Source organism: Dasypus novemcinctus, chromosome 19 (assembly GCF_030445035.2).
Source record: "Dasypus novemcinctus isolate mDasNov1 chromosome 19, mDasNov1.1.hap2, whole genome shotgun sequence".
NCBI lineage: Eukaryota > Metazoa > Chordata > Mammalia > Cingulata > Dasypodidae > Dasypus > Dasypus novemcinctus.
Genome location: NC_080691.1, coordinates 41,059,661 through 41,191,222, shown reverse-complemented (window position 1 = coordinate 41,191,222; position 131,562 = coordinate 41,059,661). Strand labels below are relative to the sequence as shown.

The 131,562-nt window shown below is 42.3% G+C and overlaps 1 protein-coding gene, 1 non-coding gene and 1 pseudogene across 2 annotated transcripts; 1 reads left to right on the top strand and 2 right to left on the bottom strand.

Annotated features, from left to right (window-relative positions):
- Positions 1-13,326: 13,326 nt before the first annotated feature.
- Positions 13,327-71,759, bottom strand: SLC5A1 (solute carrier family 5 member 1). The gene is made up of 15 exons (XM_004485245.4): positions 71,520-71,759; positions 65,548-65,619; positions 46,471-46,575; positions 45,647-45,706; positions 44,454-44,558; positions 34,697-34,802; positions 33,437-33,517; positions 31,359-31,579; positions 30,981-31,116; positions 29,225-29,332; positions 26,034-26,184; positions 23,376-23,544; positions 20,613-20,828; positions 18,630-18,726; positions 13,327-15,428 (listed from the first exon to the last, which is right to left on the bottom strand). Exons 1-15 carry the CDS (start codon positions 71,652-71,654, stop codon positions 15,205-15,207), a joined length of 1,986 nt encoding a protein of 661 aa, XP_004485302.2. The 5' UTR covers positions 71,655-71,759; the 3' UTR covers positions 13,327-15,204.
- LOC111760174 (U7 small nuclear RNA) lies at positions 25,526-25,587 on the top strand. The gene has a single exon (XR_002793938.1). It is a non-coding gene; the product is annotated as a U7 small nuclear RNA (small nuclear RNA).
- Positions 71,760-126,107: 54,348 nt separating the features above from the next.
- Positions 126,108-131,562, bottom strand: part of LOC105744550 (cell division control protein 42 homolog) — a 7,772-nt pseudogene continuing 2,317 nt past the window's right edge.

Below are 131,562 nucleotides of genomic sequence, written 5' to 3'. Positions count from 1 at the left end.
GCCAGTACCTGCTCAAGTGGCCGTGTGGTGAGCCAGTGCCCGTGTAAGTGAGTCATGCAGCAAGATGATGACACATCAAAATTAGTAAGGGAAGAAATTGTAGTATTGATGTGGAGAGAGTGGCCATGGTAGCTGCTGATGGTAGGGAGAGGGAAGAAGAGATATGATGTGGGGGCATTTTCAAGATTTGGAGTTGTCCTGGGTGGTGCTGCAGGGACAGATGCTGGACATTGTGTGTCCTGCCATGGCCCACTGCGTGTACTGGGGGGGAGTGTAGACTACAATGTAGACCACTGTCCATGTGGTGCAGCAGTGCTCCAAAATGTATTCACCAGGTGCAGTGAAAGTGCCACGATGATGGAAGAGGTTGTTGATGTGGGAGGAGTGGGGGGTATATGAGAACCTCATATTTTTTTAATGTAACCTTCCCCCCCCCTCCATGTAACATTTAAAAGAAAATAAAGAAGGGGAAAAAGAGAGAGAGAGACAAGAGTCAAGGTGAAGCAGAGCAGAAACCAGGAACTGAGGTGGTACAATTGGCAGGGAACATTTCTCCACATCAGGAGTCTGCAGGACCGAAACCTGGTGAATCCTAGCAGAGAGAAAAAGAACAGAGAAGACAACACCAACAGCAAAATCAGCAGGTGGGGAGAAGGAGAAGGTGGGGGAAATAAATAAATACCTAAATACATAAATTTTTTAAATTATGGATTAGAGTGGATTTACTGGTATTCTACTATAGAAATATTGTGACTCTAGCAATGGCAGAAATTGTATCACCGATGTGGAGACAATGGTCATGGGAGTTGCTGAAGGCAGGGAGAGGGAAAAAAGAGGTGTGATATTGGGGCATTTTCAAGACTTGGAGTTGTACTCAGTGAAATTAGAGGGACAGATGCAGACCATTATATATTCTGCCATAGCTCACTGAATGGCCTGGGAAGGGTATAAACTACAATGTAAACTATAATCCATGCTGTGTAACAGTGCTCCAAAATGTACTGATCAAAAGCAATCAATGAATGTACCACACTAATGAAAGAGGTTGTTGATGTGGTAGGAGTGGGGGTGTGAGGGGTATTTGGGAACCTCTTATATTTTGTAACGTAACATTTTGTGTGATCTATGTACCTTTTTTTTTAAAGACAATAAAAAATAAATAAAAAGTCAAAAATTAAAATAATAATAAAAAGAGTAAGGAATAGAGGGGAGGATATGTGCAAAAACCTAGACTGAGAGAATGTGCAGCATATGTAAGGAAATGGAAGTCATTCGGTGTGGCTGGAGCACAGGCAGCCGGGAGAGGGTGGAAGAGGACTGAGTTGGAGTGGTAGGCAGGAGCTCGATCTCCAGGACTCTGTGAGCCAGGCCAGTGAAGGGTTGGAATCTCCAAACCAAGGAAATGGAAGTCCTTGGAGGGTCTGAAGTGGAAGAGGACCATCTCACTGTATGTATTTTTCTACCACTCTTTCTATTAGTTTTCCTCCCTGTTCTCTACCTTTGATTGGATTGATGTGGGGTTTTTTTATTGTTGTATTGTTCCATTTTAATCAACTGGCTTGAGAGTGACATTTGGTTTCTATTCTTCCAATAATCGGCCTAGATTTTTAGGACACATGCTTGAACTTTTGTATTTCTTATAAAACTTATTTTTCTTACCAAGCCAGAATCTATGGTCTCTTGCCAACCAAATGAGAACCTTACTTTTATTTTCCTCTATACTGCTGCTCCCCAATTCCTATGGTACTATCACTTGCAACTTTAGGTCCATAGGTCCATGTAGTTAAAAATTCTGCTTAACAAATCAATGCTTTTTTAAATTTACATTTCCCCAACTTCTTTCTTCAGTGTTGCTTCTTGAGTCCTACAGCTTTGCTTTTTTTTTTAAAGAGACTGCTGCTTTTTTTAAAAAAAAAAAAGATTTATTTATTTATTTCTCACACACAAACACACACACACAGTGGTCTGCTCTCTGTGTCCATTCGCTGTGTGTTCTTCTGTGACCACTTCTATCCTTATCAGTGGCACCAGGAATCTGTGTTTCTTTTTGTTGTGTCATCTTGTTGTGTCAGCTCTTGGTGTGTGCGGCGCCATTCTTGGGCAGGCTGCACTTTCTTTCACACTGGGCGGCTCTCATGGGGCACACTCCTTGAGTGTGGGGCTCCCCTATGTGGCAGGGCACTCCTTCTGCGCATCAGCACTGCACATGGGTCAGCTCCACATGGGTCAAGGAGGCCCGGGGTTTGAACTACAGACCTCCCATGTGGTAGGCAGATGCCCTATCCATTGAACCAAGTCCGCTTTTTATTCATATTTCTTCTTTGTGAAGTTTATCTTCTAGCCACTTAAAAGAAGTTCTGGGAGTGGTAAACTTTAAATTACTTTGTGTTTGAGAAGTTTTTTATTTCACTCATACTCTAGAATGAGAGTCTGGCTGATGACTAGATTCAAAGTTCAAATTTTTTTTTCTCTCATCACTTTCATTGTTCCATCTCATTGTATTTATGGTTGTTGTCTGACAACTGGTTTTCAGTTTGTTGTAGATTATTTGTCTTTTCTTCTTTATCCTTAATGTTCTGAAACATCATTATAATAGTCTAGTTGTTTGTGGTTTGATTTTAGTTTTAAATTTTGCACTTGGGACTTTTCAATATGTGGTCTTAATTTTTTCAATCATTGAAAATTCTCAGTTGTTGATTTTTTTCTCCTTGTTTAATCTTGACTTTACAAAGATAAATGTCTTTCAAATTCCTCAATTCAAGGCATATTGTAATTATCAGTCTGTATGAGGTCCCTCTCATATTAGATTTTGTTTATTACTTGCTTCACTTTCATCTCCTAACCCTGTTTCCAATCTCATTTCTCCTAAATATACCCATACTAAACTCATATGTCTCCTTAGAATCATAGATTGGTATGGGGATATTTTCCCCACATGACACTGTTTTTAAAGCTTCCTCTGTATTTATCTATACATCTAGTACATTGCTTTGGCTGTTGCTTGGACCCTCTATTGCCTCTAACTCCCTAACACAAACAATACTTTGGTCTATATAAGGACTGCAATGAACATCCTTGGGCCTGTCTCCTTATGAAACCGGTATAAGTCCACCCTGGGGTACATTCCCAGGATTTCTGGCTCATGAGATACCTGCTTACTTAAGTCAACTAAATACTGAGAGATTGTCCTAAAATGACTGCTGCCATTTGCATACCTACTAGTCACTACCAATGTGAGGACATCCTCCCACAGTATAACTGATAGTTAATTTTTTATTCTTTCTAATTTTTTGCCATTCTATTAAGGATAGAGTTATAGTTTGTTTTAAACTGCAATTATCTGATTACTAATGAGATTTAGCACATCATTAAATATACTCTTTACCCATACCTTTTTCATATCCCTTGTCCATTTATTTCTAATTATTTCCTCTTACCTTTTTCTTGTTGATCACAGGAATCCCTTAGACAGTTCACTATTAATTGCCTGCTATTCTTTGTCTCACCTTCCCTTCATGCTCTGCCCACACCTTCTGGGACCTCCAATTAGATGGATATTGGATCTTCTGAATCTATCATTCATGTCTTTTAAGTTTTATTTCATAGCTTCCATCACTTTGCCTCTTTGTAGTGCATTTTACTCTAATTCCTGGTTTCTATATTTCCACCAAGTTCAGTTGTCCATTATACTATTAAGCCTATCATACAAGTGCTTTATTTTAGCAATAAAAATTTTCCTTTTGAATATCTTTGAGTAGATAGTATAGTGACATGTTTAAGAACTACAACTCTGAAGTCAGAATAACAGATGTGTGACTTTGGGAAAATGACTTAAATTTCTTGAGCTTCATTTTCTTATTAGTAAAGAGAGATATTCTACCTCATAAGATTGTTGTGATGATTAAATGAGATAATATATGTCAAACTCATAGAACACTGTCTGGCACAAAATAAAATCTCAAGTTTGAATCGATGTTATCAATATGTTTATTACTCATCATCATCATATTACTTCCTATCGTCAATGTCCTTATTTTCTCACTGACTATCCAAACTCTAGCACTTCCTTTCTCTTTCTCATGAGGTCTCATGTAAGCTGTCTGGTCATTTTACTACAAGTAGATCCCTCACTCAAGTCCATTCTCCACTCAGCCAACAAAGTGGAACTTACACTAAACTTTGATTCAAAAATTGTCACTTCTAGGCTGCAAGTCCCCAGCTACCAGCTTCTAAGCAGATAAAGGACACATGCTTTAAGTTTGGGACGACGCATAGGCTTTCACAGTCTGACCCCAACCTGTACATCCAACTGCATCTTAGATTCATCCTCCCTCACTCTTTGCCTTATGCATTCCCCATTTTAACTATAGTTCTATCTGCTTGCTCAAACACACAAAGCCATTTTGTGATTTTTCTGGTGCCAGTTATTATTTCCTCTGCCCTATCCAGAGAAGTGCCACTTAACCCTCAAGACCCAAGTCAGAGGTCCCCTCAGTGAAGGTATTCTGGAAGTTCATAAGCAATATAGGTATCTCCAGCTTCATCTTCCTGCAGGAGGTGGACCTACCTCTATCCCAATGCTCATCACACAGGGACACAGAATCATCATTCATCTGATCCCCCAGATGAACCTACATCCTACCCTACAAACTCACAAGGAAAGGAATGGGATCTTGATCACCTTTATATGCCAGCACTAGCCCAGGTTAGGATCAGGTAAGGTGTTACTATTGAGTCACGTGCATGAAGCATACCTGACAGATGGGCACAGAACTCCCAACTGAGGATATTTTCCCCCACCTTAACATATACAAGGGTAAATAATCACCCTAGTACCAGCAACAGAGCAAGGTCTACAAGAAACCAAGAAAAAAGTGTGAAATGGATAAACAAAATGTCCTGTATACATGTGGTAAAATAATATTCAGCCATACAAAGGAATGAAGTTCTGAAACATCTACAACATCAATGAACCTTGATGCTAAGAGAAACAGGATAGACATAAAAGGACAGATAGTGTATGATTCCACCTATATGAAATACTTAGAATAAGAAAATTCATCAAGACAGAAAGTGGATTAGAGGTTACCAGGAGGGAATGAATGTTATTCCTTCATAAATATGAAGTTTCTGTTTGGCATAATGAAAAAGTTCTGGAAAGGGATGGTTCGATAGTAGCACAATATTGTAAATTTAATTAATACTACTGAATGGTACACTTAAATGGGATGTTTTGTTTTATACATATGTCCTACCACAAAAAAAAATGTTTTAAATAATAAAAGAGTGCAAAGTTAAAGAAATTAGGTTTGTGGGCCTTATCACATCATGGTCTCTGAGTCTGAAAAAAAAAAATCTTGCTTAAAATCCTGCCCCACTGGACTCGTTTTTCTCTTCCAGACTACTTCAGGTTCTTTTCCACTAGTTTCCATAAATCAGAGCCCACGTCATGCTTAATATATGACCTGTAATGTGTAGTCAGAAGAGATGGAAGCTAAGGGATCCAAGCCCAAAATGCTTCTGGAAGATCATACAATCTTTACCAAAAGGAATTATTCTTGAATGGCAGGAATTACAGGAATGGTGTCGAAACAATGGGAGAAATTTTGGCGGACCAAAGAATATTCCCAGTGGCCCTTAAATCTTGCCATATAATAATAACAATAACATAATCTTGTATTAATATGTGATGTTTACAAAGTGCCTTCACATATATCATTCATGTTGCTCTTAACAATAGGTGCAGCATATACAATAAGCACAGTCATTCTTGTCCTATGGATAAGGAAACCCAGGCTCACAGAGATTAAAGACACCCAAGGTCACATGACTATAAGAGGAGCAGCTGGACTCTTCGTAGCCTGATAATTGCACCCACTCAAGCCACTCAAGCCATAGGGCATGTCTGTCTATGCCTCTAGAGGTGGGCTCCCTTCTGGAGTCCCTGGAGCATGTTAAGGCAACTCCAGGGGTATGGCCCTCAACCAAGGAGGGGCTAAGCATTTTCAATAGCTCAAAGTTACCACCCAAGTCAGTCTAGGACTGGCCCGATTACACTTTCATACACTTAATTATTATCCAACTTTCTTCCATACAAACATCTCTATTCCCAGAAGCATATAAGTACACATGCACACAGTGGCAAAGGTGAAGATGCAGAAAAACATTCAATTCACTCAAATAATACCTATGGCTTAGCATTGTGCTTAATGATGATGGGATATCTGAAAAAGAAGACATGATGTCTACCCTTATGGGACTTTCAATATATTTATGATACAAGAATTCTATTGAAGAAATAATTTGAGAAAATTTAGAACGACATTGAAAAGTCTTATAGATTCTACCTAATATCTCTCAAATCACCTAATTCTTAGTTATCTGTTGATGCCATGTTATGCCCCTTCTGTTTTTATCCCATTCATCCTTTGCTGAAATTCTCTCCACTTCATCCCATCTCTGCTCCACTATATATCAATTCATATCTGTTATCCCCACTAGATTGTAACTTTTTCAAAAGACTGAAATCTATGGGTATTTGCTGCTGCTGCTGTTGTTGTTGTTGTTTTGGGTTGGGTTGGGTTTTTTTGTCTTTTTTAATTACAAAAGTTGTAGGTTTACAGAAAAAAAAAAGCAGGCAGAAAATAGAGTTACATATACCCACTCCCATTATTAACATTTTGCATTAGTGTGGTACCTTTGTTACAAATGATGAGAGAATATTATTATAATTTTAACTATGGTACATGGCTGACACTGGGGGTCACTGTTTTTATTATACAAGCCTATGGTTTTATTTTTATTTTTATATTTTTATATTAGCAACATATACCCAATCTAAAATTTCCCCTTTTAACTATATTCAAATATATAATTCAGCAGTGTTAATTACATTTACAATATTGTGTGCCCATCACCACCATCCATTACCAAAACTATTCCATCACCTCAGACAGAAACCTTGTACCAAATAAGAACTAACTCCCCATTCTTTATATCCACTTCAGACCCTGGAAAGTTGTACTCTAATTTCTAACTCTATGAATTCGCATGTTCTAATTATTTCATGTAAGTGAGTTCATACAATATGTGTCCATTCGTTTCTAGCTTATTTCACTCAACCTAATGTCTTCACGGTTCATCCAACTTGTCACATGTATCAGAACTTCATTCCTTTTAATGGTAAAATAATATTCCATTGTGTGTATATCCCACATTTTGTTTATCCACTTATCTATTAATGGATACTTAAGTTTGCTTCCATATTTTTCGCAATTATAAACAATGCTGCTATGAACTTCAGTCTGCAAATATCTGTTTGAATCCTTGCTTTCAATTCTTTTGGGCATATGCCCAGAAGTGGAATTGCCCAGTCATATGGTAATTCTATACTTAACTTTCCGAGGAACTTCCTTTTTCCCACAGCAGTTGCATCATTTAACATTCTAACTAACAATGAATGAGTGTTCTCTTTCTCCACATCCTCTCCCAACACTTCTTATTTTCCATTTTTTTTAATAGTAACCTTTCAAGTGGGTGAAATGGTATCTCATTGTGGTTTTAATTTGCATTTCCTTAATGGCTAATGATGTTGAGCATCTTTTCATGTGCTTATTGGATATTTGCATGAATTCTTTGGAGAGATGTTTATCTAAGTCTTTCATCCAGTTTTAATCAGGTTGTTTGTCTTTTTGTTGTTGAATTGTAGGATTTATTTACAAATTCTAGATGTTAAACTTTTTCAGATATGTGATTTCCAAATATTTTCTCCCATTCTGTAGGTTGTCTTTTTACTTTCATGATGAAGTCCTTTGATGTGCACAAGTTGTTCGTTTTGATGAAGTCCCATTTATCTATTTTTTTCCTTTTGTTATTTGTTCTTTTGGAATAGTCTAAGAAACCATGGTTTAACACAAGGACCTGAAGGTGCTTCCCTATGTTTTCTTCTGGAGCATTATATCCCTGGTTCTTTTTTTTTTTTTTTTAAGATTTATTTTCATTTATTTCTCTCCTCTTTCCCTTCCCTCCTCCCATTGTCTGCTCTCTGAGTCCATTTGCTGTGTGTTCTTCTGTATCTGCTTGCATTCTTGTCAGGTGGCACCAGAAATCTGTGCCTCTTTTTGTTATATCATCTTGCTGTGTCAGCTCTCCGTGTGTGCGGCACCACTCTTGGGCAGGCTGCGCTTTTTTCATGCAGGGCGGCTCTCCTTGCTGGGCACACTCCTTGCACATGGGGCAATCCTACATGGAGGGCAACCCTGTGTGGCATGGCACTCCTTGCACACATCAGCACTGCGCATGGGCCAGCTCACCACATGTGCCAGGAGGCCCTGGGTACCAACCCTGGACCTCCTATATGGTAGGCGGATGCTCTATCAGTTGAATCACATCCACTTCCCACTTCTGGTTCTTACATTTTAGTCTTTGATCCATTTTGAGTTAAGTTTTGTATATGGTATGAGATAGAGGTTGTCCTGCATTCTTTTGCAGATGGATGTCTAGTTTTCCAGGTTGCAATTTTTTTAAGAGACTGAGAGGACTCGTCAAAAATCAAAATCGGCTAGCCAGAAGATGACAGAGTAAAGCTCCAGGAATCAGTCCTTCTCCCAAAACAGCAATTGAACTAGCAGGAATCAACAATTTTGAAACTCCAGAGTCCAGTGGAATACTGTGCAGCATCCAAGGAAGAGCTGGAGAAAGAGGCTGAGAAACTGCAGTAAATACCACTGAATTCCACTCTCTATGCAGTAGCTATCATCCCCCCATCTCCAAGCCTCATGGCAGGCAGCACTGGAGACTGCATCCCAGGCTCCTGGTGTAGCTTACTGGTGGTATATTTTTAAAAACCTAGACCTCCATTCTCCAGGATGTGTGATCTGATCACTGATCACTGCTTTTAATTTTTTTTTTCAATTTTTAAAAAAATTTATTGAAATATATTACTCATACATAAACATGCATAAACAATAAATGTATAATAGCTGTGAACTTACAAAACAAACATATATAACATCAAACGAACATATATAACATCTCACCCTACCACCAATAACTTGCATTGTTTTTAAACCTTTTTAACTAATGATTAAAGAGCATTGTCAAAATATTACTACTAAACAAAATATTTTCCCCTAACCAATCTATTATTATCTTTATATAATTTATATATGAACATACATATTTTACTATATACTTAATTGTTTATGTATTTTCATATATAACTGATCACTGCTTTTAATCAGCTACTTCAGATCACTGGAGACCAGCTGGAAAACAGCAATTTTTCCAACCTCCCTCTCAGGAAAAGCAGGAGAGGAATCTTAAAGACAGTACCCTTCCTCAAAACTACAGAAAACTGTTAAAGGACCGTAGTAACTGAGCAAGTGCCATATCAAGAAACTGCAGTTACAAAAGCATTCCCACTTTGGGTCCTTGCTCCTATTCCAAAGGGAGGAGAGTAACCCACATACATATTGACATGCCAATGATCAGGTAGAATTTTGAAAAACTGAACTGGGAGATTCGTCTTGGGCTCACCTCCCCACAGTTTGTCTTGAGGGCAGAAAAGCAGCCTGCAGACTACTGAAGCAGTGTGGGAAACAGTTGGGTTGAAGCAACCTGGGGCAAGAGTCTACCTGCATTGAGTCATTGAGTGAAGCACATAGGAGGGGGTGAAGTTCTATTTCAGGAGAAGTAAGGAGACATCCAAACTCCTGTGAATGGTGGGCAGGGGAATTCCTGGGGCCACGAGTGAGCACCAGCTCAGGATGAGAAGCAGTTTCCACAGCTCCATGCAGGTTCAGATGAGAGAGAGGACCCAGCATACTTCACATTTGCCTCAGACTGATTTTCTTGATAGGAGGGCTAAACCCTGAAGGAGTCCACCACCAAAGCAGATTCAATTTGCAAAGACTATGAAGAGTGCTTTTTGTTTTGGTTAGCTCCCGGCACTCAAGAAAATCTCTGACATATCACTAGCTATATACAAACTCAGGCAACAGACAGCTCAGGGGCTAAATCCCAGAGTTAACACCTTAAAATATTAAAATGTACAATGTGCAAAAAAAAGATTACAAGACAAGAAAGAAATAGGAAATGACGACCATCCAAAGGAACTAAGATGAAAATCTAGAAACCATCCATGAAGAGACTCAGACTATGAATACACTGGACAAACACTTTTTTAAAAATTGTCCTCGGTATGCTAAAGAGATAAGGGAAAACATGAAGAAAGAATTAAAGGATACAAGGAAAATAATCAATGAACAATATAGGAATCTACATTTGATGGGCTGGATCACAGGGTTTTTCAGTAATGGATCAATGGGAAAGCATTTGTTGCTCCCAAGACTCACACTACCATTATACCTGGACTATAATATAGCCTATCTGAAAATATAAGCATATATATATATATGTGTGTGTGTAAGCAAAGCTCCATCACTCTGATTTGCATTTTTGCTAATCTGAAATATCTGGTGTTTCATTTGACCATTTGGTCTTCAAGAACAATGCCAGGGTCTAGGTTCTTTCAAAGACCATCTTCCTTCATGCTGAAGGTGAAGTGGAACCAGAAAGAATCATTTTTCACATGCTGGGAGTCTTGGAAGAGCCCTTGTCAAAAAATAGAAGTTGCTTTGACAGAGAACACAGATCCCTACAACTATTTGGTCAGGAGGAGATACTCACCTCCAATGGAACTGGGGGTAAGTATTCTGGTGGCAGACCTACCTGAGCAAATCAATTAACCTTGCTGAACTTTCATTTTCCATCTGAACACAAAGATAGGAATGCCTGACTCACAGATTTAAATGTTATATGCACTAGCACATAGTAGGTACTCAATATGTATTCTCCTCACTTGTCCCTACCTCATCCCTATTCCAAGATCCTCAGAACTGAAGAGAGCTATTGTACCACTGTTGAAAATCTGTCCTGGGAAATTCTATGGCAGGGAGGGAAGATTGCCAACCCCTAGCCCAACTACCAAGATTCTGACCTTGGGCAAGGCCCTGAATCTCTCCGAGCCTTGATTTCCTCTAAGGATAATGCAGTCTTCACTGAGCTTTTGTAAAGATTAGATGAGACAATTTGATGTAGTGTGCCTAATGGCATAGCCTATAGAAGACGTCCAATAAATACTAGTGCTTTCTCCCTTGCCTACAACAAATTGCAGTCCTTTAGAGTTCTGTTCTCTGACACTGACTTTGAGGGCTAGTAACATCTTAGTGAATGATGAGTACCAAGTGTCAAATAAAAGAGAAGCCAAGTTAGTAAATTGTCAGACCTTGAATATCTGCAGTGATTGGAATTAAGCAGATCAAAATATAAGAATGCTCTTCCGTGAACTAGAACAAATGTACATCACTATTACAAGGTGTTAATAATAGGATGGTATATGGGGGAAATACTACTAATGCAAATTATGAACTATAGTTAACAGTAATATTGTAACATTCTTTGATCGATTGTAACAAAGGTACCATACCAATGCTAAATGTCAATTACAAAGGGGTATAAAAGGCATGAGATTTTTCTTTTTCAGAACAAAGAGAATGTTCCCAAATTGATCGTGCACAACTCTGTGATTATACCAAGAGTCACTGATTGTACATTTTGAATGGATTGCATGGGGTGTCCCAGTTCCGTTCCCAGTGCCTCCTAAAAAAACAAAAGCAAAACAAACAAAAAAATCAACTCAGGAAAGCCAATGTGGCTCAGTAGTTGCACACTGGCTTCCCATACACAAGGTCCCAGGTTCACTCTCCAGCCCCTGGAACCTCAAAAAAACAAAACAAAACATTGTTTTGGAGGAGGAGGAGGAGAATTAAACAGATCGAATCTAAATGTCAATTGAGGGTTATTTTTCTGTACCTTGGCATATCAACATGCCTTTGGTTTCAGAACAGACTTTTGGTCCTGAGACATCAAATGAGGGCATGGGAGAGAGGTACCTCCAGTTCTACCTGCTTCAGTGATGAAATGAAGCCTCTTTGAAAGTTACCTCTAAGTCAGTGGTTTGCAAAGTGTGATCCCTAGACCTGCAGCATAAAAATCACCTGGGAACTTACAAATGCAAATTCTTGAGCCCCGTCCCAGACCTACTGGATCAAAAACTCTAGGAATGGGTCCCCATAATCTGTGTTTTGATGAACTCTCCAGGTGATTCTGATATAAGGTACAGTTTGAGAACCACTGCTTTAAACCCTTTGGCTGATTCTGAAATGCATATGTGTTTTCTGTCAGCATTTGCATGTAATGGCATTTCCTTTATCAGGTGGGCATTTGCTGTGTTTTCCAAGCACGTGATGAATTGTATCAAATCATCAGTTCTTTGAACCGAGCTGCTTTTAGGGCTAGGTTAGGGGTGCTATGTGGGGCTCTGGAACTGAACAACACTAACCTGAATCCTTTGGAACCAAACAACGTTGGTATCATTAACCTCACCCACAACTCCCCAAGCCCAGCCCAGCCCCACCAACCCGCCAAGCCAATGAGCTTTCTGGAACATACCTCATTCAAATAACTTTATCTGCTGACATGTAATTTGGAGGTTAGGTGGGGTTTTCTCGGGCTAGGGTATGGTGGGGGGGAGGGGGGACAATGTAAGAGGCCTCTCTCCCTCCACGAAGCACACATGTTTTTCTCCCAAATATGTTTTGGTGAATTGGGACAAGGGAACTAAAGTTGCAAGGCTTCTTCTGGGATATGGTAATATCAACACAGGGAAAAGTAGACACTGGTGGATTCCAAAGGTAGAACTTTTTCTAAGTGAACACCCATGTCTGATTCAGCTACACAGAAGTAAGCAGTGGTCCCAGGTAGATTAAAGCACCAGGACCAACTTGACTCTGGAGGGAAAGAGGTCTGTCTTTTCATTTTGATGGATTCCTTTTAAAATAGTTATCTATATTTTAAAAAGCTGTTTTCCCAATAGGGCATGATTTTTCAGTTCTGTAAATGCTGAGCATTATTAATACTCACCCTGCCCATGTATAACTCCGTCTTCAATTTGAGGAAAAGAATAGCTCTTTCCTGAACACCTGCAATTATTCTAGTGCAATTTATCACTCACCAATCCCTGCTAACCCTGTCTGTTCTAACAGGACATTATTGCATTGGAGGTAGTTACTCGCCTCATATTTACTATAAGTTTTGCTGTTGAAATCACCTCTAAACTTTGCTAGATTTTTAAACAATGTCAAGCTGCTAGATTCCATTGTCAACTATCCTAGCTTTGTGCTTTCTAATCCATATTTTGTATCAACTAAAGGTCACCAAAGACATACTATTTGTCTGGACTCTAGAGAACAGGAAGCAGAGTGATGGGTTTTTTAATGTTTTAATTTTATCAAAGTAATCCATTTAATTATGGGACTAAAATACACCTTAATATAACATCTGAATGACATCTTTCATGTAGTATTTTCATCTTCTCTTCAAAGTGACCTGGTCACACTCACAGGAGGTAGGTAGATGCTATAAGCATCAAGATTCCCAGTTTTCAAAGAGGAAAATACACAGTTGAGACAAAATAATTTATCATAATATACAAGATGAATCATTGGCAAAAACAGAAACAGTATCCAGGACAATCTAGAAACTTTATGCCACTCACTCCATTCATCAGCTTTCTATTCTCTCTCTTTGACCTCCCCAAGCACAAAACATATCACAGACTCCACACAAGACTGAGCACTCTGGGTAATGGTGGTCATATGAAATTCTCCTCACCTCCATGTAAAGGACCTTCCACAGGGAGTGAAAAAGCACAGGAAACAGCACTCTCTGGGTTTGCTTTCTTATGCAAGAACAAACCATCCCTTTGCTTGTCAAACTATTTTTACACCCAGGAACCATTCTCAGATCCATAGAACCTCAGATCCCAACGTTTTTCTAAGCTAGACTGAAATCAGTCAATATTTTTCCTAACCTTAATGGGATTGTATTATAATAATAATTGAAATTTCACAGGTGGATTAAAGGAATGTCCCCCCTCTCCCAGGGAGCAGATTCAACAAGAGGTATTGGGCACTACCACTTGGAACAGAGGCCACCTACCCTAACCTTGATCAATCAATGATGACCAGTCAAGACACCTAAAAAAAGAAAGGCAATGGTCACGTGAACTCACAAGGAGGAGGGTCTCAGGCTAATTATTTCCAGGTTGCGGTACAATGTACCTACTCTGAGATGGCAGACACTCCTAGGAGGCGCATTTGTCCCCACTATTACATGTCACAGAATCAACTTCCAAAGCACCAAGAGGAAGCACAGTCTTGAACAGATGCCTTCCAATTCATAATACTTGCCAGAGTACACAGTTTGCAAAGCCATGGGAAAATGTTAACCAGGAGCCAGGCTTATGTAAAAATAAAGCAGGTAAAAAATAATAATAATAATAAAGCAAGTATTTATAAATAAATGCCCTATCATTCATTCAGTCAGCCAACATTGCTGAGTGGCTAAGACATTCCAGGCACAGTGAACGCCAAAATGAGTGAAATCCCAAATATGGGGAACTCACAATGGAAATTTTTCAGAAAAGTAGAAAATTCCCTGGACTCATGATTCTTGGTTTCCCCACTGGTCTGGGGCTGGTGTCTGGGCTCCTCCCTTTGGGGTCTATACTGACATCCATAAGCCTCTACCTCAAAGAATAAAAATGGCCAGGACAAAGACCCCACTAAGCTCCCATCCTCAGCCTCAATATATTCACCAGTTTCTCAGATTAATTTTTTCTTATACCAGGAAAAATTTGGCAGAGTTATAAAGGGAAAGTTGGCTTAAAAAAAAAAAAGATAAGAGATGGGTCAGATGGAGAAATTGGCAGGAACCAAGGAGGTTAAAACTCTCAAAAATAATATTCAAGGATTACAAACAATACTGACACACTGAATCGATCTGAGACAAAAATGTATCAGTCATCACAGGGTTTCCGTTTCTTAGCCTGCCTTTTTCTAGCTATGACTGGGTGGACTTTCCTCTTGCAGCTCTACTAGGTACAGCTGCCTACACAGCACTGGCTTCAAATACATAAGTTAACAGCAAACTAATGATTTTCCTCCAACTAACCTGTAATTACACATTTTTCCAACGGGGTGAAATTCACAATGGGCTGGCTTCCCTTCAATGCCACAGAATGGGACTAAAGGGAGGCAGAGCCTGGCCTTGAGGAGCACAGTCTGAGGCTGAGGGCAGGACTCAGGCAAAATACGCGTGGCAGAAGACAGCCACGGCCAGCAGGATGATGCCGTTGATGTTGACCACTGTCCGCCACAAAGGCTTCTCAGAGGTGTCTGTCATCTTCAGCTTCATTGCCTCCTCCTCTTCCTTGGTCATCTTGGGGCCTTTCTGCTGGTCCAACCCACAGAACAGATCATAGCCTCTCCTGCAGCATCCTTTCTTCTCCTCAGAAACTTCTGGATCTAGGTAAAAGCATAAAAGAACAATTGGATAGAGGAGGGAAAGCTTCCAGGGAAGAAGTCATACCAGAAATTTCCCAATTTTCTTGTTTGTAGGAATGGATATGGTATCTGTTCAAAGGAACTTAATAAATCACCAGACAATCGATCCTAACCTTATAATCAGCTAGCCTGGATTGTATCTCTGTTAGGCCCAAAGCAAATGCATTTTGATTTAGAACAGTCAGAATCAAACAAGAAATAGTTTATGAGTGAGTTAAAAATGGGTTTGGGAACTGTGACATATGAAGGACATGGAAGGACCCACCTCTAAAACCATAAACTCATATTTGTTTGCTAAATCTCTGGAAAACATTGAGACCAGCAAGATTCAGGAATGCATTGGCTATACCTGGAAACTCCAAGGCTTCACAACAGACCCTGCGAGGAGGTAAGGATGGGTCTGAACCGCCCCTGATGCAGGGACAAAAGATCAACACTTGCAGACCTGAAGATATAATCTTGCTTATAAACACTGCTGAATCGACCCATCTCAAAGTGGATCCCCACCAAAGGAACTGATTCTCTCCTTTGAGCCCAGGTGTGACACTGGATGTAAATAGACTTGGGATTGAATCCCAGCTCTGTCACTCAGTGGTTGTAGATCAGGCCCGCTGTGTTTTCATCACCACAGCCAAGAATCCACTGTTCTGAGCTCTCTATTTTTTAGAGTCACAGAATTTTAGTACGGAAAAGAATCTTAGTGACCAAGAATATACGTGCATCAGAACTAGGACCAAAACTTAGCTTTGTGGCCTCGTTATTTCAAATATCTTATCCTCAGGTATCTGTAAAATTGAAAATAGAATACTTTCTTCATTGTAAAACTTGAAAGCATCCAGCACATAGAAGGTGATAAGTTTTCATGTACTTCCATTCTCTTTCCTCTCACACACATAAAAAAGAGAGACAACTCTCCTTGTACTCCTCCCCTTAACCCACTCCACCAAAACAGGAGAATGGGGAAGGAAGGACAAGGAGTTGACTCACCATCCCAAGTGAGAAATATATGCTTATCTGGTCATTAAAAAGTTATGTGATCTTAGGACTGTCTCATTTTCCTCATCTGTAAAATTGGAAGATCATTCTTGCATTGCCTGCCCTAAAAGGATGATGTGATACTTAAATGACACACTAGACTAGGGTAAGGTATTTGTAATTAAAATATGTTATATAATTATCAATCATCATGATGGTGGGGATGCTGGTCAAGTACAAGGCTTCCTCATGCTACTATTTTTCAGAGAATGGCTAGGGTGACATCCATGATCTGTGAAAAACCCTCAAGGACCTTGGTTTATTGTGCTTTAATAGGTCAGAGTTTTCAGTTTGATTTCACCATGAGTTCAAGAAACATCAGAATTCTAGTGGTATCATGAACCTCAGAAGTCACTGAGCCAATTCTGTAGACTCTATGGGAGCCCCTCTATAATATCCCTGATAGATGCATACTTCTCTCTCATTTCTTTTCAGACCATCTCAGTTAGAAAACGCTCCCTTAATATCATTCATGATGGTGATAATAGTAGCCAATTCTCACAGTCAGACATTTTCTCATTCCATGTTTCCAACAGTGCTATGAGATGTAGACTATTATTTAACATGCTTTTGGGTTGGGGACCTGAACCTTAGAAAAAATTGAATCATTTGCCCAGCATTGTAAGTAGAGGAGTCAGTATCCACTTCCATTTCTTCCTTACCCCAGATCCCATGCCATCCTTGCACTATCCTGCCTCCTTACTTTGAGTTAAGATTGAATGGGTTCTTTCCATCTATCAGTCTTAGTTCTGTCCTCTGGTGCCAACAAAACTAACCTCTTCTTCCGCGTAGAAACATCTCAGCACTCAAAATACCCTTCGTCCATGTCCCAGTCACAGCTCTAATAGTCTCACTCAATGTGGAAACATTTTTGGAGATGGGAGTAGTAGGGAGCATGTTACCCACTTCCTGCCTATTCCAGGAAAGTAGGAAAGCTCGGTAGAGGATAGGGGGAGTGCGGCCTTTTTTCAGCACCGTGGTCAGCTACTTGTAGCTCCAAGCTCCCCCCAGCACTTGCAGGCACAGGTTTTAGAACCAAAGGGTTCTTAGAGATAAAGTGCAGGCTGTATCAAAGCTGGAGCTATAGGCAAAGCCTCCCTGAGCCTCCATTCACACGTCTGTAAAATTAGGTAATAAGACCAAAGGATCCAGAGCTAGAATTCTAAGATGTTCTTGCTGGCCAGGTTCAGACCTTGTTGTGCTACATCTGTCCTCTCCTTTTGAGTGATGAGATCTCCAGTTCATCTCCAGATCAAGTATGTATTATCTAGAGCTCCCATACCTCTGCATGCCACAGATCTCCACAAGCATCCTTCATGGGTGCCTCCCTTATGTAGGGAGGTAAAGTTGCAACACTGAATTTGAGGGAAGAATTTCCCCGTGATCAGGCTACTTCTCTGAGCACTGATTCAACATTATATCATCAAGCTTCCAGAGAAATTTTTTGCTGAATCTGATATAAGTCAGTGAAACATAAGATCCCAAGAGCCTATATCCCATTCCCCTGATGTCCCTGGAATGGGCCATAGCTTTGACACCATCTGTTCTAGGTTCACAGGGTGTGTGAGAAGAGGTTTGACTCTTCCCTTGCAATACCCCAATTTTTTTAATGTTACATTAAAAAAATATGAGGTTCCCATATACCCCCTACCCCCCTCACCCCACTCCCCCATAACAACAACCTCATCCATCATCATGGGACATTCAATGAACTTGGTGAATACATCTCTGAGTACTGCTGCACCACATGGTCAATGGTCCACATTATAGTTTACACTCTCCCCCAGTCCACCCAGTGGGCCACGGGAGGACATACAATGTCCAGCCATACCCCAAATTGAGGCAGGGTGGCAAATTCCTCATGCACACATTCACTGAGCAGGATAAAATGTGAAGGGAGAGGTAGGAAAGGTGGGATGATTCTGCACCTCCCCTTGACCAGGCCTCAGAGTGAACTTCCCAAAACCCATTCACCCCTCTCATTCCCACTCCACTCCTCACTCCTCTGAAGAGGAGAGATCTGAGGTTTGATGAAGTCATTGAGTGAAAGTATTAGTAAAGTGGCCTTGCTATTACTGTAGGAGTAACATTTTAGGGTTTGGAAATAGACCCTGAATCATAAATCACCATTTTCAGTGGTGTTCTCTGGGATATCCTCCTCTCCTGCATCCAGGTCAATACGTTCCTCTTTGCTGTTTCGCAGACTCCAACACAGACGGTAGAGCTGTGGGGGGAAAAAACAAAACAGCACAGGTTAGCAGGAAGAGCCAAACCAATGTCTCTGCCAAGAAGGTGGGAGAATAAAGGAGTTTGTGTCAAGAAAGGAAAAGGAAAAGGAAAACAGATAACAGATCATCCCACGTACAAATGTATCTCTAAATATATTGGTAATCTGGATATAAATCTTACACATGCTTGTATCTCTTCTGAGACTAACATCTACCTTGAACATAGAAAGGTTTGTTGAATGAATGAATAAACCCTTGTTACATGTAATAAATGAATTTGTTCCTTTTAACACTGGTACTGGCAACCAAGACTAGACATCTGTCTGTCCTAAACAGCTGTATAAAATCAGATTTTGTGTTATGTGTTTGTCATATTCTGGGGAGAATAATCTGTAGAATCATGAGCCATATTAGAAGAGAGGCACAGGGTCTACTGACATAGTCTAGAGCTTGAATCACAAACTTAGAGAAGGTTGAAAGTCATTGCAATGTGCTCGTCCCAACCATGCCCTGTTGATGGCTACCTTGCTTTCTATACCTCAAGAGGAGGCATGGAGCTAAGTGTGTTGGGGGCTTCAAAACTTTAAAAGGCTGGGACATGGAGAAGCAGTTGACACAACACAAAAAAGTCTGTGACCGATCCAACCAATAAACATGATGGTGTTTCTGCTATAAAAACATTCTTTTTTCAATATTAAGGTTGGTCTTGACAATTTGGCAGTGAGGTTAAAGATCTCTTAGGGATTCTGTGGGCCTGTGCGGGTGTGCACATGCGCATGCACATGCATGCTGAATGGACAAATATGACCTTGAGTTAACTTTCTGGTTCTGTATCCTAGAAGCCTGAAAAAGGTGGAATGTCAGCTGCGTTGGGTTACCAGATTATACTGCATATACAATAAAAAATGATCCTAGTACATTGTATCAGGATTGCAAGGGCAGAGAATGATTCCTAAACCAAGAGGGCCATTTTAAGCTAAAGAAGAGTACTTAGTGATTTTCGAAGTATGAATCAATAGGACTTTGATATTGTTAGAAATGTCTTCAGTTCTGTGAGCAACTGTTTGGTGGTTTAATTTGGGAAAGTATCAAATATCAAATATCAAATATCAGGCTTCCCTGAGTATGGTGATACTTGTAACTAGATATGTCCCTTACCAGAACTCTGGAAGTTATGACTAAAGGGCTGTTACAAGAAATTTCAGGTCCTATCTGGGACAAGGACCTCTAAGCCAGAGTGGTCCCTGTGCCCACCCATTTGATCTCATTCCCTTGTACCTGATCAGGGGACAGAAAACTGAAGTGTGGCCTGCTGTGAGGACTACTGATAAAGACACATGCCTGATACTGCCCTACCTACACACTATGCTTCCTATCCTATATCCTTCTACAGGAAACCAGTGCCAAGTGTGGCTATTTTTTTTTCTTTATTCATTTTTTTAATATTACATTTTAAAAATATGAGTTCCCCACCCCCCTCACCCCATTTCTCTCTCCATAGCAGCATTGTCCTCCATCATCATGAGACATTCATTGCATTTGGTGAAAACATCTCTGAGCATCGTTGCACCTCATGGTCAATGGTCCACATCATAGTCCACACTCTCCCACGTTCCATCCAGTGGGCCATGGGAGGACACACAGTGTCCAGTAATTGTCCCTGCAGCACCACCCAGGACAGCTCCAAGTCCCAAAAACACCTCCACATCTCATCTCTTCCTCCCATTCCCCACACCCAGCAGCCACCATGGCCACTTTCTCCAGTGTGGCTATTTTAGTTGTGTGAGTGTGAAATGTCTAACTGAGCTAAGGCAAACCAAGATGGGTATGGAAGCATGAACATGAAACAAGGGCAGTACAGGTCTCCCAAATGGATACTCACATGAACATCTGGAATGGGCTTGGTAAAGAGGGAGATGACCACAATGGTGATGACAGAAACGACAAAAAGGATGATGGCAAAATACAAATAGTGTACACCACAGATAATTGTGGGGCAGTTGCTGGGTTGCATACAGCTCCCGGTTCCATAGCCAAACTCAGCAACCATGCGGGATACCCCAACCAGAAATCCTAAGATCAGTCCCCAAAAGGCTCCCTGTGAAAGAAAATCCTTGATTAACTAACACCAAGCACATAAAACAGACAGGAATTCTAACATCCCTTTTGGAGCACAGGGAAAGGGGACGAAGTTTGGGAAAGTGATAGCTCCAGGCCATTTTACCCTAAAATATCCAAATAACCAATTTAGAATACAAACCCAAAGCCTTAAGAATTCCAAAAGTAATTCCCTTTAACTTTAAATAGAATTCAAACCTCTCTACCCTCAGCTACTATCAGCACCAGCCCCCAGATTTAGAACATTCAAATATAAAGTAATTACTTGCAAAATAATTTGTATTCTTTGAAGACACAAAAAGGAAACCAAATCCTTTGGAAAGAAGGAGAAAGGAAGTTTCCCATCAAAATACAAATAATATTTCCTTCTCCCACTTTTCTTATAGGTCCAAAGTCCCAATTTATAATTTGAGAACATAAAACCATACTACATGTTTTGCACATTAAATGTATGGCTTGCATATTAGAAATATGGAAGCCTTTAAAAGACGCTTGGAGGACAATTTTTCAGTTGCTTATTTAACTCTTACTTAGTTCTATCTAGCCATCTATAATCTATCTATCATCTATCTATCTATATCTATATATACATATTTTTTGGAGGGGAGGGAGTCAGTCCATACCTAAAGGAACAGGTCTAGGTCTGGAATTCACATTTTAAGATGACCAGTGACAAAGTAGAGAGTGCTCTCAGAAGGGAGGCCAAAGGGAGACTTCATGATTCAAGTGTTGATCTTAGCATCTTTGCTAGCCATCACTAGCCCCACACTTTATATTTCAGGTGTGTTAACTGCTTGCTACTCTTTAAATATGCTATGAATGTTCATGTACTCCAGGGAGAGAACAGGTTCTTCTTGGTGACCCTGTTGTAGCTCAAATGGCACATCCCTCCTCCGAAAAGAGAACTGAGGGGTGAGTACACCCTCCTGGCTGTGACCACAGCACTGTGGACACTTCTCCACGCCAACACTGACCTCACTGCTATGGAATCCCTCATTCATTTCTCTGTCTCCCCACTTGAACTGGAGGTTTGTCCAGAGCAGAAACCATACTTCATTCATCTTTGTGTTCCTAGTGCTTAGCCCCATGTCTGGTATCTGAAAGTATCTGCTAGATGAATAAATGTATAAGGAAAAAGAAGAATTTGTTCCCCATTCATTTGCCATGCACTTATTCACTCAAAAAAATATTTCCTGACTGAATTTGTGTGACTAGTATTGATAAAACTTGCTAAGGTTTTCCTTCTCTTTCAGCATGTAATGTATTACTTTAGTCTTTATTCTGAAGGGGCACTTGAAAAATCTGATAGCCTTTCACATTTTCTTAGAGACTTAGAATTGCCCCTCACCAAGAACAGCCTCCTGAGATGACCTTGCCATCTCTAGCTATTACTCTCTGAAAACATTAGCCCATGGTTTCTTAACCATGACACTATTGACATATTGGACCAAATAATTCTTTGCTGTGGGGAGGGACTGGCCTGTGCATTGTGGGATATTTAATAGCATCCTGGCCTCTACCCACCAGATACTAGTAGCATCTTCCAAATCATGACTAAAGAAATGTTTCCAGACATTCTCGAATGTCCCCTGGGAACAAAATCACCGCCACCCCCCATTGAGACCCACTACTATAGATACAACCCAATTCTTGGTGTTGTTTTGTTTCATTTTTTAAGTCCTGGTCTATTGCTGAATCATATCTTCTTGTGACCCACTGCTCTACCCAGCTGGACTTCTGGCCACACTTTCCTAACTTATATTTAAGAAATCCGCTAGTAACCAGCTTCAGTCATTCCCCACTGAGACTCACCCCAAACTGTGTGCCTATTTCCCCCACCTGTCAAGATCACCCCTATCTGTTCCACTTCACCCTCTAAATTTAGGGAGGTACTATTCTCTCTGCCTTGATTGTCCTCTCTTCCATCTCCAACTTCAATCCTTCCAGTCCCACCTCCTCCTGGGGGTCTTCCCTGATGGTTTCAGTCTGGGTTAATATAAAATGAACCCCTCCCTATTTACATTTTGTGCCTTATTTTACCCCTCAATTGTTATCTACCTTACACTGTTCTCCATACAAAACACTTGAGCACCAGGTCTTTGTCCTTCACTAGGACCTGGAAAGTGCTGGCTACAGAACCACTGGAGGCAGCCTTTACTAGGGCTTCTTCTGGAGCTGCTCACCGAAGCAGCTACAGATTTCCAGAGGATGCCACACAGTCAGGTCAAAATTGCCAAGCTTGGCTAGGAAATGCACAACAATGTTATTTGTGTGTACCTGCAAGTAACACTGAGGGAAAAGGGAGTCACAAAGAAATGTGAACTCAGTCCCCAACTTCCAAGAAGCTCATACCAACTCTCTGAGAGCCCCAAGGTCCTTGAGGGTGTTCCCATATGAACCTTCACAGCACATCCATTTCTGCTCATGATCTCGGGAAAATGGAATCCCTCCCACAGGGAAGATGCAAACCCATGTGAGAACTTCTGTGACAGAATGGGTTTTCTGGACATGTCAGGATGATACCTACTGGCTCATTGACTCTCTTGCAGAAAATAGCAAGCAGGAAAACAGCTGCAATGGGTGGTCCCAAGTAACTGGTGATGGACTGGATGTAATCGAAGAGCTGCCCACTTTGTGCTGACTGCACAATGGGCACCCAAGCAATGCTGACGCCAATCAGGACCAGGATGAACAACCTAAAATCAAAGCCCCCACAACAGAAGTGTCAATAAATAGCTCTACATTTTAATATATATATTTGCATGTAACAAATATAAATATATTAAAATATGAACACAGCTAGGAAAATTAATTAACAAACTCATTCTTTGAGCTTTTTTCTTCTGTACTTTGCTTTTAGGAAGTCATCTTTGTCTATGAGTAAGTGAAACACACTTGAACTTCAGTTATAACCTAGACCTGGTCACTCCGGGTAAGAGAATCTCACTTTTTTTTCTTTTCTTTTTTTTTATTATTAAATTGTCTTTTTTTAAGTACATATATCACAAAAAATGTTACATTAAAAAATATAAGATGTTCCCACATACCCCACACCCCATTCCCCCACTCCTCCCATATCAACAACCTCTTTCATAATTGTGGCACATTCATTGCATTTGATGAATACATTTTGCAGCACTGCTGTACCACATGGACAATAGTTTACATTGTAGTTTACACTCTCCCCCAGTACATTCAATGGGTTATGGCAGGATATATAATGTCCAGCATCTGCTAACAGGGAGGTGAAGATGGTCAACCACCATACCTGGGGACTGAGAATCTTATTTTAAGAGGCAGCAGAATATAGGAATAAGAGTACGGACTTTGGAGCCAAACAGCCTTGCACTCCAATCCATACTCCCTCTGTGTGGCATAGGACATGTTACTTAAGCCCTCTGAGTTTCAATTTCCTCATCTGTAAACTAGGGATAATATTACCGACCTTGCAAGGTCCCAGTAGTAGCCAAACACCTAGCAAATAGTAGGCACTTATTACAAAATAAAAAACCATTATTATTTTCTTCTCCTCCTCCTCCTCCTTCTTCTTTATAATAAATAAACCTAAAAGTACAAGCCAAGAAGAGTTTTCAAAGGAATAGTCTAGATGGAAAGGAACACTATCAGGTTATTTCTAACTCTCCTCTTAAATTTCATTTCAGGTTCTGAAAAGATTGCAGGATTCCCTTATAGGTTCTTCTTACTGTTTTTGTTTTTCTCTTAATTTAATTGGGAAGAAGGCTGTGATTCTCTTACCTCACTTACCTGTATTTAAAGGGAAAGAGTCTTAAACTAACCATCATAGAGCAGTGTTTTGCTCCCCTATTTCTTCCTGTAGAATGCCCTGCCCACTATCCTCCACTTACCCAAATTTTACCCACGGTTTTGGGTTCAGCTCAGGTTCTCCCTTCCTCAGGAACCATGCCCAACTACTGCATATCACACTCCTCTCTCCCTTCTCTGATTGCTCTCACAGTCCCTACAGCAGAGTTTGGAAATGTTTCACATGACTGTAGCTTGTCTAGCGCAGGGACAAGCCCCAGTGCAGCAAGCACAGGTTGCACAAAAATGTGAGCCCCAATATAATCTCAGGATTGTGAGATCCAGGACTGAGCAGAGCTATACAGTCATTCCTTTCCAAGGATCTTGAGGCTTATACATAATGGAAAGTGTTAATAAACTCCTTTTGAAGGAAAAACCAGCCAAGATAATGGTGCTGCTTCCTGTGAAGCAGAGTAGTCATCTCTGGCCTGGTCATATCTTCCCTGGGTTCCAGGTATCTTGTTGCCTGATAGTGGCCTACCATTTTCCTTTCCTTTCTGCACCTTAATATAGCTTACAAGGCCTATGGGGTGGCAGCCCATACCCCTGATGCACTCACTGGCACCTTTCCCTTGACATCCCAGGAACTTGTTCCACCTGTTCGGTCAAGGTTGACCTGCCTTGGCCCCATGACAAGACATAGCAGAGTTTCTCTTAAACTCAATCCAAAGTGCCTGCTGTATTTCAGAGCATTATGATGATAAGCACACTTGACCCATGTACCAAATGGTTTGCTGCTTTCAGTGACCTCTCATGCTTATTAGCTCATTTGACATAGTGTTTTAGACTTTACAGGGAATGTTAACCAGCATGGTCTCACTTGACCTTCAAAATGGTCCTGCAAAATATTGCAGTGAGTGCTACAGCTTTTTTAGAATCTATCTAGTAGTTCTTCTGACTTTAGCCGGAAGATCCTTTTTTTAAAAAAAATGTTGCAATGAATGGTTGAGGCATTTGAGGAGTCTAGGCCTCAAAAAGATGGCCATTATGGATTGCTACAGACTGGGGGGTGGACAGTATGGGACAAAGTAAAAGGGACCCAGTTGACCACAGATTCCAGGCCTAGCTCTGCCACTGTCCCCACTACATTGGTTTAGGAAGTATAAACCTCATTTTGCTTGTTTATAACCTAAGTGTTAGGTTAGATGATCTCTGATGTCACTTTTAATTCCAGAGGGGCAACTTAAATTTTTAACTCCAATTTAAAGTTAAATGTCACAAAAGGACAAATATAACTAGCCACAAGGTTACTCTCATTCCACCCAAGCTTCTGCAGCTTCTCTGGCTTGAGGGATAGCACAGTTGGAGCCTCTCTGACCATTGACACTCTCAGGGCGCATGGCAGGCGGGAAGCTGCATTTACCTTCCTGCAATCATGAGCTCTCTCTCAGATGCTCTCTTCCGGACCTTGGTGTAGATGTCCATGGTGAAGAGGGTGCTGGCGCTGTTGAAGATGGACGTCAGGGAGCTCATGAGAGAGGCCAACATGACGGAGAGCATCAGACCTCGCAGTCCTAGAAGAAAAAGAGGTCATGAGTGTCACATGCAGCACCTCAGCTTCTTTGTGCTTAGGAAGTGTGAGGACCCAAGGTTTGATTGCCTTCTGAAACCATACCATGTCCTCTGACTTATATCCTCAGAGAGATTATTAAGGAATGAATTGTGGTTTTTAATTATTTTGTAAGCCCCAGAGCAGCCAAAAAAAAAAAAAATCTGGGGCAAAATAAATATGAGGTAAATATTTTGCAATTGAATGATGATGATAGTAATGGTGATGATGGTGTATGTGTGTGTGTGTGTTTCCATTTGGGGGGGGGGCTATAATATTTCTCACCCAAAAGTTTTACAAGATGGCAGAAAGAGATTTAAATTAGAATTCAAAAGATGAGGCTCTGTTTCTAACCCTGCCAGTAACGACTCATTAGAGGAGCCTAAGAAAAACATCCCCTGTGGGCTTCATTTCTTGATGTGTTAAATGGGGATAAGACCAGAGTTGTCCAAATCAGAATAAGAGATACATAACTAGCATAGTTGGCTATAATCTCTTTTCCTCTTCCCATTACAAGTAAGGCACAAGGGTCTACCTGGTGGCACTGGAAAGCCAGACCAAGCTGAGAGACCACAGAGGCCAATGTAATCCAAGTCAAGCTCCAAAGGGCCACAGTGACTCTGGCTAACTGCAACTTTAATTAATAAGCAATCCAGTTCAGTGGAGTAGTTAACTTTACTTCCTTTGGATTTTTGGCCTCCTGGGTCCTCTAATCTAACCATATTTGATTCCCTTGAGTTGGAACTTGGAGACTTTTCTTCAACATGAAACATGAACAGCAGCACAAAGTGCAGGTCCCAAAAGTCAAAAGTCTAGCTCTTCTGGACTCACAATTAAGTACTCAATCACCTGGTATAAGGCCCTGAGTCTAAACAGACTTGCAACTCCTGCACTCTGGTTTATTGGACTTACCCCACTCATCTAACATGGAGGTGAAGAAGGTCAACCACCACACCAGAGAGCCAAGAGTGCCTACAACTCAAAGCAGGAGAATTGCATCCAGCATCCATGTGGAATCTAAGCCCCCTCTTGATATAGATGTGGAGTGGACACAATCATTCTAAGGTCCACAGGATGGAGGAATAGAGTATGGATTAGAGTGGACCTACTGATATTCTATTCATGAACTATTGTGATTAGTAATTGAAGAAAACGTGGCATTAGTGTGGAGAAAGTGGCCATGGTGGCTGCTGGGGGTAGGGAATGGGAGGAAGAGATGAGATGTGGGGGCATTTTCAGGACTTGGAGTTGTCCTGGGTGGTGCTGCAGGGACAGTTTCTGGACATTGTATGTCCTCCCATGGCCCACTGAGTGAAATGTGGGAGAGTGTGGGCTATGATGTGGACCATTGACCATGAGGTACAGCGGTGCTCAGAGATGTATTCACCAAATGCAATGAATGTCTCATGATGATGGAGGAGATTGTTGTTATGGGGGGAGAAGCGGTGTGAAGGGGGTGGGTGGTATATGGGGACCTCATATTTTTTTAATGTAATACTAAAAAAATAAATAAAGGATAAAAAAGTAGGGAGAAATGACCAATGAAAAATAAAATAAAATAAAATTTTTAAAAAGTTAAAAAAAAAAGTAAAAAAAATATTTTTTGATATAACATTAAAAAAATTTTTTTTAATCACCTGGTATAACCCATTCCTTATGGTGAGAAACCTTGTATCACATCCATTTACTTCTACAAACTCCCTGATTGTAGGGCTAAAAATTACTCCTTGCTCTTTTCTCCATGTGTTTCCTTGGAACAATCTGACAGTCTAAAAGCCAATTCATTCTCCAGGTAAAAAATTTTCGACCTAGGACACTCAATTCAAGCTTTTACGTTAATCTGTTAGAGAGCTTTGTTAGACCTTCTAGATAAGCATAAAAAAGTCGTATTTTTCCTAACAAGTTTGCAGATCATGTTCTTTTCAAGCCTAAGTGGACAAGTCCCAGTACTCATAAAATCCAACCAAGCCATATGATTATTCCCATTGCAGGAAGACATGTTCAAAACCTGAGAACAAGCAGGGACTCAAGCAGACACTTGTACACTGATGTTCACAGCAGCATTATTAATAAGAACCAAAAAGTGGAAACAGCACAAGTATTCATTAACAGATGAATAGATAAACAAAATGTGGTATATACATTACAATGGAAATTTTTCAACCATGAAGAATGAAATTCTGATACATGCTACAACACAAGTGAACTTTGAAAAAATTATGCTAAGTGAAAGAAGTCAGATGCAAAAGTACAAATACTATATGATTTCACTTATATGAAATATCTAGAATAGGTGAATTCATAGAGACAGAAAGTAAATTAGAGGTTGCCAGGGGTTGGGAGTTGGGAGAAATAAGGAATTACTGCACAATGAACATTTTTGTTAATAGATAGTGCTGATAGTAGCACAACGTTGTGAATGTAAGTAATGCCACTGAAATGTACACTTAAAAATGGTTAAAATGGCTAATTTTGTGTTATATATGTTTTACCACAATTTTTTTTTAAAACCGAGGACACCTGGAATAAGGCTTTCTCTATTGATCCCCCAGACTCAGAAACGGCTTTGCCCCAGAAGACCCACAGAAATCTACATAGGGAAGCGGATGTGGCTCAAACAATTGGGCACCCACCTACCACATGGGAGGTCCAGGTTCAGTTCCCAGTGCCTCCTAAAGAAGATGAGCAAGATAGTGAGATGGTGCAATGGGCTGACATGGCAAGCTGACACAACAAGAAGATGCAATGAAGAGAAACTACAAGGAAACACAACGAGAGATACAACAAACAGAAGCAGAGATGGTTCAAATCATTGGGCACCTCCCTCCCACATGACAGGTCCCAGGATTGGTTCCCAGTGCCTCCTTTTAAAAAAAGAAGCCAAGCACAAAATGAACAGACACAGAGAGCAGATAGCAAGGGCAAACAATGGGGCAGGGAGAAATAAAGAATGAAATCTTTTTTTTAATACTATGTAGATCCCTGTCAACAGGATTGACTCTCACCGTTAGGCATGAGCTCCACCACTAGGGTTGGGTAGGCGATGTTGGTACAGCCCACCTCAGCACCACAATACTTCTTACATTCTGAGGGAAGGACACAGGCGATTTTTTCTGGGGAGAGACAAAAAGGCATGTCAGCAAGCAGGTATCTGGGAAACATGTCCGAGGTTCATCTTCTTAAAACAAGACTTCCAACATGACATTCCCGCCTGAGGCCCTGAAAAGGCTGGACAGAAAGTGCAGCTCCCAGTTGAGCCCTTCCATGCCCTGCCCCTAGCCCACTAGCCCTGATACATCCCCAAGATCCGACGAGGGAGAAAAGATAGCTCTTGGGCAGAGGAAAGAAAATAAGGCATTTCACAGTGTGGAGAGGGAGGAGGCACTGTCCTTAAAATTTAGCTAGCTACCCTGCAGCTCACCAGAGATACTTGTCATGTTTCTCCTGAAGATGACAGAGACCGTGGCTTCTAATTTAATTTTAAGCAGCTCTTGCAAACAGGGTTGGATGCCCAGACAACTGAGGGAATTCCCCTATGGCAGGGCGATTGAATAGCACTTGCAAGATGTGGGGAATCAGGGGTAGGGACAGAAAGAAAGTGGCCTGGGAGGGGAAGGGGACATTAGCTAGAAACTTGAAGTGAATTCTAGAACCTCAGAGAGAATTCAGATCAACCAACAATTATTAAGCACTTACTATAAGAATACTTTGTTTTTTGGGTTTTTTTAAGGATTTTTTAAATTTTTTTAATTAATTTATTGAAGTATATCACATATACATAAATATACATAAACAATAAGTATATAATAATAATTGTGAACTTACAAAACAAGCATATATAATATCATATAGGACTCTCATTACTCATCCTACCACCAATAACTTGCATTGTTGTTAAACCTTTATAACTAATGAATAAAGACCATTGTCAAAATATTACTACTAACCAAAGTATTTTCCCCCAACCAACCTTATTATTATTATCTTTATATCATTTATATATGAATATACATAAACAAGTATATAGTAAAAGTTGTGAACTATAGGTATACTTTGTTTAGTCCACTGATCTATTATGGTACTATCTCAAATATTTTTATAAATTTGTGTGCTATATCCATTACAATATGAATTACTTAGTTACATCTATTTTTCTCATGCCAGGCAAGCCAGAAATATGAGAGCACTATTAGAAGCACTCAGCCAGTGATTAAAAAAAAGTACCCTCACACTGTCCTGACTTCATTTTCGAGGGTGCTTACCAAATATTTACTCAGCTATGCTCTCTTTTTATTTCATATTCCAGGAAATAGTTTTGATCCATGACAGCTAACCCAAAAAAAAAAACAAATGGCGATGCTGGAGAGGGCTCCTTGGAGGACTAGGAAACAGGAGCAGCAATTAGAGACGGGTGGGAGGTCCTTTGACATTAAGGAAGCCATCATACACACCACTCTAACCTGGGGGAACTGAGCAGCAACTGAGCAAATATTAGCTAAAGAAAACCACAGCTGGAGGCAGGTCATGATTTCAGAAGATTTGAAAAAAAGAGGTGAAAGCATTTTCCTATATAAGAAACCAGGGAACACAATGCCACAGGCTCTGTGCCTTTGAATTACTATCAGGAGAATAATAATTCTTGGTAATCATGGCAAGAAAAGAGGAAAAGGGAGAGGGGTAACAGGAAGCTACAGGGCTTTGGAAGTGACTTAGAGCCAGGAAAATGGGAGTGTTGGCAGCGAACCTAGCAGGAGGCATCACCTGTGTACAGGATGCGGCTGATCATCCCCGTCATCACCATAAGGAACATGGGCAGCAGCTTCAGGTACCCACACATGATGCAGCCGGCCTTCACGTGAGACATGTTCTTGGCCGACAGGCAGCGCTGCACAATGACCTGCCAGGGAATATGCAGTGAGGGAGTGGTGCAGGCTGGAAAACCCCACGAGAGCCTTCTGCTCTCCCAGCCTCCCCGTCCTGAATCTTTGGCTTGGCACTTCCAAGTCAACAGGGCTCAGCTACCCCCAGACCATGTGAGCCCTGCCCTACTTTTGCCAACTCCACAAGTCACAGACAGATGGGGCTTCTTATGTTGCCTTAGGGAAGACCCCACCCAGCCCACACTCCCAGCTTGGGTACCTGATCTGTGCACCAGTACCACAAGGCAAGAATGGTCATCCCGAAGATAAGACCAGGCCATGGGAGATCTCCCTTGAGAGGATCTCGAAAGATGTGAAAGGCGTCAGGCCTCGGAGTATAGCATTCTTCCTTGATGGTGATGTTTCTATCAGAAACCAAGGTTGGAATGGCATTCATGTACTTCTCCATGAAGCTTTCATACCCTCCCACTTCGTAAAAAGCTGGAAAACATAGGTAAAAAAAATCAACAACTTGAAACTCAGAACTATTCTTTTCCTTCTGTGGATGCCTGAGAGACTGAGAGGATCCAACGAGCGGGCCGGAGATCCCACCATGTAATCTTGGGCAAGACACTTCCCCCTCTGGGCCTCAGCTTTCTCCACAGTAGAATGGGATTATTAACCCTGCCCCATCCCCTTGGGACTACTGTGAGGCTCCAAAACAATAACTTGTGAAAATAGTCCAACTCTTTACAGAAGGAAGGTATTTTAATTTTTTTTTAAAGATTTATTTATTTATTTATTTCTCTTCCCTTCCCCCCTCCCCCCCCCACCCAACCCAGTTGTCTGTTCTCTGTGTCTATTTGCTGCATGTTCTTCTTTGTCCGCTTCTGTTGTTGTCAGTGGCACAGGAATCTGTGTTTCTTTTTGTTACATCATCTTGTTGTGTCAGCTCTCCGTGTGTGCAGCACCATTCCTGGTCAGACTGTACTTTCTTTCGCACTGGGCGGCTCTCCTTATGGGGCACACTCCTTGCGCGTGGGGCTCCCCTACACAGGGGACACCCCAGCGTGGCAGAGCACTCCTTGTGTGCATCAGCACTGCACATGAGCCAGCTCCACATGGGTCAAGGAGGCCCGGGGTTTGAACCTTGGACCTCCCATGTGGTAGACAGACGCCCTAACCACTGGGCCAAGTCCGCTTCCTGGTATTTTAATTATTAAAAGGAAGACCTCAAGATGCAGAAAAATTAGAACACTCATGCACTGCCAATGGGAATGTGAAATGGTGCAACCACTGTGGAAAAGTCTGGCAGTTCCTCAAACATTTAAACATAGAATTATGATATGACCCAACAATTCCATTTCCAGTAGGGAAAAAAAAGTGAAAGGGACTCAAATATAACTGTAAATGGATGTTCACAGTAGCATTCACAAGAACCAAAAGGTGGAAACAACCAACCCCAAATAAGGACCAAGGATCACCCACAGCTAACCCCAAATGCCAGTCTTCAGGAAGAAAACATTGCCTTGACGACACACTGATTTGGATTTTCTCTTACCTCAAAACCATGAGCTAATAAATTGTTTGTGCCAACCCATTATACAGTATTTGCTTGAGCAGCTATGAAAACCAAAATGCATGAGGTTTACATTTAACATCCTAAATCTATAGCACTCTGATTTAAATTGATACCAACTTAACTTCAATAGCATACACAATCTCTTTTCCTACACCTCTCCATCCCCCTCTTTATGTTGCATATTATATCTTCCCATAACAAGGACCCCTAGATCTTAGGTATCCAGTCTTCTCTTTAGGATTTCATAGACAAGTAAAATTTCAAAATACCGTTAGAGGTGGGGCAACCTAGAAGGGCAAGTTTTTTAATTTTGTCAAGTAAGGATAGTAAGAAAGAAAATTATCACCCTACTGTTTTCAAGCAGGTCTCAACATAATCTGAGATTTAAAAATAACAATACTTCAATACAGTTAAGCTGATGAAAAACTCATTACACTATCCTTTTACTGTCCAGTTTGGCTGCAGACAGAAGACCATGTTATCACAGGTCAAGATTGGGAATCAGTGGCCCAGACTTTCTAGAAGAGGAAGCAGAGAATCCAGATGTTCTCTGGGCCAGCCCCAGCCTGAGACTTCCAGTGGTGAGGAAGGGCCTGTGCACTTCCATAATGAGGCACCAATCCACGCCATACCCCTCCACTTGAGGGAACAGAGCCCTTCCAAGCTCACTGCCTGGACTGGCAGCAGGTAGAGTAGCCAGACTTGCTTTTCTCTTCCTGGGGTGCAGGTCCTCTACCTCTATCCCCACCTCCTCAACCTGCTGAAGTTCCACTTACCGTAGCCAGTCAGAATGAAAGATCCCACCAGCATGATCACTGTCTGCAAGGTGTCGGTGTAAATCACAGCAGCCAGGCCCCCTAACAGGCAAGAAAACAATAAATACATCTGACCCCATGTTGGGGGCAACCTGTCTACCTGCTTCCTTTCCCCATCTTCTACCCTTTATTCCTCTGCACACCTTCTAAGCACACCCTTTCACTCACCCATCTGCCTCTCCCTGCCTTCCCTCCCTTGCCCTGATACAGCATGTACCAACATCTCCACTTTTCAGAGAAATGCTTGGAAGGCCTTGGAGAAAGGAGAATTCTTCTCCCTAATTTAAGGTAAGAGAGTGATGTGATACTTTTAAGCCAGGAAATGGTTTATAGGAGATGTTTCCTCTATGGTGAAATGAAGTATCTTTCATCATCAAAAATCAGGGAAGAGCAAAAAGCTGACTGCAGAGATATCTGGGAACATTACCAAATTGGCATCTTTCAGAGGGCTACTTGTATATCCACTCTTTCTTTTCTTGGGCCATCTAAGTAACTTCTTGCCCTCTAAGTTGATTGGAACAGGAACCCGGGAATGGGGTTCCAACTGAGCAGCAAGTTCCACCACTGACCCTGCCCTTCCTAACTGGAAAGAGTGACACTTCTGCAAAGGTTTCCTCAATTGTCATCCAGTCATCCACTCCTCCAGTAACCTCTTTCTTTGTGTCACTCCCTCCCTACAGTGGCTCCAATTGCTTATGACATCAAATCCAAGGCCTCTCTCTGGCTTCCAAGGCCTCTCTAGTATGACTTCATTTTAAGCATCAAGCCTTATAGCCCATGATTCCCTCTATCTCCCAGTGACCATCCTCTTCCAGCCAAACCTACCTGCACTCACCCTCCCTCCAGCCCCATGCCAAGCCCATTCTCACCTCTATCCCTCTGCTCACTCCATTCCCTACACTTGACACTTCCTCCCTGATTCTCCCAACTTAGCCAAAATCTCTCCACAATCTGCAAGATCAAGCCCTACCCTGCCACCTGTAAGAATTTATCTTGACTATTCCAGCTAACACTAGAGTTTTCTGAGATCTCCCACATAACTTATAGGGTCTGTGAGTTGGGGCCAAGCAAATATCCCATTATCAAACTGTTTCCTAGGTGTGTAATTCTCCTTGAGAGGAGAAGCCATGTCTCCCACTTCCTTCCTTCCTTCCTACTTCCTGCCCAAGAGCCAAACACTGTGCTGGGTGTGAGTTGCTGGGATAATTTAAAAGGACTCACCTGTGATTGTGTAAAGGCCAGTGATAGCCAACAGGAGAAATATAGCCAGGTACAAATCCAGGCCCAAGGCCAAATTGATGAATATGGCCCCAGAAAAGATATCTGCCTGAAAAGGAGAAGAGAGTGGAGTTAGGAATGAGAGAGGCCAGCTGACTGCAGGGAGCACTCAGTGCCTACAGGGAGGCAGACATGGAGGTAGGTGCTAGGAGAAGCTGTCACCTGAGTGGGTAGAGCATGTCAATGGCTGAATTTTCCAAGATCCCAAGGTTGGCCCCACTCCCATTGCCCTTTGGCTGAAATTCCACTATTAGAGATTCATATTTTTATCCCCAGCTAAGAAGATGAGTATCTAAAAGAGAGTATTGTTCTATCTTGAGTTTCCCAGCACGGTTTACTCAAGATGATAATAGATATTCCATGAAAAGAAAAGGATTCCATGCCCAAAAGTCTATGACATGCTGGTTTAAAGAAAGTTTAGGCAGTTTCTTTACCATACAGTTTCTCTGAGCCTTTAATACACACGGTGCACTATGAATTCCTAGGAAGGGAACATGGTACACTTTTCACAAACTTCTTTAACCACGGAACCCATTTTGTCAAGAAACAACTATTAACACCTTGAAGTTTCTCATAACTCAACATATGGACTCGCAGTAAGCTATTATCCATTTACACCTTAGTACACAGAGGTTTTATTAGACATATATCCAAAAGCAAGTTTGAGTGTTGGCAGGTCCATAACTGACTCTTCTCCCTCCTCACCCCCACCCTCGAGTGGAGAGAAATTTCAGTGACATCATAATTTTATCTCCCAGGCCCAAATGAAGTCCACTTTGACTCAAACAGAACCAGGGCATCACCAAGCACATCTTTCATGGCAGGCTTGGTGCTAACTGATTTTATCTGGGTTATCTCAAGAAACTTTGGGGAAAATTGTTCCTTCTTCACTTTTGAATTCACCAGACATATTCTTAATGTAGTTCTTCCCCCACCACCACATCTCCTCCTTGCCTCATATACCCACCCCGTAAAGCTACCCAAAACCTTCCATCTGGCTGGATAGGGCAGCCGCTGATTTAGACCAGCAGAGTGCGCTAGGATCATCCAAAATGAATTTTCTTGTTCCCTCCAAAATACTACCAGAAAGGATAGCATTAAGGGATGATCATTGTGAGTCTTTTGTTGTTAAATCTCTAGGCAGAGAAGAAGCTAGACTTCTCCTAGATGGAATGTACAAACTGTTTTATGGCATAAAATCCAATCAACCTCAGGGTGTCCAAAGGGCTGCCCAGTAAGAGCCCTGGAGAATGGGCCAGCAGCAATGGTTTCAGCGCCCTTGCATCTTCTCTCTTTCCTTTTCTCCCCTCTTTTTTCACCACCGCAGAATCTCGGAGCCCTCCAGTGACTCCTTGCATCTTCTCTCTTTCCTTTTCTCCCCTCTTTTTTCACCACCGCAGAATCTCGGGGCCCTCCAGTGACTCCATATCTCTACCTGCTCCTCCCAACCAAACCTCCTATTCCCAGCTTTTCTTATTGGTGGAAAGCTTGTCTAATATCAACTCCATGCTTATGTGCTAATGCAAGAGCACTGGCCAATGAGTCAACCTCCCCTGCCTCCAGAGTGGGCCTTCTGATGATCCAGTGACTTAACTCATCTCCTCTTAACCCCCACGCAGAGGAACTAGCCCCCACGGCCCTACTGTCATTGTCTTTCCTGATGGAGGAGAGGCAGAACCAGGAAGGGAAAGAGAAATGATGACTAAAAAGAGCCCACACACACATACACATTTTCTGTCCCCAGGAATAGTGGTCAGAACACCTGGATTTTAGCCAGGGGCCTATAGGCCAAAGCGTTTCCCCGCTCCATTTCTCAGTGTTCTCATCTTGAAAGATGGAAGGCCTGACTTTAGGGACCTGTGACTCTCAGTTGCTAGAAGTGGGAAAGTCCTGCAGCTGAGCAAAGCATCCCCCTCCCAGATCCTGGACCTGTTCTATCCTGCTTCCTATAGTAGTTTAATATGAGGAAAGAGCCTCCTTGCTGTCCATCAGCTAAAGGTGAAATGGCTACTTCTTCCTGATCACACACTGGGCTTCTTGAAATTGTAATGAGTATTTGTAATGATGCTCCCCTCGCCATAGGCACCATAAAGTCTTCAGATTAAACAGGTTCATTGATTGCAGTGGACCGGCTGGTAAGTACACACACTTTTGATTTTGTGGAAAGCTATAAAAAGATTCCAAGTCTGCTACTGCCTTTAAAATGCCCTTGGCTGGTTTACTTTCCAGAGTAGTTAATTTTTAATACTTTATGACAACACATCATAGTAGACTGTGAAACATTCATTAATATCTGCCTTGTTGTCATTATCACAAATAAGCAACACACAGCCCCTAAAGTAATGCTATAAACGGAGTCTCTGAATACTTACGGGAAGTGTCGGGCTAACAGAAATCTTGTTTTTGTGATACTCCCTTTCCAGCTAACAAGGCAGATAAAGAATTCCAAGAAAACCTTCCTTATGAATTTAGAAATCTGGGATAAATTCTGCCTCCCATGAGTCATTGGATGAGTTCTGTCCTTGGGACCCTGGAAATTAGTAGGGGTGTTGAACTTACTGTAGCTCCACACAGGTGACTCCAGCTAGGTGACTTACTTTGTTCCTGGTACTCTGACATGTGTTTTTTCACCTCCCTAGATGTCCAAACTTTTTCCTGCTTAACTAGGAGTGTTTTCCTCCATATCTATAGGACTTTTCAGTTTACAAAGGGCTTTCAGATGCATGCAATGCATTGCTCTTCAAAACAAAGTAATGAGATGGGCAAAATGGCTTCATTTTACAGATGAGAAAGACATAGTCAATGACTTGCTCAAGAGCTAAAAATCCAGGATTTCTGTCTCCAAGCCCATTGAATTCCCACCATATCAAAAAGTAAGAGTCCTCCCTTCTGTAATATTTCTGCAGTGTTAAGGCCTTTAAATTTTTTTACTTATTAAAATAAATTATGTGTATGGTTTAAAAAAAAAACAACACAAAGTTATACATTTATAACTTAGGGGCCCCACCTCCAGTCATTCTGCCCAAAGGTGACCACTGTCAAGAGCTTTTAGTCTGTCAAAAGATTTTCAAATGTTTTGTTGAAAATTATGTATTAATAGTATGTTCTATAGTCCCCAAAAAAATAGTAATTATGAAGATGGAAATATGGTAAAATGCTTACAATTTAATGTGAAGAGCAGAGAGAAAGGCAACAAAATATTATGCATCTTTAATAGAATGCACACAATATTGGCAAATTCCAAATATGAAAATGTTTGTAATAAAGTTACAGGAATATGGGTGGTCTTACCTCCAAGAGTTTCTTTAATGTCAATGTTATATTGTTCTCACAGTAAGGTGGGGGGAGCAGAAATTTTAAAACACAATACATTCTTTATGGCTGTACAGATATACATATATACGTAGTAAAAATATAAAAACATAGACCAGAAAAATATACATTATGTTCAAGACAGTATTTTTACAGGAAGGAGAGAAACAGGATCAGGAGGGTTACACATACCCTTCCATTATATCTGTAATGCTTGATTTCTTTAAAAAATGGGAAAAAAAGATGGTAAATCGTTTACATCTATGAAATGTGGGTGGTGGATATAAAAGTGTTATCTATATTACTCTTTGTACTTTTCTTTATGTTTGAAGTTTTCACCAATTTTTTTCATTTATAAGAAAAGGGGACTGGGTAGCGAGTACAACACAACTTGGATATAGAAGAGCCCTTCTACAATCTTACAAAATTTTCTTTTTCCAGCTCATCCTAGACTGTTCCTTCCCTAAACTATTCTTAGCCCTTAATAAGAAAAAATATTTAATTTTTTGTTTGTTTGTTTAAAGCAGGCTGCTAAGGAAAATCAACTTGAAGTGAAATAGAAAAGCATGGTCCTCTAGACCAGGAGTTGGCAATTTTTTTCTATAAAGGGCCGCATAGTAAATATCTTAAGCTTTGCAGGCTATATGGTATCTGTTGCAACTACTCAACTCTATCACTATAGCATGGAAGCAGCCATAAACAACACATGAACAAGTGGGCATGACTGTGTTCCAATAAAACTTTATTTACAAAGTCAGGCAGAGAGCCAGATTTGGCCCAATGCCTATAGTTTGCTGACCCCTGCTCTATATTAAATCTACAAGCAAACTTCCTTCCCATCACTTTGAAAATTTGTCTGAACAATGACCATGGGACAAAGAGAGCACCTCCTGGAAAACCTCTTGGGTAGGTCACTTCACCTCAGGTCTAATACCATGAAATCTTGTGATTTCATTTGTGTGTGTTTACTTCCCATCCTGGCTCTAACCAGTGTGTGTCTGAGCACCCAAACAATCTCAATGAGATTTGAGAGGGGAGAAATCTCATTATTTCAAATTTTCTTTCCAATTGGGAAAGTGAATGGCCCAAGCAATGAGCATTCTAACCTTAAGCAAAAGACGAAGCTCTGTCTGATGGACAGTGGCATTGCTGCAGTCATAATCTGTGATAAGAGCCCCAGGAAACACAACCAAGAACATTTGGCCATCACGTATAATTCATAAAATCTGAGACTTTATCTCAAGTGATTGTGCACATTTGAATAAGATATGTGAGACCAGGAAGTTTTACAGGATAGAATGTTTCTCAGAGTTGATAAGGCCATGTGTTGGGGAGCCAGGTATAGTCAGGAGTGCATGGCAGGGAAATCAAGTCTCAGACACCAAAAGGATGAAATCACAAGATGGTTGAGACTCCATTCAACCACTGCCCAGTTGCCTGGGTCCCATTTGTGCCCTGCACCTGAAACACCCTTCACTTTCCCTCTCTCTACCATCAATTACACACCTGCAGGATCCCTATACCCTTCTTAAGCCTTCCTGGCAGGTCTCTGGTTGTTCCCCACCTGGACATGGATCTCACAAGGCAACTCTTCCTCTCTTCTCACCCATCACAAAATATCTGTGCCTCTCCCTACCCCTCAACACACATGCACAATATAAATTCCTTACTACCTTACCTTGTTAACAGCTCTTGGCTTTTGTCCATGAGCCTTGCACTCATGTGTACCTTAATGTGAGCTCCTAGCAGGTACTGTGACCATTGTTGTTATTCTTTTTAAGAGACTTCATGTTCAAGACCCACGGTGAATCTGAAGTCAGCCAAATTTTGCAAAGACAAAGCCTTGCCTGTCTGCATTCTTCTCTGCCCATCCCCTCTGCCCAGCTGTCCCTCCTTCATAAACCCAGTATGCAGCTAATGTTTTCTTCTCACATTCCTCTAAAATTCAACTCTCAGACCCCATCTATATTGTGGGTTCATTATCCAGTCCCTTTATCTTTCCCCAGGATCTTGGATGCTATTCTACTCTCTACTGAAAGAATGAAATATTTATAAGGCAGCAGGGGGGGGGGGGGGTAGGGCATGCAGGAAACCTGCTTCTCATTCTAGTTCTGTTACTGTTTAACCCCCATAAGTTCCTCTCCCGTCTCTGAACCTCGGTTTTTCCGTCTATAAAATGAGAGCATAGGGCTAGATGATCTATCACATTCTGCCAGCCTATGCCTTCATCCCATCCAAGCACAGTACAGAAAATAATGAGGAGAGCACAGACTTTGGGACCAGAGAAACCCAATCCTGACTTTGTCATATCCTAGTGGTGTGCACTTGGGCAAGTTACCTAGCTTCTTTAACACTCAGTTTTCTCTTCCATGTAGTGGAGGAAAAAAGTTAAATCCCTACCCGTGAAGTACCCTTATAAGACCTGGAGATGGTGTAAGTGCAGGGCTTGGCACTAGATAAAGGGCATCTATCATCCTTCTTAAGCATTACTCGAGAGATCACTGGCCCTAGGCAGTTGGTGGTGCAGGTATGACTTTGGGCAGAGGTTCCCTCCAGTAAGGAATCCCAGGAACTACATATAGAGGAAGCAACTTACAGCATTTACAATTAAAAAGCAAAATTCAGAAAAAGCTGACCATTTGGGAGATGGGCTCCATCAGGATCTGAACTGAAAGAGGCCGCCTCTCAGCTACCTGGGGGCTCCCAAGTCCAAGGTGGTTTAATCAGTAACCCGAAAAATCAGTGATTGAGAAGGCAGGGAAAGAGGCTGGGCACTTAGCGCATTTATATGATTACCCCAACCCCAGCTCTGAGGGCAAAGAGTACCCTTTCCATGGTAACAGCAGTCAATAGACTTTTACCTGCTTGAACTGTGGACTTGGGGGAAGACATGTTTCCAAGAAAGGGCAGCCCACTGCAATCCTCTATGTGCTCACTAGACAGGGGCCACCTCACAAGCTGAACCAAGGAGTATTTGCTCTCCACTCCTCCACGTATGAGCTTCCCACCCTCCTGCCTACACTCCTTTTCTCCTCTTACATAGCTGCCATTCTTCCTCCAAGACATTTCACCTTCCCTCCCACAGGAAGCCTGGTTTCTCCACCTCTCCCACCACTTCCTAGTCCAGGCTTTGCACACAGGTCTCCAATGAAGTAGGATTGTAAAGTCCAGGGATTTTCATCTTGTCACACACTGAAAAAGGGAAGAGAAAGTAAAGGAGGTAGAATCACCACATCGGTAGAAAAAGCACAGAGGAAAAATTCAGGGGCAGTAACAGTGTAAGTCAGAAAATTGGGCATGGAAGGAGAACTGTCCCTGGGTGTCTGTCTCAACTCCAAGGCAAAGCCCTAAAGGCCTATAGGTAAGAGTATGTTTTCATTGCAGTAGGTAAAAGTGTACTGCAAAACCATTCAATAGGGAAAGAACAGTCTCTTCAACAAATGATATTGGGACAACTGGAAATCCAAATGTGAAAGAAGGAAGTTGAGTCCTATCTCACACCATACACAAAGATAAACACAAAATGGATCAAAGACCTGAATGTAAGAGCTAAAACTATAAGATTCGGGAAGCGGACTTGGCCGAGTGGTTAGGGCGTCTGTCTACCACATGGGAGGTCCGCAGTTCAAACCCCGGACCTCCTTGACGTGTGTGGAGCTGGCCCACATGCAGTGCTGATGCGCACAAGGAGTGCCATGCCACACAGGGATGTCCCCACGTAGGGGAGCCCCACACCCAAGGAGCGCACCCCGTAAGGAGAGCTGTCCAGAGCGAAAGAAAGTGCAGCCTGCCCAGGAATGGCACCACACACACGGAGAGCTGACACAGCAAGATGACGCAACAAAAAGAAACACAGATTCCCATGCCACTGACAACAACAGAAGCAGACAAAGAAGAATACGCATCAAATAGACACAGAGAACAGACAACTAGGGTGGGGGGGGAAAGGGGAGAGAAATTAAATTAATAAATAATAAAATTATAAGATTCTTAGAAAACATAAGGGTAAATCTTCATGACCTTGGATTTGGCAATGGACTCTTAGAAATGATATCAAAAGTACAAGGGGCAAAAAAAAAGGAAAAGTTAAATTGGGCTTCATCAATATTAAAAATTTTGGTGTATTAAAGGGCACTGATAAGAAAGTGGAAAAACAACCTAAAGAATGGGAGAAAATATTTACAAATTATGTATCTGATAAGGGTCTAGTATCCAGAACATATAGTGAACTCTTACAACACAACAGCAAAAAGACAAATAATCCAATTCTAAGAAGTATGTGCATGTAGACCAGTACTGAAAGGTAACAAGAGCAAATCATTTGCTCCTCACCACTACCTGGGGAGGCAGCCAAGACAAGAATTATCATGCCCATCTTACCCAGGAGAGGCAGCTCCCTGCTGGTAAACAGTGAACAAACCCAGGTTTCTCCACAACCCCCTGCTTCCTCCAATTATTCTGTAGTGAGTTTTCTTACCAAGGTCTATTTTCTTTCTCTTATTCCTTATCATTCACACTTTCTTCTCTTTTTTTCCCCCCACTGTTGCTTTAGCCTTTACCAGACTAACAATCACCTTGGGAAGAGAAAATTTCTAACCAAAATATATAAGCAAACTTTTCTTTTTCTGCCATCTTTTGGGCTGTCAGGGGACTATCTCAGAACTTCAATGGCTTCTTGGGTTTTTTCGTTTTGTTTTATTTTACCATCAAGAAGACTTGACTTGAACACTTTCGAAGAAGAAACAGTGAAGTAAAGATGGAATACAAGACTTGCTCCAGTGGGTCAGTCAAGAGCTTTGCTCAGGAAAACGGATTTGGTTCAACAGATAGAGCATCCGCCTACCACCTGGGAGGTCCAGGGTCCAAACCCAGGGCCTCCTGACCCATGTGATGAGCCAGCCCATGCGCAGTGCTGATGAGTGCAAGGAGTGTCGTGTCATGCAGGGATGTTCCCTGCATAGGGGAGCCCCACGTGCAAAGAGTGCACCCCCTAAGAAGAACCACCCAGTACGAAAAAAGCACGGCCTGCCCAGGAGTGGCACCGCATACATGGAAAGCTGACGCAGCAAGATGATGCAACAAAAAGAGACACAGATTCCCCGTACCGCTGACAAGAATACAAGCAGGCACAGAAAAACACACAGCGAATAGACACAGAAAGCAGACAACTGGGGTGGGGGGAGCAAAGGGGAGAGAAATAAATTTTTAAAAAAAATAAATCTAAAAAAAAAAAAAAGAGCTCTGCTCAGTTCTCAAATGCATCCCAATAGCCAGACAATCCCTGAAAAATCTCGGCTCTGCAAATTGGAGTTTGCTGCCCCAGACTGGTAGAGAGAATCAGTTAAATGGTAGGCGTAGCATGGTTGGGTTCAGAGAGAATAAAAATCCCCAGAGGGCTAGGGACTAAAGGCCCAGGGAACTGATTCCAAGAGAATACAAGATGCCTTATGCAGCAAAAAAGACAAAATTTGGGAGGATTGGGACTGGGTACTACTGATTCAGGATCCTGAGCTCTACTTGCCATCCTCAGGATGGTTCTTCACCCATAAAAGAAGAGGATAGGACTCCGCTGGAGAATCCCTGAGGTCCTTTCAAGAATTACCCATGTTTAAGTCATCAGAAATGACACATTGAGACAGACTCTGACCCTGCCAGGGCATAAGGTTGGGGTCAGCCCTCAGATATCCTTAACTGCTTTTTGAATCTTCTTGAAACTTTATATTTTCAACCTGCACCACAGTGGAGAACAAAGAGTTCCATGTGTTGGCTCTTTGATGTGTGAAATAAGTTAAGACCTTACTCTAAGGAGCAAGAAGACCTAAGATAGTGTTATGGGCTGAATTACGTCCCCCCAAAAGACATGTTCAAGTCCTAAACCCTGGTCCAGTGAATGTGACTTATTTGCAAATAGGATCTTTGAGGATGTGATTAGTTAAGATGAAGCCAAACTGGATTAAGCTGGACCCTAATTCAGTATGACCGGTGTCCTTATAAGAAGGGGAGAATTGGACAGTAGAGACAGACAGGGAATGTCCTGTGGTGACTGAGGTAGAGAATGCCATGGATTGCCGCTGCCACCGCCAGAAGGTAAGAGAGAGACATGGAACAGATTCTTCCCTATAGCCTAAAAGGAAGCCTGGCCCTGGTGACATCCCGGTTTTGGGTTTCTGGCTCCCAGAACTGTGAGACAATCAAGTTCTGTTGTTTTAAACCACCCAGTTTATGGTACATTGATTGTTAGGTAAGCTAACTTGTTAGGTAAACTAAAACAGGTATCAAGTTAATAGAAACACATAGAGCTGCCTCTTGAGAGCCAACGTGTGCTGGGGAGCAAGAGAGGGAAAGTTCTCAGATAGCAGGGGTCCAGCCCTCAGGATAGCAGACTCACCGAGATCTTGGTGAAAATGTAGAGCAGCAGAGACAGAACGGAGAGGTAGACCTGGATCCGCTTGCCTCCAAACCGCTTCCGTAGGTACTCTGGCATTGTCACCACCTGCATGGGGTACAAGAGAGGTCACTGCCAGCTGGAGGGACCAGAGGGCCCAGAGCAAGCAGAGCAATAGGATCTACCCTGGTGTCAGAGCCATAGAGATACGATCAAGGATTTATAAAACATGTAGAGGTGCCCAATGAACATCTGTTCTTGAATGAATGCACAATTAGGCTTAACCAAAAAAATAGATCTTTGCCCTGGAGGAGGAGATATAATATATATTCTTCTGCAGGGCACTTACTGTAAACAAGACATATAACAATGGGGAGGGGGAGCATCTGCCCAGCGTGCCAAACAAGGTGCCCAGGCAGCATCTCTGCAGACATGCTAAGCAAAGCCGTTGCAGTGGCAGATCCACCCAACTGTTCTCCTGGCTCCTCTCCACAATTTCCAATTACCCTTCCTGATTCACTCCCTCAACCTTGTGCCTGTTGTTTCCTGGGATCAGACATGTCTCACTAACAGTCTGTAACCCTCCAGAAAACCAGGGTCTGCCCTGTATTTCTTCTGTATTACTATTAGCACCTAATGTACGGACTTACACATCATAAGTACTCATTATATCTCACTGAATGGATGATACTAAAGCTGTCATATATATGTAAATTGTTAGGTAGACTTAGTCAAGAGACTGGCCATTCATTCAATAGTTGAGTACTACAGGTGTACTCGGGAAACAAGTGCTACCACTATATATAAATAAAGGGGAAACAGTTTGTCTCAAGCTACTTCCCACCTAGGGGAAAAAACAATTATATATTAAGAGCAAATGCACAGTAGTGCCATGCAAGTACACACCCAAAGGGAGGGGACATGATGTTTCAGAGGAGCCTGAGTGGAGCGAGGTTACTTAGGGAGACTACTAAGGGGGAAGAGTTCTGAGCCTGGATTGAAAATAACAGTCAGACCTAGGCCAAGGGGATCTGTTTAATGTACCCGTGTACAGTCAGAAACTTTATACCTTAGGAACAAAAGCCAAACTACAGCTTATTCCCTGCCATTTATCCTGTAATGTCTCCTCTGTCTGGAAGGCCAAGTTCACATGTAATATTTGCCAACAGGAAATTAATAACAAAGCAGATACTTACCCCGGCTTTAATGTAAATGGGGACAAAAATCCAACCTAGCACAACCACCAAAACCAGTGCCTGAAACAAAAACAAGAGGTAGAACCAAAGCAGAAGGAACCTTTACCCATCCCTATTGTCTTGGGGGGCCCACACCTCATAGCAAGCCCTCCTCCAGCTGCCATAGAACAATCATCCAGCATTTTCTCTTTTTGGCGCTGAGGATAACTCTCTAGTGCCATGTGAGACTGGAGGTAGCCTCTGCAGTCTGATTGGCCCATGGGAACATGAGAATAGGGGTTGGGTGACAATGGAGAGGAACCCAGAAGGTGTCTTACCACCAATCACAGTCCCTAAACTGCTTCCATATCCCAATGAGAGCACTGAACTCTCCTTTTCCTCATCCCTGGTTTACAAGGAGTAAAATAGCATTTAGAGACCTTTAAAATAATAACAAAAACCCTACTAGCAATAATAATAACAATGGAAAAGATGGTAAGCATTTCCAAACCTGCAATACAGGTGTAACATTACTGGGAAGTTTGGCTTTTTAACACCAAGGGGAAAGAGAAGAAAGAAATACTATTGTCAGCAACTCTCATATACCATTATCTCTACATCTCTCTTTCCCCAGAGCTGACTTAGATCAGTGGTTTTCTCAAGCTATTCTGGTGGAAAGGGAAGCAGGATCCTGGGACTCCCAAATCTGTGCCCTCCTCCTTTTATACCCCAAGGAGGCCCTGAGAGGTTCCCTAACTCCTAGGGCTTCTCAGGGCACAGGTTGAGCTAGCTGACTACTAAGGTTCCACCCAGCTCTAGGATATAGTGGCTACGCAGTTACTCACATTCCATTCAAAGCCCCCAGTGGCAATGCCAGCAGCTGCTCCTGTTCCTGCCAGCCCCACAAAGTGGCCACTTCCAATGTTACTGGCAAAGAGAGAAGCTCCAATCTGGAAACATAAAGGTAAAGTCAGGTGAGAACTCTGTGCTCAGCCAGGACACTCAACGTGGGCCAGAGAGAGAAGAGAGAAGGCAGCCCAGAGAAGGACAAGGTAGAGGAGGGACAGGCCAGGAATTTGACTGTGCTGGAGCCTGTCAGATTCACTGGTTTAAAAAGTCAATGTGGGCAATTGGGAAGGACAGTGGGAAATATCCCCAAACGCAGAATCTGTGAGTCATTCATCAGACCAGGGTGGGGGCAAGAAGTGAAGAAGGGTACACTGCAGAAAGTCCCATAACCCACCAGGCCTCCCCTGGAAGTCCCAATAAGGCTGTAGGCTCAATGGCAAGGCCTGTGCATTCACCTTTCTATCTTACAGTGCACCTGGTTTACGCCTTGCCCAATATAGGCTGTAAGTAAATGTGGACAATACTGTCAAAAAGAATAATTTAAAAGGAAATCTTCAGGCCTTAGTCCCCTCACTTGATAAGTAAGGCAGGGGATAGAGCTGATGATTTCCAAGTATCTCCTACTGTTAAATTCTGTAATTCCAACTACTATAAACCAACAAGACATGATATTGATAATAATAATTCTCTGTATCTCTGTAGTATTTTTATTTTTTACAGAGGTCCTAGAGACTCAAAAGGCAAATGCATTTTCCAAGGATACATGTGCCTAAATTCATAGATTAGAAGGATGCATTTTACATAGTTAAGAGTGGATTCCAGTGAGGGGAGAGGAGATTGTAAGTGAGAGACTAGGGAGGAAACATCACGTGAAGCAAGAGATAGCTCTTCACTGACCAATCATAATACAGTGTCATCAACTCATTTGTCCCTGATGTCCAAAAGAACCCCAGAAGATCCTAGAGTCCATCTATTCCCAGGAAAAGAACGTATATATATAGCAGCATTCAGTAAGTATCAAACAAGTATAATTATCTCCATTATGCTGAGCATCAAATAGGAGCAGGCTTGTAGTTATTGGTCCAAGGTCCTTAAAAGGGAATAAATCTGGATAGTATGAGATGAGGCTAGAAATCCAGTGAGGACTAGATCATAGAAGTTCAATAAGGCAAAATAAGAAGTGTGGATTTTATTCTTTAGGTGCGGGGGGGGGGGGCAGGGAACCATTGGAGAGTTTTAAACAGGGGAGGAACAGGGTCTAGTTTGTTTTAAAGATTGTTCCCTGGTGATGATAGTAACACAACATTGCAAATGTAAGTAATGTCAGTGAATTGCATGCCTAAAAATGGTTAAAATGGGGAAACGGCTGTGGCTTAAGCAATTAAGCTCCCGTTTACCATACTAAGAACCCAGGTTCAATCCCAGGGACAGCCTGGTAAAAAAAGACAAAATGCACCCCAGACCTGTGCAGCGCAGAGAGGCACAGGCACACATGCAGTGAAGCAATGCAGCAAAAAGACAATAATGCAACCAGATAAGGAAAAAAAAAGGTTAAAATGGCTAATTTTGTTTTATATATGTTACCACAGTAAAAAAGAAAATATACACTTTTTAAAAGTATATTGGAAGAAAAGAGGAAAAAACGTGTGTCCTGAAGTAGCTTATAAGAGAGAGCTATGGTCTCACTACCCTACTGAGAAATCAGTTGATCATTCCTAAAATTGAAAAGTCAAGAAGTAAATATGTAACTTGGTTTTTAAATTTATGAAGACAAATATTCAAATAATCAACTAAAAGTATCAAAAGTATCTGAGGTGGAAGACATTAGTAGGAATAATCAGTAGTTGCTGTTTTTAGTAATATGCCTTATAGAACTATTTGATACTTGAATTATGTGCAAGTATAATTTTAACAAAAATAAAAACAGAAGAAAAATAATACAATGAAAAAAAATATTACTCTAAATTTTGTGGAGAGTGCAGTGTTGGGCAGCAAGAGAGAAAACAGAAACCAGTTGGGAGGCTGTTGTTGTATATTGAAGCAAGAGATGATAATATCCTGGACTAGGATGGTAGCAACGGAGATAAAGACAAGTGTAGGGACTGGGGGTATGTTTTAGAAACAAAATTGACAGGACTTGTTGATGGACTAGATATGGGCACTGAGAGGAAAATAATCAAGGGTAGCTCTTAGATTTGGGACCTCAGTAATTGGATGGACACCATCAAGAAGAGAAGGTAGAGCAAAAGCAGGTTGAGGTGCCTATTTCTTTGATGGGAACGGGGATAATAGTCCCATTTCCTTTCTGCATGTGGCTTGCATGTCCTGACCCATTATCCCTTCATGTGTCACCTTTCCCTTAATAAATTTCTTTTTTTTTTTAAGACTTATTTATTTCTCTCCCCTTCCCCCTCCCCCCCACCCCCATTGTCTGCTCTCTGCATCCATTTGCTTGCATTATCCAGCCGGCACTGGGAAACTGTGTCTCTTTTTTTGTTGTTATGTCATCTTGCTGTGTCAGTTCTCCATGTGTGCAGTGCCACTCCTGGGCGGACTGTGCTTTTTTCTCACGAGGCGGCTCTCCTTATGGGATGCACTCCCTGCACGTGGGGCACCCCTCAGTGGGGGCGCCCCTTCATAGCACAGCACTCCTTGGGTGTGGCAGCACTGCATGTGGGCCAGCTTACCACACAGGTCAGGAGGCCCTGGGGATCGAACCCTGGACCCTCCATATGGTAGACAGATGCTCTATCAGTTGAGCCACATCCTCTTCCCTTAATAAATTTCTATGAAGAGCATAATTTCCAGTAATGATTAATTGTATTCGATTACTTAATCTTAAATTCCAAAAGTCTTCTCCTTCATCCCCACTAATAGTGATATTGAACTTTAAGCAGTCTCAAGCTGTGCTGAGTTTCCTCCTCACCCTCTGAGAAGAAGATGGAATGGGGGTCAGGAGAGTTTTGGGGATACTAGACTTTCCTGGGCCCAGGTTCGTTCATTTCTGTCAGGGGCACCATCGTCAGGGGCACAATGTCAGCCAGTCACCTTGGCCTCACCCTGGACTTCCTCCCTCCACCCCATGGACTGTACTCTATCATTTGCCAAGACCCTAACTCAGCCTTTACAATATCATAAACATCAAGCACTTTCTATATTGCCCTTGTGCCAGCTGTCATCATCTCTCACCAGGACTACTGCAACAGGCTTCTAAGCAATCTCCAGTCTCCCCCTCCCTTAATCCAGCCTACCACCCTGTCCTGAGTATGGCAAGGTGCTGTGTAAAAACAACAGCTTCCCACCAAACTGAGGTGGATACGTCAGGCCAAAGAAAGACTCAGAGAAGTCCAGCTTGCAAGTAATGAGCATTTATTAAAGGGCTTATGTGGGTCCTCATCCTCACCAGCGGGAGAAAAGACTGCATTTCCTGAGCTCAATCGTCTGCACTTACTGCCAGTGGAGACGGGCCCTTTATGGAGCTCGTCTACATGCAGCTGAGGGGGAGTTGCCCTCTAAAGAATGCGGTACATTGTCAAAGGTAGATGATTTGACAATAATTTTCAAGGCACACGGGGGGGGGGGGGGTGCAAGTGACTTTTACAGAAACAAGTCCTAAAGGATCAAATGTTTTCAGCAGGGCAGAAATTGCACATTGGGGGAAAGGTTTAATGACATAGGGGTGATCAGGCAGTTGGGGGAAAACAGATACCAGAGCAGGCTTCTGGAAAAACAGGTTAAATATTCTCGTACAAGATCTACTGATCACTTTATGGGTTACAGAGGCCTCTTGCTATTTTCGCTCCTTAGGAAGGCTGCTAATATTTGGAGGGGGCGGAGGCAGGGTGGGAAGAGCTGGAAGGGTTGGGGGAGAAAATGCAAGTCATATATATCACACACCCACAAGGTCAGTTATCTCCCCAAAGCTCGATTCAGATCATGACATTTCCCTATTCAGAAACCCTCCTCTACTTCCAAACGCGCCTGCCAAGTGGTCTTCCTGTGGAATTCAGCAAGGTTTCAAGGTAAAGTTCCCTCCAGTGAGAAGGCAGCATGGCTTTAAATTTTAGGTTTGAATTCTTTCTTTTCTCTCATGGCAGGGTTCTGAAGGGATCATATGACATTATGAATTAACAAAGACTGGCATTCAGCTGGACCTCAAGTTGTGTCCTTCCTCTTCCCAAGAGAATAGTTACTTCATCATCTACACTCCCTGCTCGCTTTTCACACACTCCTCCTCTCACAGGAGTTCATTAGCAATGCTTCCATCACCTCGATTTCCCAAACACTGTCTCTGTCTACCCTTCACCCACACTCATGCACCATTTAAGAATCATGCCCCATCAGGGGAGTGACCCAATGACATAAATCTTTGTGTCCTCCTCTGTCATTTCGTTCCACATTCCAAGTTCAGGATTTTAGTCTTTATCTAAAATTTCCCCAGCTTAACGCTGCTTCTGACTAACATATTTCCAAGCCCTCCTCAATCCCTGATGGGGTCAAGATTCCAACACTAGTATTTAGGTAGTTTTGCTGCCCCAGGGCAAGATGAGCTGGTTTTGATCAACCCCAATAGGTTGAATAATATGGTAATTGGGAAATAACATAATGTCACATCACAGAAACAATTAGAGTTCTCCCATCATGGACTCAGCAACCTTCCCTGTTTCAGGGTATCTCTGAAATACCCTCCAAATGATGGCCAGCTCCTGGATGCATGTACCCTACACTCGAAGAGTTGCCGAGTCCATGATGAGTCAACTCTAATTGTTAAGAAATTCACTTTTAGTATATAACCAAGAGAATTGAAAATGGGAATTTGAACAAGTATTTGTACACCAATATTCACAGCAGCATCATTCAAAATAGGCAAAAAGTGGAAACAACCCAGTATCCATTAAGGGATGAATGGATAAGCAAAATGTGGTATACCCATATGATGGAATATTATTTAGCCATAAAGAGGAAGGAAGTTCTGATACATGCTACAACACGGATGAACCTTGAAAACATTATGCTAAATGAAATAAACTAGACATAAAAGTATGATTTCACTTAAATGAAGTACCTATACTAAGCAAATTCATAGAGACATAAAGTAGATTAGAGGTTACCAGGGGCAGGGGGAAAAGAGCTTAGGAAGTTATGGCTTTTTACAGAGTACTTACTTAGGGTCATGAAAAAGTTTTAGCAAGGGATAGTGGTGATGGTAACACAACACTGTGAATATAATTAATACCAGTTAAGTATACACTTAAAATAGTTAAAATGGAAGGAAAAAAAGTCCTTCTTTACCTTGAGCTGAAATCTAACTATTAGTTCTACTTCCACACTCGGGTAACACGGACCAAGTCAAATGTCTAGAAGCCAGCCCTTCCAATATCTGGGGACAAGGTTCTTTCACCCCTCAAATCTTCTCCAGGCTGTTTCCTCTTATTTCTCTGCACTTCACTGGCCATGGACATGAATTTCATCACTCTTATTGCTCTCCACTGCCCTCTGCTCCATCTGTCTGAGTCCCCAGGTGGACATTACACCCGAACGGGTTAATCCAGACATGGGCTGGCCAGAGTGGTTTTAGCATCATCCAACTTCAGATTCCATTTAGGCTACCATTCAGCTTTGACAGTAGTGAGGACTGCTCCAGCACCTTTAATTCCAGTCACTATCAGAGAATCTGCCTCTACACTATTGACCATGTAACAAGATATCTCCTCTAACTGCAATTTAGCTTCCTGATAAGACTGATTTGGTTTGCCTTAACAATAAACAGCAGCTGTATCACTTACAATATTTCCCCTCAATCCCTCTGGTGTTTGACATAAATTTGACATTTTACCCTGAGCCATCTCTCCAGGAAAACCTACTTAAACCACAAAGGAAAACATCTAGACAAATTCCTTTCTCCCACCAGCTATTAATGTTAAAAAGCAGAGGGTAGCAGGGAATGCATTTATCTCTCAAAACAAAAGCAGATACGACTGTTTAAAAACCACTCTATAGTTGCTTAACCCAGTCCCAGAAAAGGACTCCCTGGACCATTTCTGGGGCTGAGTGTTCTGCACTCAGGGTACAAAACTCATAGCCCCAGAGGGCGATCTCAATCACCAGAAACAACAAAAGTTGCCAATGGAGAATATCTCCACAGTGGTATGAAATTTGGAAGAGGAGTCACAGACACTCAAGCCTCTCCACAACCCAGCCCCATCCTCCTTCCCAAACCCCAGTAGCCCCTCTATGTCCTTTCATGTCCCCTAAGCTCTAGATAAATGGTGCTGATTCAGTCTCGTAGAAATGGTCTGCGCTTTCCCACCACTTGACTTTGCTTGTGCCATTTCCTCTACTTAGCATCTGCCTACAAAGAAAAGAAAAAAAAAAAAAAAACAACACTGTCCCAGTGTTCAAAATGAAGCCAGTCCCACCTTTCTGCTGATACCACCCAGAGCCTCTAAACTTTTACCCCACTCTATTTCACTCTCCTAGTACATGCCATACCCCACGTTAGTAACTGCTTCTGCACAGATGTTGCCCCCCCATCCCCAAATAGCTTCTAACCTTCAAAGAGCAGCTCTGCTTTCACAAGGCACAGGCCCTCCCTTATACATGGCAGTCACTCAGTAAAAGTCTGCTGATTGAGTTATATCAAATCCTTAGACACTCTTCTGGGGAGAACAGGGACCACAATGAGCTAATGCCTTAGAGTTGCATTTGTTCCCACTGGCTGCATGGAACCAGGACTCTTCATGAGGACATGGCTAGGGCCACTCTCTCCTCAGAAGAGCCAATAAACCTGGCCTGCCAGGCCCACAGAGGCCCATAAGGAAAGCAGGGCATCCTAGAGAATCCTGAGCCACCCTAAGACATTGACGTGGTAACTTGTAAGTCCAGTGTTAGTAAGAACAGAACCACCAGGGGATCTGACCCTCTTGTGGGCTAATCCACCAAAAGAGCAGAATTTTTTTTTAAATGATAATACTTGGTGTTGGCAAGTAAATAGGCTCTCCCATGTATTGCTAGTAGAAATGTAAATTGATACAATCCTTCTTGAAAGTAGTTTGTTGGTATGCATCAAACTAATTTAAAAGTTTATCTCCTACCATATAACCTTAATTTTAGGACCCTATTTTAAACAAATATTCGGAGATGCAAAGATATATATATAAATAAGGATGCTCGTTGCCAATTTATTTGCAATAGAGGAAAGTTAGAAACAACATAAATGTCCAACAATAGGAAAATGGTTGAATAAACTAAGGTACATATTTATGATAGAATATTATCCAGTCATTAAATATTATAACTTTGAAGAATTTGTTATGACATGGGAAAAATGTTCATGATAAAACTTCAAATTAAAAAGAACAATATACCAACCTATATACTATATAATCTCCTAAATTTTAAAATATATGTATGTATATAAATTAATGGAAATATATCCAAATTTAACAATATTTATTTCTTTTTTACTTTCCTTCTTTATACTTTTCTAAATTTTCCACAATGTGTTTGTGTAGTTTTATAATCAGAACACAATTCTTTAAAATATTTAGCAGTAAAAACAATGCCAGAGCTGTCTCTGATTCATTCACAGAGCCTGAGGAATGAAAATAAAGCATGGAGGTAAGTTACATGTTGGGAGGGGTGGAATATGTGAAAAATGACATGAAAATGTCATCGAATGCTAACTAAAATGTTATTTTGCAAGACAGGAAATAGAAAATAAGTATCCCTAGATCAGCTTATCTGATATTAGAACTGGAATTACCTAGGAAATAAATATCAATCTTATTTTCAGATTCAAAAAAATCATAGCCCAGAGGAAGAAAGTGATTCAAGTTTACATATTAATTTTGTCTTCACTGCCACACCCTAAGTAAAGTAAGACAGTTTGTACACACTCAGGATCCAGGAGTCAAAAAATCCCCTAGGCAATATATAGTTATGTGTGAGTCTTCCTAGCTTCACAATCAGAGGCAGACAATGGATTTGAAAAGAATATCCTGTATCAAAAAACATGCTTTACTAGAGTGATTACAACTGAAAATGGGAGGATTGCATCCAGCATCCAGGTGGAATCTGAGCCTCCTCTTGACATAAAGGTGCAATGGACACAACCAATCCAGTGTCCACATAGAAGAGGTGGCATTGGATTGGGAAAAGTGGACATAATGGACAAAGGGTATGGGGAAAGGCAGGAAGAGATGAGAGGTGGAGGCGTCTTCGGGACATGGAGCTGCCCTGGATGGTGCTTCAGAGGTAATCACCGGACATTGTAAATCCTCACAGGGCCTACATGATGGAATAGAGGAGAGTATGGGCCATGATGTGAACCAATGTATATGAGGTGCAGAGGTGCCCAAAGATGTACTTACCAAATCCAATGGATGTGTCATGATGATGGGAACGAGTGTTGTTGGGGGGGGGGAGAGGGGGGGTGGGGGGTGGGGTTGAATGGGACCTCACATATATATTTTTAATGTAATATTATTACAAAGTCAATAAAAAATAAAAAAATAAAAATAAATAAATAAAAAAAACATGCTTTAAAGCATAATTAAAATGGTATGAACCTCTAATAAGTGTTGGTGAAAAAGTGGGGAAATTGGACCCCTTATGCATTTCTCTTGGGAATATAAAATGGTGCAGGCACTTTGGAAAGTAATGGGGCAGCTCTTCAACAAAATTACCATATAACCCAACAATTCCACTTCTAGATAAATAACCAAAAGAACAGAAAATAGGGACTCAAACATAGTACATAGCAGCATTATTCACAAAAACTGAAATATGGAAGCAACCCAAGTGTCCATCAACAGATGAATGGATAAACAAAATGTGCTATACACATACAATAGAATACCATTAAACCATATAAAGGAATGAAGTTCTGATACATGCTGCAACATGAATGAACCTTGCTAAGTGAAATAAGCCAGACACAAAAGGAGAAATATTTTATTATTTCATTTATATGAAATATCTAGAATAGGCAAATTAAATTAGACAGAAAGTAAATCAGAGGTTACCAGGGACTGGGGAAGGGGAGAATGGGGAGATACTTGTTTAGTGGTACAGAGTTTCTGTTTGGATGATGAAAAAGTTTTTGTAATGGATGGAGATGATGATAGCACAAAATTGTAAATGTAATTAATATCACTGGATTGTACACTTAAAAATGTTTAAAATGGCAAATTTTATGGTATACATGCTACCACAATTTAAAAATATATTTTAAAAAAAACATAGATCCCCTTTTCTTTCACTCCTTCTAAACACACACTGGGAGCCCCCCAACCTGGATTTAACCTTGGCTCTGCCACAACATACTATTGTGACCTTGAGCAGGTTACATAAGTACCTTGAGCTTCAGTTTTCTCCTCTATAAACCAAGGATGAGAATCCCTCTCAGACTACCTCACTAGGGTATTATTAGGCTAAAATGTGACCAATGTGAGAATGCTTTGCCCCACAAAGGCATACCATTCTGAAGAAATACTGACTTTCTTTTACATAGCTAGTGTCTTTATGGGGTGCCCAGGATTTCCTAGAAGAGAAAGAATAGTTGTTCTCCCTTTGAAAGAACAAGATCATTATAGCTCGATGGAAAATGCTCTCAACTAATTTCAGGAAATGGCTTTCCTTGATAACAGACCATATAATAACCAGAATGTCCACAGCTCTGGAGATGGCTTCCTGCTCCCTACTTTTGTTCCCCCCTTTAAGCAATGATATCAGAGATCCCAGGTCCTCTCTTCACCCCTTCTCTGGGCTGTGCTACATCCCTTCCTTGGAATATCCTTGGACAGTGGTTCTCAAACTTTAGCAGGCATCAGAATCTAGGGCTAAAATACAGATAAAATACAAGATGCCCAATTAAATCTGAATTTCAGGTAAGCCATGAGTACATTTTTAGTATAAGTATGTCTCAGCCATTACCTAGGACATACTCATACTGAAAAAGTATTCGTTGTTTACCTGAACATCTAATATAACCGGGCATCTGTGGGGCTTTGGAGCTAAGTATCCCAGAAAAACATATCTTTCAATTTAATCTATTCCTTAATCTAATTCCATTGTAAGTGAGATCTTTTGATGAGGTTACTTCAGTTAAAGTGTAAACCAACCCAGTCAGGATGGGTCTTAATTTTTTCTTTTTTTCAATCATCTTTTTTTTAAAGATACATAAATCACACAAAATGTTACAATAAAAAAAATATGAGGTTCTCATGTACCCCACTTCCCACACCCCCCACTCCTCCCACATCAACAACTTCTTTCATTAGTGTGGTCCATTCATTGCATTTGATGAGTACCTTTTAGAGCATTGCTACACAGCATAGATTAGAGTTTATGTTGTAGTTTACACTCTCTCCCAGTCCACCCAGTGGGCTATGTCAGGATTTATAATGTCCTGCATCTGTCCCTGTAATATCATTCAGGACAACGCCAAGTCCTGCAAATGCCCCAGTATCAATCCTCTTTTTCCCTCTCCCTGACTTCAGCAACTTCCGCGGCCACTGTTTCCACATCAATGATACAATTTCTTCCATAGCTAGAGTCACAATAATTCTATAGTAGCATACCAGTAAGTCCACTCTAATTCATATTTTATTCCTCCATCCTGAAGACTCTGGGATGGTGATGTCCACTCCTCCTCTAAATCGAGAGGGGACTTAGATCCCACATGGCTGATGGAAGGAATTCTCCCACTTGCAGCTGTAGACTGTCTCGGTTCCCTGGTGTGGTGGTTGACCATCATCATCACCTCCCTGTTAGCTGACCTGGGTAAGTCCAATGAACCAGAGAGTAAGTGTTGCAACTCTGCTGAGGCTCAGGGCCCAGTTGGCACATAGACAGTCCAGAGATTCAAGTCTCCTAAGCATACACCAACCCCAGCGCCAGCCACAAGTTCAGTAAAAGTGACAGAAGTGGCATGCATAGAGAGGTCACATCTGAGTCCAATTCCATCACACTCAGGAGCAAAATTCCAAAGTAGGGCCCACTGGCAAGGCAAGGATGGGTCTTAATTTTATTACCAGAGTTCATTATAAGTAGAATGAAATTCAGGCAAATAGAAAGAAATCCACAGGAAGCAAGAAGCTGAAGTTCACTGCAACCAGGAAAGGAAGGGAGAGCCCAGAAGAGGCCACCATGTGCACTGCCTTGTAACAGAAGAGCCCGGGACCAAGGATCATAGGCAGCCAGCCCAGAATGCCAAACTTTGGGAAGAAAGTATCTCCTTGGTGATGCCTTGAATTGGACTTTTCATAGCCTCAAAACTGTGAGCTAATAAACTCCCATTGTTTATGCCAACCCATTGCACGATGTTTGCTTTTAGCAGCCAGAAAACTAAAACAGCATCCAATAATTTTATTTGTTAATTCTAGCAACCTGGACCAGTGGGGAACTCGGTAAAATACAGATTGTTGGATCCCACCCCTAGAGTTTCTGATTCACCTTGTCTGGGTAAGGGTCAGAAAATCTGCATTTCTAACAAGAGCCCAGGGCTTGCTGATGTTGATGGTCTGGGGACCACACTTCGAGAGCCCTTCCCTAGGATCATCATGAAAGGGAGAGGAGGACACTAACTTTTACAGTGCCTCTTTGGGGCCAAGCCTTGGACCAGGCATTTCATTCACAGTATCTTGTTTAATGCTCAAACAGTCCTGGGAGGGTATTATTCTTATCTTTCTTTTACAGACAAGAACACTCAGGCTCAGAAGAAAGAACTGACTTGCCCAAGGTCCCAAAGCCAAATTCACTGAAATCCACGGAGGGGTGGGACACAGTGCCACACTGACTTTCCCCTTCTCCCAGGAAATCCTATTCTGAACTTCCCTGAAGGGGTGCAGTGAGCTCAGACCCTCTTACCCATTTCCCTATGGACTCAGGAAATGCAGGTGATTATTCACATCATGCCTCTTATTTCTGATTTCTCCTCATCCTCTTGGGCACTGGTCTTTACTCTTGGTTAGTGTTTCTACTCCTGTTTTTCAGCAAGGGAAGTTTGAAGAGATGTAATCTTTGACCCTTGCCATTTCTCAGAGTTCATACTTCCTGGGTTGGGACAGAAAATAAGGTGGGACTTGTGCACACAGAATATTTCATTTCTGACACTCTGGTAAATATTTAGACACAGGCCTTGCTCCAGCGTCGTCATAATCTGCTCATTCTCCAACAGCTCATGATCCCCATGGACAATGGTTATCTTTCACTCATTATCTTCAGGAACACTTCTCCTTGCCAAAAGAACCAATGGAGCAGGAAATCAGGAAATCACTGCCAAAGCTGGTGTTTTCCCACTGGTTTTCTGGCACAAAACGCAGGGGAGGTCTTCTTTTGGCATCTATAGTTCAAGATGCCTGTCTCAGAATCAACAATTGGGGGATCCCTCACCCGAGCAACCACCCACACTGACTCCTTTCCATTCCTCAAATACCCTCAAGTTCTTCCTATCTTGGGACCTTTATCCATTCCATTCCTTCTGCCTGGATTGCTCAACCACCAATATTGTATCTTTGCATATAGATAATACAAAGTTTTTTTATCTTAGCTAATGATTTCAGCTCTTTTCTGACTCCAACTAACTAGAAATATGAATTATATTTCACTTCTTCCTTTCTCTGTCTGAAGAAGTACTACGCTGTTAAGAAATGCTGGAAGTCAGTGAGACGAAAAGGAGAAGCCAGGAGTTTAGGTATTTAGATAACAGGAATTTGGCCACACACCAGATGACTGATACCTAGAAACACAGGGATACACTGGGTAGTATCTGTGCACTAACCAGAGTAACTCCTCAGAGGAAACTAAGCCATGAAGGATGAGAGGAAACTGACTTTACCAAAAAGAATAGGGACGTGGATGTGGCTCAAGAGATTGGGCTCCCATCTACCATATGGGAGGTCCCAGGATTGGTTTCTGGGGTTTCCTAGTGAAGGCCAGCTGGCCCACGTGGAGAGCTGACACAACAAAAAAGAGACACAGAAGAAAGGCAATGAGAGACACAACAAACCAGGGAGCTGAGGTGGCTCAAGAAATTGAGTGCCTCTCTCCCACGTCGGAGGTCCCAGGATCAGATCCTGGTGCCTCCTAAAGAGAAAGACATGAAGAAAAGACAAGCAGACACAGAAGAATGCACAGCAAATGGACATGGAGAGCAGACAGTGAGCAGGTGGCTTTGGGAGGTACAAATAAGTAAATAAAATAAATTTTTAAAAAAAGAAGAATAGAAAGGTGGGGGGAGGAGAGAAAGGAGAAGAGAGGAGGAGGAAGAGGAAGATGAGAAGGAAGAGGAGATGGAGGAGTAAGAGGAGAAGAGAAGAGAAAGAGGAAGGAGAGTGAAGAGGGAGAGAAGAAAAAGAAGGAAGAGGAGAGGAAGAAAGAGAGGGAAAATGTTGGTCAAGAACAAGCCAAGAACTAGCTAGCTAAGCAAAAAGTTCTCACCGCAAAGTAGGTATTTATCTGTGGAAACTGCCAAGTTTTGCATACACTTTCCTTAAGTAGAGAAAAATGCCCTGAGATAGCAAGAAAGCATGGCCTTTATCTTACGTGCACTTGGACAGCCCACTGGGTTAGCCATCATCTTTGTTGTACTTTTCTCATCTGGATCAATGAGGATTTAATCAGATAGGTAATATGGCAGTCCTTCATAAGATTCCCCATTACTGTTATCCCTATTATAGCAATAAGAAATGTAAGGCACAGAGATGTTTAGCAACTGATTCAGGGTCACACAGCTAGTAAAGGGTAGAGACTGGCTTTGAACCCAAGCAGTCTGACTCCAGAGTCTAGGCCTAAATAAAGGGATGGCAAACTATGGCCTGTGGGCCTTTAGCCTGACACTTGTTTTTTGTAAATAAAGTTTTATTGGAATGCATCTATATCCATTCATTTATGCATTGTCATTGGCTGTTTTCCTGCTCTGGCAGCAGAGTTGGATAGTCGACATACAGCCTGTAAAGTTGAAATTATTTACTATCTAGGCCTTAACAGTAAAATTTTGTTGCCACTTGCCCTAAACTATTATGAGATACTCCTCTCTGATGATACCATAATAAAAGAAGGAAGGAACTATGGCTGTTGAGAGAAACACAAGAGTTACATTTTCAAGGTCCTCATTGTGATGGACTGACTAGCATGCTGTTACAGGTTGAAATGTGTCCCCAAAAAAGGTATGTTGAAGTCCTAAACCCCAGTATTTCAGAATATGACCTTATTTGGAAATAGGGTCACTGCAGATGAAATTAGTTAAATTAAGATAAAGTCACTATGGAAGAGGCCAGGTCCCTAATCCAAGATGGCTTTCATAAGAGGAGGAGAAGAGACAGTCACAGTGAGAAAATGGCCATGTGACAACAGAGATAGAGATTGAAGTGCTGCAGCTGCAAGTCAAGGAATGTCATAGATTGCTGCCAAACCACCAGAAGCCAGGAAGAGGCAAGGAAGGATTTTCTCCCCTACAGGTTGCAGAGAGAGCCTGGGCCTGCTGACACCTTGATTTAGGACGTCTAACCTCCTGAATCACAAGACAATAAACTTTCGTTGTTTTAAGTCACCAGATACGTGGTACTTTGTGACAGCTGCCCTAGGAAATTAATCTCCCCTGCGCTTATTCTCTCCTCTGTATCAAGCTGGGACAAACCAAGTCCTTTAGGTCCCTGCCTTTTGGAATGCTTACTTCTGGGGGGTCGTGGAAGGGTTGGTTGAGCCTTGTCATAACCCCACCACTCTCGTCAATGAGCCAGGGGGGTGTAACCAAACCGTCATCCAAAACAAGAGTCTTCCTCTGGGATGTGTACCTGGGGGTTCCACCTCTCTGAGTAATTTCTGCTGCCATCAGCCAACAGTTGGGGAATTTCCCCTTCACGTTCAGTCACTGAGTTTCCACAGCCTTCCTGCTTTCATTTCTCTGGCATCCCCACAAAATCATTGCAACACATTACACAGGCAGCTGTATAAAGCTGCCAGGTCACGGTGCCACATCGAAAGGGAATCCTGGGTCACCAATCAGCCCATAATTACGTAAGGTATAGCTTCATGGTTTCATGTTGCTTAGTCTGCCTGGCTCACCTGGAGCAAGTAACTCAGGTTTCTGGGGTCCTCCCTTCCTGATTCTCTGTGTAAACTGACTCCTCTTGTAATCTTGTAACCCAGCCCTCCAGTCCTTGCGTCTGCTCTCAAACTGTCCCTCTCTTCAATCCCGGTAACTAGACACAAACTATCCCCCTCCCTCTCTTTCTCTCTTTTTCTCTCTCAGCCTCATTAACTTTTCCCTCAGAGCTCCTGGATGTTCACCTGTTATGGGCTGCTCCTTTCAAAACCCCCTAAATCCCAGGAAGAACCAGGAAACTGGAATCTCCTCTGTCCAATCTCCCTTCAGAGTTCACAAACTCTGATTTCCTCCTGCTTTTCTCATGGACAGACCTCCCAAGCCCACCCTGCCTAAGGTATATCAACCCAGAGTTCTTTCTTCCTAAAATCCCCAAAGGCTCTCTTGCTCAAAATTCTGTGGCTGTTCACTCCTCGTGAAACACAAAGCACCAGGGCTTAATTGGCTAAAAGTAGATGAAAGCAGCAAAGGGCCCCCCCCCCCCACTGGAGGGTGAAAGAGGAGTCAGCTCAGAGAACCTCTTCTTGCCCCTGTGATGCTCATTAGGCCAACACATTTGAGAACTGTTGTTCTGATTATGACCTTAAGAACCAATTATAGGCTTGAACTGATCTTGTACTATATAAAAAGGGAAATTTAGAAGTATCATCTTGTTGAGATTTTGTTGAGACTTGCATTTTTCTTGCATATTGTGTCTTTCTTTAACTCCTTCTGTTAAGTGTGTTTTGGAATAATTTTGGAAACCATTTTAAATTTTAGGGGGAAAAATCACCATTTTATGCTATTTTGCTTCTAAATTAGAAATTTTTAAGCTCTGGTAAGCCAGCAGAAACTTGGTTTCAAACAAAATCTTAGCAGATTCCTCTTATGTAAAATAAATAAAAGTTGTGAAGCAGGCTTGGTCTCAAACAAAATCTTAGCAGATTCCTCTTATGTAAAATAAATAAAAGTTGTGAAGCAGGCTAGTAAGATAGGGATTCAATAGACAGATCGGGAACTTGGCAGAGAATGCACATGGACATCAATAACCCCCAAGAGGGCTGCTGGAAGACCCCCACACCCAAGATCCTGCCATCCAGAACAAAGACTTCTCCTGGGAGCCAGGAGAGGTCCCGGAAATTCCCCAGAAACTTTATCATTGGGCCCTCATGGGGAATTGATGGGTGGGGTAATCAATCAAAACAGCAAACAGCTAGAACCCCTCCCCTGCCATTAGCAAAGGAGTGGAATAATTAATGGTTCAAAAGGCAGGCACAGGGCCCAAGCTCCTGCTCTCTCATGCGCTCTCTTGCCTGTGAAACTGTTCCTGCCCTCTGTGCACCACTCTGGCTGTTTTCCCTCTGCCACGTGGCCACACAAGTAAACCTGGGCATTTATAATCAATGATGGGGAATTATAGTCTGTAAATCAGCCCACTTTATCATTTTTCAACCCCCTTCCTCTCTACCTAGGACCCGTGATCAGTTATTTTCTCCCATTTCTCATCCCTCCCTACCTGAGTAAATTAGTGGCCTAACTCACACAGCATGCTCTTGAAATTTATTTCTGCAGCATAGCCAAGAACCTAGATAAAATCCAATAACAGTTAGACTGCTCTGGAAAGCATTTCTGCAGAGCCCAAGGGTTTTAGTGAACACAGTTTAAAAACCTCTATTTTAGAATATAGCCATAACTTCACTGAAGTGAAGACACCTACTATTATGACATACCATGTAGCACTAAAACTATATCATGCCACTGTTAATAAAACATGATCTAATTTTAGAAATGTTAAAATGTGATCCATGTACAAGGTAATTGATGACTTGCAGTCACATATATAAATTGTATTAATTTATTTACATGGCCAACCTGAAAGTTAAATTTAAGTGAAGCAATAGCAATAGCTTCACATAAATGATAGCTTCCATTCAGTGAGCACATTAAGCACTGTGCACCAGGACAGATGTCAAATGGGCGTTGTCCTTGCACACCTGACTTACCCTCCACTTCTTAACATTTCCATTTGTTGAGCACTCACCAGACATGATGCTGAGTGCTATACAAGTGTTGTCTCATTTAATCTTTACAGGGACCCTCTTAAGCAGATATTGTTCTTCTATTTCATAGAAGTGGAAATTGAAGCTCAGGGAAGTTCAGTGATTCTCCCAAAGCCATTAACTAGTAAATGTGGCTGGCCAGATATGCTGACCTCAAAGCCCGTGCTCATTCTACCATACAATTTTTTTTTTTTTTTCAGAATTAGAGCAGTATCAGAGTTGGGAGGGATTTAGAGGTCACTGTCTCTCATTCAGAAATCCCTTCCCCAGTATCCCTAATAGATGGTGATGTTCTCAGTAAATCTGACCAGATATTTAAAAGTTCACCCAAACCAGTGACCCCCAAACTGCCTGATGACCAAAACCTTGGCCTACTTCCAAGGTTTTTTTATTTAGTATGTCTGGAGCGATACCCAGGAATCTGTATTTGTAGAAAGCACACCCAGGTGACTCTGACACACGAACAAGTTTAGAAACCACTAAAGTAAATCTCAAGAAATCTTAGATGGAAACTATTGTTAGAGGAAGAAGAGTTAAATTTCAGCCTCACTAAGGAAGCAGTGACTTCTGCACAAAAGAACAATTCTGCACATTCTTCTTTTTGTTTCTCTGTTGGTCAGAATAATCCACTGCTGAGATGCATATAAGGAAACAACATCCACAGGAAAACCCCTGTGAACTGCTTTGGGTAGAGCTTTGGGTAGAGTTGGTTCTTCTCATCAACCAACCCTCAGCTCCATCCCAGACCCAGGCACTATCAGGAAGAAAGAGATTATGGCTAGTTAAGATGTAATTGTTCCTCAGCCTAGTCCAAAATGAATTTCTTCTAAGGCAGTTCTGTCACATGCCTTCCCTTGTCACTGGCTTCTCCAAGACCCAGATAAATTTTAACATAAAGAAATGTAATTTTAGCTTGATTACGGTCAATATAAGAAGAAAAAACTGTCTGAAAATGAAATGGGTTGCCTTGAAAGTAGTGAACTCCCAGTGGTAGATGGGTGGGGCAGAAGTAAGGGGACTGGATGCAAACTTGGCAGTGGGCGAACCAACCAGCAGGGTGGGAAGCTACTCTGTTTTCAAAATAAAGTGAATTCCAACGCCCTGTTCAAGTTGAAAATAGAATTACCATAGGACCCCAGCAATCCCACTTCTTCCTATATACTCAAAAGAATTGAAAGCAGAGACTCCCAAACAGATATTTGTACACCAATATTTATAGCAGCATTATTCACAGTAGCCAAAAGGTGGAAGCAACCCAAGTGTCCAATGATGAACAGATAAAGAAAATATGGTGTGTGTATGTGTGTAATGGAATGTTATTCAGCTGTAAAAAAAAAAAAAAAGAATGATGTTCTAATACATGCCACAATATGGATGAGCCTTGAAGACACCATGTTGAGTGAAATAAGCCAGAGCAAAAAGACAAATCATTTTTTTTAAGAAACAGATAGTTTAAGCATTTTATTTCTTGAAAGGAAGAGTTTTACTATTAACACTAGGAGCATAAATTCAACTTTTTAAAGTTTCAAGATTTGATGGTAAGACAAATCTTTTTTGATCTTGCTTATACGGGCTACCTAGAAGATATAAATTTCAGAGAGGCAGACAGTAGATTATGGGTCACAGGGCCTAAGGCTAGGGGGCATGGGAAGGAAGGGAGTTAATGCTTAACGGATATAGTGTTTTTGTTGGCGGAGATGAAGAAGTTAAGGTAATGGATGTCAATGATGATAGAACAATATTGTGAAAGTGATTAATAGTACTGAATTGCACACTTGAAAGTGTTTAAAGTAATACATATGTTACTAGAATAAAGTTTTTAAAAAGAAATTAAGAAAGAATCACCACCGCCCAAAGCTAAGGAGAAAATAGATTCTTAAAGGGATTATCATAGTTAAGCAAACAGTATTTCAGGGAAAACTTACCGGCCACCACACCATACTTCGGCCTGCCAGGAAGAAGCCTCCAACTGTCCCACGATTAGTGGAAAACATAGCCTGAGGAGAAAGAGGTCAAAAATTTAATAGAAAACTAGAACAGAACAACTTTACCAGCCAAAAAGGACATACCGCCCCATACATTTGAGCATTCTTCTACACACTACGCTTTCTAAAACACCTTCATGTTCTTTATTCCCTTAGAGCCTCAGTATGCTCAGATGAAGGTGGTCCAGCTTAGGCACTGATCAGTCCTCCAGCACAAAATGGGGATCCTGGCCCCTGACCCCTTCCCTCTCTCTATGTCAGTGGACTTTTCTCAGTTGACGCATGCGAATCTCCCTGGGGATGTTAATGTCAGGTAATAATTTACGCCATCAGAGGTATTTGCATTTCCATGGGTGCCCATGGAGGCTGAAGATTGCATCCTGGTGCAAAAGAACTGATCTTTGATGGTGACATGTCAGGCACTTGGAAACTTTCATTCATTCAGCAAACATGTCTTTTATAGAAAGCACATTGCTAGGTGCTCAGACTGCAAAAATGTATAGGACTTAGACTTTTAAGGAGCAGGGCCATTTATGCATCCAAACAATCAACTGTGTGCTAGGTAGTGCAAGGCAGAGTGTGGCTCTGATCTTTCCGGAGTGCTAGCATGGTCGTCTCTCCTGTAGAACATACTTTCGAGGCCTTTGTAGTAGATTTTCCAGGAATAGCAAGAGTACCAACAGACCCAAAGAGCGGAGAAGGCAGGTAGGGGTGGAATGCACAGAGGATCTAGGCTCTGGCAATTGGCCAGGGAAAGGCCATTCTGAAGGTCATTCTGAAGTTCAAGAAGGTTGATATTCTCCAGGCATGCTTGGAGGAAAAGGCAAAAAAGTGGGTTTGGAGTTCAGACACAAACATTCCCCAGAGATTCTCAGAATTGAAGAGCTTAAAGGAAAAAAGTAAGAGCAGATTCTAGAGTAGGGAGCTGGAATAATTCAAGAAGATGTTGGGAATGCATAAAAGGTGAGGAGAGGTGTGTCTACACCAGGCTTTTTGCTCTTTCTGGAATGCCCATCCCTTCATCTTCTACCTACACATTCTTCAAGGCCCCTCAAATGCCACTTTCCCTATGAAGCCTTAACTGATACTCCTCCATGGATGCTTCTCCTCCCAAACAAAAGTAATCTCCCCCTTCTCTGAAAACCTAGAGAATTTGATGTGTACCTCTTTCATGGCCCTTACAAATTTTTTTTACTTTGTGTCACCATATTATAAATGCTTAACCCCCCCATAAATATTATTATAAGGCCTTGTGCATAGTATGCATTCAATAAAAAGCTGAATGAGGGAAGCAGATATGGCTCAACTGATAGAGCATCCACTTACCATATGGAGGGTCCAGGGTTTGATCCCCAGGGCCTCCTGACCCGTGTGGTAAGCTAGCCCATGTGCAGTGCTGCCATGCACAAGGAGTGCGCCCCTCAAGGAGAGCCGCCTCATGTGAAAAAAGTGCAGCCTGCCCAGGAGTGGCGCAGCACACACAAAGAACTGACACAGCAAGATAATGTAACAAAAAAGAGACGCAGTTGCCCAGTACCACTTGATAATGCAAGCGGATGCAGAAGAACACACAGCAAATGGGCACAGAGAGCAAACAACAGAAGGGAAGGGGAGAGAAATAAATAAAATAAATCTTAAAAAAAAAAAAGTTGAATGAATAGGTTTCTTGGTTCCCTCAATCTCCACTCTTCCCCCATATCCCATCCTTGACATCCGTTCTGTAAATGAGCAACATCCATTTGGGTAGGCATTCTGCAGTCACTCTGTCAACAGAATTCAGTAGGCGCCTGCTAGGGCCCTCATTGTAGCCCATGTACCTTGTGCCTCCTTCCTCCCCACTGATCACTTCTTACAAATGGAAAGGCACCAGCTATGTGAGTAAGGGATGCTCAAAGGGAAACTCCTAGGTTCCAGAACTCCACTTTATAAATTATGGCATTAAATTCATCTGTCTAGGGAAGTGGATTTGGCTCAACTGATAGAGCAACCACCTACCACATGGGAGGTCCAGGGTTCAAACCCAGGGCCTCCTGACCTGTGTGGTGAGCTGGCCCACGTGCAGTACAGATGCACACAAGGAGTGCTGTGCCACGTAGGGGTGTCGCCCATGTAGGGGAGCCCCACGCACAAGGAGTGCACCCTGTAAGGAGAGCCACCCCGCATGAAAAATCACAGCCTGCCCAGGAGTGGTGCCGCACACACGGAGAGTTGACACAGCAAGATGACACAACAAAAAGAGACACAGATTCCCAGTGCTGCCGACAAGAATGCAAGTGGACACAGAACAACACACAGCAAATGGACACAGAGAGCAGACGATGGTAGGGAGGGGGAGGGGGATGGGGAGAGGAAGGGAAGAGAAAGAAATAAAAAATAAATCTTAAAAAAAAAATTGTCTGTCTCCCCTACAACTATAATCAAATGAATTCTCCATTGCAAGCCACTGGAACAAAAGAAGCATAATTATTACCCACCATGTTCTTTCTTTCTCCCCTCAAAGGATTAAAAATATCATTGAGCAAAAGGAAGGAATATCTGAGTTCTGTTTAGGTGAGGAAAAGCTTAAGAAACTGGGAGGGTTGGATCTGGAGAAGTGAAAACTCGGGTGTGACCAGTTGCCTTCTACTATGGGAAGTGGGAAGTCTATGCTCAGCAGGGCCTGCCCCGGGCACAACCAGACACAATGGAGAAGATCCAGCAGGTCTGAGCTCAGTACGAGGAAGAATCGCCTCGATGCCAAAGCTATTCAGAAACATTGCTGGAAGTATTTAAGTGGAAGCCTGCTGACTTTTCAAGATGGTTTTGTCAATATGAAGAGGGAACTCGAGCATAAAAAAAAAGAAGGTTGAAATTAATAAACTGCAGGCCATCGCTTCATGAAAATATGTGAGGAAAAAGGGAATTCAGCATCACTAGGACACTGTCACATCAAGGCAAGTGATGATAAAGACCATGGAAAGGATATTCCCAGGAGGTGTGTTATCTTTGGGAAGGTAGGATGCATTGATTGTGTCCCCCAAAGAAGTATGTTGAAATCCTAACCCCCAGTAGCTGTGAATGTGAAAATTTGGAAATAGGGTAACTTTGGATGGAAATAAGTTCAAATGAAGTCATACTGGAAGAGAGTAGACCCTTAAGCCAATATGATTGGTGTCCTTATAAGAAAGGGGAAAGAAACACAGACACAGAGATAGAATGCAGTCATGTGACAAAGGAGGTAGAGATTGAGTTATGCCACAAGCCAAGGAATGCCAAGGATTGCCAGCAACTGCCAGAAGCCAGGAGAGAGGCATGGAACAAAATCTTCTCTACAGACTTCAGAGGGAGTATGGCCCTGCCAACACCTTGATTTCAGATGCCTAGCCTCCAAAACTGTGAGATAATAAATTTTTATTGTTTTAAGCCATCCAGTTTGTGATACTCTGTTACTGCAGCCCTAGGCAACTCAGCAGGGGGGAAAGTCAGCAATATCCTTGGCTTTGCCAACTTAGGACCCGGGTTCTAGTCCCAGCTCTGATACTAATTCATCTAATTGACACCCTCTCTATTCTTCATCTGTAAAATGGAAATGTCAGTTTCCCTCAGGAGCCATTCCAACCCAGGCATTCAATGATGCTATGGTTCAAATGACTGCACGAGGCAACAATCAAGTAAATCTTTTCTGTAAAGAACCAGATAGTAAATACTTCAGGCTTTGTGGGATATATACATCTCCAGCATCTTTTTGTTTTGTTTTATTTTGTTTTGTTATAATTCTATAAAAGTGTAAAATCCACTCTTAGCTTTTTGTGTGGGCCACACAAAAATAGGCCATGGGCCAGACTTGACTCGTGGTCCATAGTTTTACAATCCCTAGCATAAGAGTTTGCAGGATATTTTAGTGAAATTCTTTAGCATGAATGAGATTGGAGATTTAGCTTAAAAGGCTCCAAAATCCCCCAAAAAACAAATTGAGAGATGATGAAAGAAAAATGGAAATATACATTGAAGAAGTAACAAGCCCAAGCCCAAATATGATAGGATGAGGCAGAGTTGGAGAAGGATAAAACAGAACAAAATAATGTTGGAAGACATAGGGGACAGTGACAGAGCGGATACTGTCTGTGGATGTCTTTTCTAAGTTGCAGAAGGGCAATGAGCCTGGACCATTCTGTCTGCACAGCTCAAAGATAATACAGGGTCAGGATGCCCATCCCTGAACCAAACCACTCTTGACTCTTTAATAGCAAAAAAAAGGAATGAAAACCAGAAGAAATCCAGCACAATAAATGATCATGGTTCAGAGGCACTGGCTAATGAGGAAAGATTAAACAAGGATAAATACTGACAGGCTCATTAAGTAGCATTTAGCAGGGCAAGTGATAACTGATTCACAGATATTTGAAAAGTGTAAACATCATAATCAGCAGGACTGATAGGGCCAGAATGAGATTGGTTAAAGGAATAGAGATTAATGGTGATTAGCAAATGGGCAGTATAGAACGGCTCTAGCAAATGATGACTCCAGCACATATAAAGCAGGAGAGCTGAGTTTAAGGATAATTTTGCCTACACTGGGCTTCAATTTCCTGTTCTGTAAAACAGGGATTATCATTCCTATCCTCCTTGTCTCAGGTGTTTTCGTGAACATGTATTAATCTGCTGACCATTTTGGCCCATTTTATTTAACCCTGGAGGTCAAATGACAATAGTAATAACAAAAAAAAAAAAAAAAAAAAATCCTGGAGTCCATAAAGGGCTTTCCAACTCATCTCTGCAGGCCCTCACAACAACCTTGGGGAGTTAAAGAATGGATAAAAATTGTACCTATTTTTCACACTTGAGTAAACTGAAGCTGAGGGAGGTTACCCAAAGTGATATGGTTTGAACCATGCCAAAGCCAGTAACTTGAGTATCTCAGCTTCTGATTGGACACTTTCCACTATCTTTGGGAAGCAGAGAGTATTAAGAAAACTTAAGGAAGCTTTCAGTCACATCTGGCTTCTACAATTCCTTTAAAGAGAAAATTAAACACTTGCTTTCACCCCTGAAAAAACTCTGGGGTAATGGAAGGGTTAATGTCTATCTTCTCCTCTAAGTTAAAAGAGTTCAACACAACCACCTGCCAGCACTGCAGCCTCCCTCAGCATGTCACTCCCCACCCCATGCCAGACCTGGAGAGTGACTGGAATATTTGCACACTTTTAAAACACTTATTCTTCTAGTCTCTGGGTGTGCCAGAGTCTGTCGTAAGTGAAATTTCCAAGTTCCAAGCTGCTGAGAACAAGTTTCTCTGGTTTGGTGTGTCCCCAGAGTCCCAAAGGGGAACTGCACACACTTCCCACTTCCCAGCACCAAGCCAGCCTCTGGCCTCCCTCCTCCTGGCCCAGTTGCCTCAACCCCAAATTGCTCCAGCTCCTGGTATCCCCTGGCATTAGGCTTCCAGGTCAGCCTTTCCCAAGAGGGAGGCATTGGGCAGGGCCCCCTTGCCTGCCCCACAGCATCTGCAGCCAGTCTGAAGGGCTTGTGTGCTACCCATTCTGCACTGCTACTTTTCTACCAGAAACTGGATAACTAAGAGGTATGTCAGTCATCTCCTCAGGGCTCATCTCCTAAGACCCACAACACTCCATGCAGTTCCAAGTTGCCCCTCCTGTGTCTCTTGCATCCTCCCACCAGCCTCTCCAAACCTCCACTTCTCTGCTTGCATTCACCTGGCATCCTCCTCCAGCCTTCCTGGTGGTTCCTCAGCAACCCTTCTCACTCTTTCTCATCCTCACTTGGCTCCCCTCACCTCCACTGCCCTCCCTTAACTCCTCTCAAGCGCTCCTAAGGCTCCGAGTCATTCTGATGTCCCTCCACAGCCCCTGAAGCCCACAGGCCCCTCCACGTGGTGCCACCTCAGCGCGCACTGTCCCAGCGCCCCCACATACCCACAGCCCGACAGCCATCACCACCACGAAGTAGACAACGATGACGGAGATGTCGGCCGCATTGCGGATGCGCTCGTGGGGCGCGAGGGGCGCGGCGGTGGCAGTGGTCACGGGGCTCAAGGTGCTGCTGTCCATGGCGGCGGCAGCACGCCTCTCCCGCCCTCGGCTGCACGCTCCTTATACCACCTCCGGATTAATGATCAACTCCGGAGCAGCGGACTCGCCACGTCGGGGCAGCCGCGAGGCCGTGCGGAGCCCCCGCGCAGCGCTGCGCGGTGGGGGAGCCGGACTGGGGCAGGAGCAAGGAGCAAGGAGCAGGCAGGCGTGAAGCACTCCCGGGGCCTTGTTGACTGAACTGTCAGAGGCCCGCGGCCGCCGGGCAGGTAAGGGCTGTTCCCAGAGCGGGGAGGGGCGGGCCAGGGGGTGGTGCCCATCTGGCACAAAGGGCTGCTGTGCTCCCGCAGCGGGCACCGGGCCACCTTCCCTGGTGTCTTGGGGCCGCACCCATGACAGAGTAGAGAGAGACTCAGATCAGGGACCCACTACCTGGGCCAGGAGCTTAGGGGGCTGCAGGTCACCTGCTGCCTATCCACCCATGGACCAATCCCATACCCTGTCTAGACCTGGCTTTTCCATATGTCAAACGGGCACAGGAATGTGATAAGACTGTTCTAAGGAATCATCAAAATTCTTTTTTTTTTTTTAAATATTACATTCAAAAAATATGAGGTCCCATTCAACCCCACCGCTCCCGCCCCCCACTCCTGCCCCCCACTCCCCCCACAGCAACACTCCCATCATCATGACACATCCATTGCACCTGGTAAGTACATCTCTGAGCATCGCTGCACCCCATAGTCAATGGTCCACATCATAGCCCAGACTCTCCCACGTTCCATCCAGTGGGCCCTGGGGGGATCTACAATGTCCCGTAGTTGTCCGTGAAGCACCACCCAGGACAGCTCCACGTCCCGAAAACGCCTCCACATCTCATCTCTTCCTCCCATTCCCCAAACCCAGCAGCCACCATGGCCACATCAAAATTCTTGGTCTCCCTGGAAAACATTCTGGGAAGGATGGGAAGTTGCTGGATGTTAATGGGGGGAAGTCAGCACAGTTCCAATCTCTTGGCCTTCAGGATGGCCACACACCCCCTTCCTGACTCCCTCTCCACTGCCTGCAGCCCTGGGGGGCACTATGACCCCCACTGTGAGGCATGAACTGGGGCTGAGAGAGGGATCCTACAGGGAGCCATTTCCTTGCCCTGTGTCTCACCTGCTTCCCAATAATGATTTAGGACCTTTCTGAGAAGGCGGAAGGGACGATACTAAAGAACACCTTCCAAAGGTTTCATCAAACCCTGACCTACCTGGGGACTCAGCCTGCCCATCTGGAGACAGGTATCAAGGCTGCAAGCTGGGACTCAGAAGGCAGATGGCCAAAAGAGGAGGTGTGATTTGCCCAGGGTCCCACATAGTTAGCCAAGGTCACAGAGTGAGCCCTACAGCCCAGCATAGGCTAATAAGGCAAGCCTAGTTGAGAGGGAGGGTTGGGGAGATGCCCTCGGGGACTGCCCCTGGAAACCAGAAGTGGCCACTCCAGGAGAGGGAGGCTTGCTCAGGTGATGAGGCGTAGGAAGGGGAAAAGATTCACACAAAGCCTGCCAACTCTGTTGAGCCTCTGGTCCTCCCTGCCTACCACTAGGAAAACATCCACTGCCCAAAGGTGAGCAGCCTCTTCCTTTGCATCTTGCTGCCCCTGCGGTCAGAGCCCACAGGCTCCCCAGGACAGGTCCACATCCCTTCTCCACCTAAGACCCACCCCCACCAGCACGTGCTCTTCCCCCTGAGGTTGCAGAGAATCATTATTTGGACAGAGTCTGTGTAGGTTTTCCTGCTTTCCCCTAATTCACACCCACACCACCGGACCATGTAATGCCTGCCCTCAGGGAATAGGGATTGCTCTCCTAGGGAACCTGGGAGCAGGGGTTTGAGGCTGTGGATGCCTCTCAAGGAGAGCTCAGCCATCAGCCGCAACTTGGAGCAACTCGCCTTTTGTGTATTCATTCATGCATTCAGAGAGCTTTTGCACCTGTCACTGTGCCTGGCAGAGTCTCTGTCCTCAGGGAGCTTCCCATCTGGTCTAGAAGTGAGCCCACCCACAGGAAAAGTGTAGCTGCACTTGCAGCTGCAAGCTTGGAGGCTCCAAGTTCCAAAAGTACAAAGCATAGAACGTGAAGTCTGTGGAAATGAACAAATCCGAAAAGAGAATGGGATGGAGGACTAGAAGTCCAAACGGTCTTCAAAGGAGGGACAGGACCTTTTTATTTTTTTTTAAAGCTGTCTATCCATTTTTCTCCCTTCCCCTCCCCACCCTCACTGTTTTGCTGTCTGTGTCCATTCTCTGTGTGATCTTCAGTTTCTGTTTCTTTTTGTCTTCTCTTCTCATTTTCTCCTCTAGGCTTCACTGGGAGGTGATCCTAGGAACCTCCGATGTGGAAGAGAGGTTCCCTGTTGCTGGCATCACCTCAGTTCCTGGTTTCTGTCGTGTCTCGCCTTGACTCTCCTCTGTGCCTCTCTTTTGTTGCACCTGGTACACCTTTACTAGAATGGCCTGGGGACCAAACCTGGGTCCTTTCATATGGTAGACAGAAGCCCAATCACTTGAGCCACATCTGCTTCCCCAGGATCTTCTTTTGATGTTTCTGGGACAGCAGAACATGGGTGGTCAGAGAGAGAAAGGGATGGTGGTAGTGAGAGGCCAGAAAAATGCCTGCATTCATTCATTCATTCCTGCAACAAAAGAGCAGTTTCTGTGTGCTAGATCACATATGCTCACCCTGGGGATACAGCAGTGAACAAGACAGACATAGCTCTTGCCCTCACAGGGCTTCCAGACTCGATCCATAACTTGAGAGACAGACCATGAGCAAAAATGAAACAAATACTTCTTGACAGCTCCTCAAAAATGTAAATGTAGAATAACCATAGATCAGGCAAGTCCACTCCTTGATATATACCCAAAAGAATTGAAAGTCAAGACTTGCTCAAATACTTGTACACTATATACTGTCTATAGCAGCATCATTCACAGTAGCCAAAAGGAGGAAGCAACCTAGGGGTCCATCAACAGATGAATGGATAAACAAAAATGTGGTATATCCATACAATGGAATATTATTCAGCCAAAAACAAAATGAAGTTCTGAGATATGCTACAACATGTCTTAAAACATGCTGAGGGAAGCAGATGTGGCTCAAGTGATAGGGCTTCCACCTACCATATGGGAGAACCCAGGTTCAATTCCTGGGGGCTCCTGCTGAAAAGGAAGAAGAGAATGCATGCCTGCATGGTAAGCCAGTGCCCGTGTGGTGAGCTGAGTGCCATGCAGCAAGCCAAGTGCCCACGCGAGTGCCCACATGGTGAGCCGAGTGCCTGCATGACGAGCCAAGTGCCCACACAAGAGTGTCATACAGCAAGATGATGATGCAACGAAAGAGAGACAAAGGGGAAAATCAAGAAGCAGCAGTAGTAACCAGGAACTGAGGTGGCACAAGTGACAGGGAAAGTCCCCCCACATCAGAGTTCCCAGGATCAAATACTAGTGAATCCTAGAGGAGAAAAAATGAGAAGAGATGACAAAAAGAGAAATAGATACAGAAGATCACACAGCAAATGGACACAGACAGCAAAAATAGCAGGGAGGGGGAGGGGAAGGGGAAGGGGAAGGGGAAGGAAAAACAAAATCAAAAAACGTGCTGAGTGAAATAAGTCAAATAAAAGGAAAAATGTTACATGAAATATTAAAAATAAGCAAATTTACATTTCAGAAATCACTTGGAGCAGAGGGTGGGGACAATTGGGATTTATTGCTTAATGGGTACAGAGTTTCTATTTGGAATGATGAAAAAGTTTTTCTAATGAGTAGAGGTGACGGTAGCACAAAATTGTGAATATAATCAATGCCACTGAGTTGTATACTTAAAAAATGGTTAAAATAGCAAATTTTATGTTATATATATTATCATAAACTTTTAACTTAAAAATAAATAAACTTGACAGATACCTATAAAATTACAACTGTGATAAATGCTTTGAAAAAGTACTAATGCTCCAAGTATCTAGCTAGGAATATGACCTGGAGGTAAGGTTGGGGGAAGGCCTGGGAAAGCTCTGGTTTGAGCATGACCCTGAAAGAGAAGGAGGAGTGAGCCAGGTAAGGGGGCAATGAGAAACATTCTAGGAGAGGCCAAGGAGGGGCAGGCAGGGGAGTGCAATGGATAGAGATGGAACAGTTGGGGCTAAAATAAATAAATAAACAAGCAAACAAAAATCAAAGACAGGTCACCAACAAGTAACCTCCCACCATGGCCCTCCTCCAGCTGCCTGAGGCATTTTTGTGATTACCCTTCCTCATTGGTCTCTTCTAAGAGGACACTTTAGGCACAAATTGTCCTGAACAGATGCTTCCAGAGGAATAGGACGTGATGTGTGGCTGGCCATGCGCTTGTCCACATAACCGGCCAGAGCTGACAGTCATTTCTTGCATTAGTTTGCCAGGGCTGCTATAACAAATACCACAGGCTGGTTGGCTTAAACAGCAGGAGTTTATTATCTCACAAATTTGGAGACCAGAAGTCCAACTCAAGGCGTCAGCAGGCCATACCTTCACCAAAGTCTGTAGCATTCTGGCAGTGGCTACTGGCAACCTGTAACTCTGCTTCCATTGCATGGCTATCTGTCTCCTTCTGTCCTTCTGCTTATAAGGTCTCCAGTCCTATTGAATTAAGATCCACTCTGATTCCCTTTGGCTTCACCTTAACTAATAACATCTTCAAAGATCCTAATAACAAATGGGTTCGAATCCACAGGACCAGAAGTTAGGACTTGAACATGTCTCTGTGGGGGACATGATTCAATCCACAGCACTGCTCACTGGTTAGTGCCATGCTGGCCTCATCCTGAGACCACCTTCTTTTCTCTCTCCTGTCACTGGGGCCAAAGCCAGCAGGCTGGTCACTTCAAGGGACATTGTTGCCAGAACCCTAGAGGGAGATGAAAACCAGTCAGGCACCATGGCCATGGGGGAAGGTGTGGGAAGATGAGGCTGATGAGGAAAGACAGACCTGAGAGCAGGAAACAGATCCCACCTAAGGCCACATAGGTTGGCAATTAGTGGTCAGATTAAGGCCCTACATTTAAACAGCCTGGTGCCCACAGAGTCACAGCCAAACCTGTTGAGAATTGTCCTGTCTCCTCTTCTATGCCTCCCTCAACATGACTCATCTGTTAAGGTCTCATAGGAGTTCTTCCTGCTTCTACCAGCCTAAGAGCTCCTCCCTCACAAGCCCAAAACTAGGAAGGGTCCAAAATGTGCTACACTCCCCTATCATTGGCAAAACTGTGCTTCTTAACAAAGGACCTGTCTTAGCTTTCTAGGGCTGCTGTAAACAAAATACCACAAATACAATGACTTTAAAAACAGCAGAAATTTACTGTTTCATGGTTCTGGAAGATAGAAGTACAAAATCAAAGTGTTGGAAGGGGCATGCTCTCTCTGAAGTCTCAGGGAAGAATCTCTTTCATGCCTCTCTCCTAGTTTCTGGTAATGACCAGCAATCCTTGGCAATCCTTGGCTTGTAGATATATGACCTCGTCTTCACATGGCCTTATCCCCCGTATCTTTGCCCGTGTCTCCTCTCCTCTTCTTATAAGGACACCATATTGGAATAGGGCCACCCTAATCCAGTTTGGCCTCATCTTAACTAAACATCTCTGAAGACCTTATTTCCAAATAAAGTCACAGTCACAGGACGAGGGTTGGGACTTGACTATATCTTTTTGGGGGGACCCAATTCAACTCATGGCAGGACCCCATGGTGGAATGGCCAACTCTTGAACCCTTGTCATGCAGTAAAAGCAACATCCTCGGTACAGAGTCCAGGAGCTTTGGGAAAGTGGAGACTAAAGAGGGGACCCATATGTCTAGTTTGAATCTCAGCTCATCCACCAACCAACAACAGAAGATGGACAGTTCACTGCATTGACCCTCCCTTTGAACATCTGTAAAATGGCATAGACAACAATGACCATCTCACATATCTATCAGGTACAACTGAGTTGATGTGAGCAAAGGGACTTCATTGATAGTGACACACTGACACAGGGGAGACACTGAGGTGGCTGCTATGATTTTCTCTCCTTTTCCTTTTCCTTGTTATCTCAGGTGTGGAAAGCCCAGGGAAGCAGACTGTTGATCAGTGTATTCATTTCCTGTGACTACTGTAACAATTACCATAAACTTGGTGGCTTAAAACAATAGAAATTTACTTTCTCACAGTTCTATAGGTCAGTATCAGGGTGTCAGTCAGGCCACACTCCCCTCGGAAGTTCTAGGGGTGAATCTGTTTCTTTTACTTTTCCAACTTCTGACTGTAGGAGAGTAGAGAGCAGGAAAGGGGTGGGGTAGAATAGAGGACAGAGAGCTGGGAGGGACAAAATGCTCCTGACCTTCCCTTTAGAGTTGAAATCAGCAGGTGAGTTGACCCTTGGTGGGCTCCGTCCAAGCTTGCTGGGTGATCTTGGGCAAGTCCCAATCATCTCTGAGAATCACCTCTACAGTGGGGACCCCAATTTGCTCTAACAGAGGCTTCCTGATTCCAACATCATGTCTGCTTTGATCTGGGGCCAGAATCCAGGTTGCTGGATGGTGGGCTCTTCTAGGTCCCAAATCCCAAATGGACTTCAGGGAGGAGCCATAGAATAAAACTCTGCAAGATACCCTGCCTACTTCCTCAGAGTGTTCACAGGAATAGCCTAAAGCCCCATCAGATCCTGGTCCTCAGCCTGGGGCAATAGGCAGAGAGTATGGCTGGGAGTCAGGAGACCTGTTCAGACATTGCTTTCCCTAAGTGGCCTTGGGCAAGTCACTCCCCTTCCTGGATCCATTTCCTCATCTATGGAATTAGCTGAATTTGACTAGTTGGTCTCTTAAGAAAGATTCTGTTGCCAGGACCCTGAAACCCTCTAGTCATCTCTCTCTCCATCTGGAGACAATAAGTCCCGCCCAAGTGGACTTGCAAGAAGTATGTCAAACTCATCTTATCCTACATTCCATCTCCTGCTACATATTCCAGCCCCAGGAGCGGCATTTTCTATTGCTTGCTTCCATTTCTAAAATCAGAAAAGGGAAGCATGACAATCGCTCATAAAAGATCCCACTCCTCTCTGAATACTCTTCAACCAACATGTTAAGCAGTTATTAAACAGAGTGGGATAATGGAACAAACTGCAGTGATACAGACAAGTATACCTGACTGGAATTCTGGCTCATCCTCTTATTAGCTGAGTAAATTTGGAACCAATTATTTAAGTTTTGGGGGCCTCGGTTTCCTCACCTACAAAATGAGGATAATAACATCCAAGATCAACGAGAAGACATATGGAAACATTCAGGACACTTCCAAGCCTACGTTTAGGTTCATCATCATCAATTTACCTGCATTCAAACACGAGGAATCCTGAACCAAGGGCCCTGCCCTCAAAGAACAGGAGACAGACGCAAAAAATACTAACTATCCTATATCGGCAACGAAGGGTACAGTCTCAGTCTTTACAATGGCCCATTGTTACCCCATTTTGTGGATAAGAGCATTGAGACTCAAAGGGGTTAAGTAACTCGCCCATGGACCCTTAGCTGGCAAATGACCAAGCTTGTGCTCAACAGCATGTGGATCTAACATCAAAGGCTGTATTTCAACCACTAGGTGCAGAGAGGAAGGAGAGAGAAGATGAAGGGAAAATTAGTGCTTTGATTGCAATCCTACTATGGGCCAGCCTCCCTCTATTCCTCTGCCTACCCACTCCCAGTGTGGCACTTAATCCCCAGTTGCCTGTCTCAGGCAAAAGCCAGCAGTCTGACAGGCACCATCTTCTGCCACATACCTTGGTTTTCTGAAAACCCAGAGTCCAGGATGAGAGCAGGTGGAGCAGAGAAGCTACCTGTCACTCAGGTCCTGGAGAGGTCAGCGCTCATTCACTCTGAGACCTGCACCTCCATGTGACTGTTACCCCACATGTCCTCCTGGCTCCCACTATGATGACTCAGAGAATCAGCTGCTAGCAGGAGGCGGCCAAGAGGACTGCAAGTGCTGGTCAAGGAACTCACCAAGGCTCTCACCTGTGAAACCTTACCCCCCACATTGCCAATTCAGCACCCATCAATCAACCTGCCCCTGAGGCTGGGATTCCAGGAACACAAGGTAGAAGCAGTTTCCACTGAAAGACCCAAAAAGGTATAACAGTGGAGACAGGAAATCATTTATGTATTCATTCAACAAATAATGAGCTAGCATTTGCCTAGGCACTGAGGATACCAAATGGACAAGACAAATACAGTGGTCCCTGCCTCTCAGGAGCTTAAAACCCATGCACAAGGCACAGGGCTTGGAGAGAATAAAAATATAATTCCCCATCCAGATAATTTCTCCTGACCTTTTGGCTGGTCCTAAAAGTTTCGTGAGTTTCATGTATTTGTTTAACAGTCATTTGAGAAGAAGAAAAGACTAATTTTGCCATCAAAGAACACTCTCAGAAGCACTGAATGCAGGGACTCAAACAGATATTTGTACACCAATGTTCATAGCAGAGTTATTCACATAGCCGAAAAGTGGAAGCAACCCAAGTGTCCATCAAAGGATGAATGGATAAACAAAATATAGTATAATCATACCATCTAATATAATACAACCACAAAAAGAATGAAGTTCTAATACTTGCTGCAACATGTCTTGAAAACATTTTGCTGAGTGAAATAGGCCAGACACAAAAGGAAAAATATTGCATTATTCGAATACAAAAATATGAAATATCTAGAATAGGTAAATTCATCGAAACAGAAAGTAGATTAGAGATTACTAGGGAGTGGGGAGAGAGAATGGGGAGTTATTACTTAATGGGTACAAAGTTTCTGTTTGGGGTGATGAAAAAGTTTTGATAATGGGATGGTGGTGATGGTAGCACAACTATGTGGCGGACTTGGCCCAGTGGTTAGGGCATCCATCTACCACATGGGAGGTCTGCGGTTCAAACCCCGGGCCTCCTTGACTCCTGCGGAGCTGGCCCATGCGCAGTGCTGATGCACACAAGGAGTGCCTTGCCACTCAGTGGTGTCCCCCGCGTAGGGAAGCCCCACGCACAAGGAGTGCATCCTGTAAGGAGAGGCGCCCAGCGGGAAAGAAAGTGCAGCCTGCCCAGGAATGGTGCTGCACACACGGAGAGCTGACACAACAAGATGACGCAACAAAAAGAAACACAGATTCCTGTGCCGCTGACAACAACAGAAGCGGACAAAGAAGACAACGCAGCAAATAGACACAGAGAACAGACAACCGGGGTGGGGGGTGGAAGGGGAGATAAATAAATAAATAAATAAATAAATAAATAAATAAATAAATCTTTAAAATATATATATATATAAAGCCTGTCCCTAGTCATGATTGGTCACTGCTGATCATTTCAGGTTCATGTTGTCAAACCATTGTTAAGCAGACTCCAGCCCCTTTTCTGTTCTTCTAACATTCCCAGCTCTTCTCCTTTGGGACCTATGCTTTTTTTCTCTCTCTCTTTCCCTGATGTTTCCCCTATCCTTCTTTTGGCTGGATTAGTTTCTTCTCTTCCAGGTATCAATTCAAATGTCACCTATTCTGAGATGCTTTTCCTTACTCCCTAACTAGAACAGCTCCACTCTCACCCCAGTTCATGACAAAATAGAAATATCTTGTTTATTTCTTTGCTTACTTGTTTATTGTCTGTCTTCCCCACTAGAAGGCAAGCTCTGTGAGGATAGGGACTTTTTCTTCCTCACTGCTCTATCTCCAGTGCCTAGGCACATGTGGCCTGGAACATAGAGAAGCTCAATAAAATATTTGTTGACTGAATAAATCTCTTTGTAGACATTTTAGCCCTTTTGAGCCACAATATCTATGGATGGATGGGTGGATGAGTGGGTAGATGGACAGATGATAGTTGGAGAGATAAATAAATGAAAGAGCTCTGAATTTGAAGTTAGGAGAGCTGTTTCTTATCTTGACCACGACACTTCCCACCTATATGACACACCAGGCTTCAGAGATACTATGAGATAAGAGCTATCCCATTGTAACAATGGTAGCAGTAATGAATCAATGGGAATTTCAAAATATGTATAAAGATGAGCAACTCTGTGCTATTTCATGATCACAGTTGGCATGCATCAGTTAAAGGATTATGTACTAGAACGTAAGGTATTGCTCATTAAGGAGAATGGGGTTTCCCTGGGAAGGAAGAGAGTGATCTAAGTTGGGTTAAGATAACATTCAGAGTGTCACATTTAAAACAACCATAATAGCAGTCAAAAGGAAAAACATGGTCAGTGGAACTTCAGGACCTTGAGCCACAGAGAATTCTGGCAGTGAAGGGTCTAATTGCCAAAGGACAGTGGGTAAATGAACAGTGAAGAGAGCGATTTTGAAGCTATAGAGCTCTGCTCTGTACCTGCCATACAATTTGTTCATCCTTAGTCTCAACATCCATGGTAACCAAACCCACTAGAAAAATGAATCAAAAATAAAAACAGTTCCTATTAAGGGAAATATAAATGGCACATAAATATGTTAAAAGGTATCCAGTCTCTCTTTAATAAGGTAAATGCAAATTAAAACTATAGTGAGATACTATTTTTACCTACCAGACTGGAAAAGAGCATTAAAAATTTGATAATACCTTGTGTTATTAGAGGAAACATACTCTCACACATAGCTGGTAGGAGCAGAAATTTCTGCCATCCAGCAGAATAATTTGAAAACATCTGTCAAAACTATAATGTACTACCCTTCAACCCAAAATTTATTCTAAGAATTTATGCTACAGGTAGGCTCACATAAAGGCAAAATGACCTACATTCAAAATTATTTATTGCAGCTTTATTTGTAATGGGAAAAAGATAAGAAACAACTTAAAAACCCATCCTTGAAAGGCTGGATTAGTATATTGTGATATATCCACTTATTGGAATACTATGCAGCCATTTAAAAAAAGAATAAGAAAGTTTTTTAGTATAGATTGGTATTTAAGATATGTTGTTAAGTTAGACAAGCAAAGTATTCAGAACAGTTTATAGTAAGTATTTTAAAAAGCATGAGGTAGGGGAAGAATATAGGAACCTAACTGCATATTTGTGCATAAAATATCTTTGGCTTCTCAAGAAACTGGTAAAAATGATTGACTCCTGAGAGAAAATTTGGATGGTATACTTAAGGGTATACATATCTGTATACCCTTAGGTACCTTATGAACCATGTGAATGTATCATCTACTAGATGAATAGATGATAGAAGGAAAGGAGGGAAAGAAGAGGGAGAGGGAGAGAGGGAGGGAGGATGAGTAGTACCCCAGGACTACTGATAGCCAAGCATTAAGACCTCAGAGATTTTATAACCCAACTCCATAATATATTCACAACAAATATACCTTGAGAGTCCCATACATGCCTGGCACTGTTCCGGGTGCTGTACATAGCAAGTTGCAAAGATATAGGAGCAAACAACCTAATGGTTGTTTACATTTTATCAGTAAGAAATCAAGACCCGGAGAAAGGACATGACTTGGTCAAGGTCACTTAGAGAATTAGTGAGAAAGCTAAGGCTAAAACCCAGGTCTGCAAACTCCTGTTTGGTTTTATTACCTATCCAGGGCTTAAAGTTCAGCAAAGTAAATTGCCTTGATCATGCAGGTAATGTTTATGAGTCTGAAGATAACTGAACAACAGAACTGGCTTCCCAGAAAGAATCTGACCCTCCTACTCACACTTTCTAATGGTCATAGTCACTGCTAACCATGAGAATATTCATCCTCCACCCACACAAATAATTATTTGGAAGTCATTATAAATAAATAAATACAGTTTACACACACCTTTCCAAACTATGGCTCATATATCCAGCTGAAACACCAAAAACAGTAAGACAAAGCAACAAGGTAGAGGCTCAGTTAAAGAATGATCTTCTATCTGAGCAAGAGGAAAAGAGCCTAATCCACCATTAGCTGTCCCTGATCTCTTAGAATTTCTAAGGCTCTTTGACAAGCTCCTCAACAGGGTTTTACCAAGTTTGGGAAATCCTCCCAGGAAGCAAGAAAAATGAAGAATATGAATCTCATTACCTTAAATGACAAAGGGGCAACAATCAACAGCCTGGGGCTTAGCCTAATGTTTTAAGTTGGCTTTGATTAAAGTATTATATAACATATACAAAATGGAACCATATACACCCAAGCACATACATAAATACTTTCACAATAATATTTACCCACATAGACATATACACAGATATAAACCCTGAATCACAGAATAAAAGTCTGAGATGAAGAACCATCAATTCTAAATTGGCTACACATAAAGAACCACCTTGAAGATCCAAAATGTGAAATACGAAAATCTACTTGTCTTTTGATTGTCTCTGTTATTGGAGGACAGCCTGCTGATTGACCTGCTAGCTTCAGTTTGGCTCTGACAGATAGATATAACAAGGAATTGATCCTTGTTTAGACAGATGTCTTCTAAAAAAGAGGAGAAGCTCAGTATTGTGTTTGAAAAGAGAAAACAAACTGAGATTTTTTAGGTTTATATAAAAGGTCTATATATGGATCCAACCATAGGGCCTCATTTTAATGGAGAGCAAACTCCAAAGCCCATTCACTCTTCTCTCCAGTCAGCAGAAATTCCAGCTTAATCTCTTGTCTTGACTCATTCTGAGTCACTCTCTGCTTGTTTCCTACTTCCACTTCTTGAGAAAGCACCTCGGCTGGGAGGGCTTCCTTCAGTACAAAGTATTTTCCAAAGTCATTGTTTCTTGTGAAAAGGCTGTGAATTCTTTGGGATCAAAGTCTTCTTTCAGGAGAAATGAGTTTATATGGCTACGAGTTTCTAAAAAAGAGTCTGGAGGCTGGCAGAAGGATTGCCCTCATGCACAACTGAGCAGAGTCAGAGAGACAGATAAAGCAGATACAACCCCCAGATATTGGTTCCTTTGAGGGCTAAAGAGACCCATGGGAGTTATGGTCATGGCCGATGGGGTTAACTACCAGGGCAGATGGCCCCTCTTTGGAAATGGTGTTTATGTGTGATGAATCTGAACTCAGATGGGATCTCCCTTCATAAGACTTTCATGCTAATGTGCTGGAGGTGCAGTTAATGTTGGGGTTTAAGATATATTTAGGGGATTTGAATCTCTGGACTGACAATGTGATAGCCAGGTCCTGAGCCTCAACAGACTCCAGCACCTACAATCTGATCTATTGGACTTACCACACTCAGCTAAGATGGAGTTGAAGAAGGACAACCACCACACCATGGAGCCTAGAGTGATTACAACTGAAAATGGGAGGATTGCATCCAGCATCCAGGTGGAATCTGATCCTCCTCTTGACATAGAGGTGCAATGGACACAACTAATCCAATGTCCACATAGAAGAGGTGGCATTGGATTGGGAAAAGTGGACATGGTGGACGATCGGTATGGGGAAAGGCAGGAAGAGATGAGAGGTGGAGGCGTCTTTGGGACATGGAGCTGCCCCGGATGGTGCTTCAGAGGTAATCACCGGACAGTGTAAATCCTCACAGGGCCCACTGGATGGAATGGAGGAGAGTATGGGCCATGATGTGGACCATTGTCTATGAGGTGCAGAGGTGCCCAAAGATGTACTTACCAAATCCAATGGATGTGTCATGATGATGGGAACGAGTGTTGTTGGGGGGGGGGAGAGGTGGGGTGGGGGGGTGGGGTTGAATGGGACCTCACATATATATTTTTAATGTAATATTATTACAAAGTCAATAAAAAAATATATGAATGGAAAAAAAAAAAAAAATCTTCTTTCAGCCACACCGGTCATTAACATTGTTATTACCACTCCCACCACCAACCCCAGATAGCCCTGATACAGGAGGGCTGCTTGTGCCTTCTTGGTTACTGGGAGCTGCCGGTAAGTGGCCTGGAGGGGCCAGTTCCTTTAATGCCTGAAACAAGCATGTGTCAGGTTGTCAATTTCCCCAATCTCTAAGAATAACAGAATCTTCACACTGAAAAGAATCTTCATCCCCTTCTTCAAGTTAGGAGATCAAGTCCTGAAGAGGAAGAGTGGATTGTCCAATGTCATGGTCTGGTCTCTAAGCCCCCAAGCCAGCGGTCTGCCTTCTCCAAAAACATTCAAGCAAACTCATAATTTCTTATAAAGTTAAGTCTATACCTACTTTATGACCCAGCAATTCCACTCTTAAATATACTATTTACTCAAGAGAAATGAAAACATATCTCCACAAAAATATTTATATACAAATAGTCATAGCAGTTTTTATTCATATTAGCCAGAAATTAGATACAACTCAAATTTCCATCAACAGGTAAATGGATAAACAAATTGTGGCACATCCATTCAATGGAATACTCCTCATCAATAAAAAGGAATGAACTATTGATAAACGCAACTATTTGGATGAATCTCATGGCACTGAATTGAGAAAAGAGGGCAAACCTAAAAGAGTATATCCTGTATTATCCCATTTATTTGTAGCTCTAAGACAGACCACATGAATTATGGTGTCAGAAATCTGAAATCATTGTCTCAGGCAGGAGAGAGGTGATTGACTGCCAAGGGATACAAAAGAACTTTCTGGGATGCTGGCAATATTTTAGGTCCTGATTGGAATGATAGTTACATGGGTAATAAACAATTGTCAAGACTCACTAAACTATACCCTTAAAACCTGTTTATTTTTATGTGTAAAATATACTTTAATAAAGTTAATTTAAGAAAGAAAAAGTCAAGCCCTTATATTTGCATTGCTATTTAAGAGAATACCTTCCCACCTCTCATATCCCAGCATTCTCACACCAACTCTGTGAAGTTGGCAAGGCAGGGGACACTGTCTCCATATTACTGGAGAGAAAACTGAGGATGACAGATGACAGCCTCAGTCACCTGGGGCAGTTAGTGGGAGCTCATCAACATCTCTTTTATTATAGGACCTGGAGAGTATGCAGTCCATCCTCACTGACCAGAAAGACATGCTGTGGCTCAGATAACTGGAACTTGAGAATCCCACAGGTAATCAGTGGAAGACTTAGGACTAGTGCTCCAAGCCTCCCTCTTGGGGCTCCAAAACCTGACTCCCCTGAACAAAGCACCAAGTCCCAATTCTATACTCTTCCTTTTCCACCTCAACTCCAGCCTCCTCAGACCCTGCTCTCTACTAGTTGTCAAAAACTCCAGGGTTCTAATGAAATCATCCACTGCGAGATTTCGTACGGAAGAGTTCTCAGCATTATTCCACCCAAGAACATCTGTCACCATCACCAAAGAGCAAGAACTTAGTAAATCAAAGAAAAAATGTAAAATAAGATAGTACTTTCTACTTAGGAGAGTGTCAGAGATCTAAAAGATTAACATCCAGTGTTGGTGATGGGAAGAGAAAATGAGCTACCTCACACGCTCTCAGTGGGAGCATAATTTTTATGGTAATTTAACAATATCTATCAAAAATTTTAATCTATCAAAAACTTTAATGTGTACTCTCTGACCCAGCAATTCCAATTTCTAGATGTCAATCCTGTAGAAATGCTCACACAAGTGAGCAAAAGTACTCAACAAAGATAATTTGTTCTAGTGAAAACTAGAAGCTATCTAAATTCCACTATAGGGATTGGTTAGAATATGGAATACTTTACAGCTTTTTTCACATACCAATATATTGAGAAAAACGTTCTTATGTACTGATAATGGCCTCGTTATTTTTTAACGGCCACGTGTATTCCAAAGTACATATGGTCAGTCCTTGATTGACCCATTCCCTACACACAAGCATCGAGATTGTCTCTTTTGTTTTTTCTTTATTCCTTTCCCCTTCCCCCAGCCCCACTGTCTGCTCTCTGTGTCTATTTGCTGTGTGTTCATCTGTGTCTCCTTGCATTCTTTTTTGTGGCACGGGGCATCTGTGTTTCTTTTTGTTGCATCATCTTGCTGCGTCAGCTCTCCATGTGTGTGGCACCACTCCTGGGCAGGCTGTGCTTTTTTCACGTGGGGCGGCTCTCCTTGGGGACACGCTCTTTGAGTGTGGGGCTCCCCTACGTGGGGGACACACCTGCGTGGCATGGCACTCCTTACGTGCATCAGCACTGCGCATGGGCCAGCTCATCACATGGGTCAGAAGGCCCTGGATTTGAACCCTGGAACTCCTATGTGGAAGCTGGATGCTCTATCAGTAGTTGAGCCAAATCTGTTTCCCGAGATTATCTCTTTCTTTTACAAGACTGACAGCTCTCTAGGAAAGGCGGTGATAATGCAAGTGAATTAAATCACAGTGAGCTAAACTGAACAAACTGAAATATGAACAGTACCAGATTGTCGATAATTAAAAATAATTCTAAATCCCTCTGTGCTGAGGCTATGGAAGAACCTACATTTTCACATTCTGCTGATGGGAATGTAATCCAAGACAGTCATTGTGAAGGGCAGTTTGTATTATCAAAGTCTTAAAAATGATCAGACCCTTTGACTAACAGGTCCTGTCCTGGGAATTTATCCCCAATAATCAGACAAGTAGGAAAGGGACATTCATCCTAGTAATGTCTACAATGATATAATGACCAATAACAGGCCATTCATTAAATAAACAGAAATACATCCATATGCTAGAATAATTTGTAGCCATTGAAAAGAATATTGTGGGTCTATAAAATGCTCTGCATGACCAGCAAGATGGCAGTAGAGTAAGGAGCTCCTGGAGTCAGCTCCTGCTACAGGGCAGTTAGCAAATACCCAGAGCACTCTGGAATTAGCTGAAGCACCTGTTTGGGGGCTCCAGGAGACCAGAAGAGCATTCTGCAACGTCCTTGAAGGAGTGGAAGGAGGAGGCTGCCCATCTTCAGAGAAGACTCGTAAGTAGAGTGCTCCACGCCACGGAGGCCTGTGCCCATCCTCCACTGGAGGCACAAGCTACCTCGGGAGCTGTTCCGAGGCTAGAATTGAAAGCTCCACTTCCCCAAAACAGGAGAGGAAGAGAAGGTTGGGCACCAATTTCAGCAACTGGTGAGTAAATTCAGCGGGCTACAGTATAATCCTGAGAACAGCTAAAGTTTGAGCCTGTCCAAGTCAGAAAGAGGCCAGGAACTGCCATCTTAACTCTGTGCCTGGCACAAGGGGAAGCAGGGCGGACTGAAAATCCCAGTGCTGGTGGGGACTGGCTTCTTTCCATCCAGATCATAATGCAAATCTAGCCTAAGCCCCAGTGCCACCTCCAGCAGGGAGGAAGCTGCAGGGATCTGCGCCAATCTCTCTGGGAAATTACCGGCCAAGTCGTGGAGGCCAGTGACAATCTTACTCTGGCAGCACGAACTGCCCCAGGAGCTATTCTGTGGCTAGAATTGGAAGCTCCATTTCCCAGAAAGAGGAGAGGAGGAGATGGTTGGCTGCTGATTTCGGCTACTGATTGCTAGATTTGGCTGGCTAAGAGATAACCATGGGAACAGCTGGGGTGTGAACCAGCCCAAGTCAGAAAAAGGCCAGTAGCTGCCATTCTGACTCCGCCCCCAGCCTGAGGGGAAGCCAGACTGACTGAAACTCTGGGTGTTGGCAGGAACCAGTTTCTTTCACACACATCAGCCTGCACCCAGCCTAGGCTTCAGCCATGCCTCTGGCAGGGAGGAGGCTGAGGATCCCTACACCAGCCTATACAGGTAACTGCAGGTAACTTTGGCTGGCATAGACTGAAAATAAGAAGTCTACCAGGGCAACTGTGGTCATCTTGGACCCACACTGCAAAGATTGCTGCCCACACCTGCAGCTCCATCTCTGCCCCAGGTAGGAGAGAAAGGAATGTGAGGCTTCATCAGTCTCTCTGGGCAACACAGTCTAGGCACTTGGATTATTCCACATAGCTATGACTCTGTCCCTACCCCTGAAAAAGGAGAAAGTTGGAAGAAGCTTCATTGGTCCTTGGGCTCAAAGAGGGCAGCTTGAGGCTCCACAGTTTACAGCACCAACTACATTCTTGGCTCCTACTGTACAATCAGCAAGGGAGAAAGGATAGGAAGTCCTAAACTAAAGAGAAAAACTGCACCCAGAATAAATACTCTAGTAAGTCAGATGCCAAGACACCAACAAAAAATTACAATCCACACCAAGAAACAGGAAGCTATGGCCCAGTTACAGGAACAAGATAAGCCTTCAGATGACATGAAGGAGTTGAGACAACTAATTACAGATGTTCAAACAAATCTCTTTAATAAATTTAATGAGATGGCTAAAGAGATTAAGGATATTAAGAAGACACTGGATGAGCATAAAGAAGAATTTGAAAGCATACATAGAAAAATAGCAGATCTTATGGGAATGAAAGGTGCAATCAATGAAATTTAAAAAACATTGGAATCATATAATAGCAGATTTGAGGAGGCAGAAGAAAGGATTCGTGAGCTTGAAGAAAATGGTATCTGAAAGTGAACATACAAAAGAACAGATGAAGAAAAGAATGGAAAAAATTGAACATGGTCTCAGGGAACTAAATAACAGCAAAGGCATGCAAACATATGTGTCATGAGTGTCCCAGAAGGAGAAAAGAAAGGAAAAGGGGCAGAAGAAATATTTGAAGAAATAATGGTAGAAAATTTCCCAGCCCTATTGAAGGACATAGATATCCCTGTCCAAGAAGCACAACATACTCCCATCCAAAAAAATCCAAATAGAACTCCAAGACACGTACTCATCAGAATGTCAAAGGCCAAAGACAAAGAGAGAATTCTGAAAGCAGCAAGAGAAAAGCTATGCATAACATATAAAGGATATCCAATAAGATTAAGTGCTGATTTCTCACCAGAAACCATGGAGGCAAGAAGACAGTGGTCTGATATATTTAAGATACTGCAAGAGAAAAACTTCCAGCCAAGAATCTTATATCCAGCAAGACTGTCTTTCAAAAATGAGGGTGAGATGGGAAGCGGACTTGGCCCAGTGATTAGGGTGTCCGTCTACCACATGGGAGGTGCGCGGTTCAAACCCCGGACCTCCTTGACCCGTGTGGAGCTGGCCCATGCTCAGTGCTGATGCGCTCAAGGAGTGCCATGCCACGCAGGGGTGTCCCCTGCATAGGGAAGCCCCACGCGCAAGTAGTGTGCCCCATAAGGAGAGCCGCCCAGTGCAAAAGAAAAGTGCAGCCTGCCCAAGAACAGTGCCATACACACAGAGAGCTGACACAGCAAGATGATGCAACAAAAAGCAACACAGATTCCGTGCCACTGACAACAGAAGTGGACAAAGAATAACACACAGCAAATAGACACAGAGAACAGACAACTGGGGTGGGGGAAGGGAAGATAAATAAATAAATAAATCTTTTTTAAAAAATGAGGGTGAGATTAGAATATTCACAGATACACAGAAACTGAAAGAATTTCTAAGCAAGAGACCAGATTTTCAGGAAATACCAAAGGGTATGCTAGAGCCTGAAAAGAAAAGACAGGAGAGAGGGGCCTGGAAGAGAGTCTAGAAATGAAGATTATATCAATCGAAGTAACTAAAAGTGTCAAAAGAGTGGTGAAAATAAAATATGACAGATAAAACTCAAATAGTCAGGAATAAACTTAACCAATGATGTAAAGCAATTGTATTCAGAAAACTGCAACTCAATGTTAAAACAAATCAGAAAAGGCCTAAATAACTGGAAGAACAGTCCATGCTCATGGATTGGAAGACTAAGTATCATCAAGATGTCAATTCTACTCAAATTGATATACAGATTTACTACAATCCCGATAAAATTTCCACTAGCATTAAGGAAAAATTGAAAACACAATCATTAAATTTATTTGGAAGGGTAATGAGTCCTGAATAGCTAGAAACATCATAAAAAGGAAAAGTAAACCCTCATCTCCAGACTTTAAAACATAATACCTACCTATAGTGGTAAAAACAGCATGGTACTAGCCTAAAGACAGACACAATAGACCAATGGAACCAAATTTATGGTTCAGAAACAGACCCTCACAGGTATGGTCAAGTGATTTTTGACTAGCCTGTCAAAGTCACACAGCTCAGGCAGAACAATCCATTCAACAAAATGTGCTGAAAGAATTGGACATCCATAGCTGAAAGAAGGAAAGAGGAAACCTATCTCACACCTTATCCAAAAATTAACTCAAAATGGATCAAACTCTAAAAATAAAAGCAAGAACCATAAAACTTCTAGAAGAAATTGTAGGAAAATATCTTCAAGACCTGGTGGTAGGTGGTGGATTCTTACAGGAGATAAGAGAAGGACTGAGTGGACTACTGATGTTTAATGTATGTAGAAGTTTTAATTAGCTTTACTGTAAAAGTGTGGAAATGTATAGAGTGGATGGTAACACACAGTGACAGCTAGTTTATAAATGGGGATATGACTGAATATGGTAGTCTAGGGATGTAAATGCCAATTGACAGAATGCTAGAGAATAATCTAGGAACTGGATAGCACAGTAAACCAAGAGGTGAATGAGAATTGTGGTTGATGGTACAGATGCAAGAGTGTCCTTTGTTAGCTAGAACAAATGTATATCACTACTGTATGGTGTTGAGAATGTGGAGAAGCATGAGAAAAATATAGTTGGAGTGGCCTATGGACTGTGGTTAGTATCAATAATATAATATTCTTGCATCTATGCGAAAGATGTACTGTGTTGATACTGAGGCAGCATGGAAATGTGAGCCAAATGTACAGTACAGACATGGTAACAATCAGATGATATTATTTTATCTGTAGCAAATGACACACCACATTGTGGTGTGTTGATGGAGGGGTGTTGTTTGGGATTTCTGCACAGGCGCATTATTATTTTATAAGTTTACAACTTCTGTCATAAAAAATAATTTAAAAAGTAATAATAGGGTGGGTTGGGGGAAAAGCACAACAAATGTAAGAAAAGGACTATAATTAGTAGTAAGATTTTGACAATATTCTTTCATAATTTGTAACAAATGTCTCATGACAATGCAAGGTGTTGGAGGGTTGATGTATGGGACCCCTGTATGATATTATGCATGTTTGCTTTGTAAGTTCACAACTTTTACTATACACTTAATTGTTTATGTATGTTCACACATAAATGATATAAAGATAATAATAATAGGATTGGTAGGGGGAAAATACTTCGTTTAGTAGCAAATTCTGACAATGCTCTTTAATCATTAGTTTAAAAGGTTTAACAACAATGTAAGTTATTGGTGGTAAGGTGAGTTATGAGAGTCCTGTATGATGTTACATGTTTGTTTTGTAAGTTCACAACTATTATTATACACTTATTGTTTCTGTATGTTTGTGTATGAGTGATATACTTCAATAAATAAAAAAATGTTATGCATGATGTGATCCCGTTTGGTAAATATGTGAAGCTTATTTGTAAAGATATAATATAAAATATTGATGCATTTAATGTATACTTTAAAGTCTGAAAAAATATACACACCAAATGTTAACAGTGGCAATTTATAGAATATGGGCTTGAGAATAAGATTTTTTCTTTTTTGTCTGCCTGTATTGCACCCATTTTTTTTTCCAAATAAACTAATGTAGTACAGGTATAATTAGAAAAAAACAAATTAATATGGGTAGGGTTCACACCTAAACTGCCCTCATAATGTTAGACACCAAAGAGGCTACCTGAGGAACAGGAGGTGACTCTGCCGGCAAGTTTTCTTTGGGATTTTTTTTTTTTTTCAATCAACAAGATGGTGAACTGACATTTTGGCTTATGAGTCCAAGGCTTCACTTTTTATAATGCTTTAGAATGAGAGGAAACATCTGGTATGTAGAGGTAGAAGACAATCCCAGCAGATTATTTACTATTCTGAGTTTAACACAGATTTATTAGTATCTTTGAGGAATCAAAATAAGCTTTATGGAGAAGGCACTACAAAAATACCTATTTAATGTGTAAAGCATTTCTGGTATGACAGGGAAATGCATGGATAAAGTCAATGAGAACATGAATAGTCCAGTGTAGATGGATATTTATTATATCTGTTCATGCAATTCAAGAAATATTTATTGGGAAATGGATTTGGTTCAACCAATAGAGCATCTACCTATCACATGGGAGGTCCAGGGTTCAAACCCAGGACCTCCTGACCCATGTGGTGAGCTGGCCCACGTGCAGTGCTGATGTGTGCTAGGAGTGCCATGCCACAGGGGTGTCACCCACATAGGGGAGCCCCACACTCAAGGAGTGCACCCAGTAAGGAGAGCCACCCAGCACAAAAAAAGTGCAGCCTGCCCAGGAGTGGCACCACACACACAGAGAGCTGATGCAGCAAGATGATTCAACAAAAGGAGACATAGTTTCCCGGTACTGCTGACAAGAAAGCAAGCGGACACAGAAGTATACATGGCAAATGGACACAGAGAACAGACAACTGGGGGCGGGGGGGAAGTGGGGAGGGGAAATAAATAAAAAATAAATCTTTCAAAAAAAAAGAAATATTTATTGAACACCTTCTATGTGCCAGACACACTGTTCTAGGCACTAGAGATACAACAGTAAAGAAAACACAGTCCCTGCTCACATATTAGTTGTTTTTTTTAACAACTAACAATGAGGCAATGATCAGAATTAGAAAGAAAAAGAAAACTGAATAAGGATATGAAGAAGGTCAGTGATTCAGAAAGGACTTTCCTGAATGGACCTTGAGCAGAGAAGTGAAGGAAGGAGAGACTGACTCCCATGGATTTCTGGGACATTCATCCTGCTAGAGAAAACATCAAATGAAAAGCTCCCTGAGCATGAAGAGAATGAGTTTGGAGACAGGAATTTCACACAAAGGTAAGAACACCAGACTCAAAATCAAGATTCCTGAATTCAAGTCCTAAGTCTGCTGAGTCTGATACTAGCTTGTTTTGTGACCTTGGACAAGTCACTTCAGTGTCTCGGCACTCAATTTCCCCATGTGTCAGATGCAAAAAATAATCCTTACCCATCAATCTTCAGGTAAGGCTCAAAAGAAGGCAGAGGATGAGGAAGTGTTTAGAACAGACACAGTTCCCTTCATGGGGAGGGATATGACTTAATGCCATAGAAAGGCTGGGAGACACAGGTTCTAGGGTTATGGCAGATGGGGTTCACTGCCATGTCAGTTGACCCTTCTTTGGAGCTGGTGTTTCTGCGTGATGGAGCTGGACACAGATGGGATCTCTTTTCACAAGGCTTTCATGCTACTTTACTGGAATTGTAGTTGGTGCTGGAGTTTAAGATATATCTAGGGGATTTGAATTTCTGGACTAACAATATGATAGCCAGGCCCTGAGCCTCAACAGACTTCAACTCCTACACTCTGATTTATTGGACTTACCCCACTCAGCTAACATGGAGTTGAAGAATGTCAACCACCACACCATGGAGCCTAGAGTGCCTACAACTGAAAGCAGGAGGATTGCATCCAGTATCCATGTGGAATCTAAGCCTCCTCTTGACATAGAGGTGCAATGGACAAAACCAACCCAAGGTCCACAGAGAAAATGTGGCATTGGTGTGGGAAAAGTGGCCATGGTGGCTGATGGGTACGGGGAATGGGAGGAAGAGATGAGATGTGGAGGCGTTTTCAGGACTTGGAGTTGTCCTGGGTGGTGCTTCAGGGACAATTACCGGACATTGTAGATCCTCCCAGGGACCACTGGATGGAACGTGGGAGAGTATGGGCTATGATGTGGTTCATTGACCATGAGGTGCAGCGATGCCCAGAGATATACTTACCAAATGCAATGGATATGTCATGATGATTGGAGTGAGTGTTGATGGAGGGGAGTGGTGGGGTGGGGGTGGTGGGGTTGAATGGGACCTCATATTTTTTTAATGTAATATTTTTACAAAATGAATAAAATTTAAAAAAAGAAGAAAAAAGAAAAAGAAAGGCTGGGAGAACAAGGAGCCCTCAGCTTTTGGAAGAAAGCTCTCTAAGAGGAAGGGATTAAATAAGCAAGTCAGTTTTCCTGGAAGTAGAAGGGAAGAGGTGGCAAGGAAATCACTTGAAGCCACTCAGGGCTAGCCTGCAAAACCAGGGAACATGAGGTGGACTGTCTTTGAAAGCCCCCTACAAAAGATGCCTACATGACTTGGAGGTGGCCTGCACCCTCTAACTTTCTGCCATTGTGTGCATGTACATTAGGGGACAGTGACAGCCAGAACAAGTCCTAAGTGATAAGGGAAAGAAAAAAAAGAATACAGGAAAGGGGAACAAGTCTAGGGAAGAGGATGATGTACAGGGCCTTTTGCACCAAACCCTTACTCCCTTAGTCAAGGCAGTGGTTCTCCAGAAGACCATTGTTGGAATAATAATAAAAAGGCTATCGTTAATCGATTGCTTCTTATCATTTATTGCTACTATAGTACGTAATTCTCATATCATGCCTATGGAATAGATGATATTATCCCCAATTTATAGACAAGGAAACTGAGACTTAGAAAGATTAACTTGCCTAAAGTCACTTAGCTAATGAAAACAGAATTTAAATTTGAACCCACTGCTTTTAATCACACATTAAAAATATGTACCCAGGGTAGTGGATATGGCTCAAGCAGTTGAGTGCCCACATACCACATGGGAGGTCTCCAGTGCAGTTCCCAATGTCTCCTAAAAGTGCAAAAACAAACAACAAGCAAACAAATTACCAAACCAACTCAGGGCACATACCATGCCCTGGGTTCAATCTCTGGCCCCAGTACCTTAAAAAAAAAAAGTACCCAGATACAAAGTCTCTGTTTGGAATGATAAAAAAAAAAAAGTTTTGATAATGGATGGTGGTGATTATAGCACAGAATTGTAAATGTGATTGATGCCACTGAATTGTACACTTGAAAATGGTTTAACCATTTTAAATATAAATTTTATGTCTTTTATATATGTTACCACAATAAAATTTTTAAATTAAGGTATGTACCCAGAGAGAACGTCCTGAAAAACAATTTTTTTTAAGTCTGGGAAAGAACTCAAAACCTTGGCTTCCAGTCCCTGCTTCACCCCTGGCTCTCTGAGTCACCCTGACAAGACCCTTCCCCTCTTGAACTGCTGCCCCTCTGTGAAACCATGTGATCCCCAGCTCCTCACCCTCTGTTAGCATTTCCCTCATTCACTGGCCCATTGTCCTCCTTCATTCTTTTAGGGATCCCAAAATCATGCTACTGGCACCTCCTCCCACATTTCCAGCTATGTCAGACTCAGGTTCTGACACAGACCCAAAGACTTGATGGCCTGTGGACAGAACAGTGGGGAGACCCAGGAAGCTCTGGTCAGCTCTGGCCCCTTGGATCTTTCTCTGTGACCTTTGGCAAAGTCCTTAGCTTAAGCTTATCACATAATGTGTTTGGTACTTGCATAAGCCACCATAGCACACAGTTGAGGCGATAACCTAAGTCATGCCAACACACCCCACTGCAAAAATGTTTAAGAGAGCAGAGTATCTAATATTCTTATTGCAGCTCCCTGATAATACACGAGTAACAAAGTAATCATAGCTCTTCAGCTACCTTACAAGTAACCCAGGACTGAAGTCTTGCCAAGGTCAGTTCAGCACTCTAAGGAGGCCAATCGTTTGCATTTCCAAATCTGCTCACTCAGCTTCTTTAAAAGACCTGGCATTTGAAGGGTAGCTTGAACATAAGTCCTGGAAAGGCCATTACAGATGATATAGCTTGTCTCCCACCTTTTGCAAGTAGGACACTAGGCCCAGAGAGTCTGCAAGACTCAAATAAACTAGAACTCAGATCTCTGACCTCATGCTACCTCTTTGTCCCTATTTTATCCAGTCAATTATTGGACCCCATAGATGCATCTCCTTTTTTCCATTCTTTTTCAACTAATAAGCACCATTTTTTATTAGACACTCACAAGTACTCATACAATACCAAGCACATTATAAACATCTCATTTATCCTTACAGCAACTCTATAAAGGAAAATACTATTATCCTCATGTTACAGATGGAGAAATTGAGGCTTGGAGAAATTAACTAACTTGCCAAGGGTCACAAGACTAGTGAATGATGGAGTCAAGATGTGAACTGTCCAAATCCAGAGACTGTATTTTAGTCTCTGTACTATGATACACATAAATACTGCTAATACACTGTATCTCCCTCATCTTAGTGTGGCTTGGATAGCATATTTGGAAGAAGGAAGCAGCAAGAAAGCAGCAGTGTAACTTTAAAGAAAAATTTAAATATAGGGGAATTGGCTCTAGGGGTGTTTAACTCATTCACAACTTTGCCTAGGGTTTAACTTAATTATTCTGGGGAGAGAACTATTAGTTTTTAATGATAACTATATATCAGGTGAATGTTTAATTCTCCCAAAAATCCATTTTATAGATGAAGAAATTATGTGGCTCAATAAGTTAGTACCTAGTACAGATTCACTATAGCTAGTACCTTAATACTGGGATTTAATCCTTGTTTTCAGGAAATGCACATGGAAAGTATTATGCATTCAAAGAGCATGATGCATACAACCTCCTCTCAAATGTTTAGAAAATGATTAAGATGATAGATAGATAGATAGATAGATAGATAGATAGATAGATAGATAGATAGATAGGATGGTACAGCAAATATGGCAACATGTTAAAAGTTGGTAGATCTGGTTTCTGGTGGTGAGTATGTTGGAGTTCTCTGTGTGGGTTTTGTATTATTTTTACAAACTGTCCGTAAATTTTAAGTTATTTCAAAATAAAAAGTTTAAGGATAAAAACTTGGGTTCTGTCCCCAATGCTTAAGCCCATGTTCTTGCCATATCTTCTTTTGAAATATTTTCCTCATCACCCCCTGCCAGACCAAGCTACCTCCTCTCCCCTGAATTATTGTAACAGCCCCTTGCTGGTCTCCCTCCTCCAAGTCTCACCTTCCTCGGTGTCACTCTCTGATTCAAATATTGTTAGGGGTGCCCCAACCTAAAGAAAATCCAAAGGCCTCAACCTGGCACTCAGGGCCCTCCACCATGTGGTCCCAAACTCTTTTCACTTTTCTACCTCCTCTACCTCCTTATACACTTTAAGTCCATGTCACTGAACTGATTGTTATTCCCAAATCTACCTTCTGCTTCTGCATTTAGTCAAAGCTGTTTCCTCCACTGAGTTTGCAGGACCACCCTGCCCAAATCCCCATCTACCACCTCCACCTCTCCAGAGTCTACCACCCTATTTGGCTCAAATGTCCTTTCACTCCATGACACCTCCCCTCCACTCCACTCCCAAGGAAAGTACTCGCTCCTTCCTCTGGGCCCAAAATCCTTTCTCTGTGACCCTATTTGGATGGAATTATCACTTTCTATCTTGGACCTGAGAAAATTATGTGCCTGTTTCCCCTCCTATCAGGATGCAACCCTCTCAAACACGTAATCTATTTGTCAGTATATTTCCCTAATCTTAGCACGTACCTTTTGTTCATCGTTTCTTCTGTTCGTTTGTTCATTGATTCTTTCATCAATAATTTATTGAGCAAGGTTTTTGTAATTCTGGATATTTTAATCAACCACAAATGACATATTAACAGTGTTACATTATGAAGAGATATAAACCTGGACTGGGTTACTGGCAGTGAGAAACAAGCTGGGATATTTTTTTAGAAGGATGATATAGCAATCTCATTATCTCTTCCTTCATTTTTTTTTAGTGTGGTAACATATATACAACACAAAATATCCCATCTTAACCACTTTCATATGTAGAATTCAGTGATATTAATTACATCCACAATATTGTGCTATGATCACTATCTATTACCCCAAACAGAAACTATGTGCCCATTAAACAATAATTGCCCATTCCTCTCCTCCCCCTGCATCTCCTGGTAACCTCTAATCTACTTTTTCTCCTTATGAATTTGCTTATTCCTATAAAGGGAATAATAAAATAGTTTTCCTTTTATTTCTGGCTTATTTCACTAAACATGATTGATGCATTCCAGGTTCATCCATGTAGCATGTATCAGAACTTCATTGTTTTATGGCTGTATAATACTACATTGTATGAATATACCATATTTTCCCTATCCATTCATCCATTATGGACACTTAGATTGCTTCCACCTTTTGGCTATTGTGAATAATTCTGCTATGAACATTGATGTACAAATATTTTTGAATAGCGTTTGGAAATCCAACAAACCTGAGTAAGAGTTCAAGCTCTAAGACTTGCTAGTTGTATGACCTTGAGAAAATTATTTAACCATTCTGAGTCTCAGTTTTCTCATCTGCAAAAGAGGGGTAATAAAAACTAATTCACAAAGTTTTTGGAATGATTAATGAGGTAACACATGGCAAATGCGTAGCACAATGTCAACCATGTGCTAAGTGCTAACGTCCCGAGTATGGCAAGGAGCTGTGTAAAAATGACAGCTTCCCACCAAACTGAGGTGGATACATCTGACCAAAGAAAGACTCAGGCAAGTACAGCTTGGAAAGTTATGAGCTTATGTGGGGACCTCATCCTTGGAAGTAGGAAGAGAAACAGCATTTTCCAGTTCTATCATCTGCACTTACTACCAGAGGAGAGGATTCTTTTATGGAGCATGTCTACATGCAGCTGAGGGGGAGTTGCCTTCTAAACAATGCAGGGCATTGCCAAAAGTAATGACAATTGTCTTGACAATAATTATCAAACCACACAGGGGATGCACATGATTTTTACAGGAAACAGGTCCTAAAGGATCAGATGTTTTCAGTAGGGCAGAAGTTATATATTGGTGGAAAGGCTTAATCATTTAGGGGTAATCAGGGGAAACAGATACCATAGCAGGCTTCTGGAAAAAACAGGTTAAATATTCTAGCACAAGATCTGTTGATCAGTTACGGGTTACAGGGGCTTTCAGTTTTAACTATTCAAGAATGCTGCTACTGTTTGGAGTGGGGGAAAGAGCAGGAAGGGTTGGGGGAAGAAAAATTGCAAAGTCACATACACTACAGCCACATAGTAAGCGTCCCACTAAAATGACAACACAACTAACAATCAAAATGAGCATAGTTCTTACTACCTGCCTGGAATTGTGAAGAATTTTGGGGATACAAAGATAAATTAAACTAAACCCATAATTTTGAAGACTTGGAGAATAGTAGGAGTAGCAGACAAGGTATAAACAGATGAACTCCATACCCATCCTAGGTGATAAGGGCTATGACAATATGTGCTCTGGATTTCCAGATATGGCATCATATGAAGGTTAAACCCTGGGAGGCAGGTGATGTCAGCAGAAGCTCCCCCAATAGAAATGTGAGTAGCATCTGGAAAGACCAGTGATAATGATCCAAGGAGAAGGGAAAACCAGGAAGGCCAGACAGAAGGCAAAGCATGAGACAAGGAGCACAGAGGCAAGTTGGAGCATCACTGCACTGTGCACACAGTGATGACCAATAAATATTTGCCAAATGAGAGACAGCCAGTGGTTGAGGGCAGAGCCTGGGATTCTTTGCCACAGTCATGGACTATGAACTAAGGTAAGTCTCATCCCTGGCCTGGGCTCAGCACCCTCAGATGATCCATGAGACCAGCCCCAATTCCATGACATCAAGATTCAGGAAGGAACACTGAAATTTTGGATTGTACTCCTTCCTTCCTCCAGCTGAGTCAGGCAGGGGAAGGTTTCCACCTGCCCAATTCAGGAGGAGTTTAACCTACAGAGGCTGGCACCACCCTTTATGGGTCAAACCTGTCTCTGAAGCAAGAAATACTAATCATCTTATGAATATTGTCACACCCTTTACTTAGGAAACTGGAGACTTGGTTTCCTTTCCACAGCTGGGGTGAGGAACCCAGAGTCCAGGAAGCTATGGGGTCCCAGATTCTATCCACAGATAACCTGGGATGGAGCAGGGGCAATCAATGGATTCAAGGCAAGAGTAAGCTACTTTAGTGAAAGTAATTTGGTTAATCTAATTAGAAATAAATAAATTGTTGGTTTTTTTTAAGTGACTGAATTGAACACTTAAAAATGGTTAATTCTGGTTGAGTAGGAGGAGGAAGGGCAAAAGGCTGCCCAAGGACCTGCTTTGGAGCTCTATAGACTAGGAGTGGGCTGTGCAACTCCCAGGTGAGTGAGGAACAGAGAGATGAAGAAGCCAAAACAGAAAGAGTGAAATTACTAACCCTGGCAGTTGAGAATGGCTCCATTCCCCCTCACTCAAGGTGAACAGCATGGATAAAACCTGTGACTCACTGCAGCCAATTGAGAGGGGAACAGACATCTTCCTCTCTGGGAAGTAGAGAGCGGAGAGTGATTTCTCTTCAGTGAATTTGGCCAGCAGAGCCCACTTTCAATCTCAGCATCAACTAGACCAGAATCAGTGGCAAGCGGAGGTGGAAAGGTTCACAGAAGAGTGCCATCTGCTGGCAGGCCAGGAAACTGCAAGGAAAAAATAACGACTCTCGTGTCCCAGACCCCTGGGAGCAAGACTCCCATTAGTGAATCTCTATCCCTATTTTGATAACTTAAACTGGGCAATTTTAAAGACTTAGAATAAATTGAACCAAAAATTAAAGAAGAGAGAAGCAGATGTGGCTCAATTGATAGAGCATCCACCTACCACATGGGAGGTCCAGAGTTTGAACCCAGGGCTTCCTGCCCATGTGGTAAGTTGCCCCAGATATATCACTGCCATGCACAAGAAGTGCCATTTCACGCAGGGGTGTCCCCCACATAGGGGAGTACCCTGCGCAAGGAGTGCACCCCTCAACGAAAGTCACCCCACGCAAAAAAAATGCAGCCCGCCAGGAGTGGTGCAGCACACATGGATAGCTGATGCAGCAAGATGATGCAACAAAAAGAGACACATATTCCTGGTGCCCCTAAGAATGCAAACAGACACAGAAGAACACACAGTGAATGACACAAGAGAGCAGACAAGGGGTGGGGGGGGCGGAGAGGGGAAGAAAGAGAAATAAATAAAATAAATAAAAATTTAAAAATCAAAGAAGAGCTATGAAATAAAACCACTAGACAAGAGAGAGAAATTAACCATTAGAGTAAATTCATATTCAACATATTCAGATGCCTAGACATCAGTAAAAAAATACAAGCCATCCTAAGAAACAGGAACAGATGGCCCAGCCAAAGGGACAAATCAAAAATCCTGATGAGACACAGGATTTAAGAAATTTAATCAATGATAATCACCCAAATCTCCTAAATCAATTCACAGAGTTGAAGGAAAATATGACTAAAGAAATAAAGAAGAAGACATTTGCTAAGCATAAAGAGCAATTTGAGCCTTTACCCTTGTTGCGCCCAGAGAGTAAGATGGGTCACCAACAGCTCTACTGGAGCCATCCTCGAAAATTCGGTCCGGGTTCCCGCTCTTGCCGCGTCTGTTCAAACCGACATGGTCTGATCCGGAAATACGGTCTCAATATGTGCCGCCAGTGTTTCCGTCAGTACAGGAAGGATATCGGCTTCATCAAGTTGGACTAATTTTCCTTGAATGGACTGTCCAGGACATCTTCCTGACTAAACTATGCTAGTTCTTTGTATATAAAATAAAACTAAAAAAAACTGAAAAAAAAAAGAGCAATTTGAAAGACTGTATTATGGAAATGAAAGATAAAATAGATGAGATTAAAAATACCTTAGACCTGGGGAGTGATGTGGCTAAAGTGGCTGGGCACCTGTTTCCCACTAGGAAGTCTCAGGTTCAGCCCCCAGTGCCTCCTAAAAACAAAACCAAACAACTAGCAAACAAATGAAAAATACAACTCAGGGTAGCCAATATGGCTCAGTGGTTGAGAGCTGGCTTCCCACCCACATACAAGGTTCTGGGTTCAACCTTTGGCCCCAGTACCTAAATAAATAAATAAATAAATAAATAATTTTTAAGATAAATAAAAATACCTTAGAGGCATATAACAATAGATTTGAATTGATGGAAGACAGAATTAGCTAATTGAAAGACCAAGCATCTGAATTTGAAAAGACAAGAAAACAGAAAGAGAAAAGAATGGGGAAAAATGGGGCTTACCTTAGAATATATTTTAACTTATCTCTCCAGTGGAAGAAATTGTAGCACTGATATAAAGACAGTGGTCACCAGAGGTTCTGAGGAGAAGATGGAAGAATAGGTGTAACATGGGGCATTTTGGGGAGGTTGGAATTGTTCTGCATGATATTGCAATGACAGATACAAGACATTAAACATTTTGTCAAAACCTAAAAAATTGTGCAGTGCAAAGTGTAAATCGTACTGTAAACTATAGATCACCATTAATAGCAATGCTTCAATATTTGTTCATCAATTGTAACAAATGTACCACCCAAAGATGCTGTTAATGGGGAAAAGTGTGAGAGGGGGAGGAAGTGGGGGGTATATGGAAATCCCCTATAATTTTATGTAACTATTATGTAATTTAAAACTTCTTTTAAAATAAAGTTTAAAAAAGAAACAAAAAGTCATAGAAGAAGCTTCTGTCACCCTAGCTGGCCTCTCCCCCACCCCTCCACAACTCAGTGTAGAGCCAGCTTGTGCTCCCATTCTGGGTCCCTGGTCCTGCTCCAGAGGGAGCAGAGTGGCCCCTGTGTGCATAATAGGGTGCATATATGTCAGTGCCAATCTACTAAGTAGAAGTGGGAAGAACTGACCCAGGAAATTTGTCTCAGGCTTCGCCTCACAGAATTTGTCCTGAGGGAAGAGAACTTCTTACAGACAGTTGGGGCAGTGTGAGAAACAATTAAACCAATGTGAACTGGGGCAAAGGACAACCTGCATTAAGTTGCACAAGAGAGCACCCAGGAGAGGATGAGAGTTTATTTCAAAAAGAATAGAGGTGGCATTCACTTGAACTCCTATAAACTAAATGGGAGAGTTCTAAGGTCATGAGCAAGCACAAGCCCAAAAAAGAAGCAGGCTCAGAAAAGAGGGAGAGGACCCTGCACTTCACATAGATCTTGAGCTGATCTCCTTGATAGGAGGGCTAAGGTCTGAAGAAGACTACCAGACAAAGTAAAATGAATTTGCAAATGCTATGAAAGGTGCCTTTTATTCGTATGTTTTGATTACCTCCTGGCATTCAAGAAAATCTCTGTCTTATCACTAGCTGGATAAAAACTTAAGGAACAGATAGCTCAGGGACTAAATCCTAAACCCAACACCTTAAAATATTAAAATGTACAGTGTGCAAAAAAAAGATTACAAGACAAAGAAACAGGAAATAATGCCCATCAAAAGGATCAAGATAAAAATCCAGAAACCATCAATGGAAAGAACTAGACTTTGAATTTACCAGACATTTTTTTTAAATTCTCAAGATGCTTAAGGAGAAACACATAGAAATAACTAAAGGATATTACGAAAACAATGAATGAACAATATGAAAACCAAACAAATACTAGAGTTGAAGAACACAATAACTGAAATGAAAAAGTTCCTGAATGGTTTCAACAGCAGACTGGAAGTGGCAGAAGGAAGAATCAATGATCTTGAAGACAAGGCAATTGAAATGATTCAGGCAGTTGAAATGAGAAGTGGAAGTAACCTAAGATACTTGTGGGACACCATCAGGTATACCAAAATACACATTATGGAAATCCCAGAGGGAGAAGAAAGAAAGGGGCAGAAGGAACATTCAAAGAAATAATGGCAGAACACTTTCCAAAAATTTTTTAAAGATTTATTTATTCATTTATTTCTCTCCCCTTCCCACCCCCCACCCCAGTTGTCTGTTCTCTGTGTCTATTTGCTGCATCTTCTTTGTCTGCTTCTGTTGATGTCAGCGGCATGGGAATCTGTGTTTCTTTTTGCTGCATCATCTTGTTGTGTCATTTCTCCATGTGGGTGGCACCATGACAGACTGCACTTTCTTTGGCACTTGGCAGCTTTCCTTACGGGGCGCACTCCTTGTGCATGGGGCTCCCCTACACGGGGACATCCCTGCATGGCATGGCACTCCTTGTGAGCATCAGCACTGCATGTGGGCCAGCTCCACACAGGTCAAGGAGGCCCGGAGTTTGAACCACAGACCTCCCATGTGGTAGACGGACACCCTAACCACTGGGCCAAGTCCACTTCCCAAACTTTCCAAATTTAATGAAACATGACTATGCTCATTCAAAATCACAAAGAACCCCAAAGAGGATAAACTCAGAGAGCCACACCTAGACACATAGTAATCAAACCGTTTAATGCCAAGAACAAGGACAGAATTCTGAAAGTCGCAAGAGAAAAGCAACAAGTTATTAACAAGAGACTCCCAATAAGATGAAGTGTTGGTTTCTCATCAGAAAACATGGAAGCTAATAGGCAGTGGTACAAAATACTTTAAATGCTGAAAGAAAACAATTGCCAGTCAAGAATTTTATATCCTGTGAGACTGTCTTTCTAAAATGAGGGAGGGAAGCAGATTTGGCTCAATGGATAGAGCATCCACCTACCACATGGGAGGTCCAAAGTTCAAACCCAGGACCTACTGACCTGTGTGGTGAAGCTGGCCCAAGCACAGTGCTGATGCAAGCAAGGAGTGCCATGCCACACAGAGGTGTCCCCCACATAGGGGAGCCCCATGCGTAAGGAATGCATCCTGTAAGGAGAGCCGCCCCATGAGAAAAAAGTGAAGCCTGCCCAGGAGGGGGGCCACACACATGGAGAGCTGATGCCACAAGATGATGCAATAAAAAGAGACATAGATTCCCAGTACCATTGACAAGAATATAAGTGGTCACAGAAGAACACAGAGCAAATGGACACAGAGAGCAGACAACTGGGAGGGAGGGCAAGGGAGGGGAGAGAAATAAATAAAAAATAAATCTTTTTAAAAAAACACAATTTAGAGGGAAGCGGATGTGGCTCAACTGATAGAGCATCTGCCTACTATACGGAGGGTTCAGGGTTTGATCCCCAGGGCCTCCTGACCCATGTGGTAGGCTGGCCCATGCACAGTGCTGCCACACACAAAGAGTGGCATGCCGTGCCAGGGCACGCCCCGCATAGGGGTGCCCCACATGCAAGGAGAGCTGTCCCATGTGGAAAAAAGTGCAGCCCACCCAGGAGTGGCATCGCACACACACAGAGCTGACATAGCAAGATGATGCAATAAAAAAGAAATGCAATTTCCTAGTGCTGCCTGATAATGCAAGCAAATGCAGAAGCACACAGCGAACGGACACAGAGTGCAGACAACAGGGGGAGAAGGGGAGATAAATAAATAAAAATAAGAATAAAAAAAACAGGGAATAAGACTTGGCCCAGTGGTTAGGGCATCCGTCTACCACATGGGAGGTCTGCGGTTCAAACCCTGGGCCTCCTTGACCCATGTGGAGCTAGCCCATGTGCAGTGCTGATGCATACAAGGAGTGCCATGCCATACAGGGGTGCCCCCCCGCAAAGGGGAGCCCCACGCACAAGGAGTGCACCCCGTGAGGAGAACCGTCCAGCACAAAAGAACGTGCAGCCTGCCCAGGAATGGTGCTGCACACGTGGAGAGTTGGCACAGCAAGATGACACAACAAAAAGAAACACAGATTCCCATGTCGCTGACAACAACAAAAGCAGACAAAGAAGACGACACAGCAAATAGACACAAGAACAGACAACCTGGGTGGGGGGTAAAGGAAGAGAAATAAATGAATGAATAAATAAATAAATAAGTCTTTTAAAAAAGAATTAAAAAACACATTACAGGCATACAACAGCAGACTCAAAATGATAGAAGAAAGAATAAGTGTTATCAAAGACAGAACAGCTAAAATTGAAGAGAGAAAAGAATGGGAAAAATTGAGCAGGGGCTCAGAGAGTTGAATGACAACATAAAATGCAACAACATACATGTCATGGGATTTCCAGAAGGAGAAGAGAAGGGAAAGGGGCAGAAAGAGTATTTGAGGAAATAACAGCTAAAAATCTCCTAACTCTCATGAAAGAAATGAACTTACATGTCCAAGAAGCACACCATACCCAATCAGAATAAATCCAAATAGACCCACTCCAAGACACATACAAGTCTGAGTCTCAAATGTCAAAGATAAAGAGAAAATTCTCAGAGCAGCAAGGGAGAAGCAAACCATCATGTACAAGGGATGTCCAGTAAGACTTAGCACAGATTTCACTTCAGAAACAATGAAGGCAAGAAGATAGTGGAATGATAAAATTGAAACACTGAAAAAGTGCCAACCAAGAATTCTTTATCCAGCAAAATTGTTCCTCAAATATGAAGGTGAGTATAAAATATTCACAAGCAAACATAAACTAAGAGAGTTTGCAAAAAAAGAATTCACCTTTGCGGGAAATATTAAAGAAAGCCTTAGAACCTGAAACTTAAAAAACAGGAGAGAATGGCCCGGAGGAGAATATAGAAGAAACAATAGAGAAAGGATGACCAAAAGAGTAAAAAGACAGACAAAAACATGATATTACATAAGAAAACCAAAGAATAAAAAGGTGGAAGTAATACATTTACAGTAATATTATTGAATGTGAATGGATGATACTCCCGAATCAAAAGATACAGGCTGACAGAATGGATTTTAAAAAATGAACCATCCATATGCTACTTACCAGAAACTCACCTAAACCCAGGGATACAAATTGTCTGAAAGTGAAAGGTTGGAAAGAAATAGTCCATGCAAATATTAACCAAAAAAGAGCAGGGTAGCTATACTAATATCGGACAAAACAGACTTTAAAAGCAAAAATGTCATAAGAGATACAGAAGGCCATTATATATTAGTAAAATGGACAATCCACCAGGATGATATATCAGTCATAAATATTTATGTACCTAACCAGAGTGCTCCAAAATACATGAGACAAACTCTGGCAAAATTGAAGGGAGAAATAGACATCTCTACAATAATTATTGGAGACTTCAACTCCCCACTCACATCATTAGATAGAACAACTAGACAGAAGATCAACAAGGAAACAGATAACTTGAACAATATGATAAAAGAATTAGACCTAACAGATATATACAGAATGCTACATCCAAACTCAGCAAGTTACACGTTCTTCTCAAGTGCCCATGGATCTTTCTCCAGGATAGACCACATTTTAGGGCACAATGCAGATCTCAATAAATACAAAAAGATTGAAATTATACAAGGGACCTTCTTGGGTTGTAATGGAATGAAACTGGAAATCAATAATAGGAAAAAGTAAATTTGCAAATGTGTGGAGGCTGAACAACACTCCTAAATAATCAGTGGGTCAAAGAAGAAATTGCAAGTGACATCGATAAATACATTGAGACAAATGAAAATGAGAGCACAGCTTATCAAAACTTATGGGATACAGCAAAGGCAGTCTTGAAAGAGAAATAGCCCTAAATGCCTATATTAAAAAAGAAGAAAGAACTAAACTCAAAGATTTAACTGGGGAAACGGACTTGGCCCAGTGGTTAGGGCATCCGTCTACCACATGGGAGGTCCGCAGTTCAAACCCCGGGCCTCCTTGACCGTGTGGAGCTGGCCCATGCGCAGTGCTGATGCGCACAAGGAGTGCCCTGCCACAGAGGGGTATCTCCCGCGTAGGGGAGCCCCACGCGCAAGGAGTGCACCCGTAAGGAGAGCCGCCCAGCGGGAAAGAAAGTGCAGCCTGCCCAGGAATGGCGCCGCCCACACTTCCTGTGCTGCTGACGACAACAGAAGCAGACAAAGAAACAAGACGCAGCAAATAGACACAGACAACAGACAACTGGGAGAGGGGTGGGGATTAAATAAATAAATAAATCTTAAAAAAAAAAAAAAAAAAGATTTAACTGAACAACTAGAAAAACAACAGCAAACCAATCCCAAAGCTAGAAGGGAAGAAATAGTAAAGATTAGAGCAGAAACAAATGAAACTGAGAATTTTTAAAAAAGAGAGAAAATCAACAAAACCAAAAGTCAGCTCTTCAAGATCAATAAAATTGACAACCCCAAGCTAGACTGACAAAGATAAAAGAGAGAGAAGATGCGAATGAATACAATCAGAAATGAAAGGGTGGAAGTTATGACTGACCCCACAGAAATAAAAAAGGATCATAAACGGATATTATGAGAAACTGTATGCCAACAAATTAGACAATCTTGATGAGATGGACAAATTCCTAGAAATGCACAAACAAACTACACTGATGCTACAAGAAATACAAGAACCTAACAAACCCATCACATTTAAAGAGATTGAATCCATCATCAAAAATCTCCCAGCAAAGAAAAGTCCAGGACCAGATAGCTTCACAGGTGAATGCTACCAAGCATTTCAAAAGGAATTAACACCAATCCTGTTTAAACTCTTCCACAAAATTGAAGAGGAGGAAAAATTATCCAACACATTTTATGAAGCCAACATCACCCTAATACCAAAGCCAGATAAAGATACCACAAGAAAAGAAAATTACAGACGAATCTCTCTAATAAACATAGATGCAAAAATTCTCAACAAAATACTTGCAAATTGAATCCAACAGCATATCAAAAGACTTATACATCACAACCAATTGGGATTTATTTCTGGTATGCAAGACTGGTTCAACATAAGAAAATCAATCAACATAATACACCATATTAACAAATTGAAGGAAAAAAACAACATGATCGTCTCAATTGATATAGAAAAGGCATTAGACAAAACCCAGCATCCTTTTTTGATGAAAATACTTCAAAAGATAGGAATAGGAGGAAAATTCCTCAATATGATAAAAGACGTATATGAAAAACCCACAGCCAACATCTTACTCAATGTGGACAGGTTGAAAGTTTTTCCTCTAAGATCTGGAACAAGACAAGGATGTCCAGTGTCACCACTGTTATTCAGTATTATACTGGAAGTTCTAGCTAGGGCAATTAGACAAGCAAATAAATAAATAAACAAAGGCATACAAGTAGGAAGGGAGGAAGTAAAACTCTCACTGTTTGCAGATGACATGATCCTGTATTTACAAAATTTTGAAATATCCACAACAAAGCTACTTGAGCTAATAAAAGAGTTCAACAAAGTAGCAGGATACAAGATCAACAAGCAAAAATCAGTAATGTTTTTCTACACTAGTACTGAACAGTCTGAGGAGGAAATTGGGGGGGGGATTTTATTTTCAACTGCAATTCTGTTTTCAATAGACTCAAATACCTAGGAACTAATTTAACCAAGGAACTATAGGACCTATATGCAGAAAACTCAAAACAAATCTAAAAGAAATTTTAAAAGACCTAAACAAATGAAAAGACATTCTGTGTTCAAGGATTGGAAGAATAAATATCGTAAAGATGTCAATCTTACCCAGTGCAATATCAATCAAAATTCAACAGCCTAATTTACAGATTTAGAAAAGGTAATTACCAAATTCATTTGGAGGGAAGCAGACTTGGCCCAATGGATAGGGCATCCACCTACCACATGGGAGGTCTGCAGTTCAGACTCCGGGCCTCCTTGACCCATGTGGAGCTGGCCCATGTGCAGTGCTGATGCACACAAGGAGTGCCCTGCCATGCAGGAGTGTCCCCCACATAGGGGAGCCCTACACACAAGGAGTGCACCCTGTAAGGAGAATTGCCCAGCGCAAAAGTGCCGCCTGCCCAAGAATGGCACCGCACACACGGAGAGCTGACACAAGAGGACACAACAAAAAGAAATACAGATTCCCGGTGCTGCTTATAAGGATAGAAGTGGTCACAGAAGAACACACAGCGAATGGACACAGAGAGCAGACAACTGGGGGCGGGGGGGGGGGGGGGGAGAAATAAATAAATAAATAAATCTTTTTTTAAAAATTCATTTGGAAGGGAAAGTGCACCCAAATAGCCAAAAGCATTCTAAAAAAGAAGAGCAACATGGGAGGAATTTCACTGCCTGACCTTGAAACATATTACAAAGCTATAGTGGTCAAAACAGCATCATATTGGCATAAAGATAGACACATCAATCAGTGGAATAGAATTGAGAATCCAGCAATAAACCCTCACCTATAAAGTCAAATGGTGTTTGACAAACCTACCAAGTCCATGTTAAATAGGACAAAACTGTCTCTTCAACAAATGTTGCTGGGAGAACTGGATACTATAACCAAAAGAATGAAAGAGAACCCCTATCTTACTCCCTACACAAGAATCAACTCAAAATAGATCAAAGACCTCAATATAAAAGCCAGGACCATAAAACTACCAGAAGAAAATGTAGGGAAACATCTTAAAGACCTGGTGGTAGGTGTTGGTGTCTTGGACCTTACCCCCAAAGCACACACAACAAAAGAAAAAATAGATAAATAGGACCTCCTCAAAATTAAACACTTTTGCACCTCCCAGGACTTTGTCCAAAGGGTAAAAAGGCAGCTGACTCAATAGGAGAAAATAATTGGAAATCACATGTCAGATAAGGGTTTAATATCTAGGATATAGGGAAGTGGACTTGGCCCAGGGGATAGGGCGTCTGTCTACCACATGGGAGGTCTGCAGTTCAAACCCCTGGCCTCCTTGACCCGTGTGCAGCTGGCCCATGCGTAGTGCTGATGCACACAAGGAGTGCCGTGCCACACAGGGGTGCCCCCCGCAAAGGGGAGCCCCACACGCAAGGAGTGCGCCCCATAAGGAGAGCCGCCCAGCGCAAAAGAAATTGCAGCCTGCCCAGGAATGGCGCCGCACACACGGAGAACTGACGCAGCAAGATGACGCAACTAAAAGAGACACAGATTCCCGTGCCGCTGACAACAACAGAAGGGAACAAAGAGCACGCAGCAAATGGAAACAGAGAACAGACAACTGGGGGGCGCAGGGGGAAGGGGAAAGAAATAAATAAAAATAAATAAATCTTTAAAAATATATATCTAGGATATATAAAGAGATGTTACAGTTCAACAATAAAAAGATAAAACAATCCAATTTAAAAATGGGCAAAAGACCTGAATAGACATTTGTCCAAAGAAGAAATACAAATGGCAAAAGAACACATGAAAAAATGTTCAACGTCATTAATGATTAGGGAAATGCAAATCAGAACTACAATAAGATATCATTTCACACCTATCAGAATGGCCACTATTAAAAAGACAGAGAACTACAAGTGTTTTAGAGAAGTGGAGAGATAGGAACACTTATTCACTGTTTGTTTTTTTAATTTCTCTCCCCTCCCCCCCCCCCCATCGTCTGCTCTCTGGGTCCACTCGCTGTGTCCACTTCTGTGTGTTCTTCTGTATCCATTTGCATTCTTGTCAGCAACACCAGGAATCTGTGTCTCTTTTCGTTATGTCATCTTGCTGCGTCAGCTCTCCGTGTGTGCAGCACCACTCCTGGGCAGGCTGCATTTTTTTCATGTGGGGCAGCTCTCCATGTGGGATGCACTCCTTGTGCATGGAGTTCCCCTTCGCAGGGGACACCCCTGTGTGGCACAGCACTCCTTGCATGCATCAGCACTGCCCATGGGCCAGCTCACCACATGGGTTAGGAGGCCCTGGGTTTAAACCCTGGACCTCCCAAATGGTAGGTGGATTCTCTATCAGTTGAGCCAAATCCGCTTCCCATTTATTCACTGTTTGTGGGAATGCAGAATGGTACAGCCACTGTGGTGGACTGTTTGGCTGTTTCTAAAGAAGCTTAAAATAGTCTTGCTACGTGACCCTGTAATACCACTGCTGGGTATATATATACCCAGAAGAACTGAGAGCAGTGACATGAACAGACATCTGCACACCAATGTTCATAGTGACATTATTCATGATTGCCAAAAGTTGGGAACAACCCAGGTGTCCATCAACAGGGGAATGGATAAACAAAATTGTGGTGTATTTACACAATGGAATATTATGCAGCTGTAAGAAGACATTAAGTCATGAAGCATATGACAACACAGATGAACCTGGAAGACATTATGTTGAGCAAAGCAAGCCAGACACAGAAAGACAAATACTGTATGATTGCATTACTATGAGCCAAATATATTATATGACATATTGTATGATTCAAAAGAAAAAATTTTATGTATATGGTACATTTAATTGAGAAATACATGTTTTACTCAACTGTATTTTTTTATTTTTTAATTATTGTTTATATTTTAATTTATTAAATGTATGAAATAAAGGAAAAAAGAATACACCATGATCAAGTGGAATTTATCCCAGGTGCATAAGAGTGGTTCAACATAAGAAAATCAATTAATGTAATACACCACATTAACAGAACAAGGGAAAAAACAGGAAATCATCTCAACTGATACAGAAATCTAGTACATTTTCTATTTTTTAAGATTTATTTTATTTATTTCTCTCCCCTTCCCCCCATTGCCTGTCTCTGTGTCCATTCACTGTGTGTTCTTCTGTGTCTGCTTGCATTATCACGCAGCACTGGGAATCTGCATCTTTTTTGTTGTGTCATCTTGCTGCATCAGCTCTCCATATGTGTAGTGCCACTCCTGGGCAGGCTGTACTTTTTCACGTGGGGCCACTCTCCTTGTAGGGTGCACACTTTGCGCATGTGGCACCCCTACGCAAGGGCACCCCTGCGTGGCACGGCACTCCTTGCCTGCAGCAGCACGTGTGTGGGCCAGCTTACCACACCAGTCAGGAGGCCCTAAGGATCAAACCCTGGACCCTCCATATGGTAGACACTCTATCAGTTGAGCCACATCTGCTTCCCACGTTTTCTTGATAAAAACACTTAGAACACTAGGAACAGAAGGAAACATACTCAACATGATAAAGGTCATATATGCAAAACCTGCCACTAGCATCATATCATCAGTCAAAGACCGAAAGCTTTCCCTCTAAGATCAGGAACAAGACAAGGATGCCCACCATCACCACTGTTTCTTCAACATTGTACTAGAAGTTCTAGCCAGAGCAATTAGTCAAGAGAAAGAAATAAATGGCATCCAAATTGGAAAGGAAGAGTGACACTTTCCATACTTGCAGATAACATGATCCTATAACTAGAAAATTCTGAAATATCCACAACAAAGCTATTAGAGCAAATAAATTTAGCAAAGAGACAGGGATCAATACACAAAAATCAGGACTGTTTTTATACATAAGAAACTAATGATCCAAAGAAGAAATCAAGCAAAAATTCATTTACAATAGCAACTAAAAGAATAAAATATCTAGGAATAAATTTAACGAAGGATGTGAAGGATTTGTACACAGAAAACTATAAAACATTGCTAAAAGAAATCAAAGAAGACCTAAGTAAATGGAAGGACATTCCATGTTCATGGATTAAACTAAATATCATTAAGATGTTAATTGTACCCAAAATAATTTACAAATTCAATGCAATCCCAATCAAAATTCCAAAACAGCCTACTTTGCAGAAATGTAAAAGCCAATTATCAAATTTATTTGGAGGGATAAGGGGCCCTGAAAAGCCAAAAACATTCTGAAAAAGAAGAATGAGGAAAGCAGAGTTGGCTCAATGGATAGAGCATCTGCCTACCACATGGGAGGCTCAGTGTTCAAACCCAGGGCCTCCTTGACCCATGTGGAGCTGGCCCATGTGCAGTGCTGATGCATACAAGGAGTGCCATGCCACGTAGGGGTATCCTGCATGTAGGGGAGCCCCATGCACAAGGAGTGTGCCCCATAAGAAGAGTTGTCCAGTGTTGGAGATTTGGGCCCGAAGGGTATCGTGAATGAAAGAAAGAGAAAAGGGGGAAGGAAACAAAGAGCAAGAACAAGCGGGCTAGGATCAGGGGGTCTGTGAGTAATGACTCCTCAGACAACTTTATTGTTTACAAGGGGCTCTCTATATACCCCAGTCTACATGACAATAAGCAGCAACATGTAGCCTACATGACAACAAGCAGCAACATGCAGTTAACTATTAGCACTACTAAGGAATTCTAAGGAACTGAAAAAATCTTATCTCAAGGTACAAAGTCTTAGTGTTCTATTTACTACAAAAGGTATGTGCGCATCTTTTCTTTCAGCCTTTAACAGCTTCATCCTGTTTGCCGGTAACACTTTTTTTTTTCCCCCATTTTTTCTTTGGTCTTTATTTATTTTTTAATGTTACATTCAAAAAATACAAGGTCCCCATATACCCCCACCCCCCTCATCCCACTCCTTCCCCCACAACAACAACCTCCTCAATCATCATGAGACATTCATTGCATTTGGTGAATACATCTCTGAGCACCGCTGCACCTCATGGTCAATGGTCCACATCACAGCCCACATTCTCCCATAGTCCACCCAGTGGGCCATAGGAGGACATACAGTGTCCAGTAACTGTCCCTGCAGCACCATCCAAGACAACTCCAAGTCCTGAAAACGCCTCCACATCACATCTCTTCCTCCCACTCCCTACCCCCAGCAGCCACCATGGCCACTTTCTCCACACCAATGCCACATTTTCTTCGATTACTAATCACAATAGTTCATGAATAGAATATCAGTAAATCCACTCTAATCCATACTCTATTCCTCTATCCTGTGGACCTTAGAATGGTTGTGTCCACTCCACATCTATATCAAGAGAGGGCTTAGATTCCACATGGATGCTGGATGCAATTCTCCTGCTTTCAGTTGTAGGCACTCTTGGCTCCCTGGTGTGGTGGTTGACCTTCTTCACCTCCATGTTAGACAAGTGGGGAAAGTCCAATAAACCAGAGTGTAGGAGTTGCAAGTCTTTTGAGGCTCAGAGCCTGGCTATCACATGGTCAGTCCAGAGATTCAGGTCCCCTGGGTATACATTAAGCCCCAGCAACAATTACAATACCGGTAAAAGTAATAGGAGAGGCTTGTAGACAAGGATCACATCTAAGTCCAGCTCTGTCACACAGAAACACAAACTCCAAAGTAGGGCCAACTGAGATGACACTGAACTCCATCTGCCATGACCATAGAACCTGTGGGTGCTGGGAACTCTTAATTACCACATTCCTTAGGGTGTAAGCATAGCCATGGAAACAGCACATCTCTCCTTGTGAGACCATTGTGCCTCAGTTTCCACCAGCCCAGCATGAAAGAAAAGTTCAGCCTGCCCAGGAGTGGTGGCTGCACACATGGAGAGCTGATGCAGCAAGATGATGCAACAAAAAGAGACTCAGATTCCCGGTGCTGCTGACAAGAATAGAAGTGGACACAGAAGAACACACAGCAAATGGACACAGAGAACAGACAACTGGGGACAGGGGAGAGGGGAAGGGGAGAGAAATAAATAAAAATAAATCTTAAAAAAAAAGAATGAAGTTGGAAGACTCACATTTCCTGATTTCAAAGCATATTACAAAGCTATACTGGTCAAAACAGCATGGTACTGGCACAAAGACAGATATAGCCATCACTGGCATCAAACTGGAGGTTCAGAAACATACCTTTACATCTATGGCCAGTTGAAATTTGGCAAGCCTGCCAAGTACCCTCAAAATGGGAAAGGATAGTCTCTTCAAGAAATGGTGCTGGGAGAACTAGATAGCCATATGCAATAGAATGAAAAAGGACCCCTATTTCACACCAGTTATAAAAATTAACTCAAAAGGGATCAAAGACAAAAATACAAGAGCCAGGACAATAAAACTCCTAAAAAAAAATGTACAGAAGCATCTTTAGAATCTTGCATTAGGCAATTATTTCTTAGACTTTACATCAAAAGCACAAGCAACAAAAGAAAATATAGATAAATGGGACCTCTTCAATATTAAAAACTTTGTGCATAAAAAGACTTTACCTTGGATAGTGGATGTAGCTCAAGTGCAAGGTCCTGCATTCAATCCCCAGTACCTCCTAAAAACAAAACAAAAAAAAAACAAATCTCATTGGGGAACCAATATAACTCAGTTGTTGAGAACCTGCTTCTCGTGTACAAGATCCTGGATTCAATCCCAGGTACCTCCTAAAAAATAAATAAAATTAATATAATATAATGCAATATAATATAATAACACAATACAATACAATGATTTATTATGAAAGTGAAAAGACAACCTATTCAGTGGTAGAAAATATTTGGAAACCACATATCAGATAAGGGTTTAATATCCATAATACATAAAGAAATTCTACAACTCAACAATAAAAAGACAAACAACCCAATTAAAAATAGGTAAAAGACATGAAAAGACATTTTTCCAGAGAGGATGTACAAATGACTAAAAAGTATATGAATGGGGGAGAGTGTAAATTACAATGTAAACTATTATCTATGTGGTGTAGCAGTGCTCCAAAATGTGTTCACTAAATGCAATGAATGTGCCACAATGATGAAAGAGGTTGTTGATGTGGAAGGACGGGGGGGAGGGGGAGGGGATATATGGGAACCTCTTATATTTTTCGAATGTAGCATTTTTTGTGATCTATGTATCTTCAAAAACATACAATTAAAAAAATTGATGGGCGTGGGGCATATGGGAACCTCTTAGGTTTTTTATGTAACGTTTTGTGTGATCTGTTAACTTTTTAAAAAGATAATTAAAAAATAAAATAAAGGGGATCCCCATGTGTGCTACCACATCCCCCCCTCCCTCAGTTTCCCCCATTAACAACCTCTTTCACAGCTACTGGACATTGCATGTCCTCCCTTGGCCCACTGGGTGGACTGTGGGAGAGTGTGGGCTATGGTGTGGACCATTGACCATGAGGTGCAGCGGTGCCCAGAGATGTATTCACCAAGTGCAATGAATGTCTCATGATAATGGAGGAGGTTGTTGTTATGGGGGGAGGAGAGGGATGAGGGGGGTGGGAGGTATATGGGGACCTCGTATTTTTTTAATGTAACATTAAAAAAATAAAGACAAAAAAAAAGAAAAAGAAATTTTAAAAAATATTTTTAAAAAACATCCTCTTTTATTAGTGTACATTTGTTGCAATTGATGAACACATATTAAAACATTATTTTTTTCAAGTGATGCTGAGATTTTTGTATAGCTTTACATTAAAAACTAGATTTTATTATCTTAAAAAATATATATCAGGAAACAGACTTGGCCCAGTGGTTAGGGCACCTGTCTACCACATGGGAGGTCCGCAGTTCAAACCCTGGGCCTCCTTGACCCGTGTGGAGCTGGCCCATGCACAGTGCTGATGTGCGCAAGGAGTACCATGCCACGCAGGGGTGTCCCCGTGCTGGGGAGCCCCACACGCAAGGAGTGCGCCCCGTAAGGAGAGCCGCCCAGTGCGAAAAAAAGTGCAGCCTGCCTAGGAATGGTGCCGCACACACGGAGAGCTGACACAGCAAGATGACGCAACAGAGACACAGATTCCCGTGCCGCTGACAACAACAGAAACAGACGAAGAAGATGCAGCAAATAGACACAGAGAACAGACAACCGGAGTTGGGGGGAAAAGGGGAGAGAAATAAATAAATAAATCTTTAAAAAAAAAAAAAATATATATATATATATATATATATCCTTATTAATCATCTGTATAGTTTTTCTATCCATTTGTGAAAGTGGGAAATTAAATTCTCCAACTATTATGGTAGAACTATTTCTCCCTTCAAATCTGCCATTTTTTTCCCTCTATATATTTGAGTGCTCTGTTGTTTCTTACATAGGTTTATAATTATTATATGTTCTTGATATATGGACCGTTTTTGGATATATAAATACTTTTTGTCTCTGTAAAAAAAAGGTATATGAAAAGTTACTCAACATCACTAGCTATTAGGGAAATGCAAATCAAAACTACAATGAGATATCATTTCACACTCACTAGAATGACTGCCAATAAAAAGAAAAAAAACAAAATCACAAGTGTTGGAGAGGATGTGGAGAAATAGGAGCACTCGCTGTGGAAGACAGTCTGGCAATTCCTCAGAAAGCTAAACACACAATTACCATATGACCTGGCAACCCCACTGTGGCAGTTTGAGATTTTTGTGAATCCCAAAAAGAGGAAGATTATGTTTGTAAACTAATCTATTCCTCTGGATGTGATATCCTTTAGTTGTGTTAGATTCCGCCTTGATTAAATTACCTGTTAAGATTGGGGCTTTGATTTGACCACGTCAGTAGGGCATGACTCAGATTGAGTCCCCCCCTCCTTGGTGGGCTGATATAAACAGACACTAACTCAAGAAGACACACAGGAAGAGAGAGAGCTTTATTATTTTTTATCCTGGGGCCCCAGGAAGAGATAAGTCATTCACCTGAGAGTGTGCAGCTGAGAAAGCCTGGAAAGAAATGAGCTCTATGCCAGAGACTGATATAGGAAGCTCTGAGAGACCAGCCCTATGCCAGTCCACAGCTGAGAACAGAAGCAGCTGAGCCCACTGAGCCTCAAGAGGAAGAGGAAGCCCAGGAAAGAGAGACCAGGCAGAGATCAGTGACCACCTTGCCTAAATACGTGGCAACTGTCTTTAGTGAGAAAGCAGCCTTGTGTTGGACTCTTTAGGGCCTTGTACCTATAAACTTTTACCCCAAATAAGTACCCTTTATAAAAGCAAACAGATTTCTGGCACTTTGCATCAGCACCCCTTTGGCAGACTAGGTATATACCTAGAAGAACTGAAAGCAAGGACGTGAACAGATATTTGCACACTGATGTTCACAGCAGCATTATTCACAATTGCCAAAAGGTAGAAGCAACCCAAGTGTCCATTAACTGATGAGTGGATAAACAAAATATGGCATATACATACAATGGAATATTATTCAGCTGTGAAAAAAAGAATGAAGTCCTGATGCATGGGACAACATGGATGAATCTTGAGGGCATTATGCCGAATGAAATAAGCCAGACACAAAAAGACAAATATTGTATGATCTCACTGATATGACCTAATTATAATAAGCAAACTCACAGAGTTAGAATCTAGGATATAGGTTACCAAGGGATAGACTGGGGATAGAAAATGGGGAACTTGGTGAGCCTAGAGTGCCTACAACTGAAAGCAGGAGGATTGCATCCAGTATCCATGTGGAATCTAAGTCCCCTCTTGACATAGCTGTGCAATGGACACAACCAATCCAAGGTCCACAGAGAAAATGTGGCATTGGTGTGGGAAAAGTGGCAATGGTGGCTGCTGGGTGTGGGGAATGGGAGGAAGAGATGAGATGTGGAGGCGTTTTCAGGACTTGGAGTTGTCCTGGGTGGTGCTTCAGGGACAATTACTGGACATTGTAGATCCTCCCAGGGCCCACTGGATGGAACGTGGGAGAGTATGGGCTATGATGTGGACCATTTACCATGAGGTGCAGCGATGCCCAGAGATGTACTTACCAAATGCAATGGATGTGTCATGATGATGGGAGAGAGTGTTGCTGTGGGGGGAGTGGTGGGGTGGGGGCGGTGGGGTTGAATAGGACCTCATATTTTTTGAATGTAATATTTTTTTAAAAATGAATAATTAAAAAAAAAAAAAGAAAATGGGGAACTTAAATCAAGGTGGGGAGCAGATTTGGCTCAACTGATAGAGCATCTGCCTACCATATGGGAGGTCCAGGGTTCAAACCCAGGGCCTCCTGACCCATTTGGTGAGCTGGCCCACGCACAGCGCTGATGCATGCAAGGAGTGCCGAGGCCACATAAGAGTGTCCCCCGCATAGGGGAGCTCCACATGCAAGGAGTGTGTCCCATAAGGAGAGCCACCTGGCATGAAAAAAGTGCCCAGTTTTGGGCACCACACACATGGAGAGCTCTGACACAGCAAGATGATGCAACAAAAAGAGACACAGATTCCCAGTGCCGCTGACAAGAACGCAAGCAGACACAGAAGAACACACAGCAAATAGACACAGAGAGCAGACAGTGGGGGGAGGGGAAGGGGAGAGAAATAAATAAAAAATAAATAAATCTTTAAATAAATAATAAAGGGAGGGCTCAATCTGTGCAGCTGGAGTCCTTATAAGCAAAGGAAATTTGGACACAAAAGAAGAGGTCACAGAAGGAGCTAGAGACAAATCACCATGTGTTTTAGTTTCTCATGGACTAAAAAAAGCCCATACCATACAATGGGTTGGCTTAAACAATGGGAATTTATTGGCTCACACATTGGAGCCTGGGAGAAGTCCAAGACCAAGGCATCAACAAGGTGATGCTTTCTCCCCAAAGACCGTAGCATCTTGGGGCTGGGCCTGGGGCTGGCTGCTGGCAATCCTTGGTCCTTGGCTTTTCTGTCACATGGCAATGCACAGGCAGCATCTTCTCCTTTCTCTTCCATGTTCCATTGACATCCAGCTCTGGCTGCTCCTCATGGTTTCTCTTTCTGTGTCCAATTTCCTTTAGTGATAAGAACTTCAGCAGTATTGAATTAAGGCCCACCCTCATTCAGTTTGGGCACACCTTAACTAATAACACCTTCAATGTCCTATTTACAAATGGGTTCACACACACAGGACTAGAGGTTGGAACCTAGTTCGTTGTGGGGGGCATGATTCAATCCTCAATACCACGTTACAGAAGCAAAGATGGGACTGCCAGCAAGCCACCACCAGCCTTCAAAGAAGGCGTGGTCTGCTGTAATGGCATAAAAGGAATTATATTTGGTGCCTTGTCATCTTGCCCAACTTAGTCATAAGTTCCCCTTTTGAGTGACCACCCCAGCTAGCCCTGCCCTGGGCTTAACTGCAACTAGCAAAGCCTGCACCTCCATATAGTTTGGATTGTAAGAGCCACCCTTAGCTTCTTCAAATGGCTCTTGCCACTTCTGCTTTGCACACCATATAGTTTAAAACTGCCGGTCTCCCATACCCATGGGCAAGCCCTACCTTCCCCTCTGGGTCACAATAAAGGCAAGAGCCTGAGACCCACATGTATTCTTCCCTCTCCCCTCCTCCACAGACCTTCACAAGAGCCTCAGCTAGGTAAGCCCCAGGTTCCTCCACCTCCCTCATTTTCCTCTCTCCTCCAGGTTCTTTGATCTAATAAATCTATCCTTTCATGAATTCTTGGCTGGCTGGTGATCAGTGTTTACACTTCATCACCCAAAGAACTTCCACATAACATCCAAAACACCTGATCAATACCTTGATTTTGGACTTCTAGCCTGCCTCCGAACTGTGCGCCAATAAATTCCTTTTGTTTAAACCAATTAGTGTGTGGTATTTTTCACAGACTTGGCAATGACAGGCAAATTAAGACACTTGGTTACCACCCTCTCCCTTTGCTAAGCCAATCAGCAAGCTCATAATAATCATTTAACTTGGTATATCTTTTTCTATTACAAGGCACTTTATGTTCATTATCTCATTAGTTCTCACTGAAAAGGGGAAAAAACTATGCCAAATACATTATCATGCCATTTTACAGATGAGGACACTAAAGCTCAGTCTTGTCTTCATTCAAGTTTCCTTGCTTCTGTCCCACTTTGACCCACCTTCCTCCCAACCCCTGGGTGGTTTGAAAAAGGAAAGGAGAGAAGATCTCACCATCTCCTCCCCCAAACTTCTCCCCTTCTCCAGACCACAAACAAATCTGAGGCAAAGGGGCAACCTATCATCCCAAATAGTTTCTGGGAAAATCTGAAGCCAAGTGTCCGGGACTGGGTGCCGTGAACGAGTGATCAATGAAACCCTGAAACACAGAGGGGATGTGAGAAAAGAGGCATTTCTATTTGGTCAGAAGAGTCTGTCCCTAGAGAAACACAGCCATCTCCAAGGAACAGAGAAAGTTCCTTTCACATCTTCAATTTCACCTTGATCCTCACAACAACCCTCTCTGTGATGACATCCTCTGTATATCCAGTCACCAGGGCTCAAAGACAGTGTATAAAACAAATTCACACAGTGAGGGGTGAGGGAGCCAGATGGAAACCCTCCCTTTCTCATGCTTTTTTCACTACATCACACTGCCTTCTTTGGAGCATTTCTACTAGACAAACTGAGGCAAGAGTCAAGTTCTTGAACAGACCCTTCCAGCCCCCAAGAGAGTTCTAGCAGGATTGGAACAAGGAACTTCACTGGTCCACAGAGAGGCTGTCTGGAGTGAAGATCCTGATCCTGTTCTTCTGTGAGCACCTTCCCCAAACCTCCTGATTTCATCTTTCTAACCCCAAACCTCCTGAATTTCCTCTTTCAGGAATTCTTATCCAGGCTATATCTAAACCCATGCTGAATATGTTTGACTTTCTGAACCCATGCTGAATATGTTTGACTTTCTGATTGTAGCACCAGTTTGGGATGGTACTCTCCATGTGAACTCCTTGCTCAGTAAAGAAAGACAGCTTTTTGTCTTTTTGTTTATCGTGAAGCTGTTCTTCTTAGCTGAGGGTGATGGTGTGGAAGATGTCTCCTGCTGCTGTTCAAGCAAAAATTAAATCCATGTTTCCCCTCTCTGACCCATTTTTTGGAAATACAGACTAAGATCTGAGTGGCTAAGAACAAAGGTTTTATCAGTACATAGTTGTGGTCAATGTTTACTTCTGTGATTTACTAGTTGTTTGATGTTGGGCAAGCCGTGACCACAATGCTCCAAATTTTAACATGCGTACAAGTCACTGGAGTGTTCAGACTTTACCACAGCCTCAGTCTCCCTGTAATAAACAAGGGTGTACTAATATCTACCGAATAGGGTTGTTATGAAGATTACGTGAGACAGTAAATGTAAAGTGCCTAACATAATCCCCAGCATTTATTGAGGACTCAGTGAATGGGAGCTAATATTCTTTTTTTTTTTTCAGACAGAGAAAAAAATTTTTAATTATGAATTCAGTCCATTTGGTGCATTTCAAAAGTGCAATACTTTTCTTCATTTAGCAGTAAAAGAAGTTAGAAATTAACTTCAAAAAATCAACAAATGGCAAAATTTCCTTGAAAGTCACAGTCACATAGAAAAGAGGAGGGGCAAGACAGGTTTCACCCACTTTCATCAAACACTGGACCTATACTTAAGGATATAGAGAAGGCAACTTTCAAAAAAGGTGTACGTGGAAGCGGACTTGGCCCAGTGGTTAGGGCATCCGCCTACCACATGGGAGGTCCGCAGTTCAAACACCGGGCCTCCTTGACCCATGTGCAGCTGGCCCACGCGCAGTGCTGATGTGCTCAAGGAGTGCCCTGCCACGCAGGGGTGTCCCCTGCGTAGGGGAGCCCCACGCCCAAGGAGTGAGCCCCATAAGGAGAGCTGCCCAGCGCAAAAGAAAGTGCAGCCTGACCAGGAATGGTGCCACACACACGGAGACCTGACACAACAAGATGATGCAACAAAAAGAAACACAGATTCCCATGCTGCTGACAACAACAGAAGCGGACAAAGAAGACACAGTAAATACACACAGAGAACAGACAACTGGGGCAGGGGGGAGAAGGGGAGAGAAATAAATAAATAAATCTTTTTTAAAAAAGGAGTACATTATTTTTTTTAAGATTTATTTATTTATTTCTCCCCTCTCCCCCGCCCCATTGTTTTGCACTCATTGTCTGCTTTCTGTGTCCATTTGCTGTGCGCTTTCTTTTGTGTCTGCTTGTTTTCTCTTTAGGTGACACTGGGAACTGATCCTGGAACCTTCCAGAAGGGAGAGAGGCATTTGATCTCTTACACTACCTCAGCCCCCTGGTCTGCTGCAACTCTTATTCTCGCTCCTCTGTGTCTCTTCTTTTTTTTTTTAAAGATTGATTGATTGATTTTTCCCCCTTCCCCTCCTCCCTCACCCTGCTGTTTTTGCTGTCTGTGTTGTCTTCTCATCTTTTTCCTCTAGGATTCACCAAAATTCAATCCTGGAGTCTCCTGATGTGGAGGGAGGTTCCCTGTCAATTGCACCACCTCAGTTCCTAGTTTCTGTGGCATTTCACCTTAACTCTTCCCTTGTCTCTCTTTTGTTGCATCAACATCTTGTTGCATGACTCACTTGTGCAGACACTGGCTCACCACGCAGGCACTCCTGCATGCACTGGCTTGCTGCATGGGCACGCTTTCTCTTCTTCTTTTTCACCAGGAGGCCCCAGGGATTGAACCCAGGTCCTCCCATATAGTAGGCAGAAGCTCTACCACTTGAGCCACAAGTGCCTCCCTCCTCTGTGTCTCTTTTTGTTGCATTATCTTGCTACACCAGCTTTCCACATGGGCCAGCGCTCCATGCATGTCAGCACTCTGCTCAGGCCAGCTCACCACGTAGGCCAGCTTGCCTTCACCAGGAGGCCCTGGGAATTGAACCCTGGACCTCCCATATGGTAGACAGGAGCCAAATCACTTGAGCCACGTCTGCTTCCCAGGAGTATGTTATTAAATGAAACATTTACTACATGCTTCCTAAGAGCACCAAGTGGGGAACATGTTTTCTAAAGTAGATCTGGGAAGTGGAATATGGAATCAATCCATCCTCCTCCTATCAAGGGCTATCCTCTACTGGTTAACGAATTTTAAAAATGAGACTAAATAAGAACAAACACACACACCCTCAATAAAAAGGGAAAGAAAAAAAAAACTAAGATGTCCCAGATTACTCTCCAGAGTGGAACCAGGGAGCAACTTCAATAATTCAAATTAGTCTGTTATAGAGTCATCACAAGCATGCCTTGCTTTTATCCAAATAAAACAAAAACAAAAACTAGTATTGATCACTTTTCTGAGAAGACACAATTACACAAAATTAACTAGTATTGGAAGGGGGCAGGAGGGCCATACCTATGGGCCTTGTCTCATGCACACAAGTACACGTGGATAGAGGTACAGGGTATTTGTCACTATAGCAAAAATGAATTTTAATTGTTAATCTTTAGTTTGATTTAAACATTGCTTTTAGTATGATGCTGACACCAGCTGTGCAGCAAGGGCTCTGGAGAGATGTTCATAGCAGCACACACACCTGCGGCTCTTCTTTGGTTCTGGAGGCTCCAGGGCAGTCAATATGCTTCATCAAATACATTCTGTAGGCCTTTGTGTGTACGTGCAGAACACTCCACATATCTGACAGCCTTCGGGTCACGGGCTAGCTTTTCGGCAGTCTCTGGAAGGATAGGCATCTGTTTGTTCTTGGCAAACTTCTCAATAGTAGAGGGGTCATCTCTGAGATCAGTTTGTGTCCCAACAAGCAAGAAAGGAGTCCTTGGAGAGTGGTGAGTTATCTCAGGTACCCACCTTTCTTTCTCATTTTCAAATGAAGACAGAAAGACCCTTGAGAAGCAGACTAGAAATACACCTGTTTGTGAATAGCTCAGCGGTGGTAGTCTGTCATAACCCTCTTACCCTGCATTATCAAAAAGTCTGACACTCCACCAACCGTAACTGTGACTGCATAGTTGTCAAAAACATTTGGTACAGAGAAGCGAATGTGGCTCAACCAGTTGGGCACCCACCTACGACATGGGAGGTCCCGGGTTCAGGTCCCAGTGTCTCCTAAAAAGATGAGCAGACGTCACCTCCACCACAAACGAGCAGACGCCACAAGCCAGCAGATACCACAGCCCATGTGGCTCAGGCCACTGGGCACACAACTCTCATGTGGGAGGTCCTACATTCGGTTCCCAGTGCCTCCTGGAGAAAGCAGGCAGACAGATAAGAAAACCACTGGGGGAGGGGTAAATAAATAATTTTTTTAAAAAAGAAAAGAATACAGTAGGTACATATTCAGATGGAAATTTGTTTGTTGTGAGGATATCAGGAGACATGTTTTACCAATGCCGCCATCATCCACATTAACACATTTATTGTCTTCATTGCTGAAATCATTTTGTATCCATTTTAGATATTTCAAATTCCATATTGACCTCCACTCCTCCACCCAGGCCTTGGCAGCAATGCGGGCAATCTCCTCTGCTGCCAGACCGGGGTGCGCACCTGACGTCAGCACCGGGAGCTAATATTCTTTTTTTTTTTTTACTTAGTCTCTGTCTGTCCAAACTAAAGAGAGTTTATCTTGTTATTGTTTTGGTTTGGTTCGATTTTTTTTGCCGTGTGTGCACAATTAGGTAGGTAAGAGCACATGCACATGTGGCAAGATCTTTGCAAGGTTGTTGTGTTGCTGGGAGTGTGTGTATCGTCGTAGATACACGTGCTATGGGAGGCTGTCTTGCACATGCTTGCGTGTTTGCATGTTTGCCGCCAAAGGGGTGTGTGCATGTGCCTCTATGTATATATAAAACCATGTGTATATAAAAGTCTTAAAGACCTTTGTTATCAATGAGCTGGAAGTCATTTCCTCTTACTTATCATGGTATCAACCAAGGTTAATGAGTGGGAAGATATTTGAAGATTAATTGGCCAAAGGGAAAGATTATATTTTAATTGAAGTCTGTTGTCCTACCCAAAGGTTCTAGATATTGGAGAGAAATGTGATGACTGGTTATAAACATTCTGGTCTATAGGTTGGTGTGGGTTACCAACCTGTTATTGTCACAAGGTCTCCCTGGAGTCCTGCCCAGTTTTCTCAGTCTGAAGCAGGGAGATCTTTCCTCTCTTGTTTTTGAATTTTGCATGAAGCTGGCCTGAACGAGAGCTCCCAGGACTAGGAGGCAAGTCTTGGCTTCCAGTTCTGTCCTGTTGACAGCCAATTGAGAGACTTTGGACAAATCACTTGTCATCTCTGTGTCTTAGTGGCTCCCTGATCTTTTTTTTTTTAAGGAGGCACCAGAGATTGAACCTGAGACCTCATATGTGGGAAGCAGGCACTCAACCCCTAAGCTACAACCATTCATTCCCTTCCCTGATCTTTGATGTGCTCTTACAATCTGTGATTCCCTGGTGGCAAGACAAGAGTTCACCCATCATTTGGATTAGTTCTTTCCCTCCATGCTGTCTTAGAGGCCACAGTAGCTACAGACAGCTACCAAAGAGACCAAGGTCAGGAATCTGGTCCTTCCAGGGCACATCGATCTATTTCTGTGCTCTCCTTGTCAATTTTCATTCATTCTTTCATGCTTTATGAGCATTTGATGTGTACTAGGCATTGTGCAGAATTGGGCAGGGTCTTCATTTGGCTTCCCTAGCCTCCCTTATCTTTTGGTGGCACTTTCCTTCCCCATCTACTGGCTCTCAGAAAGGATCTGCTGGGAAGCGGAAGTAGCTCAAGTGATAGACCTTCTGCCCTACCATATGGGAGGACCTAGTTTCGATCCCTGGGGCCTCCTGGTGAAAAAGAAGACGAGAAAGCATGCACCTGCAACAAGCCAGTGCCCACGCGAGTGCCCATGTGATGAGCCAGTGTCCTGCACAAGTGAGTCACACAGCAAAGATGATGACGATTCAAAAGAGAGAAAAGGGGAGAGTCAAGAAGGTAAAGTAGAGCAGAAACCAGGAACCGAGGTGGTGCAATTGACAGGGAAACTGATACTACATATTAGTGAAAGGGACAATCTTTCAAGAAGAATGAACAATCATAAATATTTATGCTCCTAACAAGGGTGCCTCCAAATACGTGAGGCAAACACTGGAAAAACTAAGTGAAAGAATAGATGCCTCTACAATTATAGTGGGAGACTTTAATACACCACTATCAACTTTGGACAGAACATCTCAAAAGAGAATCAATAAAGAAACAAAAACTTTGAACAGTATATTAGAGGAGCTGGATCTACTAGACATACACAGATCATTACACCCACATAAAGCAGGATATACATTTTTCTCAAGTGCACATGGATCATTCTCCAAGATAGACCATATGTTAGGTCACAAAGAAAGGCTCAATGAATTCAGAAAGATCGAAATCATACAAAATAATACCTCTGACCACAGTGGAATGAAGCTGGAAATCTGCAAGGGCCAGAGGCCCAGATTTCACACCAAGATATGGAAATTAAACAACACACTCTTAGAAAAACAGTGGGTCAAAGAGGAAATCTCAAAAGAAATTAATAACTACCTTGAAACTAATGAAAATGATAACACAACATACCAAAACTTATGGGATGCAGCAAAAGCAGTACTGAGAGGGAAATTTATAGCCATAAATTCATACATCAAAAAAGAAGAGCGAGCCAAAATTGAAGAACTAACTGCACATTTGGAGGAATTAGTAAAAAAAACAACAAAGTAACCCCACAGGAAGAAGAAAGAAAGAAAGAACAAAGATAAGAGCAGAACTAAATGAAATAGAAAATAAGAAAGCACTTGAAAAGATATATAAAAAAAAAAGACAGGGAAACTGTCTCACCATCAGAGGTCTCCAGGATCAAATCCTGGTGAATCCTAGAGGAGAGAAAATGAGAAGAGAAGAAAACACAGACAGCAAAAAAACAGGGTGGGAGGAGGGAAAAGAGGGAGATAGATAGATAGATAGATAGATAGATAGATAGATAGATAGATAGATAGATCTGTTAAAAAAAAAAAAAAGGATCTGCTTGCTCCATTTACACTGAGCTAAAACCAACTGATTAACAGCTCCTTATTATAGAATAGAACAGCATTTCACAAAAAATCAAAGCTTGAAGCCATGGGCATAAAGTCCTGCTAGTGGAATGTTAGCTAGTAGTTGACCATACGTGTACACAGAGGAAACTGCCTTCCTCAGTTACTTGTAGGAGCCAGCCAGTATGTGATTTTAGACTCTGCACCCCAGAAAAATGGACAAATACAGGCAACCACATTTACAAGGCAGAATCCAAACTTTCAACCTTACCGAACACTAGGCAAGAGCCTCCAAAACCCAGTACACTTCTAAGACCCATGATGACCTAAAAAAAAAAAAAAAAAAAAGCACTAGATTCTGTCTCAGGGGACTTGAGTTCAAATCCCTACACTGTCACTAATTCCCTGTGATGCCTTTGTCCCTGTGTCTGTCCTCTCCTGGCCTCAGTTTTGCCTCTAGAAAAGGGTCAGGCTTGGACAGAGTGACCTCCAAGTTCCCCCTCAGCTCTGCTCTTTATGTATATATATGCCTGGGACAGGGTCCAAGCAATTCCTAAAAGGGTCAAAGAGATTAACCATTGGGCTGGGTCAGTTCCAGAAAGGACTCAAAAATTAACCTGGTTATGCCTGTTTTCCTCTTTTAATCTTTACCATTCTGACCTCCGTGGTCCAGGTGCCATCCAGCCTCCCTCCCTCCACCCCCAGCTAAATTCTGCCAATTCTCACTGTCTCCATGAAACCTTTTCTGACCCCACCCAAGGCCCCAGCAACCACACTCTCCTCTGACAGCCTCACAGGCAGAGCCACTACAAAACACTCAGCACTGACTGCCTGGGTGCTAGAGACCTCCTGTGGGTACTCTTCTGGCTTGGCTACTCCCCTCAGGAAAAGAAACTGCTGTGTTCAACCTTTTGTCCCATGAATCTCCACAGGGCCCAACACAGATTCATTGTTGAGGACGCCGGAACTTTTGAAATGCTTTTTGACCAAACTGAAAAAGAACATTAGGTAATGTTCTTAACCCTTCAAGGTATGTTTACTTCTCTTAGCAACTTGGATCCTCACAGGAACCCTTTGTCTCCGTGAGGCAGGTCAACCACATGACAAATGAGAATCCTGAACCCATGGAGGTGAAGCAGTTTGTCTCAGGCCACTCGGCAAGTTGGTAGGAGAGTCAGAACCAAATGGCATAGTTCTTGCCTCCTATCCTGGGATTTGGAGTGTGCAGCACACAGTGAAATCAGAGCCTCAAGCCCTTTTTTTTTTTTTAAGATTGATTTTGTATTTGTTCCTCTCCCCTCTCCCCCTCTTCCCCACTGTCTGCTCTCTGTATCCAGTCGCTGTATGTTCTTCTGTGTCTGCTTGCATTCTTGTCAGCAGCACTGGGAATCTGTGTCTTGTTTTTGTTGTGTCATCTTGCTGCATCAGCTCTCCGTGTGTGAAGCACCACTCCTGGGCAGGCTGCGCTTTTTTCGTGCAGGGCAGCTCTCCTTGCGGGGGTGCACTCCTTGTGTATGGGGCTCACCTAAGTGGGGGACACCCCTGCGTGGCACAGCATTCCTGGCATGCATCAGCACTGCATGTGGGCCAGCTCCACACGGGTCAGGAGGCCCTGGGTTTGAACCCTGGACCTCCCATATGGTAGGTGGACAGTCTATCAGTTGAGTCAAATCTGCTTCCCCTCACTCCCTTTTTAAGACACTGCAGCCTGTGACTGCCTCAATACCAACATGTGAACACACATACACACTTCACAAATATCCCACACAGCCTACTTGAGGCTTCACCTCCTTAGAATCTAGAGCTGGTTTTCTCTCCCTTTTATCATCCTTCTTTAAGTGAACAACAACCCAGGGTAGTCCCCAGCCAGCCAAATACATCTTCTCAAATAGATT

Coding starts and splice junctions, on each gene's coding strand:
- SLC5A1 (XM_004485245.4), bottom strand. CDS start 71,654: ATGGACAGCAGCACCTTGAGCCCCGTGACCACTGCCACCGCCGCGCCC. Junction 33,518..34,696: donor TGGCCTTTACACAATCACAG/GTGAGTCCTTTT, acceptor CTTGCCTGTTAG/GGGGCCTGGCTGCTGTGATT. Junction 23,545..26,033: donor GAGCTCATGATTGCAGGAAG/GTAAATGCAGCT, acceptor CTTTGATTTTAG/GTTGTTCATCCTGGTCCTGA.